Source organism: Cyclopterus lumpus, chromosome 6 (genome assembly GCF_009769545.1).
Source record: "Cyclopterus lumpus isolate fCycLum1 chromosome 6, fCycLum1.pri, whole genome shotgun sequence".
Classification (NCBI taxonomy): Eukaryota; Metazoa; Chordata; class Actinopteri; order Perciformes; family Cyclopteridae; genus Cyclopterus; species Cyclopterus lumpus.
In genome coordinates this window covers 14,026,266-14,170,444 of record NC_046971.1, presented here as the reverse complement: position 1 = coordinate 14,170,444, position 144,179 = coordinate 14,026,266, and the positions used below count along the sequence as shown (strand labels likewise).

At 41.1% G+C, this 144,179-nt stretch overlaps 6 protein-coding genes across 16 annotated transcripts; 4 read left to right on the top strand and 2 right to left on the bottom strand.

Annotated features, from left to right (window-relative positions):
- The first annotated feature begins 50,997 nt into the window (after positions 1-50,997).
- Positions 50,998-54,903, top strand: LOC117732832 (receptor-interacting serine/threonine-protein kinase 3-like). 5 transcript variants are annotated; one of them, XM_034536029.1, is made up of 12 exons: positions 50,998-51,139; positions 51,402-51,559; positions 51,681-51,996; positions 52,090-52,238; positions 52,332-52,381; positions 52,613-52,768; positions 52,897-52,979; positions 53,113-53,176; positions 53,278-53,345; positions 53,777-53,816; positions 53,976-54,218; positions 54,306-54,903. In XM_034536029.1, exons 2-12 carry the CDS (start codon positions 51,405-51,407, stop codon positions 54,311-54,313), a joined length of 1,332 nt encoding a protein of 443 aa, XP_034391920.1. In that variant the 5' UTR covers positions 50,998-51,139; positions 51,402-51,404; the 3' UTR covers positions 54,314-54,903. The 5 variants fall into 5 exon arrangements, with proteins under 5 accessions (XP_034391920.1, XP_034391919.1, XP_034391917.1 ...); XM_034536028.1 differs by having other exon boundaries at positions 51,399-51,559; XM_034536026.1 differs by having other exon boundaries at positions 51,380-51,559.
- Positions 54,904-56,327: 1,424 nt separating this feature from the next.
- On the top strand, positions 56,328-63,347 carry impdh1a (IMP (inosine 5'-monophosphate) dehydrogenase 1a). Of its 2 annotated transcripts, none has more exons than XM_034534948.1 (15): positions 56,328-56,606; positions 57,138-57,236; positions 57,799-57,847; positions 58,524-58,625; positions 58,822-58,896; positions 59,030-59,236; positions 59,358-59,445; positions 59,564-59,763; positions 60,033-60,123; positions 60,249-60,344; positions 60,433-60,576; positions 60,825-60,966; positions 61,070-61,213; positions 61,317-61,400; positions 61,849-63,347. In XM_034534948.1, exons 1-15 carry the CDS (start codon positions 56,371-56,373, stop codon positions 61,868-61,870), a joined length of 1,779 nt encoding a protein of 592 aa, XP_034390839.1. In that variant the 5' UTR covers positions 56,328-56,370; the 3' UTR covers positions 61,871-63,347. The 2 variants fall into 2 exon arrangements, with proteins under 2 accessions (XP_034390839.1, XP_034390840.1); XM_034534949.1 differs by lacking the exon at positions 56,328-56,606 and adding an exon at positions 56,994-57,047.
- A 1,259-nt stretch (positions 63,348-64,606) lies between these two features.
- On the bottom strand, positions 64,607-68,946 carry LOC117732633 (proline-rich transmembrane protein 4). The gene is made up of 2 exons (XM_034535686.1): positions 68,148-68,946; positions 64,607-66,681 (listed from the first exon to the last, which is right to left on the bottom strand). Exons 1-2 carry the CDS (start codon positions 68,944-68,946, stop codon positions 64,607-64,609), a joined length of 2,874 nt encoding a protein of 957 aa, XP_034391577.1.
- Positions 68,947-73,601: 4,655 nt separating this feature from the next.
- On the top strand, positions 73,602-79,158 carry si:dkey-5i3.5 (uncharacterized protein LOC565091 homolog). 6 transcript variants are annotated; one of them, XM_034535688.1, is made up of 5 exons: positions 73,602-73,921; positions 74,297-74,382; positions 76,273-76,537; positions 77,303-77,549; positions 77,649-79,158. In XM_034535688.1, exons 3-5 carry the CDS (start codon positions 76,298-76,300, stop codon positions 78,008-78,010), a joined length of 849 nt encoding a protein of 282 aa, XP_034391579.1. In that variant the 5' UTR covers positions 73,602-73,921; positions 74,297-74,382; positions 76,273-76,297; the 3' UTR covers positions 78,011-79,158. The 6 variants fall into 6 exon arrangements, with proteins under 6 accessions (XP_034391579.1, XP_034391580.1, XP_034391582.1 ...); XM_034535689.1 differs by having other exon boundaries at positions 74,297-74,386; XM_034535691.1 differs by having other exon boundaries at positions 74,276-74,382.
- Positions 79,159-81,122: 1,964 nt separating this feature from the next.
- rbm28 (RNA binding motif protein 28) lies at positions 81,123-88,028 on the top strand. The gene is made up of 20 exons (XM_034535564.1): positions 81,123-81,798; positions 81,980-82,126; positions 82,209-82,396; positions 82,536-82,611; positions 82,716-82,808; positions 82,936-83,007; positions 83,132-83,231; positions 83,330-83,571; positions 83,665-83,731; positions 83,885-83,994; positions 84,086-84,159; positions 84,261-84,396; positions 84,700-84,764; positions 84,906-85,064; positions 85,312-85,461; positions 85,627-85,701; positions 85,797-85,920; positions 86,181-86,319; positions 86,535-86,649; positions 87,611-88,028. The coding sequence occupies exons 1-20, from the start codon at positions 81,681-81,683 to the stop codon at positions 87,746-87,748; spliced, it is 2,388 nt and encodes a 795-aa protein (XP_034391455.1). The 5' UTR covers positions 81,123-81,680; the 3' UTR covers positions 87,749-88,028.
- A 398-nt stretch (positions 88,029-88,426) lies between these two features.
- On the bottom strand, positions 88,427-89,602 carry LOC117732552 (leptin-like). Its single transcript, XM_034535565.1, has 2 exons — positions 89,305-89,602; positions 88,427-89,211 (listed from the first exon to the last, which is right to left on the bottom strand). Exons 1-2 carry the CDS (start codon positions 89,452-89,454, stop codon positions 88,876-88,878), a joined length of 486 nt encoding a protein of 161 aa, XP_034391456.1. The 5' UTR covers positions 89,455-89,602; the 3' UTR covers positions 88,427-88,875.
- Between the last annotated feature and the right edge of the window lie 54,577 nt (positions 89,603-144,179).

The following is a 144,179-nucleotide window of genomic DNA, read 5'->3' as shown; positions in this document are numbered from 1 at the left end:
CACACACACACACATGTTCAGCCCCTACAGGGGATCACGTGGGGAACCTCAAAAGGAATATGGGATGTTTTGCCATCTGGTCGGGAGATTATCTTTGAATCCCTACATCCAGCTTTCTCTGCCTGCACTGTCTGGACAAGGGCACAAGAGGGGAACACACACACATGTACACGTCCTTGCAGTCAAGCACACATGATGCTCATGCATGCAAATATTGATCATCCTATCACTTGGTGCATCATCTGAAAGTACAGAAGTGTGGAAATTGGCCTGATTCTTTCCCCCCCTCAGAGCTGAGGCAGTCGAAGCTCCATCAAAGATCTTTTATCATGAAGGCTGCAGCAACGGATCTGCTTCCACCACGGTGGTCTTTACATGTCCATTAAATCTATTGGACTCATGAGTTACAGCTGCACCAAGTGACTTACTGTCATATTCTCATCATCACTCACCGCTGAGCTCTGTTTGCCTCTACACATCAATACTGGACCGTCAGCTGATCAACTTAAGTGTATCAACACACATATGCACACATACACACACACACACACACACACACACACACACACATGTACAGTAGGTTAATGCATTTACAGTTAACATCCTGCATGGGCTAGCTAGCTATATTAAGCCAACAGCGCTGTATTATAACCAGTGTGATCTAGATGTGTTATCACAGTTATGAGGTGATTTGATGCTGGACAATCAGATTAAAGCCACCTGTCAAAATGAGCAACCAAATAAGCCTTTTCCATCCCCTATATCATTTCTTTAAGTTAGGACCCCCGACGGCTTTTGTGACATGATACTGTATAAGTCACACTGTACACACACACATACACACACACACACACACACACACACACACACACACACATATTGTGCTAAAGCCGCACAACAAGCATACAGGGGGAAATCATCTGCAGTGGTAATCCCCAGAAAGCATTATTTATTCAATGCCCTGGCACACATCAGTGAGTGAGTGACTGTGGCCTACATGAGAAATATCAAAGGGCTATTTATAAACATAGTTTGCAGACATCCAGGTCTTGAAGATGACATACTGGAGGAATTGAAAAGGGAACCAAAAACCACCAATCATTTCTGTTTGCACTGTTCCTGTTACTCTGTGTGATGTGTGCATTTGATGTTAATTCAGATCGCAATGACAGACATTAACAGCTACTCCTGATTCAGGAGACAAAACATTGTTGCTTTAATAGGGAGGGCGTGTGACACCTTGACAGGGAGATGACAATACATTCTCTTAATAGAACAGTTTAAGTATGGTTTGTGTTTGTGTGTTCTCCTCCACCGCTCTCGTTTTTCTTTCCTTAAATTCCCCTTCTTCAAATCCGGTGAGGTAATAAGCCCTTATCTTGACAGGAGGAAAGGAACCCAAAAAAAAGACAACACTATTCTTGATGCTTCAGGCTAGATGCACAATGACCCATTTAAGTCAACAAGCACGCAAAAATAAAGGCAAATGGGATTTGAAATACGAAACTGCATACAAAATATGCCACAAAAAATACAAAACTGTGGCAAAAAGCTAGGACATTCTTACATGCTCCACTGTGCTGGATCCGATCACACCAGCTGTCCTCTAAATTAACTAACGGCTAATAATACATTTCCAATAAATCTGCATTTAAAAACAGTGAGAGACAAAGAAAAGAAAGAGGGAAGATCACCTGGTTGTGAGAAATGCTAATGAGGGAGGTGCAAACAAAGTGCATGGACTGTCTGGGTTTCATTCCCACTGTGTGTTTGTGTATGTCTGCTACATCTTTGTTCCTAGTTGTAATAACGAGAAGTGATGGTTCTCAGTTGTAGACTCCTGGCATTGTTACGCATTAATTTACCCTGATAACCCAGCCAGTCTCTGCCCACGGCGGTCTGACTCATCCCTATGGTCCTGCTCCTCACTGTGTGTGTGTCTGTCTGTGTGTGTGTGTGTGTGTGTGTGTGGGTGTGTGTGTGGGTGGGTGTGTTTATAGAAATGCCCTCTGGCTGGATTCTCTTCCCATCGCAGGCAGTGAGGGAGGGGGTTGAATGTTTATCTTCCAAGACTCCACAAATTACAAAAGGGTTGAGTTACAGCACCATTGCACAAAAAACACGGATAAACGGTTATGTAGCTAAACAATACCACCCTCATAGAGTAATTTAATTCATTTCTCACTGTGTGCTTCTGCCTGTGCTTCTATGTGTATGCCAGTGTTGTCTTTCTCTATCTCATGACAGGGAAATGAGCAGAAAGCGAGGTCTCCCACCCTTAATCAGGCCAGAACCAATCATAATGACTTCTCCACAGGGGAGCATCCACTTCAATTATCATCCCCTCAGCAGTGTCTGTGGAAGAAGGCCTGGGAAACACGCATGCTCAGAGAGGTAACAGAGCGGCTGAGAGAATTTTTTTTTTTTTTGGCGGAATACCGGGACACGTTGTCCTGGACAAACAGCACATCTGCTCAACCCACTGTGACTGTGTGTGTGTGTGTGTGCGTGTGTGTGTGCGTGCGTGCACGTACTGCATATCTGCTTGTGTGTCTTTCAATACAATTACAATTTCAGCCAGTGGCACCAAAGGAATGTAGACAGACTGAAATAACAAGTCCATGGTCAAATGTACTTTGTTTATAACCTTGACAAGGTGCAAACATATTGCCTTGGGAAAAGTAACGACGTCTTTGTCTGGGTGCAGTCCTTATCCACACTCGCACACTGCCATTATACAGTCATTCATGCCTAAATAGAATTAGAATACATCATTCCAATGGGCCAATCAGTAGTCTATTATGAGGGCAGCCGCAGAACAGAATGGGCCACTGGATGTGCAATTTGCCCCAGTGAATAGCATACAAGGCTTCTGAATTATTCACCCAAGTCTACTGGAAAGCCTCTGCAGCTGGTCAGAATCTGGATCATGCATGGCATATAAATTGAATGCTGAATCATAATAGTTGATTAGTTTATGGATGTTCACAGTAAGGATCAAGTTCATAATTCTTTTCCCTCTTTTTATTTGGGGTATTCTGCAGCCAGAATGAACCGACGAGGCATGGAAATGAGACACATATGATTGCTAAATCTAACTATTTTATTTTAATTGCAATCACCCTACTAACACGTAGCCATGTGTAGCTAAACCCTGTTAAAACATATTCTTCAGTGCCATTTTCTTTAATGACAATGAACATGAGCACTGCAGTTTATTTTTAGTCGATACCACAAACATTGTCCTGCCGCTGTACATACACAGTAGCACAGCACGTGTGTATTGATCTGTGACTGGAACTAGTCCCAAATAAAGTCACTATCCACTCCTGATTAAGAAATATTTGTTAACAAGCACAGTACCGAGGTGTTTTAGAAAATAATCAGTTGAAACATTTTGTGACCTGTTTTCAAAGATTTGAGTCTTAAGTATGAATGAAAGTGGTCGAACCCTAAGAGTACTTGACACTGTGACTCCAGCCTCATACCGATCAATACCAATGTCAGATTAATGTAGAAGGGGTAACAACTGATTGTTGTAGAGAGAGGCAGAGCAAGAGAGAGACATATGTGGAAGGGGAGAGGGGAGAGAGAGAGAGAGAGAGAGAGAGAGAGACAGGGGCAGAGGGAGAGACAGAGAGAGAGAGAGAGAGAGAGAGACATAGCTAGAGAGAGGGATGGAGATAGAAAGCTGAGGTCAGTGTGCAATAACTGAACAATTTTGTCACTGGGCAGAGGACACACCCATTGCATAACAGAATGGTCACACACAATACACCCAGTCAATAGCCTCTATATGAAACAACCTATCTTCAGTAGCTCAAAGGAGAAGAGTACACTGGAGAATAGGTTATGCACATGCACATAGAAACATAGCATACAATATCATGACACAATTCTCATTGTGGACAGTGCAGGCTCTTGGTATCAGTACGTCACAGTGTTTGTGCTCTCGACAGACTGAATGCTCTCACAGACCACGGGACCTTTGTGGCAAACCAGCTCTCCCACAGACATGGACTAGTGTTTTATGGCTGATGGAAAGAAGAGAAACAATCCCATGCAGCTGGGATCTTCGTCTGTCAGAGGAGGAGAGGGGGATGGAGGAGTATACCAGGGATCTAGGAGGAAGAAGAGTTTGTTTCTGGCTGCAGGCCTTCATCATAGAAGGGATGAGGATGTTGGGGGAGAGGACAGGGGGGAGGAGGCGTTTGTGGGGTGCATGAGGCGGAGATTCAATTAGACTACACAGGGATCGAATGCATTTTTAATCACGCTGCTTCACTGCCTGACGTGACTGTCAGCCTTTGTGCGAGACAGTGAGGCAGCCTCTCTCTTTCTCTCTCTCTCTCTCTCTCTCACACAGCTCACACAGCTCAGCGGACCAGCAACACAATACACAACAGCTTTGGCACAAGCTGATTCTACGCCACAAATTAACATTTTGCAGCAGCCAGAACAAAATTCAATCGCCGCATACAGATAATGACACTATTTCATTCAAGTCAAAGGTTCTTGTCACTGTGTATGTGGCAATGATACTATGTCCGTTGCTTTGTGAAATGTAATGGAAATCAAGCTACACAGATGATTGTTATTCTTCCTTTTGGGGAGGTCTGCTTTTTTCAAATGTCCTTGCCAGTGACAGTGACAGCCAAATGACAGTGCACTGTTTCTTGAAATCATGAGCTGATTTTAACAGCAGTGATAGATTCTCTCACTATATTTCTGAATTCTAAGCTGGTAGGCTTGACTTTGTAACCATGTCGTGTGCATTCATGCTTTAAATCTTTGACTCCAGCTTCCTGCGAGCAATCAAGGCAACAAAATAGTGATCTCCTTTTTTTGTAGTAAAAGATGTTGGAGAGGAAGTTTGTTGCCTCTGATCCTCTCGGCTTTCCTGAATCATGTATATGCGCTGCCGTGGTAATGAAAATAGCTGTGCCCTCAGCGGCTGCTTCAAGCCTATGAGCATCCTACTGAGGTCCTTCTCTACTGGAGGATGGAGAAGCACTGTCATTATTCTAATGACCCTTAATATTAACGACCCCTGTAACAACCCCTGTCTCTGCTCACTGCTGGGTTGATTCACACATACAGAAATGTTCCGCCTTTCCACAGAAGGTCAATATATAGAGTATATTACCCTGTTTTGGAAAACTGACTGCATGTTTTCAGTCATATAAGATGCCTGATCCATGACACATGTCTGCTGCTGGTGAACTTTCCCATAAAAGTATTTAACTCACCCAGCCTTCATCTGATGGTTCGTTGCAATAGGCCTCTTCCTAGCTTATGTCTCCATGTCACGTGTTGTGTGTGTGTGTATGTGCATTTGGCTTTGCGTGTGCATATGGCATACGCACGCTCAGTAAGCAAGCAGCCTGGAAAGAGTGCAGGCGATTTGAATATTTCTCATTTAAGTATGCAAAGTGGCCAGATAAACCTCTGTTTTCTAGCCTCTTCCAGCAATTAGAGAAATAAATAAATACATAAATAAGCAGTCTAATTAGGATGCTGAGAGGGAAATGTTGAGGAAGGAAGCATTTTCCTGACTCCTGTTTTTCCACATGACTTGCATGCATTTATAATCCAAATCCTGTTCTGCCCATAAGCACTAATCTTTATTGCTCCAGTCATACATCATCTATTGGATATATGAAATATCCCAAATAGGTTGATGAATTCAGGAAGCATATATCCACACGTCATTGACATCGACACCCTGCGGCAGGGGAGAGAGTGCTGATAGAGTTCATTGGAAGCACAGTATAGATCAGGAAAGGACAGATTACTGTTTCCTCCAACAGATGCCATGCCTGTAAACAATGTTAAAGGGAAACAGCAGCTTAACGACCAAACTCATTACAGCAGCCTGCAGATCAAAGCAACCAGGGATTCTGGAATAGTTGTTCACTCCCACAGCCCAAATGCTTTGTAAAAAAACAACTGAGTAATCTACTTCTAACCAAGCGTCACGGGCAATAGAAACCTGTCAATCACATCCATCAGACGTTCTCATTCCTCTTTCATCCCTTTATTTCCTCATTCTCACTTCCTCCACTTGAGAGATTGTATTTCTTCCTAATCAAAATATTTATGGATACAACATGCAGATAAATATGAAGGCTGCAGACCACAGAAAGCTTAAGCCAAGTACCTAGATGTAATACTTTCGAGTTGATTGGATGAAAGCTCCTCACATGCTGAGTTAACATTCTCAAAGTCTTAACTCAGTGGGCTAGCCCAGTGTCGAGTCATGTATTGGCCATGCAGTCGTTATATTCCTGGTCAGTCAGTTATTTTACTAAATCTCCCTGCGCAGAGTTTAACATTTAATCAGCACACTTTTTATGCCAATTAATGAGAGAGCATCTGGAAAAGAGATGTAAACATATGTCGGCCTCTCAAACTGCAATGATGCACCAGAGATGTCTCCAATATGAAACATAGAGAGAATAGAGAAGAATGGTGACGAAAGACGAGAACAAATATATTCAGTTAAATACACTTTATGACGGATAAAACAACTACTGTTATTGAGATTAGTTCAACAAAAGAAAAGTGGAAAAAGAAAACTTACAAAGACATCCATAAGCATGTGCTCCAGGGTCTCCTCTAAGTCCTCGAGTCGTGCTCCCAGAGTCATCCTTCAGCCGATCCCCAAAAAACACCACCCAAAATAATATTTCAACAAAATGAAGATGCTCACACTCTGGCTGCACAGCCTGTTCTCTTTCTCTCTGTTATGTGTAATCATGGGATACTGACAGATGACTTCAATGAGATAATTATGCCATGCCAGTCATGTGACATCCCAATTTTCCAAATGATCATGCAACGACAGCTTCTAACAGTCCAGCCTAATTTGTCCACATTCTTCTCTCATTCCCTGGCCAAGACAGCTTCCTAAACGACCTGTTGTAGCCCAAATCTGATAAACAAGCAGAACTATCTCCACCAGGCTTGGCTCCTAAAACTGTCTAGATTCTCGTTAGTGCTCCAAATGTGCATTGAGGATGTGTGACAGACTAGAGCCTTGTAGTTCCCTCTGTTCAGATCTCAGTTATGATCCACGAGTGAGATAAAGACTGTGTTGCAGAGGGAGGGCAGAGGGTGGGTCTCACTGTCTTCGGGTGCACAGAGGAGGAGGAAGAGGAAGCTGAAGCTAATGGTCAAAGAAGCGACTAAGTGATGAAGTCATACATCTGTTCCATTTAAAAAAAAAAAAATCTTTCTGTTTCACATTCTCTAAGTTGTTTGACCAGGACATCTCTTCCCTCTTTTTTCCACTTTTTTTTTTTCTCTCTCTCTCTCTCTCTCTCTCTCTCTCTCCCTGTTTCCCTCTGTGCCCTTTCAGGTCTCTGTCCACAGTGGACGTCTTTGTGTGGAGGGAGGGCCTGGGGTGGCTGATGCCCAATTCTGGGTGCTCTTGGCTGAGGTCATCTTCTCTCACACTGGGCCTCTCATCAATGGGTCTTTGTAGGGTCTTCATTAAGCACTGGCCCTGGATGCTGAGGCTCCAATAGACACACAAGACGAAAACAACAGCGATATGGCCTGGATCTATGACTGGAAGCTTATGTAACAGTGACAGGGAGGGGTGGGTGGTGGTTGCAGAGGACAGGACATGTGGGGTAGAGGGCTGATTGGGAAGGAGAGGGGTGGGAGGGGAGATAGAAGGGTGCACAGCAGAGGGGCAATGATTCACTGAGGGAGGGAAAAAAGGGAAGCAGGGGGGACGAAGGCTGTTAGTGGGACTCTCCATGGAGAGGGGTTGTTTTTGTTTTCAGAGGAATGTACCCTCCATTCTCTTTGTGTTAACCAGAAAGGAAGAAACACAAGGAGTAAGGGGAAAAGTGAGTTTAGCTGGGCTGTACCAACAGACAAGATATGACTGAAGACAATAACAAGCTGTAAGGAGGAGGCAAACTACATTTACATGCACCAAAGATCCCAAGTTACTGGGGGAAATCAGGTTACTGCAGGAAACCAGACCATGCAACTGGTTGAGGATCAGATTTCTACTGAATTAGTGATATAAAACTCTTTTTGCCAGAGCTTTGTGACAGTCTAGAGAAAGGAAAGGACTGTGATGGCCACACCTTTCTGTCCAGTTCCAACTCCTTCACTCCTTTGATTCCATGCCTCACAATAAACCCATGTCCACCTGCTACTTCTCTCTTCATCTCTCTCTCTCTCAGCCCCACTGCATCTCAGACACATTCCTCGCAATCTTATCTCTCCCTCCTGTCCCACTCCTGCCCTTTTCCTAAACCGGACAGTGCCAATGACCTTTGCCCTCTCTAACGTCTCTTGGGTGTGAGGTCGGCTGGATCAGCCACTCATCAGTCCTCACATCAAGTCTGTGGTCAGGAGCACTGGGATGTGACCGAGTCTATTGCACAGCCGTGATTCTGTGCACACGCACGCACGCACACACACACACACACACACACACACACACACACACACACACACACACACACACACACACACACACGCGCACACACACACACACACACACACACACACACACACATATGCACACATTCACCATAACACAGATCGCTGGGTGTTAAAGATCCATCAGTCCTTTGTTGCCCTCAGGAGGCCTCCCTGTTCTCCAGAAGTCGTTCCTAATGCTGCCTGCTGTGAATATGTAACACCCCACCATTAATAACTCAGAAATATCCCTCTAATTCTCATCTGCATGCCGCTCATGCATTATAAATACCCTCCAGCATGGTGAAGATGGACAGTATATTGCCACTAAGACTGTAGAGCAGGTGGCACAAGGAGTCTGAATGCAGTGAAGAGTGTCGAGAGCGGCAGGTAGCCTATCCAGATCAGCACTTGTCATTAGTGAGGAGCTTAGCCCCCAGCAGAGAGGCGACACGGGACAGCGTGTCCCAGTGTGACTCCCTGGCACACATCGGGTTAAAACCCAGATTTCTGTGTTGAATCCAGTGAAGGTGGTGGAATGAATCGTTGAATCGGTGCAATGTTTACAACAGTCATCATCACAGAGAGAGCTGAATATCACCTCACCTCTTTATCATAATGCGCAGGAGCAAATAACACATTGTGTTCCAACACACACATGCAAGGAACCTTCACATGTGCTTACAAACGCACAAACACATTACTGTGTGATTTACACAAAAGAGGCACAAGCTACTGTGTCTGTGTAGATTTATCTGGATACAAAGGGGGAATTTACAAGAATCATGAACATTATCAGATATTTATAGATCCATTTAAAAGCATAATGAAATGGCAACGCATTCAACGATACACACTATTAACCACTACACAAAATCACTTTTTACACTACCATAAGATGAATCGCGCTGATGCAGTTTAAGTCTGAGGACTTTTTCCATCCGTCTTCACCAGCAGTTTCCTCGTGGAAGTTGACTATCCTAGTAATCCAGTGAGCAGCAAGAACCCCCGAGTGGTGGCTACAGCAGCATCTCAGACTGTGCATCACAAAACTGGCCTTAACGAGCCTCTCTGATTCTGATTGATCGTAAAAACTCAGAGAACAGTCTTGGTCTTTATTCCTTATTTAGAGCGAGAGTGCAGAGTGTGTGTGTCTGAGTGTGGCTTATTGGTTGTGATGGCCACCTGGCCTGGAAAATAGGGATATGTGCTAATCAAACTCCGGGCAATCTTCCAAGTGGTTTGAGGTTTGCGCACACACACTCACACACACACACTCAAAAATAGTATCTATTCCAGACATGTTGATAAAGCCTCTTAAGCACCTGTTTGCAGCTAATTGTCTAAATGGCTTACTGCAAGTCTTATACACTGCACAAGTAGGTGTTAAAGTCAACAGAGAATGCAACACGTCACCTCACATTACCTTAAATGGTTTTATTGACTACATGTATGTCAAACTGTGAGTTAATTATCCTTCTGTTGATCTTTTTCTATGCCTAGCACTCTTATTAGTATCAAAATATCTTTATTTAATGTAGGTCTGTTTGTGTATCTCAGTATTTTTTGTCTTTTGGTCTCCATTCGTGCCTTTTTTCGTCTTGAATGACGATGAACAGCTACTGCAATGAAAGGGATTCTGCTTAGTCATTCTCTGCTGCACAGTTAGTAATCTGAATGTTGCTGTCAGTCTGCTTTCCTATTACATTGAATGGCTCTCTATTTGTGCATCTCTCATGGTGCAGGTGTGTGGTGTGTGTGTGTGTGTGTGTGTGTGCGTGTGTGTGTGTGCGTGTGAGAATAGAAGTGTGTGTTGGTGATTTCTAGAAAGGCCTGTGAGGGGAGAGGCAGGTGCTCTGTCTCCTATCTTTTGTCATTCTTGTCGCAGTGAAAGTCACCTTGGATTTGAGTCAGAATTATTCGTACTCAGACTAACCAGAGTACGCGTTCTTTGAAATATCTGAGTATATAAATTAATAGAATATCTGTTACAAAGGGGGATCAAAAGGCGTTCATAAAACAAACAGACACACCTTCCACCTTTTCAGACTTGGTCTCAGCCTTTGCATCTGTCCTTCTTGAACCTACAAGCCGCTCACCACAGAGTGAGTGTGTGTCTGAGAGGCACTGAGCAGACAGAATGCGACAGAAGCATATTTTAGAGACTGGTTGTATGAGTCACGCTCCTGCATTTTCTGCCCCAGTAAACTTAGCCCACTTTACCTAGTGCCGAGGAGGCTTTCCAGTCTATGCCATGCACAGAATTAGACAGAGATAGACGCGCGCGTGCCCACCAGCACCGCTAAGTGGCTATGAAAACATTGTTTCCCTGACACTGATTTAACAATTAACCCTTCAGTAAGCATCCATGCCCGTCTGCCAGCAAGTCTCCACAACTTTTATGAATTACTCTAGCATGCAAACAGCACACTCACATCAATTTAGGAGCAAGACATGCACGTGAGTCCCCTTCCCCAAAGTCCACACACGATTAGGATTCTGATTTGTAGCAGCGTGAGTGTTAAATGTTTGATGATATGGCTACATATTTAATCTTTACAGGCCAGATCATGAGGGAAAATAGGTTATACATGATCATACTCCCGAGGGAGAATACTGGGATACTGGGAAAAAGGAGGAAACATGGGTAAACACCATTTGTATATGTGTAAGTGTGTGTGCTTTTGTAATGTGGACAGATACTTTGTGATGGATCCTTGTCCTTTATGTTGATGAACTATAGAATGGTTGTTAGGGGTGCATCAACAACAACAATTATATGTCCTATGAAAATTAGGATTATTTTCCATAATCAATTAATCAGTTAATTATGTTTCCAATTAATAATTTAGGATATAAAATCACTTGCACACTGATCAAGGTGACGCCATTAAATTGCTTGTTTATTATCCGTTTATTGACAATCCAAAACTCAGATATCAATTTACACTTCAGGATTACAATGAAATAAAACTTCATAAAACTTCAAACATTTCGTCACTGAGCCTAACTACTGAAAACCCATAAACTAATGTTTTAAAGTTTCCCTGCACTCCTCACACTCTAGCCAAATATTTTTTCATTTCTCAGACTTTTGTTTAAGACTCATTTGTCTACACGCAGGATGCAGCTGTGCTTATAACCCTCGTAAACCTCTCAGCCCCTCGTAACCATACAACTCTCCTTCTTTATGGACAATGCATGATTATGATCAGGAATGCAAACCACGAACTAACAAAGCATGCACACAAACAAATGCAATGTTCAAAGGGGATGCACCTGTCCACACCGTTTTACACACAGACACACGCACACACACACACACACACACACACACACACACACACACACACACACACACACACACCATGCGCACACAGCCGCACACACACACACACACACACACACACACGCACACACACACACATACACACACTTATACATGCATTTCCTTGTTCTTCTAATGAGCCAACGTGAACTACTCATTCTATAAACACACATGCATGGCTTCTCCCAGGAGTGCAGTAACACAAGCCAGACTGCACCAGTTCCACCTCCTGCTGCAGGCATGAGACTAAGCTGCTTGTTACTGTACAGATGGGCCCCACACCTCTGACAGGTGCACCGCTGCCACACAAACCAATGCCGAACGTTGGTCAAATGGCTCAGACAGATAGTCATTGTTAACGAGCAGACGAGGAGGAGGAGGAGGAGAGCCCTCGGGGTTCAGGGAGACAGGCGTAATTTGAGGAGATCATCTCCACCTTCCGGAGTCACTCCAGGTCATCCCTCTCATCCTTGTGATGGTAAAATGTACAACCACAGCAGTTCAGTTTGTATCCGTATGGCTTTGCAGCGATTGGTTTAAGGTATTGAGGGTCAGCTAGTACTCTGCATGTTTTATGGGGCACACATTTGGTGCTAATATCTAAAATGGATCAAACAAAAAACCAGAGAGAGAGTGGGCTAACAGAGGGGTGGTGGGGGGTGGGTTGACTCCCTGGGGCTCACTGGAGACCCCTGCTAGACAGACCAGTCACCTCCCACCCCTTTCTTGCCTTTGTCCTTGCTACACCTTCACAGCAGTCAGAAAAAGAGATGTGCTGTGACAGGCTGGCTGATCAGTCCCAGATTTCTCTCTCAGCCAAGGTCCTGTCCCTTGGTATTTACGACTTATTTACATTCACCTTGCGTCATCGCCATGGGAACAGAGAAGCACCTGAAGCTACGAAAGAGAAAGGAGGCAGGACAGAGCTGAATATTGGGCACATGACACATTAAGAACTGGAGGAAGAGAGGGAGGATTTATTGGGGTGAATCCTATGTAATAGCCCCTCCAGTAGACAGCAGGGGTAGTGGGACGGACACTCAGTCACTGACAAAACTCATTATTAAGTGCAGCCTTTAACATATGTTTGCCTCCTTCAATCTCTTTGTCTCTCGCTGTCCTCCCCTTACTCCTTCGTGTCATTTTCTCTCTCTTGATTTCACTTGCATACCCTGCTCTTTGTCTTTTACCCGCTCATTGTCCACCTCTTTGACAGCAGGAGGAGCAGGATGAGGTCATTAATTATACACATAACCATTCCCTGGTCACCTCACACACACACACACACACACACACACACACACACACACACACACACACACACACACACACACACACACACACACACACACTCCTTCTTCCCCACCTGGTTCCCTCTACGAGCCCTCGTGTCTCTGAGAAAGCTGTGATGACGGATGAGAGGAACTGTGGAGTTGTCCAATGGAGCTCTGTGTTTACTGGGCCAAACGGCGAGCTCACACACACACAGCAGCAGAGCAGCAGACCACTGCTCATTAGAGCTGAAGATCCCTGCTTATTGGCTGCATACATCAGACAGGACAAGGCGAGGAGGAGGCCAGTTGCCTCTGACAGCCACAAATCTAAAGCAATGTCAGGAGTGTTTCTTCACCAGTGCTGACCTTCTCAATACCCACTTACTGCTGTGGAGAGATTCTTCTCGCCTACACTTTACTGAAGGAGCTGCAGGAAGAAGTACGGAAACCACTTCAAACTTAGGGCCAAGAGGGCCTGCTCTTCTTCAGTGAATGCAACTCAACTGGACTTGCAAGTCATTCTTATGATTTCGGGAAGCCTTGAGCTAGGCAAGGGGAATCCCATCACACAGCGCACTCTGGTGGTCAGAGTATGACATGCCGTACACTGGTGAGACGCTCTGAGAATCAGAATCAGAATCAGAATCAGCTTTATTAGAGGTGGATCAAATAACTGAAACAGCACATGACAAGGGTTTTAGAGGAATTAAAACATATCTCTAAGACTTCAAAAAGGCCAAGGCTTCAAGGGAAGCCAAATGAAACCTGGGTTTATGTGCAGTATAATACAGTAACTGTCTTGTAAAAAAGCAAAATAGGACAATTACAATACCATTACACTGATAAACAGGAACAGTGGATCCAAGCTCACATAGAGACACGACAGGATAGTGCAACACACTGGTTACCACAGAACTGGATCTGTGCCCATGGGAAATGTTCAGATTTACAAAGGTGTTTTTCTGAAATACTATTATTATTATGAAACTGCTCATATTCAATATTCAAAATAATAATTATCCAACATCAAATTACGCCCACTTCAGGACTGGCAGGTCTGCATTCCATGATGTATTGAATAAAAGGGACTGGCCTCCACTGTATCATATTATGCAGGATTAATGTGCACTTCCTTACTTTTATTAAAGCCATGCACAAGTGTTGACATGCAACTTACAATATGTCCTGATTGTGGGGAAAGTAATTTGTGTCTAATGTTTAAAAAGGTTGTATATGTGAGAGCTGTTCAGCATGAATGAAGATTTATGCAATGCATGTAAGAAATTTACTGCATTGCTGCACGGTGGTGTAGTGGCTAGCACTGTCGCCTCACAGCAAGAGGGCCGCGGGTTCGATTCCCGGTCGGAGCGGTCCTTCTGTGTGGAGTTTGCATGTTCTCCCCGTGGCAGCGTGGGTTCTCTCCGGGCTCTCCGGCTTCCTCCCACAGTCCAAAGACATGCTGCAGGTTAATTGATCTCTAAATTGCCCATAGGTGTGAATGTGAGAGTGAATGGTTGTATGTCCCTACATGTGCCCTCGATGGACTGGCGGCCTGTCCAGGGTGTCCCCTGCCTTCGCCCTATGTCAGCTGGGATAGGCTCCAGCGCCCCGCGACCCTAATGAGGATAAGCGGTATTGAAAATGGATGGATGGATGGATGTAAGAAATTTGGATCACCAAATGCAATTGTTGGAGCTTCTTTTGGTGAGGGCTTTACATATTTGTTAAATGTTCATATTTGCAACTCCAACAAACCAAAGCAAGGGGTGAAGGATCCAATTCTTTCTGGATCCAGTCCCCAAGTGAAAAGAGACACCCACATTGACTATCTGTGTCTCATACACATGCATTTTTAAAGTTAGGTATGTCAGACAACTTGCAAAAGTGAAGGTACAAACAGAGTACACACAAAACAACAACAGCTGTTGCCGAAAACCAGACACATCCACATACAAACACCTCTAGACATGTATTAATGGCCTTATCTGAAATGGCAGATGCTCACATCTGTTCAGAATCAAACAAACACATGTACATGCACACACACCAACACACACAGGGGTGAGTTATAAATCTGACACACGTCACACTTAATTGTTCTAACAAGCAGTAATGAAAGCATGAAGGGTCAGCGAGACACTTAGGATGATGTAAGTATTCCTTGGAGGATGGATGCGCATCAATCTGGCAACCTTGATTTCATATTTGGGTTTAATTCTGCGTAATGGCAGCTGTCTACCCTTGGGAAAGGGGAGGTAATAGGATACCTGGCAACCGCAGCTGAGTGTTTTAAATTTTTAAAAAAAATCTGATAGGAAGGGCCCAATAAAACGCACAGTACTATACAGCAGTGGTTCTCAAATGGGGGTACGTGAAGGTTAATGTGAGATTTAAAATGAGCATAAAAAATCCTTTGAAAATAGTTATTTCATAAATATTCAATAAAATATAAGGGTAGGTCAATACACTGTATTTTATATATTCTATAATAAATCAAACACTGATGGCAGTGCACTGTGTATTAGATTTTAAACTAATCTAACCTAATCTAATCCCAATCTAATCCTAACCTAAACTAAAATATATGTTTTTATATTTGGGTTGAGTCCACCGGATTCATCCCTGGCTGACACGTGGAGAACATGTAAACTCCAAACCAGAGTCCCGCAGAATCAGCGTGCAGCAGTCGAGAGAGGGGTAGACGGCCCAGACGCTGCTGTCCTGGCGAATTTGAGCACGGACGTCAAGCAGCCGCGTCAATATGTGGGTGGGAACCAGAGAAGCTGGTGGCGCCTGGTGCCTCTTACGCACCTGTCCAACTAGACTGGTGAAAGTCACTTCTAGAGACTCTGATATCTGACATCCGTTATGTCATTGTGATGTCACAGGATGAACTGATCAAGAATTTTAAAAAATCAAATGACTGTTACTATGGAAACGGTGACATCATCTGTGAAGTGTGGGAGCTACAATTAAAATCTGAACCAGTTAATTAGTGGTGTAATGCAGTGGTTCTCAAATGGGCGTATGTGTACCACTGGGGGTACGTGAAGACACTCCAGTGGGTAAGTGAGATTTAAAATATATATATATAAAATTAGCATTGTTCTTTAAATTCTTTAAAAATAGTTATTTAATAAAGATTACAAAAATATATAAGTGTAAGTTCATGAACTGAAATGTATATAGTCTATATTAAATCAGACACTGATGGCACAGCGCTGTGTATTACATTTATTTTTCAACCACAAATGCTTTGTGCTGACTAGGGGTTACTTGGCCCCCACAGGGGGTACATCACTGAAGCCAGATGGGATTGGTAAACTGCTACTTTGGTGACATGGACTACTGCTTCTGAAAATCAAAAACGGCTCGAAGGAATTACCTCACTCCTCCATGTTCAATCATTCTGGCACCTTCAACCATCACAGTCTCTCATTCTATCACTGACCTATCCATCCAATCATCCCGCCATCAGCTCTGAAGATGCTAGCCCCAGCCTTGCTGCTGGGAGGATGACATGTCTACATCAATAAGGCTGTCTGATGGGTCCATATGTATGAAGCTGTGCATGTAGATGTTATGGAAAATGCAAATTGACCAGTGTGCATGCATGTGTTTGAGGGTATGCACTGTTAGTGTGTGCATCTACATGCATGCACAGGGTAAAGTGTTCAATGTCTTTGTCTCCTTGAGCAGCTGTGTAGGTAAATCATGAATCATGCATTAGCGCGCTAGAGCATAAAGAGTGCAAATGTAAATTTTGTTCATGCTGTGTGCACTTTAAACTGAAATTACTCAAATATGAAAAAAATGCTTTGTCTTGTGCTGTCCTCTAGAACTGAACAAATATTCAACAAGAACAAAGCCTAAATATTCATTTTTAATGGCCACTGAAAGAGAACCTTTTTGAAAGGAAAAACAGCAGCATTTGTATTTTTTTCTTTCTTTCATGTTCGTTCTTCTTTTGTCCCTCTGCACTGCAGATTGTGTTGCTAATAACTCCCTGTGTTTGGCCTGGGGAGGCTTAGGACCTCCAAAACACAACAATCTGCCACTTAGGAGCTTCTCCGGGAGGCAGTAACACATGGAGGTCCATGTGGTCACATCTAAAAGTGTGCCCCTGCCAACCAGTGGTGGTTATCAGTGCAGTTACAAAGACGTGATCCTTTGTGGCTTCCTATCTGCTACTTTGCCAATTAAGCTCAAAGGGCCACTCGCCAGAAACACAGCAGCCAGAGTTTGAACCTGAGTCCCTGCGGTGATGGGGGAGTGATTTTTCCTCTACACTACTTGGCGCTTCCAGCTGCATTTGTATTTGTAATAGAGCCATATTCCTCAATGCATGTGAATAGGTCAGAGCTGGCCCACTGCAGTTGCTATTAGAGAGAACATCTGTGTATTACATGTTGAGTTGTTTTATGGCGTGGTCTTTCTGGTGTACTTCAGAAATTAGGTCCCTCAATACATGCGGTTCTTTTGCCTCCATCCTCTCTTTCCTCTCTCCCCTCAGGTCAGTGTCGACACCACTCCAGTCAGCCAATCATATGTTAGTGACTGCTGCCAGCTTCCTCTCTGCTCATGTAAAGAGGTCATAGTTCAGAGCCCAGGGGAGGATGTATAGAGATGGAGGTGGCGTGGCTTGAAAGAAGGAAGAAATGGGCTAGAAATGGAGGGTCTCTGGTGGGTTTGAGGGGACAATGGCACAATAAAGAGTGGAGGAAATGCCTAAGTGCGTGTGTCTGGAGGAGTTAACAGATTAATAGGGTGAGGGTAAGAAAGAAAGTCCTATATCCTGTGTGAGTGTATGCACGTGTATTTGTGTATTCCTAAAAGTGTCTGTGCAATGTAGATCTACTGATAGGGTGATGTATGTACCTATACCTTTTCAATGCAGGGTCACCTTTTGTTGCAGGGGTGACTCTACCAATCCGCTGCTCATTCATCAAAGGTGTCTGTGTGTGTCTGTGTGTGTGTGTGTGTGTGTGTGTGTGTGTGTGTGTGTATGTGTTTGTGTGTGCACGCTTGTGATTACATTCCAATATAGGAAAGTGTAATTGCCATTCTGATTCTGCAAAGGCTAAAAGCAGTACAGGGAAAGCTGTCTCTTGGGACTATCCATTCTATGCAATTACACAGATAGAGTCAATATACATAGTAGGACTGCTGGAAGCTCTTTAATCTAAAGTGCACTGACACACAAACACAAGTGCATTTAATTGAAGCGTGGTGTTACAGTAAATTTCTCATTACGATACTTCTGTGTCTTGCTGTGTCTTCTAACTATATTTGTGGACACTTGACTCCTTTTCCCTCCCATCTTTCAATTGCCTTCCTTGGAAATCATTTAAAAAAATGCCTGTAGACTGATAGCAGCCAATGAAGTGGAAAATCTGCACCCTGTGTTTCCATGGCAACACCTAACATTAAGTGCATCACTGGTTTGCTTCTCTGGTTGCTCAATTGCGCTCTGATTGATCTCATCGTGCGGGCCTCCTCAAGGGGACAAGAGTACATTTGACATGCTTGACACAGCAGGGCAGGCTCACGAGCACACACACGCACACACACACACACACACATATACACACACACACACACACACACACAGACATGATCAGAAATGGCGTATGGCCGACATGCAGTGCCACATCTTCAAATGGGGAAAGAGAGAAGAAGCTTCAAACAGGGAACTAACTGTATAAGGATCTCTCTCACTACATGGCATAGTGGCATCCCGCTGATCAGTTCTGCTTCTCTTTATCTGCCTCCTTGTGTGTCATGAATGCATAGATTTATGTATTTTATATAATATCAGCTTTATACTATTGTAGTCGCGTAGTCACGAGAGACCAGGCACATTAAAAAAAGTTATTGCAAATTCGCCTCTTTCAATTATCAAAACCAACAATGAATAGATCCCTATTATAGATTGAGTAAAACAGTATGTTTTCTTTCAGAATGGGATGAGTGGGTTACATTTATTTTAAATTTAAATTAAATCATAGTTCATAGTGACGTCTCTAACAGACTATCATGACAGTGCACTTGGAAGGCAAATGACAGCTGGCAGATGTACGTGTATCTGTGTGTGTGTCTCTGTGTGTATTTGTGTGAATGTGTCTCTGTGTGTGTGTGTATGTGTGTGCGCGCGTGTGTGTGTGTGTTTTGTTTGCATGCGTCTCAAGCGGTTCCAGGCACCTCCCCCTTTGCTGCTTACTTTGGCCTTCAATTGCTGCCAGCCAACCTGCTGTGTATTAAATGTGTGTGTTGTGTGTGTGTGGGTGGGTGTGTGAGTGAGTGTATGAGTGGGTAGCCAAAGGCACCCCCACCATAGGCTGCAAATCCAAACCCCCTCAGGTCTGCATTTCTCTCCTAATTATTTTCATACAAGCAGCGAGGTGGCTTCATGTGGGTCTGGTCAAGTCCCTTTTGGCTGCTTCATCTTCTCCTCCGTGCCACCCCGACCTTAACCATTCTGAAAGAAGAATGCCTGCTAATGAACCCGGTGGATGGAAGGATGGAGGAGGAAAGGAAAAGAAAGGGGCATGGGGGGGGACGGACAATAGTTATTGTGTTTGCAGTGGTTGTGCATGTGATGGCAGCGGAACAGAAGAGGGGAAGGTGAGGAAGTATAAGATGTGTGTGTGTGTGTGTGGGGTGGAGGGGGGGGGGGGGGGGGGGGGGGGGGGGGGGGGGGGGGGGGGGGGGGGGGGGGGGGGGGGGGGGGGGGGGGGGGGGGGGGGGGGTGGGGGGGGGTGGGGTGGGGGGGGGGGGGTGGGGGGGGGCGGGGGGGGTGGATATTGGCTTAGTGGAATAAATAATATATTGTGTGGGTGAGTGTGCATGTATGTCCAAGCCTTGAGCCATTTCTGTAATGGCCCCATATTGTCATGGGCAGCGGGACACACACACACACCACACACACACACACACACACACATACACACCACATACACACACATGTTCACACACGACCTGAAGATGGAAGAGGCCTAGATACGAGAGAGGCAATGACACGTGAGGCCGAAAAAGAGAAGCGAGCTAGCAGATGAAGGTAGGAGTGAGAGAGTGATAGAGTTAACGAGGGAGGAACAGTCTTTCTGATTAGACTGATAGAGCATTGACGGGGTTAATCTCTCGATAACTACTCTTTATTGATTCACTAACACAGTGAGTTGACTGGAGAGCTGACACAAACACACACACACACACACACACACACACACACACGCACACACACACACACACGCACACACACACACACACACATTTTGGAGAAGATGTGACACCAAGACATGTTCTCCAGAGGAAGATTTCTATGAAGCTCGAGCTCCTTGTTCTACTGACCTATATGCATATATTACATACAACTAGGAATACCAACTGGGAACTTGATCTTTCACTTTCACAGTGACGGGCCTTTATGAAGACAAAGAGTGTGTCTTTGTGTTCATAAAGGCCTATCTGAATGTGTACTTTCTTGGCAACTTCTTTCAGATTCCCTCAGGATTACTTTACTCACTACATTCTGCATCCCTGTGCGTCGCGTTGACCTGCTTTTCCGCTGTATGTAGACACACAGCTCACTGATGCTTATTTTGTTTCATTTGTCTGCTTCACTGTCTATTATTGTCATCCTAAATAAAGAAACAGAGAGCAAGGAAAAAAGGCAGAAAACATGCTGGAGTGAGGTTTGCGATCGGGAGCTCAGAGGAGATATGAATACAACTCTTCTAATATCCAATATAGCCGAACCAGCCATCTCAGCACAGTTTTCCCATTTTAGTGAGCTGGAGATTAGGAGTAGTGCAGCTTTTACAGGCTATTTCTATTCCCTAGCTGTTATCTTGGGGTTGAGGTCACCTTTTGTGTATCCCTGAAGCAAGAGCTAAAGCTAGACTGACAAGAAGAAATTGATTCCTTTTCATCTTTTTTGTCATTTGGCGTGAAAAATACTGCATACGTTTTTGGTTTCTTGTGAGAGAAAATTCCCAATCATAAACGCTTTGAATTTGGGTTGTGCCACCACTTTTGTATTAAGGCAGAGGAAAAACTTATTTTTCGTCCCATTTCCTACAGATGCTCCACTGCCACTGAGAAGCACCCTGACATTGCTACGCTGCTACTTTAGTAGCTACGCTTGCTACTTTACCAAATCACATCACTGATTTCACTAGACTTCTCCTTTTGTCTCTGCGGTTGAGAAAAGCCACAATAAATTGAGATTATGTAGTGTGAACTTTGAGAGCCTCCTGCACTGGCTCATTATGCTGTGATTCATTCACATGAATACACTGAACTGACTTTGATGCCAAAACTGAGATACACAGATCGACTGTGAGGCATGTGAAGCTCAATGTGGCTGATGAAGATAAATTATAAAAAGTCATTTAGTCATTGGAAGTGATTCCCACAGCAAATCATGCCAGGGTGGCAGACAGCACAGATATAGCAGGCTTGATTCCACGCCATAACTTTGAAGCCAAGTCTAGCTTCAAACAGCCCGCTAACCCTCCTCTTTGGATTAGATCATGGGCCGATCTGCAAATACCAATTACTGAGCTTGGGTTAACTGCCAAAGACACGGCAAGGGGCCGACACACAGACAGACAGGTGGGCAGACAAAAAGGATGGAGAAGCGAGAAAGAGACGGACTGGCTTCAATGTAAAAGGGAGTGCGTGGCTCATCCTGCACAAGGGAAAAGAAAAGGAGTCGGCCAACGCTGCAATGGAATGAAGAGAAGAAACAGGATGAGTTGTAAAGGTGAGCTAGGAGAGGTGAACAGACGGGTGTTCTTGTGTGTGACAACACCATTAGGCAATCCCAGTGGCAACCCTTTCAGCACCCTCACATCTCCTTGTGTTGGAGTCACTATTGAGCTAATCCTATATGCCAGAATATTATCAAACTGACTATCAACATATAGGCACATTTTCACATCTATAGTTGGTGGAGGATGCTTTAAGGATTCATTTGGGGTTGTGTGGGTCTGTACCAGTGGTGATAACATAAGGAGGGGGAAGGGAGGGTGGACTGTATATGAGAGAGGTTGTTAAATCACCTCTGTCCTCTTGGGGAGGAGCAGGCTGAAGGGGGAGAAGGCATTAGAAGTGGAGACTCATTCTATAATAGAAAATAATTATTTTAGAGTGCAAAGCTGATTCAAATTGGGGCTTTATTTCAGAATGAATTCAATGTTAGAGTATGGTCTGGATACAGTTGTAATTGTAAGAACCAGTAACAAATTCACTCTCTTCTTCCAAAAATGCAATCATACCTCTATAAATATTAATAACATTATTACAGCTTTAATATTGCAGCGCTTTGTCCAGCCAAGTCTCCCTCTCTCACACATTACACACACTAACTCTCACTATGATATATCTTGAAAAATAAAACCCCAGACAGAACGAACAGGGTTTCATCTTAAATCTCAACTGGGAGACCGACAACTCTTCGGGTCCATTACTGTCCACACAACTGGGCTGGATGTCACATGCAGGCACATGGATACAGACAAATCACCCAGTGTGCTCTGACGGTAACACAGGCACACACACACAATTTTCCTATTTCATTAGCCTTTTTTTGTATGGCACAGACACAGACATGCACTGTCAGATAGATGCTTTGAGCACAATGAGACACAAACCTAAAAGGTCCCATGTTAGACAGAGACTTGAATATCCAACATACACAAAAGCTCATGTATAACAAGAACAATAGTGAATTGCCACTTTCAGATATTCACCCAATTCACTGCACAAACTGAACCCAGTTCCTCCCTTGCACATCTTTCTCCTCTCCTTCCTGCTCTATCCTAAATCAAAAGGAGGACAGTAGTTTGTACTGAAGGGAGATAGGCACCACTCACTGAAACACTAAGTCATTCTTTCAATGCAACCCCTTGTTAATCTGTGCACAGACAGACACACCCACACCCACACTCTCACCCCCCCCCCCAACACCACACACACACACACACACACACACACACACGCACACACGCACGCACGTGGACACACACATTTTGCATCCGAACTAAAATCTTATTTCAGTTTTCTGCAATGCTTAAATATGTGTATCTGAGATCTCCTCTGTCTCCCAATCTCCCAGCATTCTGCCTATCGCCCCTAGCAACGTCGGTAGCTCGGAAACTTCTCAGCTTGATGTTGAGCATCACCACGGCGACAGCAGCACGGACTGATTCATTGCAGCAGCCCAGTAGCTTGTAGGGAAGGCTTATCTCCCTATATGCCATTCCTATGATTGATTCCTGTTGAGGAAACTGTAGTTGGGATGCTCTGCAATCCCCATGGTAACCTACCCGTGTCCTCAATTGGAGACAGCAGTCCCTCCATGGCTGATTCGGTGGTTCCGGTGGGCTTGGGTCCCCTCAGCTATGTCAGTGTATTATCCCAGTCCGCAAATAGATCCTGTTAGAAACGCTGTCTCATCCTCAGAGTGAAACATCTCCTCTACAGAGCGGCTCCCTACCCACCCAGAGAGCCCAGTGCACTGACACACACACAGAGAGAGGCCTGTGTGTGTGTCACGGACAGACACACACCATACAGTGAGGAGCAGGAGGAGAGATGGCCGCGCCAAGTCCTGGTGCGTCTCCTCCTTCTGCCGACCTGTCAGTTGGTGTCTGATCTTCTCCTATGTAGCTGTGCGATTTGAATCTGCAATGTCCATGGAAGGTCTCGCTCTCTCCTTGGCTTCTTGTTACTTCCCCCCTCCCTCGCTCTCTCCCTCTCTCGCTTTCTGCTTGTGCCCTTCTCTCACTGCCTCCAGCTACATTTGTTCCCTTCAATGTAGCAAATGATTGCAGGTCTTTTTTTTCACGGTACAGCTCTCCTGTTAGTGCTCTCTCTCCTCTCTCTCTCCTCTCCCTCTCCTCTCTCTCCGTGTGTCCCTTCTCTCCTCAGCTACCCGTAATGCTTCTTTTTCTGTCCTCCTGATCACCAACAGCTCCTTGTGCCCGCCCAATCCCCAAGCCGAAGGGGGGGGGGGGGGTCAAACAAAACGTACATGTTTAGAGTGCGTGTACATGTGTGTGTTTGCGTAAAAGACACAGAGAAAGATACCCGAAAGAGACAGAGAGAAAGAGAAGAGAGGGCGCTCTCTAGGCCACTATTGTCCAGAGGGACAATAGTGGCTCTTAATCGCCTAGCAACCTGATCACTCTCTATTCTCTTAATAGACAAGGCATGAGTCACCCTCTCAAACACACAGATGCCCTTAAACACACACTCTCACGCACACGTCCCTCCTTATCACACTTCCACGGCTGCAGATGCACCACAACCTATACTCATAACATGTAACAAGTCTTCTGGCGTAATGTGTTTTTGGTTCGATGCCACGTTCTTCGTGTTCACGGAAGGTCTCCAGCTTGTTGCATGTCATGTAATGGAGCTGCCATGAGAGACAAACTGCAGAATGAAGGGTAATGGCTAAGTGTATCTTTGTATGCGCATGTGTTATGTAAAGTGTGAGTTAATGTTTCTCCTTTTATATGGACGACAACACGGGCAAATCATCCCCTATACTCTGAGCTGCATCTTGCCGTTGCCATAGCAACAATATATATCAGGGTAGGAGCACGGAGAAGCAGTGAGACCATTAAAAAGTGAAATAAATAAATAAAATGGGTGCATTCCTGTGACTGTTGCCTTTCTCAATGGCAGCAGATGGATCTAACTAAAGACACCAGTGGTTCAGGTGACTGCAACCAGCCCAAGTGAAGGGCTTTCTCTGCCTCTCCCTTCCTTTCTCTTTCAATTAATTTTAGCCTGGCTTCTCTGTATTGACCCAGATAAGACAAAAAAAGCATTAAATTAACCAAATTAACCACAACGGACATTGACACTGAGGAATTAGTTGTTGTGCGTCGTATAACAAATCATATACATATAATATGTCATGTACTGCAGAACTTTACAAATGAAAAACTACTGACACTGTTGTTGTGATGACCTTCATATTTAAATTCACAAATGAACCAATTTACATTAATTCTTGGAAAATAATGAGTTTCTCCGTTCCGTAGGAAACATTAATGATGATGATGATGATTTGGTGTCAAAGTGTGTGTGTTACAACACATTTCAACCCCCACAGCCGGTAGTCTGCTGATTGATTGGCACTGACAACCTGAAAACGCATGGCGACTGTTACATCGTCACATGACCATTGCAGCGATGAAAAAGCAGATAGATTGGAACCTGCTGTCGCACAGCAGCATTGATTGCAGGCTGGCCTGGACGACACAGACATCTCCGCGTGGCCATGTGTGGATGAGATCAATAACATTCGACCTGCAGGTGGCACGGCAACTGTGGTCCTGTAGAACATAACGGTGTGTGTGCTAATGCAGCAAAGCTACTGTCATATTGATCGATGCTGATCCGACAGTCAGAGTGTCCTAAAATGATTTTGAAGCATGGGTACTTACTATTCTGATTTTAATTGAACTGCATTATCATAATCTATGAACAGCAAATCCTGTTTATGGACTGAAAAGGTGAAATGGGATGCAATATTCACAAACAGTGAGCTAATTAACATCTAATGAAAATGAACCCTCGTGCACAGTATTCACAGTCACGTATGTCGTTTATAAAGCATCTTTACACGGGAGATTTCCCATAGGAGAACATTCCTTGGTCCACTTCACATCAGACAATTTGTCACTTCACAAGGAACAATCGTCATCAGAGCATATGATTGTATCACAGCACATGCTCACATACACACACACACACACACACACACACACACACACACACACACACACACAAACACACACACACATCAAGGACACAAAGCAGACACAGATGAATAAACACACACTATATCAACTCCTAACCCTCTCCCATACAACTTATTGATGATGTAAAAATTGGATAAGTGCCGCAGAAAGTCTCTATAAGGAGGCAGTGGGAGGAGCTCAAATCTCATTATTCAGCTAACCTCTGACCTCAGAGAAGGGGTAGACTCAAGGTAGACTCCTAAATGTAGGCTTATAAATAAACCTTGAGAACCTTTAGCCCTCACAATTCCCAGAATGTCTCCTGCCAAACAATGCTTAATTTGGTTCTGTTCTCTATTTTTATTACAGTCTCTTTTTGTAATGTTGGCTAATATATTGTTGCTACTTTAATTCTCCATGTGTTAATGGGAAAGTAATGTTTTTAGGATCAAACTGTATTTTACCAGTGTAGAAATACAGTTTTTAGGATGACGCAACATTGAAATTGTGCTTTTTTTCCCCAACAGGCTGGATGAGCGTGTGTCTGTCGAGCCAAAGAGATACAGCCCCATATATCAACATCACACATTAGTGCTAACCTGTCAGCGAAGCCCACATGTCACACCACACACACACACACACACACACACACACACAACACACACACAAACACACACACACACACACACACACACACACACACCAAACATCATCCATGCTCCCAACCCTTCCCAGCCACTATTAAACCTGCACATAGCAATGTATAAAGGAGAGAATGGTGGATGGGATATAGGGGTGATAACTATTACAATTACAGGACAATACTGCACAGTGCAGTGCACACTGCAATATACTACACATTGCCCTTAAACCCATCTCCACCCGCTTCTGTCGCCCCATCCCCCATCTCCCATTCCCTCTCCTCATCCTCACTTCTGTCCCAGGTTGCCCCAGCTGGACCCCAAAATGAATCCTGGTGAGTTTTTCTATCACACACATGTGAACTGACACCTTGGTCAGAGTGAGTTTATTTATTGCTCCAATGCCTTGCGGTTCTAGTTCGCTTTTACCTTTTTGACCTCTATATTCTGCAGTATTAAATTCTTGCTACAATACTTTCAGATAAGTGCAACCCATTTGCATCATTATGTTACAGTTTAAACAATAGCCTTCTTTTTGTATCAGAAATATACGAGAGACACATCGCAGACAAATGCTGTGTAATTTCTCTTGCTGTTTGTGTTTCTACCAAAAGCTGCAATTACACTGCAAAAAGCAGACGTCCAATGAGCTGAGGTAATAAGCCGCTGCTAAACAGACTGCAACTTCAACAGGGAAACAAAGGAATTAATTGCAATGATTATCAATTAAACTACATCAAGGCAGGAAAACGAGCATTAGAGGTTCTTTTCTTTCTTCTTAGAGCCGCTTCCAACTCCAACGCTTCAACACAGTGTCTTTTATCTTTTAATATGTTGTCCCATCTGCCATTGTGGCCCTTCCAAATGCCCAGACACCATGTGTTTATTGATTTGTTAAAGTTTTGATATCTGGTATTAAATAGATATTTCAATAGTGGAATTTCATCGAGGGCTGTATCAAAACTTACCTGGTCCAGCGACCCAGGTGACCAAATTGAACAAAGGCAGGTTGGCAGCCCCGTGGCAGAGCAGGGTAGAGAGAAAGAGGCAGGTGGGGAGGAAGAAAAAGAAAAGAGAGAAGTCATATTCATCGTTATTCACTGCGTACCCAGGTGTCTGGCTGGGACAGAGGGACCCATAAGTCAATGTGCAACCCTGTCACAGCATTACAGCTAAATCAATGTCACCAGGAGAGAGAACTGCTGCTGTCTCTCAGACACGGCACTAGGACTTCTTTTCTACGGAGACCAATAGCATCGACCCAGGAGGGAGTTGGAGAAACAAGATGTTTACAATCACTGTCAATACTGTGGGGTGGTCTGATGGAAAACAAGATAGACTGGATCCCAACACGTTTGGGCAAAAAATAAATAATCAGTTGTCAACATCCATGTGTTATTGTCCTGGAATTGGAACATAATTTAATGTTTGTTTTGTTTTTCAATGCAACTTTCTTTTAGGCAGCATCAACAAAGTCTTCAACTGCCATCTTTAATTTTTAAGCATCCAAATTAAGTCACTCACAGAGGCAAAAAGAGCAATCTGCTAAATTGATATTGGCAGATCTATGTGGTATCTACGGGATAAAGTAGTAAGCCAAGAAGAGTGCTAATTGCCGTCTAAATCAATTAACCACATTATCATTCAATATTTAAAATCCTCCTTCCTGGTGGAGACTTGATGTAAGCTGCTGTACAGGGGTAATCCAGGAATTACGCCAGCAGTGATAGGCCGTGATATTTTAAAAAGCTCACATGTATATATACTGAATATCTGAAAACCTGAGAGAGGTTTTTATCTCCAGGAGCTTTCAACAAGATTTTAACGCAATTGGTTACTGCTGTTTGGTGTCACACTCATGGCCAAGGCTGAGATTTACTATGATATATTGGAGTGAGAAACTACTTTAGCCCATTTCCAGAGCCAAGGGCCCTGGCCATGTTTGAGAGAGCTGGTCTGATTGTTGCCAGAGGGATTTTGTCTGACATCCAATCTAGAGTTCATTAAACAGCAATCCCAGGAAACATGCTGCACATGCACATTGATACGCCCATAGACACAGACCCACACAGAAAACGTCCTCCACCAATATGCACATAGATATACATTTGCTATGTGTGGCCGCCCTCGTTGGCCTGCAGTGCTGGAGGTAGGTTAAGGGAGAGAGGGAAAGCCCCTCTTCTCTCACACCTCACCACAGCTCAGAGGGAGGAACATCTTATCTCACTACTGCAGAGAGACAGAGAATTAGAGGGAGAAAGATGGATGGTAGAGGGTAATGTGAGCAGGGTTTTGCAGGAGAAGGACATAAGGGATTGAGAGAGAGAGAGTGGGCAAGGAGAAAACAGTGACAGAGAAAGAGAGAGAGAGAGAGAGCGAAAGAGAGAGGGAGACAGAGAGAGAAAGAGAGAGAATAATTAATCAGTCTGATTTCCATAACTTCCATCTACCAAATAAGCAGTCTATGTGGTCCCACTGATTACAAATGTGTTGTTTTAAAAACATAATGATCCGACTGACTACGATCATATTCCTCCACAAGAACACATCTCATAGCAGCTCAGAATCTTCTATTCGATGTCACTCTTTTACCCTCCTCATATGGGTACATTGATGTATTTTTCCCATTTAGATGCACATTTGTGTACGAAAAGAATAGTGAATTGGTTATATTCATCACGAGCCACGGTATAAACATGCCCAATGCTATGAAGTCACTCCAGAATGGTCTCCTAGCAACTGTTGTCAGGGGCAACCAGCATTTTCTGCAGAGAGAGAAAGAGAGACACATAGAGAGTGACAGCGTGGTTGAGAGTTGACCGTGGCTAGATCACCGTTTGCTGTGTCTTCATGGCGTCTTTGCAACCCTGATTCAGATTCATCAGCTCCCATCATGCATCATTACTCATAGAATAGTTTGTACACACACCCTGGCTTTGCATGTTTAGCGTACTGATTTTGTTTCACAGGCACAGGCACCCACAGAAATCTGACCTATTTATATATTTGTGACACATGCTGTATACTCAGAACAAACCCAAAGCATAGCCAGACACTATTGTATGTACCGGTCCTGACATAACACCCAACCATGCACATTCACACACTGCCCTCTACCGCTGAACCTCCAACTAAACATGGAGGTATTTCCTCAATCCCAGAAAAATATGCCAAAGTATGAGACAAAGACATTAACCCTATATTACAAAGCAGGAAAAAACACACATTAGCATATTGGTTGCCAAAATGTGATTTTTGCTAAATCTCAGTCATGAATAATGTAAAAATGCATGAACCGAAAATGCAATAATAGATAACGGATAATGGAAATACTGAGTTCAATATGCTATCTGCATAATAATAAGGTCTGGATTCCCATTACTTACTGGAATATTAATACAGAAACACGTTTTATTTGTAACCTGCATCTCTATAATTGAATCCTTGTCCAAGAATCCGTAGCACTAACATGCATCGATTAACATGTCATTCAGATAATGTTTATTCTTCTTGGAGGGAAATTACTCCTCTGTTTCAGGATGGGACAAAGAAACTGACAAAATTCAAAGATAAAGTAAAAGGGTATTGATGGTGAATGGAACTGTCTTTCACTGATATTCAAACAGGAATATCTTCACGCCTGTTTATCAGAATAATAGTATTATTTGATTTACTGATCTGATTTACTCAAAATACTTAATCTAGTTTGAATATAGACACTAGATGTCTCACCACAAACATACCGTATATAGATCTTAATGATTCTACAGCAGAAACACAGAGACCTTCTATGTCTGCACCTAATACAAATCTTCTGCTCTTTTTAGCTTATGACTTTGGGTGACCATGTAGACACAACAGTGATGGGAAAAGCAGAAGGGTAAACTGCTCTCCTCTCTCATTCACTGCTGCTGAGATGCCCTTATGAGCAAGGAAAGTCCTGGTGGCTCAAGTTGGGCCTCTCAGAGAAGACTATGGCGCATTGGGCAGTTTCTCTCGGAAATGGTGACCTTAAAAAGCATTTCTGTTCAGTTCCTCATCTGCGAATAAAGGATAGTCTATAGAAAAGCAAAACAAGGCGAAGAAATGTTCTGATCGGTGCTTATGCTTAGATGAGATGTGGCTGTGAAGCAATACTTAGATGGGCTGCTGGCTGGTGTGTGTCTGCTGGGTAATATATTATGCATTACAGAGGGGATTACTGTGGCTAAGGTCATGTAATGCTGAAATCAGCAGCTCTGATATCTGTCATCAATCAGTCATAACACCAGCTTATCACCCTATTAGCAACACCTAGCTGCATTAACTGGGACACAAAGTAGACTTCATTTAATAGTAACATTTATAGAACTGCTTATATCCTGTTGTGTGTGTGTGGTGTGTGTGTGGTGTGTGGGGGGGGGGGGGGGGGGGGGGGGGGTAAATGTGAACGGGCTCATGGGGCGATGCCATTAACAGTAACCTGCCGAGGAGAAGCATTCACTGTTGACCTTCCTGCGTCCTGACCTGCTCATAGCTGCAGGGGTTTCATGTTTTAACTATGCAACTGCGCTCAGACCACCTGAAGAAATGCCACTCAAAGAACAAGACACAACACAATGACACACTTATACGCTGACTACACTTCCTGCAGCCTCCAGGCATGCACAATTCATTGAGCACTATTAAAAACACAAATAAGCACATTGTACTCTTTCTTTATGGAAAATAAAAGACTTACTTTTGATTTGATTTAAAGGTCTTTATCTCCCTCTTGAGGCAGAAAAGAGAAACTACACACTACAATAAACAGTCAACTGCATGTGTCCTGCTCTTTCATCATCTTCCTTCTGCCATTGCTCCACAGGGAATCATCTGTATATGTATATATATATATATATATATATATATATATATATATATATATATTGATCTTGTTTCTTTTTAGCTTGATGTATGCTGCATTTATTTCAACAGACTAGGGCCTTCTATAAAATGGTACTGTAAGTATTCCCATGTAAAACTAAATATTTGAGGCGGTGTACATTACAAGAGGGATTTAAATCAAATCCTTCACATTTGGGCCGGCTTGGTTGGTGCAAGCTTACATCAGAATCAGAATCAGAATGGTTTATTGTCAAGTACGTTGATGAGATGACTAAGATGACGGTGAGATGAGATGGAAGGTGATAACAATAAACAATGGACATACAATAATCAATATCAAAATCATTTTTTTTAAAAACAGTATGTTAAAATAAGTATGTATTATAAAATAAAAATGGCAAGTGTATCTTAATAAAGAAAAGATGAACAAGTTGGGGTGCACCATCATGGTCGTGGAATATCCTCTGCTGATCCTTATTGGTGATGGAGCGGATATTCGGCTCTGATTTGATGTGCTGGGTTATGGTGGAGCCCAGGAAGCGGAAGGACTCCACAATGTTGACGAGGGAGTCACAGAGGGTGATGCGTGGGGCTGCATTCTTCCCTAAATCCAGAACCATCTCTTCTGTCTTCAGAGCGTTAAGCTCCAAATTGTTTTGTCTGCACCAGGTCACCAGATGGTCATTCTCACACCTGTAACCCCACCAGAGATGAGTCCAATGAGGGTGGTGTCATCGGTAAACTTCAGGAGCTTGACGGACTGGTGACAGGAGGTGAAGCTGTTGGTGTACAGGGAGAAGAGCAGAGGGGAAAGAACGCAGCATTGGGGGGATTCGGTACTCATGGTCTGAGAGGCTGAGACATGTTTTCCAGCTTTGCATGCTGCATCCTGTCAGACAGGAAGTCTGTGATCCACTTGCAGCTGGAGTTGGGTACGTGCAGATGGGAGAGCTTGTCCTGCAGCAGAGATGGGATGATGGTGTTAAAGGCAGAGCTGAAGTCTACAAACAGGATCCTGGCGTTCCTGATGAGTGCAGATGCTGGAGGATGAAATGAAAGGCCATGTTGACTGCGTCGTCTACAGACCTGTTTGCACTGTAGGCGATCGGCAGGGGGTCCAAGATTGGGTCGGCGAGGGTTTTGAGGTGGGACAGGACGAGGCGCTCAAAGGACTTCATAAGCACAAAGGCCTTGGTGACGGGCCTGTAGTCATCAAGTCCTGTGATCCTGTTTTATGAGGGATGGGGAAGATGGTGGAGGCCTTGAAGCAGGCTGGTACGTGGCATGTCTCCAGGGAGTGGTTGAAGATGTCTGTGAACACCGGAGACAGCTGGTCAGCACAGTACTTCAGGGTGGAGGGGAAGACAGAGTCCGGGCCGGCTGCTTTGTGGGGGTTCTGACTTTTAAACTGTCTGTTGACGTCTCTCTCCAGAATAGAGAGAGTCATCATTGTGGTCAGGGTTGATGGGGGGGGGGAGCTGGTGGTCTCAAGCTGTTGGATGGGGTCATTGGGGGATGAGGTCAGGACTGTCCCATTGCAGGTGGTTGGGTAGGTGTTTAACATATAAGCTACCATCATGTTTAGTTTTACAGGAAGTAATTATGATTGGATTTAGGAATACAAAATATTTTATTTCTTTGTAAAAAATTGAAATTAGCAATTAGAGACTAAGCTAATCCTGATGAACATTAGAACCCTGGCTCTACCGAGTATCATGAGAAAGGGTGGGGAAGGGATTTTTAAAAAGCCATTCTCTATATTTCTAGGTTTTATGTTTTATGCTCTGTGTTTCTTGAGGGTTTCTTGGGTCATATTAACTTCCCTGGCAGTCTATCCTGTGTGTGCTGCTAACAAGACAGCTCTTCATAATGATGACAAGGACCTGTTCTCTGTTAACAGACTCCATATGGAAGACAATCAGTCCCACTGGGACCTGTGTCAAGTAGAGTGTAAAACGTCAGAAGCGTGCACACTGCAGTGCACACACAACATTATACCCAGCCATACACACATGCATGTACATTTATAGTGGAAGCAATACAAGGGAGAGAAAGTGAACTTGGAAGCAAAGAGATTGGTCTTTCTACTCAGACATCTGCTCAGTCCCAGAGACAGATGGTGAGCCAATCAGACCGCCTGGTGCCACTGCAACTCCCCGCCTCCCATGCCACCCTGCCACCCCTCCCCTAAACCTGCATCCTGGCACACATGACAGGTGGCACCTTGCAAATGTGATACCGCCATTGCCCTGGAAAATAACTGATGTATTCATTACATTAAAAACAAGCATGCAGCAGATCAGCAGAAAACCAAAAATGTGAATCCAACTCTTTTCCACTAATTACATTTACAATAATGTTGTTCACAGCCACATATCAAAGGCAAGAGATGAGATCCACAACCAGACACAAAAAAGCTGTAGACAAAGATTAACTGACCTGTCAGCTTATAAATGCAGTGCACCTAAACCATACCCTTGCCTCAGATTCGGCTATGATCGATTAAACTGGAATACACTGAGCTTATTTTGTGTTTTAATGCTGCAACACCAAGCAGAAAACCCTCATTTATCATGTATCTACCCTGGAAGGTTTATTTACTTGATCTTAAAAAGGGACAGCCGTCAGACAAATGGACTTTTGCCGTGGGCAATATCCTGCCAGCCAATTGAAATATGATAGAAATCTCCGAGAGTCAGTGCATGAAGCTCATCTAAACATTTCTGTCTGTTTGTTCTGGGAGCATAGATTGACTGCACCATATGGTAGGTCATGTGTGAGTGTACGTGTGTGTGAATGCAGAAACGTGTGTGGGCGTGAAGGAAAAAAAAGATGCGTCTCTTTCTCGTGCTGCTGTTCAATCAATGAAATGGCCAGTATAGTACAGTGAATGCAATTACACATCTCAGCCCACGTTTATGCACAAACCCATAGACCGCATCCACCCAAGATTTACATAATTAGCGAGCCTTGTTTCATCTGAGCCATTTCATCTCACCCTGCAGAGGTACCCAGAACAGAGATGGAGAGCCCTAATAAACATCAGGATGAAGCCAGAGAGACTAGCAGACTTTGATGAGCATCTGCCAGTGTGCACATGCTGGCTGGGTCACGTCCTGCTCGTTAATGGCTGTTTCATTAACCCTTTCCTCTCACTACCTACACAAGATAAGGCCAGTTGATAACCTGGCTCACAGCCGATCAGCCATTAGATGCACAAGGAACGCCGTCACACTCTACTGAGAGCCTGCCACATACATTAACATGCATGAAGGGATGCACTGCGCACACACACACACACACACACACTGCAAACACTTCACATATTCACACCTGAGACTTTCCCCTAACTACACACACACAGAAACCCACAAATGACCACAGCTGAGCGAGCAGATACTCTGGTGAAGTCAATTAGAATTGAGGGGCCTTCACCTCTGCAGCTCATCAATAGTCCTTAAACAGGCTGCAGTGTAAACAGCTCAGAAGATTTAATGGTATGCTGTAGGCTCTCTCACACACACACTCACACACACTCACACATGCACACACCAATCCTTATACATTTATGCATGTGGTGAGAGGTGAGAACCGCTTCTCTCGTTTCTCATTTACATGTTTTCTCCCTCTCTCACTCTGAAAAAAGGGAAATTCTTCACAACTTGGCAAAGCTCAACAAAAAAATATATAATGTTTAACATGCAATGAACAAATCGTACCACATAAAAGCAGAATTTCTTCATAATACCCCTTTGATCTTAAACAGGCTAATCAATACTGTGATCATGGACAACTTTCAAAGATGACAAATGAGATTTAAAGCTCCAATCAATATCAAACCTGAGCTGTGACCACGACTTTGTGGACTCAGCAAATGGATTTATATTCAACCTTGATGCAACTAATTATGAAATAAAACATACACCTGCAGGATTCAAAGTCTTTATGCCAACATTAAATTAAATGACTTTATATAATGCAGGTGTTAGTCATCCATAAACTCACAAAGCATGATCACGATCTCAGCAGCACTATGAAGCTCTTTTTGCCTCTTTTTTTTACCTCTTTATCTTAGAATAAAGGTCTGCACAGTTAGATATGGTTCAGTGTCTATTCTCTTATCAATCCAGTTTCCAGCCGGAGCAGGCAGCGGTTGTTGACAAACAAGCTAATATAAATCCACCATACTGTATGTTAGCAGTCCAAAAGGAAATTAAATACCGATCAAACTGATGTCTGCTATTTGATCTGCTCTCTTTGGCGTTGTACTGCAGCCTCATTCTTTGACTTTACTACAGCTCCAGATGCTGAAATCCGAGCTTTGATAAAAGGGTTAAACTGGACGAGCTCTTCAGTGGGAAGAGGAATGCGGCATTGAGTGGTGCCTTTTGTCTCAGTCATGTTTCTGATTATCATCTTTTGAACTCGCAAACACTTAAAACACTATCAAGTCAACACTTCTAGGTCACACTGAATAGTGTGGTGTTTCATAAACTATATTGTCTGCATATTCTTATGATCAGATTATAATCTGCATATAAACCATAACAACAAAAACGGATATGAGACATTGTTAGTGGGATAACGTATTTAATTCAGCATGTTTGAAACTGAACAATAAGACCATTTTGTCTCTTTGGTTTCACTTTTATATTCCTTGCTTCATTTTTTATTCCAACCTTGTTAATAAAGTAATACTTGTAACCGGGTTGTTCATGTCGCCTGCATGACACAACACTGTAAGAACACACGGACCAAGTATCCAAGATGCACTTTTTTTTGTCGTCTGTCTCCTGAACATTGTACACCGCAGTCGCATTCTCTAAACACGCGGGTGTCTTTTCCTAACTCCTCATGAATTCTCCTTTGCATCTTTCCTTGACCCTGTGAAGTTTTCCACAGAGGTCAAGGAAAAGTGGTTAGGAATAGAAGTTAGGGGGTAATTGTTTTGACTATCTGACCGCAACCCGTGTTTTAGAGGGATGCTGAAGCGAATTATCGCCATTGAGTGAACAGTGAAAATTGTACGAGAGCAATAATGTTCACAACTTAGTGGCTGACGACCAGTTATCCTATGGTTTGGACTTTTGTGATCTACAAGAGGTAAATACGAGTTGTTTATTGTTTTCTGTACTGTGACTAAATGTTATAGTGTAAAACAATGTTGTGTTGATTAGCAACACGTGTGCTGCTGTTTCTTCTGCACCATCACCCAGCTTTTCCTCACCTCAACCTCTGAATATTCCTTGGATTCGTACTAACAGAACTTGCGCGTGCCTTTTTGTTTTTAGGCCTCTACGCTCCCAAGCCACGACTCAGGCTTGCAACAGGAGTGTTGTGTGAGACTGTGGGTTCACTGTATATTGATGTTCACATGTTAAAGATGCTATTTATTAAATTATTTATTATATTAGAGTCTAAGTAGAGGTAACCAATGAAAATCTGCCCATAGCATCAAAGGCCCTTTGCATGTAAATGACACTCATACACAATGCAATTAGCAAAACATCAACAGAAACATCATATAGATTAATTTGTTCTAAAGAGGTGGAGCATTTTCGAGTATAGAGCCATACAAACTTTAAATCTAGGTAGTTGCAGTTCCTTATATCCTGATCTTTGCTATTTCACATGTATGAAATATTTCATAACGTATACAATGTTTCCTTCCGTCTAATTATTTTTATCGGCCTATAACACATGTTTGCTTGAATTGCTGTGTAGAATTGAAATGATCTTCACACAACAAACTTGATTTGTAGTGTAGGCGTCGCCCCTCTGAAAACACAACACCCTATTAATATTCATATTGTTCACACTTAACACAAACAGCCACGCCTATTAAATAACACTGTTAATTTCATAGTCTTAAAAGAAACAACAGATTGAAGACGAGCATGATGAGGTTTGTTTGCGTTGTAAAGTAAAGGTGTCTCTTTCCCCCTGCAGCAACTACAGAGCTTTAGTTAGCTGACATCAGCAGAACCAGCTCCTTGCATCACTCAAGCATGACTGTTCTGCAGTCTGACTGCAGCTTTAGGAAAATGATTAACTGGACAATTATTCTTTTTTAAATTTATTATAGAGAAACTAGCACTGTACAAATAAGCAAAAAGGTTTGTGGAGAGAAAGAAAAAGCACAAGACGTTCCTGTAGTGGTACAAAAATATAGTGAGAAAAAACAATGAAATGCCATCTGTGCCTGTGTTTCTGATTCATAGCCTACTAATCCCCCATAAGAGGTAGGAATATATGAAGAGTGTGTACACTGATTCAGCAGGAGCACTTCGAGAATAGGTCACGTTCTGTTCTGGCAGGTGTGTGTTGTGTGCGTGAATTTAAAAGTGACACTTTGACTCATTGCATTTGATTGTGTGACTAAAAGATTATGAGATGGAAATCACTGGATGCGCTGGTCGAATCACATCCACCAAAAGTACCAAAGACTTGTTTCCACAGTTACATACGGACATGCATACTTGCAACAACAGTTTATCTGCTTCTCCTCCTCTGCCATTGTTACAGGGCAGTAATCAATTCTCTCAGTATGATGTCATTCTGCTAACCCTCCCCCATGCTGTTCAACCTCTTCCATGTGTATGCTGCATGGCGGCTCCATCGTAGTGTGCATCAGATCAGGAATAGAAACTACGACGATAATCTTAATTGGGAATAATATCCAAACACTAATAATAACTTGTGTTTCATTGTGTCAAGTTTTTTTTAGGGATAAGCACTCATTTTGACTCAAGCTAATGTACATTGCAATTAGGTCACATGTATACACACAAACAGTCAGTGCATCACGTCATAAGCCGTGATTTGATTACCGCTGAATGAATCATCTGGCTTGATCACACTGAGTCATCTGGCCTCCATCCTGTGTGACAGGATAATTGAATGAGGGATAGTAATGAAGAGCCATGGAAGCCAACATGAAGAGCAGCATACGGTCTTTGTTTTTGGGTTGCCTCTCTTTCTGAGTGGTTCTGAGAGCTGGATGCTTGCCCAACTATAAATAACACCTCCATTATACGGTTATCCACATGACTTCACAACTGGCAAAGTTGTAGCCCCACACATGCGATAATAATTGCCTTGGCAGGTGTTGTCATCGACCACAGCAGTGCACGCTTCCTGCAGGAAACAGACAGAAGAGCTCCAACATGGACACTGCTGCATCCCTCACTCTATGCAGAGCAGAACCCTAAAGCAATATGAAGATAATCCACTTAGCTTCTGTGTGTGTCAAGATACCAAGTTGCCCTGCTTTCGCTCAGCAGCATTCACTCGGGCCCAGTGTAACGGATAGCGAAATGCATATGGTTCATCTTCATCTGCATATCGAAAAAGACATTCTGACAGAACAAGCAATCCGCAAAAATAAAACAAGACGAGCCAGAGCAGAACATTGAGATAAACTGTGTTCCCATTTCTTTCCGTCTCTAATTATGATTCCATGTGACACTTTATCAGCATGTGTTCAATTTAAGATAAACCCTGGATTAGCTGCATCAAAAAACTAAACCCACTGAAGCCTGAGAGATGTTGTTGGATTTAGTCTGTAATCATTGCTGTTATTTACCCCGTATGCTCATCAAAAGGTGCAGGTTTAAAGCACTTCTAAAGCTTCTTTATCAAAAACCCAGATTGCAGTCGACTTTGTTGGCATTTCATGTTGTGCATCAGGGCACCCCCACAGGGCATATCCATGTTGGAGATAGCTGCTCTTCTCTGAGCCCTAAAGAGCGTAGCTAATCGTCTCAGTGCTCAGCTGCTCCAGTTCTGATTTTAAAGTCGAAAATAAATCCTACAATCAAGAGCACACACATTAGTTTGATCCCTAACAGGAAATAATTGTATGTAACTTCACAAGTCAAGAATAACAACAACACTAAGAGCTACGGAATAAAGATCTTGGCAGTAAAGCTATAACACGACCCATTGGGGTCAAATGATACCATCTAGTTTGTGATCTGTTCTCAATATCAAATGACATAATGTCTCTGTGTGTCTTAGCCAGAGACAGACTTGGTATTGATCCCTTTATCCTTTCGCTAAAACAGAAACCCATCACGGCAGACAGATGGAGACAGAAATGAAATATATATAAAACATGTCCATATCTAATTAATATGTGATGGTTAAAGTGCATTTAAAAAAATGACTATAATTCCCCCAAGACTCATTCATACGTTTCTCCTCCCATAGTATTTTATTGATCCAACCCATTAATGGAAATACTTGGATACTAGCAGTAATTCTTGGTCCAGTCTGTAACAGACATCAGGCCATTGGGTTTTATAGCTGAGCTAGAGTAAGTCTGGGCCAATCACATTAGTTTCAGACCAATAAAGCCCAGAGGAGAACTAAAGCACAATTTACTGCCCTTATTTTATTTGTATGAGCCATAACGGATTCATGGCAGAAAACAAGAAAACATCATTTGGCTTGTTTGTGGTAACTGAATGAGTTCACTTCTGGACAAATCCAGCTTGAGCTTGGTGAGTGAGCCTATCTATGAACATAATTTGTTTGAATGTTTTATGTGGGTGATGTGGGTTAGTTGTGCTGTCTGTGCGAATTACGCTTATGAATGTAGTTTCTGTAATTACTGCAGGAGATATTCACTGATTTACCTGAGATATTAATACAGAGGCAGTAAGCAATGTTATTCACACACTCTCTCTCTCACACACACACACACACACACACACACTGAATAAACTCCCATTGATAATTAAGAACTTGTCAGTGTGAATACAAATGCCATGGATTTGGGGGAAAAATCCCTCTGAGCTGTGAAATTAGTTCTCCAATGTCAAACTTTTTCAGCCCGTATTTATAGGACAATTTGACACAGGCCAGACTTAAGTCATGTTATTTCTTAGCTTTTGGGAGCTCAACAGCCATTGATAAATATCTGCCAAAGAAGACGCCAAAAGAGCCAGTGAAGTCCATATTGATACGTTTCTGGTGAGAAAGCTGGAGACGTGTGGCGATAATCAGAAATGGAGAAAGCGACGGTGGAAAGTTATGACAGTAAGCCAGTTTTCCTGTGCGAGCTGGGTTGACAAGGCCTGTCAGCTATGACAGTAAGAGGACTTGTAAGGGAATGCCCTCGATGCTCATGTTGTAAAATAGAGTCAAGGGACACCAACTGTCTGCCAGCAGATTAAGCCATTTTTGTCTCCACGCCATACAAGGTAAAAAATAAACAACCTTAAGGACAATTCTAATATTGAGGGGGCAATTGTAAATGTGATAATGTGTGTTGTAGTGTGCCACTTTCTGTGGAGAAAAAAAAACCACTTTCACTTTCTACTCCTTTTATTACTCGCTCATTCTCTTTTTATTCCCACCCACATCACTCACATTTCCTTTTTCTCCATCCTTCCGCTGCCCTGTCTATCATCTCATGCACTCTGCTCTTTACTGATGCCTCTACCTCGAGTGGGGTGCATGGCCTATCGCCATAGTAACAGACAGCCATGACAGGTGGAGATAGCAGGTAGTGCGGCGATGCATGACTCCCCCTGGGACTGCAGAATGCCAACACTATAGAATGAGAATGAGCAGAACAAGATCTCTTACACAAAGTCACCCTGCATACTGAGTGTACTTTCAATTCATTAAAGCTTATCATCAGAGGGGTCCGTGCCTTATCTGTATTCTACACGTGCATCAAAGCCACACTGCCATTGTCTCACTGTGTGGCCAGACATGAGGCAGAGAGGAGAGCTATGGATTTATGCATGATGTGTGTTTCTATTTCATCGCTCTCTATGGCTCGATCTGAACCTGGCCAAGCCAAGCCAAGCCAATCTGTTTCATGTCAGCGAGGGACTGGATTCTGCACTAACAAGATCCTTCAAATCCTCTGCAGTCTTCTCGATAGTGTGTGTTCGAATAGATTCAGTCTTGGAGATGGGAAATGATCGCAAGCTAATGTCACACACACTCTCACACCCCTGCAGCAACTTATTTACATGCACTTCACGCACATGCCATTTTCACACCCATATAAAAAGTCACATTTCATTTAAGGACATCTGTCCCAGACACAGACACCATGTTCAGCACCACATCCCCAATGCCTGCAGTGGTCTTCGAGGGATTTCTCCCACACTTCCCCACTGCATTAGTTGAACACGTGGTGGAGTTGGACAAAAGCTAGAGTTCTCTGAGTTGGATGCAAAAGACAGCAGTTTCTTTAATACGTAAACCGGCTTCAGAGCCTCACTAGGATGTTATCGGAGGATGTGGGGCTAGATGGTAGTAAAAGGGCAGGAGCAAACAATCAATATAATTTTCAATGATATGACAGCTCACCTGCGTGAGTGGCTGCATGATTATTTGCAATGAGGAGAGAGTGATGAGAGAACAGCAGAGAAAGAAAGAAACAAAGACAGACATTACTATACCCCTCCGAGACTCACCATGAGCAAACACACGGCTGATTCCGGCTTGAGTTGGACAGCCATGATGGGATCCTCCTATGGATTCTTGTGAAAAGAGAATGCCAGAGGGACTCTCTTTCTTATCCTCTTCCTCGTTCCTCTTATTCTGAGGAGTCTTCACGCAGGAAGCAAGCTCACCTCTGTCCAGATGAAGTCGGTTGAATGGTCCTCCGACTCTCTGTCCTTAACCAGTCAGTGCTGCAGACAGCCTCTGGTCTCTAATTGTAATGCCACAGTCCCTGGAGAGCCTGTGACTCCCCAGTCTATCTGCTACTCTTCAGACTGAGCATAAAGCAATCCTTCTTCCAGTTCTTTGATCTGAGAGCAGTGCAGACCCCCCCAGCCCTCTACACTCCTCCTTTCACTTTTAAAACACTCCCCACAGACCCCACACCCACCTCCCCCAAACCCCTCTGACTCGGGCGCCTCTTGCTAAATGCTCCCCTCCCTCTGTTGCTGCCTTCTGCCTCCCTTGCAGTCAACTCTCTTCACAACACAAAGCACATCCAGGCGTGCACGTGGGTTTTCGGTCTCTTCTTTCTCCTGAGGCTGTCCTGTCGCTGCTCCACAGGATGTAACCTGCATCAGTGATGCTCTCCAGTCTAAATCACTTCTCCACTGTGGTGGGAAAGACACACGCTCAGCTCTCCACTATCCAGCACAGAGAGAACCCCTGTAGGCTGATCCTCTGCCTCATGTATCAGACAGTTTCTGAAGGGCAGAGGAGGAGGTAAAGAAGCAGCCAGGAGGAGAGAGATGGAGTGGAGAGAGGTCCCCACTGGGCTGAGCGTAAATGAGGGGGGGTGGAGAAGAGGGAGGGGAAAGAGCTATGGAAATACAGAGAGCGAGAGCGGACCGCGCCTATCGATACCAGACTAAACAGCAAGGCAGCATGGGATGTGAGTAATATGCTTCCGCTCACTTAATGAACAGAGTGTGCACGTGTGTTTGTGCGCATATGATTTAGATTCATGGTAGCTGTCATGTTCACAGACACCTGGGCTCCAGACTGTGATTTTTTTTTTACAGCGATGTTTGGCATAAATAATTTACACTGAAAACATACACAGCGTGGCTTATTTTGTCTTGTGTGTGCAAGAGCACACAAGACAGAGATAAGTAATGAGAGAGAGCGCAAAGGTAGGCAATCATGTAAAAATACAAATAGTGAAGGTTTTAGCTGGAAATAAAGCTCACTGCTCAGATTAAAATAGTGTGAACATATAATTATCTTTATTGTGACATGTATTGACATGTTTTATTGGTTTGTCAACAGCTGGGTACATAGTCCCAGCATTATGTTCAAATAAAGCATTTTACCAATCAAATAACATTTTTAATAGTTGATCACATAATACCTTTTATTATTATTTCTTCTCAAAATAACCTGCAGTAGTAAATTGTAAGAATGTACGTGTGTGTGTGTTATCCTCCTCCTTGTTTGTGTGTTATCTTTTTTTTTTTACCCTCAAGATCTTTGAAGGGCTGTCATTTGTTCATTAATATAACTGATGCAGTGTCAGTCTCAGCAAAGCTTGCTTGCTGAAAATCACACCAAAAGAATCGAGATTGACAGACTTGCAACATATGCAAAGATTCTTACCACAGCTCCACCCCAGTCAGACAGCACAACACGGCATGACTGTGTGCCTTTCATAACTTCCTCTCACAGTGCATGCTCGCTACCACTCGTGGTTCCTAGGAAGTCAAAAGATGTGTCACAGCATTTGTATAGACGCTGTAAAAATAGAGGGAAAAAAGAAAAAGGAACAATAATCCAGTTTGTATTTCATTTTTAAAAAATCACTCTAATGATGACATGTGTAATGCTGATGTGTGACTACATCTATTTAAATACATAATGTTCTCTAATCACAACAGGAAATCATACATTCAACAAATGCTTGAGCTTTCCATCGTAGCCTACACTGTAAAAAAAGTCTGTATATTTTACAATGAAAAACCGTTAAATCCCAACAGTAATAGACCGTTAATTCAAAAAAGGTAATATTCCGTATCTACCACATTGAAACACCGTAAATATATATATCAGCCCAAACCGTAATGTAAGCAAGTATTTCTTGTAAAAAAAAATTTTTTTTACTGTTAATTGTACTAAACAGTGCACTAATAACGGAAATACACCGTAATATGAACAACAATCAATACCGTAATTTTTACATTCTTGTCTTGTTTTAAATACATTCTGTCACTGTTAAATGTGCGGACTGCTGTCCTGACAACTGAATTATAACGTATTATGAATATAACAGCCAGCCCTGTAATTTTCACATTTATTATTTGTAAAAAATACAGTTTGTCACTGTTAAATGTACTAACGATTGACTTATTACAGTAATATACCGTAATATATAACAGCCAACACCGTAATTTTTACAAATTCTGTTTGTAAAAAATACATTTTGTCACTGTTAAATGTACGATTCACTGGGCTCATAACGTAAATATACTGGAAGATAAATTTCACTGGGCTCATAACGTAAATATACTGGAAGATAAATTTAAAAGCCAACACTGTAATTTTCGCATTCATTATTTGTAAAAAATACAGTTTGTCACTGTTAAATGTACTAACGATTGACTTATTACAGTAATATACCGTAATATATAACAGCCAACACCGTAATTTTTACAAATTCTGTTTGTAAAAAATACATTTTGTCACTGTTAAATGTACGATTCACTGGGCTCATAACGTAAATATACTGGAAGATAAATTTCACTGGGCTCATAACGTAAATATACTGGAAGATAAATTTAAAAGCCAACACTGTAATTTTCGCATTCATTATTTGTAAAAAATACAGTTTGTCACTGTTAAATGTACTAACGATTGACTTATTACAGTAATATACCGTAATATATAACAGCCAACACCGTAATTTTTACAAATTCTGTTTGTAAAAAATACATTTTGTCACTGTTAAATGTACGATTCACTGGGCTCATAACGTAAATATACTGGAAGATAAATTTAAAAGCCAACACTGTAATTTTCGCATTCATTATTTGTAAAAAATACAGTTTGTCACTGTTAAATGTACTAACAATTGGACTTATTACAGTAATACACCGTAATATATATAACAGCCAACACCGTAATTTTTACAAATTATATTTGTAAAACATACATTTTGTCACTGTTAAATGTACGATTCACTGGGCTCATAACGTAAATATACTGGAAGATAAATTTAAAAGCCAACATTGTAATTTTCGCATTAATTATTTGTAAAAAATACAGTTTGTCACTGTTAAATGTACTAACAATTGGACTTATTACAGTATACACCGTAATATATATAACAGCCAACACCGTAATTTTTACAAATTATATTTGTAAAACATACATTTTGTCACTGTTAAATGTACGATTCACTGGGCTCATAACATAAATATACTGGAAGATAAATTTAAAAGCCAACATTGTAATTTTCGCATTCATTATTTGTAAAAAATACAGTTTGTCACTGTTAAATGTACTAACAATTGGACTTATTACAGTATACACCGTAATATATATAACAGCCAACACCGTAATTTTTACAAATTATATTTGTAAAACATACATTTTGTCACTGTTAAATGTATGATTCACTGGGCTCATAACGTAAGTATACTGGAAGATAAATTTAAAAGCCAATACTGTAATTTTCGCATTCATTATTTGTAAAAAATACAGTTTGTCACTGTTAAATGTACTAACGATTGGACTTATTACAGTAATATACCGTAATATATATAACAGCCAACACCGTAATTTTTACAAATTCTGTTTGTAAAAAATACATTTTGTCACTGTCAAATGTACGATTCACTGGGCTCATAACGTAAATATACTGGAAGATAAATTTAAAAGCCAACATTGTAATTTTCGCATTCATTATTTGTAAAAAATACAGTTTGTCACTGTTAAATGTACTAACAATTGGACTTATTACAGTATACACCGTAATATATATAACAGCCAACACCGTAATTTTTACAAATTATATTTGTAAAACATACATTTTGTCACTGTTAAATGTACGATTCACTGGGCTCATAACGTAAATATACTGGAAGATAAATTTAAAAGCCAACATTGTAATTTTCGCATTCATTATTTGTAAAAAATACAGTTTGTCACTGTTAAATGTACTAACAATTGGACTTATTACAGTATACACCGTAATATATATAACAGCCAACACCGTAATTTTTACAAATTATATTTGTAAAACATACATTTTGTCACTGTTAAATGTATGATTCACTGGGCTCATAACGTAAGTATACTGGAAGATAAATTTAAAAGCCAATACTGTAATTTTCGCATTCATTATTTGTAAAAAATACAGTTTGTCACTGTTAAATGTACTAACGATTGGACTTATTACAGTAATATACCGTAATATATATAACAGCCAACACCGTAATTTTTACAAATTCTGTTTGTAAAAAATACATTTTGTCACTGTCAAATGTACGATTCACTGGGCTCATGATGTAAATATACTGGGAGATTTAAAACACTGTAATTTTTGCATTTATTCTTTGTAAAAAAAAAATGTTGTCACTGTTTCAACACAAACACAAACACAAATGTAACCAACAAACAATACAAAACAATAAATTATAGTTGCAAACTCTTATTCTCATTCGAAGCAGTGGAGGTAATCGTGCATATGATGGGTGCCCCGTACATAAGTTCTCCTTGTTTTGCATATACACATGACATGTACAGTTTCACCGTTTAAGATTCGTTCAAACCACACTTTCTCTTGATTTGACCGACATACAGAGAAAGACAGTGAGAGAGACAGACAGACAGACTCACAGACAAACAGACAGGCAGAGACAGACAGAGAGACAAGCTCAAACGAGCACTACATGTTTTGAATCACCTACAGTCAAATTCACAAGACACCCTCCATTTTAAAGGCCTCCAAAGCCAAGAGCTGAACCCAGAAAAGAGTCCTGAGGAAAGTACCGGCAATTGTAACGGGGAACGTGAGGCCTTTGGCGAATAAGACCAACGAACTCGGCGCACTGTAAAGTCTGAGGGGCTTCCGTACGTGTAGCCTCATGCGTTACGCGGACTTTCCGGATCACAGTGCGTCGATGCCCGGCTTCAGGCCTGTTCGGGCGGACAGAGACGCTATACAGAGCGGTAAGAGGAGAGGTGGCGGGATTGCAGTGTATGTGAACAAGAGGTGGTGCAATTCCGACCATGTGTGTGTGTGTGAAGGAGCCCCAACATTGAACTGTTAGCCGTGGGGATGCGTCTGTGTTATTTGCCTAGCGAGTTCACGTCCGCCATTATTGTCGCTGTTTAAGTGCCACCATCAACCTCTACAACCTGAGCCTGAGACAGGAGGAAGTCCCAGTGCTGTGGAAGACATCGTGCCGGGTCCCTGTTCCAAAGAAGTCAACTGCATATTTTACATTTTTGATAGACTATACTATCGACTGGCATTTTTATGAAAATACATTTTGTACATTTGTTATTTTATTGTTAGAACCACTTTGTAACATTGTAAGTGATATTTAAAGTTATATTATTGTTGTTACTGTTAATCTTCTCTATTTTGTCTTTTTTCTGGCTGAGAGAATCATGTCAGCCCACAGTGGACAACCGATTGACTTGTGAATCTTCAAGCAGTAATGATGACAACACCTGCCTTAAGTTCCAGTTTCCTGAACATCGTGCCATGTCTGCTTGAGATTCTGTCCCACCTGTCTTCAGTCTGGACCCAATGACTCAGACAACAGTCTTGTCAAGGCTAAATTTAGGTAAGCGGTGGTATAGTTCAGTGTAGCAAATGATGGGTGCAAGCACAACTCAAACTTCACTCAATGGATCATCCTCGGGTCCATGGCCCGAGCCAACTGCTCATGCAAACATAGAAGATAGAAGGTTTGAACTGATATCCCCCTTAAATTTCGTTCCACGTATAGCAGTAACATTTAATTAATTCTAGGGCATATCCTCGTGTATCTTTCCCAAAATCCATCTTTTACATTACATGTCATTTAGCTGACGCTTTTATCCAAAGCGACTTACAATAAGTGCATTAAACCATGAGTCCAAACTCAGAACAACAAGAATCAAGCAAGTACAATTTCTTCAATAAAGTTAAACTACAAAGTGCTATCAGTAAGAGACATTTAAGTGCTACTACGGCGCTACCTTCCCTATTCAAGGTATAGTATAGGAAAAGACTCCCCCACACACGACCTGACTTAACTTCAACAACTCAGTGCTGGCTCCGACTCTGACTGCCAGGAACCTCGGTGTGACACTCGACAGTCAACTCTCTCTGACTGCCAACATTACCGCAACAACACGCTCCTGTAGGTACATGCTGTACAACATCAGGAGAATACGACCCCTTCTCACTCAGAAGGCGGCACAGGTTCTGGTCCAGGCTCTGGTCATTTCAAGGCTAGACTATTGCAACTCCCTCCTGGCAGGTCTACCTGCTAATGACATTCGACCTCTACAGCTCATCCAGAATGCAGCTGCTCGACTGGTCTTTAACCTCCCGAAATTTACCCACACTACTCCGCGACCTTCACTGGTTACCGGTGGCCGCCCGCATCCGCTTCAAAACATTGGTACTTGCGTACCGTGCTGTGAACAGAACGGGTCCGGTCTACATCCAGGACATGGTCAAACCGTACACCCCAGCTCGTTCACTTCACTCGGCTTCTGCCAATCGGCTTGTAGCTCCTTCAATTCGAGCTAAACACTCAACAAAATCACGACTATACCTTGAATAGGGAAGGTAGAGCCGTAGTAGCACTCTAGTAGCACTTAAATGTCCCTTACCGATAGCACTTTGTAGTTTGGCACTTTAGTAGCACTTAAATGGCACTTACGGATAGTACTCTGTAGTTTGATGTTATTGAAGAAATTGTACTTGCTTGATTCTTGTTGTTCTGAGTTTGGACTCATGGTTTAATGTACTTATTGTAAGTCGCTTTGGATAAAAGCGTCAGCTAAATGACATGTAATGTAATGTAGTCGAAAAATATGTGTTTTTTTAGTTTGCGACGGAAGATGTAGAGACTTTCTGCTGTCCTGATGTCAATGGGGAGCTCGTTCCACCAATGAGGAGCCAGCACAGCAAACAGTCGTGACTTCGTAGAGTGTTTAGCTCGAAGTGAAGGAGCTACAAGCCGATTGGCAGAAGCCGAGCCAAGTGAACGAGGTGGGGTGTGAGGTTAGACCATGTCCTGGATGTAGACCGGACCTGATCTGTTCGCAGCACGGTACGCAAGTACCAATGTTTTGAAGTGGATGCGGGCGGCCACCGGTAACCAGTGAAGGTCGCGGAGTAGTGTGGGTAAATTTCGGGAGGTTGAAGACCAGTCGAGCAGCTGCATTCTGGATGAGCTGTAGAGGTCGAATGGCATTAGCAGGTAGACCTGAAGGAGGAGTTACAGTAGTCTAGCCGTGAGATGACCAGAGCCTGGACCAGAACCTGTGCCGCCTTCTGAGTGAGAAGAGGTCGTATTCTCCTGATGTTGTACAGCATGTACCTACAGGAGCGTAGGTTTGCAACTGTGTCTTTGCACACAGGTGTTCCGTACTATTAATTTAATGGTAAATGAAGGAGGGCATTGTTTGCCATCGGACTGGGTCTCCTCATTAACAAAAATCAAACTGAATGGCGGAGGCAGATATATTAGCTATTATACACTGAGTATTTCAGTTATTCAAATCCACAACAGGATACATACTACTGTAATCTACATTGAACACATTTTGATAATGCTGTTATGCTAAAATGTGTCCTTATTTAACATTCAACCTGACTTATTCATTTTGAATAACTATAAAGGTGACTTTATCATTGGAGCTCAGTTTAACACCAGAAGGCAGTGAATGTTCATCTGTTTAGGCATAATGCTCAAGCACTGCATCAATCTAACTTTGCCTTTGCTTCGTTTTTTGGCTGCAGTGAGGATGACCTGATGGTCCACATACGAGTCTTCAAGCAGAACTTCCTGAACTTTCTGTCCGTGTGAGACTACCATGTTGGGTGCCCTCTTCAGTCAAGTCTGGACTCAGCGACTCATTGCTCTTGATGAACTTAGGGCAAGTGGCTAATCTTTTCATGTTTATTCATGGATTATCCTTCATGTCCACATGCTGTTTCTTCAAGATCTCCACAATGCTTTGTGAGTATACAGTACATGTTATTGGATCAGTTCAACCTGTTTTTTTCACAGAGAATGTTAGTTTCTTAAGGTTTATCAACGATAAACTTCATGTAATAAAATACCGTAACTCATACAGTTGTACTGTGTTTATCTCTGAGTCTGTAATTGGGTTTACAGTAGAATGCTGTTTTTACTAAACATATCGTAATGTATTTTATGGTGTCACTTTATTTTTTACGGTAAAGTACTGGCAACTCAGCTGCCGGTAATTCACCGTTAACTTTTCAATAAAGTACCATAATATATTATACAGTTATACTGTATTTTTCACTGACAAATACTTTAATTAGGTTTATGGTAGAACTGCTGTTTTTACAAAAACATACCGTAATGTGTTATACGTGTCACTTTATTTTTAACGGTAAAGTACTGGCAACTCAGCTGCCGGTAATTCACCGTTAACTTTTTAATAAAATACCGTAATATATTATACAGTTATACAGTATTTTTCACTGACAAATACTTTAATTAGGTTTACGGTAGAACTGCTGTTTTTACAAAAACATACCGTAATGTATTATACGTGTCACTTTATTTTTTACGGTAAAGTACTGGCAACTCAGCTGCCGGTAATTCACCGTTAACTTTTTAATAAAGTACCGTAATATATTATACAGTTATACCGTATTTTTCACTGACAAATACTTTAATTAGGTTTACGGTAGAACTGCTGTTTTTACAAAAACATACCGTAATGTATTATACGTGTCACTTTATTTTTTACGGTAAAGTACTGGCAACTCAGCTGCCGGTAATTCACCGTTAACTTTTCAATAAAGTACCGTAATATATTATACAGTTATACCGTATTTTTCACTGACAAATACTTTAATTAAGTTTACGGTAGAACTGCTGTTTTTACAAAAACACCGTAATGTATTATACGTGTCACTTTATTTTTTACGGTAAAGTACTGGCAACTCAGCTGCCGGTATTTTACCGTATATTTGACAGTTTTTTTTTTTACAGTGTACATCATTTTCAGTTTAAACTCCTCCCCTCAAGTTCAGCATCAGGCTGCAGAGAGGGCGCAGAAAGCGAACCTCTTCATGTTTCCCACAGCCATCACTGAGGAACGAGAGCAGAATATTCTCTTGGATCTTCATGTGGAGAAAAGTTGAGGAGCACCGTGGTGAGTAGAAGCCAGCTTTTGGACAAAGTATCCAGAACAAACAAGGGACATGTTAGTGGAACCTGTTTGTACGTGTCTTTACAAGCAAAAGCTGCCGTTGCTCTCATGTCCGTGTTTAAAAGCGACGGCACTGTAATTACAACACAAACAAACATCTAAGCAGTCATTGAACCACTTCATTTATATTTAGCAAGATCTCTATACTTATTTCCATATGTTGTAATAGATGTGGGGTTGTAGTTGTTCTACCTGAATCCAGCAGGAGATGGAGCTGTTGATCCACAAGACTGAGCCAGTTGTTAACGAAAGCTTGGAGAAATGGGAGTCAGTCGGCCATGGGGGCTTCGGTCATGTCTACAAGGCCAGGCACAAGGACTGGGGCGTTGACGTGGCCATTAAGATACTCCGTGATGGTGTTTGGTAAATGGAAATATCTGCAATGTTTCTGTAACTTAAACTTTTAAACGATATATGCACGTGTCAAAATAGTAGTTCAAGGCACTCTTTTGCTTTCTCTCTACTCCTTTCGGCCTCATTGCAGCCACTTCATGCCACTGTGTGACGAGGCTAATCGTATGCATCAGGCTTCCTGTGAGTTTGTGCTGAGACTTCATGGAATCTATCAGGGATGTCCGCCTGGAGGGACATCCACACAACAGGGGTTAGTGATGGAGTTCATGGAAACAGGATCTGTTGAGTCCCTGCAGAAGGACCTCTCTGGCCCTCCACTGTGGCCCCTGGTCTGCCGCTTGGCCCATCAAGTGGCTGTCGGCATGAACTTCCTCCATTCACGGAAACTTATGCACCACGACCTAAAGCCAAGTAATGTACTGCTGAATGTCGATCTTAACGCCAAGGTAGAGTGCCTTCGACCTCAACTCTTAAGTTTAAGTCAACTGTGAGGCTGATTTAATCGTTTATTTGATATTATGTGTCCCTTCTTTCTGCAGCTAGCAGACTTTGGTCTGTCCAGAGTTTCCACCAGTGCTTTGAACAGCAACAGAGAAATAATGAGGGGGATCGAAGGTTCATACAAGTACATGCCTCCTGAGGCTTTTGAAGTATCATATGAACCTGTCCGTTCTTTTGACGTATACAGGTGAGACATAACATTAACAAATAATTCTACTCAGTATGGGAAAAATCTTAACAGCATTAACATGTTACTGAAATTCTCTTCATCTCTATTCAGCTATGGTATCCTGCTTTGGTCCATTATCACTGGTAAAGAGCCATATCCAAGTAGGTATAATCTGTTTTATTGTCCCATCATTTTCCACCCCATTGTTTTTCTTTTGTTGACATTTAGGATTCCAATCTTTTATGCAATGAAATCCCATCCTACCAACACATGTATCATCTTTTCCCTCACAACATAACTCAGCCCTTTATACACCGTATATGTCCAGTTTACACAATATGTTATGCGTGTAAGTTAGCATGCATGTCTTCCTTGTATCACATGCACTGTAGGCGCTGCATTTGCTCTTGTGGAACTGAAGATCCCTGTTGGGGACAGACCTAAGTGTGAGAAAATTGACCAGATGAGAGAAGAAGGGTTGAAAGAACTGGTTGACCTCATGAAGAAGTGCTGGGATGGCAGTCCCTCAGAGAGGCCCACCTTCAAAAGTACATGTTCATCATTATCACAATTTTATAACATTTTCTAGTCTGAACAATATGCTTAAATCCAATTAGCCTTTTGTCGACTAGCTTGACAGATCCATATTTAAAATTAAACTTTTCTTCTGTTTCAGATTGCCTTGCAGTCACTGAGAATGTGTTCTCAAAGAACAAGGAGGGAATTCATGATGCGGTCGGTCATGTGTTGACAACACTGGTACAACTAATCAGTATAATTTCAGGATTTTAAATATAGTGCAGATTAATCCTAATTTATAATGCAGAGTAACACTTCTGGCTGGTCTATCGATTTCTTTAATGCATCATATTTTCTCCCTGTTTTCCTTCAGAAGTCACCAACCAAATGTCAATCAAACACAACGTTGGCTCTCAATGTTCCTCTTCAGCCACCAGGTAGATTTGTCAATACTGTTTGTGAGTCAAGGGGAGTTTTAATATAATAAATGATCTCTAACTTTCCTGAATGAACCCCGATATATTCTTCTCTTTTTCAGAACAGTCAGAGTCAATTGCTACTGTGGACAATGTCATATTAACAAAAACTGAACGGTCTCCAATACAGGTATGCTAAATGCCTTTTGACCATTACCTCACAGGAAGTTAAAAACAAACCCATGAGTAACTAATAAGTAACTTTATTTAACCAGGTAGTCTTGAGAAGAGAGAACAAAAACATTTAGCCAAAGACAAACCTAAAATACAATCAACAGACGAGAGAACAGGAATATTGTTTTGTGTTAACAATATTTATCATTAATTTAAATAAATATTATTTTGATGCAAATGGACTGTGGTTTATTATCTTAGATAGATAGATACTTTATTCATCCCCAGGGGGAAATGTGTTATCATACTATACCACACGTCATTTACTCATAAAGAAACAAACAAAAACAAACCCGCTGTTTTGGATTTGGATTCTGAAACTAGCGTGTGATACATTAAAATAGATTTCACAATATAGACAGAGAGCTTCTTTTTTTTTGCCAACAGGATTCTGTCAGAATTTCTACTACAAGTACTACAGACAAAGGTGAGTATTGTTGTTACTGTATTGATATTGCCTGTGTGTAAATAAAGATCTAAAATTAGCATGATATTGACATGTATCATTTCAATCACATGGCGCCTCATTAATGATTGAATTGTGCGTTTCATGTGCATGCTTTCCTTCTTTTGTATTTTAAAACAGCAACGTTTGTTGATGACAACAGGGCAAAGTTGATTCAAAACGTGACCGAGGTCATGGCAATAACAGACCATCTCGGAGACTTGGTTCACAGGGAAACCTACTCATTGATTCTTGGGAAAGCAACTAGCCAGGAAAAAATGAGAGTGCTTTATCAAAGGGCATTACGTTCAGGAGGAGAAGAGGTCAAAGCAGCCTTCTACGACGCCCTCAAATATCACCAGCCCAAACTAGTGGAGAGGCTCGGTAGGATTTCCTTCTGCTAAAATGACCAAACATGGGAGTTATGACATTTTAATAAAACATTGACATTTTTTTTTACCTTTCCCTCAGGTGGCTAATTCTAAAGAAACGGTTCCCTTGCTGCAGATGTCAAAGATTTGCCTTTCCTCTCCTCCTAGACTTCCATATTTTGTGAAAAATCGATATTTGATTGATTTTCATAAATACAATGTGTTGAGATTGTTTCTATACTTGTTATACATCAAGTCATAGATGAATTATGGTGCTAGTTTAGTGCCTTATTGAAAGTTCATATCAAAGATAATAGGAGCAAGGACGACCAACAGAGGCAAGAGTTTAGCAGATCAGCCTTCTCTATTAGATAAAAATACTTTTGGAGCTCAGTACCAAGTTATATAAGAGTGCTGCAGCTTTACTGATTGGAAATCACGGCTAAAAGCAACCCGTCAGGAATAAACGCAAACACTTGATGTCACTTAATGTTGCCAAATCTTGTTGTATATGAACTATCTTGTAATTGTCTTTTTTTATACAGTGTTAATCTTCTTTCCTGCCCAAAGTCTACAGTTGTTAATTAGCTTATAGCGAACTCTGGCACAGCTAAGAAGCTGTACACTGTCCGAGTCAAATAAACAAATAAATACACGTTTCTTTTTTTTTTAATAAACCTATTTTTTCACAAATTTCACCTACTCTTTTTCTTTTTGTTCAGAAAGTAGCATGGTGTTTTGTGAAGCGGATGTAGCTTAATTTTCAGCAACCAGTGGGTGGGAGGGAGGGAGGGAGGGAGAGAATAAGAGAGAGAGAGAGAAAGAGACTGGATAAGAGGCTTTTCTGGTTCAATCCCTCAGTAACTGTCACAAGCAGTCAGTCAGTCACCTGCAGATGATGGTGTCGAGGGCCCAGGGAACAAAGTGGCTCTCCTGTCTCAGTTTAATCCAAAGGTTTGTTGTTCACGACACTCACATTGAATACTGGACCAAACAATGAACTGAAAAAGACAGTTTAGAATTGTGGAAATACATTCTGACTGCTGTTACAAATCAATCAAACCAACAGTATTCTCCAAAGCCACTCTTAATTATTTCCGTCTGAAGGATCAATTCCAACATGTTCTGCTTTTCTTTATGCACACAGACACTTTTATATGTCTCGTTTCTGTCTGTCTTTGTCAAATGAGCAACGCTGGCAGCGTAAGAGCATTCTGGGATTTGACCTTTGTCTCATTCACAGTTCTGTCTCCTTGAGCTTTGCGGGAAAAAAAGACAGGAAAAAACCCTCACACCTCTACACTCTGGTAATCCTCAGAGGGGAAAGTGTGTTCGAGTGTTATCCTTCTCTCCCTCAGCCCTACTGCCTCACTCCACCCTACACGCCCATCTCACCCCACCCCGTTGTACTAATGCTCCCAATCCTCTTTGTGGGAGAGTGACGTCTGCTACTGTCAGAAGCAGAGTTAAGCTCAGCAGGCACTGGGAGACGGAGTGGAGAGAAGCTCCGCAGATAACCAAGCAGCACTACATTAGAGAAAGACCTGACTCCTCTCCAGTGGCTTCTCATGCCTCCAGCTGGGGGTTGTTATGGATTTCTAAATTTCGTGTGCCAATATAGTCAACTTCATCAACAGGTTAGCTAAAACCTCTGCGTGAGGGCCTAACTGGCCTCAAACTCCAGGGACGAGAGCTGGCAAACTGGAATACAAACTCTTCTCAAGGCAAACAACACCGTCTTAAATTATTTTTGTTGCTGCTGCAGTTTTCAGATTTTACACCTTTGTAAATTGTAAAATTTGTGAAATCTTGTAATACCGGCTGTTTTGGTGAAACTGCTGCACTGGCCACAAAACAGATGGCAAGACAGCTTCCTCCAATGTCAGGTGTGTCTGAAAGGTGTTTGTGTGTGGACATGTACTCAAAGCATTGGGTGTTTATTAGGGCTTACACCTGAACAGCAATTTGAGTGCGTTGCTGTGTGAGGGAGCTGCCGGGACAGTTGTTTATTGTATAAGAGTGTGACTTTGTCTGCGTGTATGAAACAAGTCAGAGTTGCTTGAAGAGTGTGTGTGTGTGTGTGTGTGTGTGTGTGTGTGTGTGTGTGTGTGTGTTAGTGAAGTAGTGGGGCCTTGTGGAGGGTCGTAGCCCTGGATTTCTTAGAGATGGAGGGTCATGGTTATGACCGGTTTGGAGATGGGGAGAGGGACACTTACCAAATCGACTACCGGAGGATTGTAGGGGACATGGAACCGGCACGGCCACGCATCCCGAACAGAGATGGGGAACAAACTCAAGCCTACGGGTCCTTTGCCCACCCGACGCCACATGGACATGGGCATGAGACTGCAGCCCAGCGATACAGTGCGACACGTATCCAAGCTGGATATGAACCAGAGAGGTCAGTCTCTACTCTTGCTCAGTCCATCACTGCACTGCAAGGTCATGTCCGTCTCTGATGTGCAGAAGTGATCGCGTGAAGCTTTATAACTTGAGACGTTTGTACTTTGTAGCAGAGTGCTAGTGCAGAGCTTTTACAGGTCTGATTATCAGCTAACTGCAGCCAACCCAATCCTCTTACCCACTTCACTGCCGTCACAGGTGTGTTGAAAGTTTTTACAAAGACAAGAACGGATTGCTTTTGTTAGCATTTCGTGTCTCCACTCCAACATGTGTAATAGGATGGAGCTACAGCACGTGCGTAAGAAACAGATGTCAAAACACCCTGAATGTCTTGCACAATGGATGAACACATCCAGACTAAAAAAACACGCATTCTTTTTGTGACATTAGATCTACGCACATTCATTATATGATGCTGTGATGTACATGAAAGAAATAGGTGTCAATTCATTGTCGCATCTTTACACACCCTCCAAATATTCAGACCTGGTACTTAATATTTTCAGTCACGTGCATTTTTCTATTTTAGCATGGCAGACTACTTGATCAGTGGAGGAACAGGTTATGTTCCTGAAGATGGATTAACAGCACAACAACTCTTTTCTATTGGCGATGGACTTACATACAAGTAAGAGATATGCTTTTACAAAACACAAAAACTACAGACATAGATTTACTGGCTCATTTTATGGTATGACACACTAAACACATATAGGAACACACGTTAGAGTTATGCAATGTCTTCCATTACATGTTTAGTCATATCAGTGATGACACATCTGCTCTGGTTTTATATGAAGGATTATAATGAGTAATACTACTTTCAAGGATGACTTTGAGAGGGGTCACAGACATTAAAAGCAGTGAGTGTGTGTGCATGTATCAGTGTGTTAATGGGTGTTGGTGTAGTTTCCTTAATGGAGGCTATATGCAGAGTTTATCATAGTGCAGAGGATAAATGCAATGGGCTGAAAGGCTGACAGATTATGTCTGCTCACTGTCAGCTAAGTTTAAAACAAACTGCTGCTTTGCAGGAATATAATTTGCGCTGTACAGTTCACATACACAACTAAAGCTTCATAATCCTTGTTTATGGTGATTGTTAGGAGTAATATTGATTATTCATAAAGACATCTCTCCCAGTTCCTAAGCGAGATGTTCACATGTGCCTGTTGTGTCTCCCTCCTCAGTGACTTCTTGATCCTCCCTGGTTTCATAGATTTTACTTCTGATGAGGTGGTACGTATCATTACTGTTATGCAAATAACAAGCCACAAACTAGATTTTTTTTGTAATTCTTTGGACAAACATAAACAATTATGTTTGTCTTTTTTTCATGTTAACTCTGGTATGTCATTCCTTTGGGACACAAACATGTTCTTGACCTTGACCTCAATAAAACAAATGTTTACTGATATTTAATATTCCTGACAATATTTCACATGAACAGACACGTTTTGCTGTAACTCTTTTAATTCAATCCTAACTCTTTATTATGCTCCATTGAGCACATGGTTGTTTGTTTGGCCTGCTTTGTTTTCGTCTTTGCAAGCTCTGCTGGGACATTAAATTAATTTCATGCCTGGGTCACATGGGTTATTGCTGGATAGCAGGTGTTCAAAACAGACACACACTTGCGTCATCTAACACTCAGCAGGTGAATTCAACAAGTCAACCTCTAATCTGTCTAAACTGGTTTATAGGTTCATTCGATGCAAAATAAAAACCAGCTTTAACATTTGGTTAACAAATGTGTTGCAGCTGCAACACTGTGGGGACGTTGTTTGTCGAAAATCATGTCATCAGGCCATAGCAAACATTTGAGATTCTATTTTAGATTTACTTTGTTCTCAATGTTTATGTGTTTTAAGATTATAACATTATTTCTGTTTCCAAATGCACGTCATTCTTTTAGGATCTAACCTCTGCATTGACGAGGAAGATAACCCTGAAGACACCTCTTATTTCATCTCCCATGGATACAGTCACAGAGTCATCGATGGCCATCGCCATGGCAGTGAGTACTAGCACTGCAGCACTTTACACATACACACATACATACACACACACACACACACACACACACACACACACACACACACACACACACACACACACACACATCAAGACAGATTGCTCACCAAGTGCACGAGAACATGTTGGGTTTTATTTCATCAATTCATTCTTTCATGTCTCTGATTGGCTGCTTTCAGTTGATGGGTGGGATTGGAATAATTCATCATAACTGTACTGCTGAGTTCCAGGCCAACGAGGTGCGCAAAGTCAAGGTAAGGTGGACTAAGTCGACACACATATGGACTTACAGTTGAAAGAGAAAGTCATCTGTGACACAATAAGATGAAAACAATATACACTGAATGGACTCTAATCATTCAACACTTGTATTTTTGTTCTTGCCAGAAATTTGAGCAGGGCTTTATTACAGATCCGGTGGTGATGAGTCCCCGACACACAGTGGGGGACGTGTTTGAGGCCAAGACACGCCATGGCTTCTCTGGGATCCCTGTAACAGAGACCGGCAAGATGGGCAGCAAGCTGGTCGGCATTGTCACCTCCAGAGACATAGACTTTCTGTCTGAGAAGGACCATGACAAACCCCTGGAGGAGGTGGCTGTATAGCTTATGTGTTTATGTGTGCATGTGTGCGAGAACATGATATATGCATCAATCCTATGATATCAATGAAATGGGTGGTATATTAGTATACATGCACTTTGTTTTGATTCAGGCAATGACAAAAAGAGAAGATTTAGTTGTCGCGCCCGCTGGAGTCACACTCAAAGAGGCTAATGATATACTGCAACGTGGCAAAAAAGGTACATCTGTGAAGTAGGTCACGCTACAGTAGAGCATAAGTAACCAGCACTTAGACTCAGATACACACTTGGGCTTTTCTCTTTATCTGTTACTCATTTTACTCTCTGACTCTTCTAGGAAAGTTACCCATAGTAAATGACAGCGATGAGCTGGTTGCCATCATTGCGAGGACTGACTTGAAGAAGAACAGAGATTATCCTCTGGCTTCCAAGGACTCCCGCAAACAGCTGCTGTGTGGAGCTGCAATCGGTACAAGGGAGGACGACAAGTACAGACTAGACCTGCTCATGCAGGCTGGGGTGGATGTGGTCGTCCTGGTAGGTTTTGACAGGGGTCTGACTAAGCTTTTGGTTCGTTTGTGATTTGATTCTGATGGCATAACACATACCAGTCAGAAAGGTTATCAGCCTGTTGATACATATGGGAGGAATGTAGTAGCGTTGGGGTTTCTTGATGACTTTCTTAAACGTGAAGTGCTCAAATTTACGTATATATATATATACACATATATTTATATTTTATTTTTATTTGTATTAGAGATACAGTAGGTGCTTCATCTCTCATTGAAACTGTTTCATTTTAACAGGATTCCTCCCAAGGAAACTCAGTGTATCAAATCAATATGATAAACTACATCAAACAGAAATATCCTGAACTACAGGTAGTTGGAGGAAATGGTAAGCTCGCCTCTTGTTTTGCTGCATTTGTGCTGTGGAAACACCCTATAATCTTTTATTTGTATAACCTTTTATACCACTGTCTCCCACACTGAGCTCTTATCTGTTTGTATGTCCCCCTCTAGTGGTGACAGCTGCTCAGGCCAAAAACCTCATAGATGCTGGTGTGGATGCACTGAGGGTGGGCATGGGGTGTGGCTCTATCTGTATCACCCAGGAAGGTATGTGGAAAAGCACAGTACCGTAAACAACAGCTGGTTTAGTAAAATAAACACTTGTGATACGCAATATTCTGCTCTCGTTCCTCAGTGATGGCATGTGGACGGCCCCAAGGTACATCGGTGTACAAGGTTGCAGAGTATGCCCGACGTTTTGGAGTACCAGTCATTGCTGATGGAGGCATTCAGACTGTTGGTCATGTGGTGAAGGCTCTGGCCCTGGGAGCATCAACAGGTAGATACATGTTTACTTCTGTGTACTACTGTTTCCTCAAGTTCTACATTGTTATGAATTATGTTTGGATCATTCAGTGGACATTTGATGTAATAATTATTATATATCTTATATTGATACATTAGAGCAGATCTCAGAATGTCTGAAGGTGCTGTCAGCAATATAGTCTTTTTGTCCTTGCCTGTTAATCCTCAGCAATATGCATATCCGAAACCTATATTTTTGTCCTCTCATATTTCTGCCCTCAGTGATGATGGGGTCGTTGCTCGCGGCAACCACTGAAGCTCCAGGAGAATATTTCTTTTCAGATGGTGTCCGTCTGAAAAAATACAGAGGAATGGGCTCCTTGGATGCCATGGAGAAAAATAACAGTCAGAAACGCTACTTCAGGTGAGGGAGTGAGGTTACAAAGGTCCTTAGAAACATTTATAGTCGCAATGACACCTTTATCTCTTTATCTCTCACTCTGTGTGAATTGTGTTTGTGTCTCCAGTGAGGGAGACAAGCTGAAGGTGGCTCAAGGTGTCTCAGGATCAGTGCAAGATAAAGGCTCCATTCACAAGTTTGCTCCCTACCTCATTGCTGGTATCCAACATGGCTGTCAGGACATAGGAGCCAAGAGTTTATCCATTTTACGGTCAGTGGGAAATGGTGTGTGTTTGTGTGCGTGCAGGTGCCCAAGTGTGTAAGTGTGTCATGTGTTAGGGCCTTTTGATATGAGCTGTGTGGTTTTGCACCAGGTCGATGATGTACTCTGGAGAGCTGAAGTTTGAGAAGAGAACCATGTCTGCTCAGATGGAGGGAGGAGTCCACGGCCTCCACTCGTAAGTCTGACCTCTGACCCCTGATCCCTGGTTTCTGACATTGTCCCTTCCTCTGCAACCCCTTCTTTACTCTCTTTGTCTTTTTTCTATATTCCCTTTTCTACTGTTTAAATCTTTATTTTAAATAAATATGATTTACTTCATGACACTAAAGGTTCTAATGATGTGTGTCGGCTTCACTTATATTCAGCAATGTTCCTCAGAAACCTTTTAAATGGAATTTATCTGTGCTTAGCAGCCTCAAAATGTGTCTTCTCTCTTCCTCTTTTCTTACCCATGCTGTCACATTAGATATTCTTTTGTGCCATGTAAGTACATCCACGTGGTTATCACGCCTCCATCTTTTTCTTTCATTTATTCATCTCCATCCAATATTGCTTTTATAGCAGGGAACTGTTATGTCAACAAAGGAGACGCTTATCCTCTTCTTTTTCTGTTTCATGCTTAGTTACGAGAAACGACTTTACTGACTCTGGAGGAAGAGGAATCACTCGAACAGGACCAAATGTCCCATCCCCAGCGGCTATGAGCAGATGCACCGGGCGCATGTGATCAAACTACATACAGAAATCTGTTGTTTTACTGTACAACCTACACACTCTAAAACCTGAGACTGCTTTTTTGTGTTCTCTCCTTTGTTTCTTGTCTCTCTCATCTCTGACCCCATCAAAGATGAACAAAACAACACCTCAATTTAAAGTTCAAACTTTACGTGCCCTTTATCTGTCTTTCTTCCACTGTGGCTAAGGTGCACTGGAGGTAACGTAATTATCTGATCCCTTTCAACAAGCCAACGGATGTTACTTTAGGATAAGCTCATCATTGCTGATCTAACGGGAGGCCCATCTCCTGGTTGGCCTCTGAATTACACCCTGATACAGGCGAGTAGGCAATACAACAAAGATTGCCATCATTTTTGTGTAGTGCAACATGCATTGACTTTTGGAGGACATCAAACAGTTAGATACTTTATTTGCAGAATAAAAATGTTTCCCATTTTTTTTCAGAATAGGAGTAAAGTAACAGATAAATTAAACAACCTCATTACAGCTCTGTGCTGATAACTTGTGTGTAAAGCGTACTTAACCAGGAGGAAACATCTACATATAGTTCAATTGTGTTCTCGTTATCTTCTTACAACACCTGCTAGTTTTTGTTTAAGCAAACTATGTAATTTCTCTGACAGACAAATATTTTATTTTTACATAATGGATTCTCTGATCACCTTGAATGTAGTAATCTTACCTCCAGATTGTTGCAGAAGGGACCAAAGCTTAGCATCAGCTTAACTCAACTATTTAGTAGTTTTAAATCTCACTCTGAATTTTCCTCTACTCCCCTTATTTGATACAGAAGAAACTTGATAACAAATTGTTTGCGTAACAAGACAGAAGACTACACACATTACATTTCTGATTATCTGATTATAATTCCATACAATATTCTCATTTTACAAATAAGTCTGAGTAACTTTGGCTTGACATGTTGTAATCTTCTAGAATTTAATTAAAAAAAACAGTATTAATTAGATGGCTATTGACTGTACATAATACATAATAAAGGTAGTTATTGTATTTTTTTAGGTTCATGATAAAAAAAAAGTATTGTGAGTCAATGAAATAGAGCAATAAAGTCAGTGCAGAAGGTTTGGAACAAAACAATTGCTTAGGATAGATTTATATCTTTATGTAGTCAAAACATTATTTAAAGTTGATGTATCAGTTTTAAATGTGATTTCTTATTTTTCTGGATGTTACTCAACATCTTTGGTATAACATAAGTTGTTCTATGATAAACAGTGTACTGGTGAACTGGTTGATCAAGTTTCTAAATAGTTTCTTATTTAAAGGTTACAGAAAATGTATTAATATATTTTCTTCTATCACCCACTGGTTTTAAAATTATGTCTATGTTAATAGTGTTGGATGAATAAAGATAACTTTGAAATGGACGTTTTTATTTCTGTCATGTCAGAAAGTGTTGTTTTTCTTATCTCTACTAACGCTATTTAGCATTAGTTAAGTATGAGTAAACACTTAATTAATCATTTATACAGCATTGTTCCAACATTAACACTCATTAGTATGCAATTCATAAACACAGTTATACATATTTTATTCTTGATTAATAAGCTTGCATATAATATTCATGCTTATTAATCAATGTGTAATGTGTTTCATGATTGGGTTTTCATACTTTATAAATGATGTATTCTGCATTTGTAAATTAAGTAAAATATATTACAAACCAATTATTAAGGACTTATAGATGATTAATGAGATAATTTATAAAGTGTTAGTTAATTATAAAAAAAAACGATTTATATGTCAATTATTTATGATTTATTTATACCTATAATGATTTAGATATGCACTGATGGTTAGGGAATATGTGTGCTTTATAAACGTGTTTTAATACGGCAATTCATGATTAATTCAGGTAGTTACTGGTCGTAAGTTAAGTATTGTGTGTGACCTCATCTTAAGTGAAGACGGCCATATTAAAGATACCACTTAAATGGTTGACAAAAGAGACCGTACAATAAAGGATTGATAAACTCATCCTGTGTATGCATGAGTTGTCCTTGAATTTCCAAGTTTATTACACCACACTGAAATACTTTATGATAATCCAGTGAGAAAAGCATTACATGCCAAAAGGTTTGCCAACATTGTACACAACGTAAAGGCCAGCAAAAGCTCCCTTCAGTGAATTACATTTTGATTTGTATTGTTATTGTTTAACACTGTAGATGAAACGGTGTCCATACAATCAAACGGAGAAGAGGTCATGGTGACTTATTTTCTGAGCACGTCAAACTCTTTCCACTAATAAAAACCCGACAGTGTAGAGTTAAACTTTGTTTGTCCACTCATATTAAATAAGGCCCTCTATTAGCTGAAAATCCTCTCTGTAGCTTCAAATATCACAAAGCTCAACATGTCAGTTGTACAAATGTTAAAGCTGAGTGAACTGTGATGAAGACAGCCATTACAATCAAGTTTTCAACATATATAATATTAACAGTACAGTATTTATAGAAAATAAATTAGGCCTAAATATTGTTTCAATAATGTTAATTCCCTTTATTAGTTCAGGTAATTATGTTCATGTGTATAACTTTTATGAGGCATCTAACCTGATCTGAGTGCTACTTCTGTACAATGTCGTGAGCATTTCAATCATAACTGAACATTTACAACTTTCTATAATTCAATGGTGTCACTGCAAACACTGAGAGTGTCAATTTGTCGGCACACATTGACAAACTCCGCCTGCACAGCCAGATCCCATTCCAGCTGTTTGCTCTCACTCAGGTGTCTAGTAGCTGCCAGCCGGCCAGATCCACGACTGTCCCGGGAGGCTAAGCTCAGGGTTCTGTAGCGCCGATGGTAAGACAGGTGGGGGATTGCTCTAGGGAGGCTGCTCTGAGCAAAGTGTTGACCTCTGTTGGCCCAGGAATGTGAGCGCAGCTTTCCTGTCTCCTTGGGATTGCTGCACAGGCCTTGTGTTGAACCAGAGACGCTCTCTTTCCAATCCCATTGCTCTGTTGACTCCGGTGACTTGCTGTGAGATGTCAAAGAGCTCTGTGGCTGGGAAGGTCTTGAACTGGAGAGGACGTTGTCTTGCTCCATGTCACCACAAGAAGAGGTTCGGTATAGGGCATCTTCTATAGAGCTAGGCCCTTGCTCTAATGCACCCTGGCTAGGAGAGCCCAAAGAGAGGCTGGAAGAAGCATGGAAGAGTCTTGGCCAACCAAAGATACTGTGAGAGAATAGGGATTCACTGAACAGAGCCTGGTCAATGCTGCGGGACAGGTCTATGGGAGATGGGGGCCGCAGATCCACAGTTGAGTCATTCTCCATTCCTCGGCTACCCAGTGACCAAAGCTGAGACTCAACTGCATTATTTGGCTTGTGCGGTGGGCTTGGAGGTGTAGGGAGAGGTAGTACAGTGTTCTGGGATTGGCTGGACTTGGGAATGAGCCCATTCCCAGGAGGATCCACCATTGAGAAAAGAGGAAGATCCTCTGACTGTCCCTTCGTTATGACATCACAGACCACCAACTTTTCCTGCTTACCCTGGGACCAAGAATTGTGAGAGGAGAGGACAACAGAATCTGCACCTCCCTGAGAGGGTAGGGTGAGCCCTCGTGAAGGGGAGCTAAAGGAGAGGCGGGACCAAGATCCTGGCCGGGGATTAGTTATGGTCTTAATGGAGGAATTGTTTTTACAGAATAGAGGGTGTGAACCAATGAGAGACAAACCTAGACACACTCCAATCTCACAGAGCCTACTGCCTACCTGGTAGCCCCACCATGGCCAGGGCTGGAACCCATTGCCATCAACTCCACCCAAACCAAGGGCATGCAGGATCCCATAAAACTGGAGGCCTCCACACCCTAACAAACACAACGAAGCCCCTACTCCAGCTCCTGCTGCCCTTCCCCAGTCCTCCGCATTGGCAAAGGGGCAACGTGCAGGTGGCATCACTGCAGGAGGTCCTCCATTCTCTCCATTGTCATTCAGTCGGTAGATGTGTTTAGTGTTGAATTGCATCAAGCAGTAGAAGATGAGGTAGGAGCATGATAGAAAGATGGTGAGACATACAAACACACCCTGAGGGAATAGCAGGATCACTGAGGGGAGGTTGGGGAAGAGCTGAAGCATGCCAACACACCCCAGAGAGACCCCAGAATACAGCATGGACATACACAGTAACAGGCAAGGTCTGGGCAAGGCTGAGAACGAGGTGGAATTAGCAAGTGGGAATGAAAGATCCACTCGTAAACGTAAGGAAAGAAGATTGAAGGCAAGGGAGAAGGCTGAAATCAGGCAGGGAAAGGGCAGCTCAGAGAGCAGCAGAGAGCCCAGAGGGGGAAGCCGGTCTTGTTGATTGTAAGCATCATAGAGCAAACAGAAAGCTTGGATCCCTGCAAACGCTAGAAGGAACAAGTGCAGCAGGGTGAAGTAGGGGCTTCCCGGGGGACATCGCAGGGGCAGGCCTAACAGGCACACCACAGAGATTAGGCCAAATACAGTAAAGACAGACCCTAGGCCATAGACGTGTGCTTCCCATGCAAATCCCCATGTGGCGAGGGCAGAGTTCCAGTCCGAATACAGAGGGACGAAAAGGACAGATCTGAGAGTCAGATCGGGGCGCAGGGACTCGTTGGGGGTAAAGTCATCTGGGTAGGTGGGAGTCCAGGACTGGTTGGATTTTTTGCAGGGTGTGGCAGACGTGACACTGGTCTTTGGTCTTTCATCATCCTTGGAGTCATCTGAAAAAGCAAGTACGATAAATTGAAACATTACCAACAAACTAATTTTGTTGTGTCATATATATATACACACACACTGTATTTGTGTCAAAAAAAAGAGCGGGGGACTATCTACCATGTGTGGAGTTAATCCATAATAAAACAGAGCCGGCTTGCAACTGGGAATCTTTAACTGGGTCACAGAGAGAGAGAGAGAGAATGAGGAAGTAGTGTCGAGAGAAAATGTGTTTTGATTAGCCAGTATTGACCTCATTGATGCTCTCATTCTGTGTGGCTATTATTAAGCACAGCCAAAATGTGTTGGACTGTCATTAATGTTGCATTCTTTCAACAAGAACATGCAGAGCTATTCAAATGTCACATCTAATTATATGATTGTGTGACCAATACATATTGTAAGCATCTCATTCTCTTGGTGAAATGACATTCAGAGTAACCGGTATTCCACCAGATACTGGGAACCTACTAGTTATAACTGGGATTTGTCCGTTTCTGGTCCTCCTTTTGCAGTGGAGGGATTGTGTCAATGCAGAAGCAGCAAACCGTAGTATTTGATACATTTACTTTCCAAACTCGCAGTAAGGTTGTGCCTATTACAGTTATTGTGTCTCATACTGTTAGAAGTATCAGTATTGAGAAAAAACAATCATTTTTGTTTCCCCATTGCATTTTTTACAGCATGCTACAAATGAACATGCCCAAAACTAAAGTGTGCAGTTGGCATGAGGGAAGAGCTATTGATTTGATTTATGTGCAAAATTGTGATGCAAAAATATATTTTTTAGAAGTGCCTAAAATGAAGTGTTTGCTTTTGCAAGAGTGGTGAGATATTTTTTATTATATATGTTTATGGGTTTTATTTCCGAAATTGTCTTTTAGCAATTGCAAAACTGCAAATGCTTCGGCAACTTGAGGAAGGGTAAGTTCTCACAGAGTTATGTCAAAGCCCTCCTCCCTTTATGCTAGTGGACATAACACATCATTTACTTTGACAAGTGAATGCCATCATGTGTGTGTGTGTGTGTGTGTACAGTAAATACTGCATGTGCAGGTGTGCACCACATTATCCAGAGACCTTTGGGTGTGGGTAATGGACACTGACTGAATTACATGTTTTGACATCAACAAGAGAGAGAGAATCAAATGTTTGAGAGAAAAGGAGAGAGTAGAGAAAGTTGAGGAAGAGTTAAGGAGATATTTTTGAGGTCCTTGAAAGCTTGGGGGAGTGTAGGGATGCAAACCCTTTTGTGAGTGTAATGTGTCTGCCTGCAGATTACCGATCAGAAACACTGCAGTCACACATAGACGTGGAGTCTTGTAGATTTTATTTTAGGTATTTAAAGAGGGTAACACTATCAAGCCTACTATTCAGTATTGGCCATAAGTGACAAGTGGTTACTGGGATTGGTGTGAGGTTTAGTTCATGATAGATGCTCCAAATATATTTTATTTCATTCATGGCTTACCTTTATCTGCCTCCATGGATACAAATCCTCTGTGTAAAATATCACCCATAATATCAATCAATCCCACTCCGGTCTCTTTCACTGGGACTGTGCCCTCCTGTGTCTCTTTTTGCGTGGCAACATAAGGGCTTGTGGTCCATCCCCAAGCAGCTACTGGTGGAGTGGGGCGCTCAGGGCTGGGCTCAGGTCTAGCAGACATTGAAGTGAAGTCCGGAACTGATGAGCCGGACAGAAGAGAAGGTAACTGTCCATCTGTTGTCTCATTCTGAGAGGCTGAGAAAGTTGGCAGATTCTCTCCCGTCTGTGTAGAATGCAATATGGATTGAGTATTTGTGTCAGCTGGCTGGTACTTCACTGTTTGTTCCTGGGTGGGTCGAGGTAGTGCTCCTCCTGATGAAGACCTTGTTGGTTGTGTGCTCTCCTTGGAGGTTTCATCTTCTGTATCGGAAGGTCTGGATATGACAAGACCCTTCTCATTAGGATACAAGCGAGATGTCTCTGTGCTTTCCTGCAAATCAATGTATTCACCGATCACACCTATATCGGATTCCTCAGATGACAATTGGGGCCAACTCTCAGGCAAACCCGGGAAGTCAACATTCTCAGTCCCAAAAATGGGATTCCCCGGTGCTAAACCAGATGCCCGTGGTCTCTGTGAAGGCTGTGTGAGACGCCGTACTGCTGTGTCGGTGTCTGGCTGTTGTGCATCCATGACATTTTCTCCAGTGAAGGCTATGACATGAAGTGAGAGAGGTAAGGAGAGGAGGAGAAGAAGATAAAGATTCCACAGAGAGTGCATGGCGAGGGTCTACAAATTCCACCATAAAGTCACATGCTGAAGGCTTTGAGGGGTATTGTCCTGTCACAAGCTTGACCGATCTTTAACCTCACATCTCTGACGGATGTCATGGTTAACACACCTGGGGGGATGGAGAAAGGTAAATCACATTCAAGACACAATCTCTGCAACCATTCATCAAACATTGTGCATTTCTAGGATATTTGCAATAAATAATTTGTATCTCTGCATATAGGGCAAGTACTAAAATGCAAATATGAAAGGGATCAAAACCTCATACACCCATAAAGTCCCATAACATACACACAGTACACATGTCAGAGTGCAAATGGTCATTTATTCTAACGACACACATTAATGGATATTAAGTACACAACTGCTTTCTTACCTCATCATTAGCCCACTCTGCTGCAGCCTCTTTAAACATGTATGCTCCTTCGTGTTGCTGCATGCCTGCAGTCTCTCGCTGCGTAGCACTCTATGTCCTTTCATACTCACTGTGCTGTGCCCCTCTACTCTGTCGACACATGGGACAGACCCCACCTCCTCGAGACAACCCCCGCTGTCCCACTCTCTGCTTCTGCACTGATCTGACAGTCAGATTGACTGTTTACACAATGCCGTTCTCCTAAATGTGAGGCATCATCCACAACACACTCAGTATCATCGCCTACTGCTGTTTCTGTTAATCACATCAGTGTGTGTCCCGAACAGTAGTTAAATGACGCAGGGAATTATCTTTGAATGGCAGACGTGCATATTGCACGATTACTTGTGTGCATATGCACTCTACATACAGTACCTCCGAACCAAGAGGATGCCATTTTTGACAGAGAATATCTAACCTGAATTCTGTAATTACCACTCGTGACCTTGTTGCCATGCCATTATTGTGGGAAGAGCCTTTGATTCGAATGATCTCTCCCATGCTCACTTTATTGTCTTGCTCATGCATGTAGTTTTAACCCAGTGGGGGAAATCCAGTAGCCTCGTGGCCTAATTCTATTCCCAAGGTTGATTCTAAAATAGACACTGATCCACATACCTTTGGATGCATTTTAAAGTCAGAGTTTAAAGCATAGTCACACATCTGTGCCGTCTCTTTGAGGCTGAGGTAGGGAACTGAAAAGTCCTCCACTGACCATTGCTGAACTAGCAGGACACATGATTTGTTTTAAGCCAGAATTATTGATGTTTGGACATTCTGCCAAAAACACATTGATTCTACTGCCATCCAAAAATATTTGATAAATACAGATCTGCCAAACATATATTTAGAACAAAACACCAACAGTTAAAGACTGATTCTTCATGCCAAGAATTAATTGGCTGTGAATACCACAGCCAATAACAAAGAGAGCAGTTTACCAACTGTCTCTAAAGTTTAGACAGTCAGGCAGTGATGAAGACAGGAACTTCCCAAGGGGTGTGATCAACCCGCTGTCTGATGAGGACACAGGAAAGCACCAACCCAGCCGTAACTAAAGGGACTGGAAAGGAACAATGACAGGCCAAACATATGAGCTCAGTGAGGGACATGGCCAAATTATTGCCGCCTCACACTTGCTATCCTAATTCATTGGGCGGGTTTCTGTTTAGACACACTGTAAAAAAAAAAGTGTAAAATATACGGTGAAATACCGGCAGCTGTGGTTGCCAGAGCTTTTCCGTAAAACATAAAGTGACAATGTATAATACATTACGGTATGCTTTGTAAAAACAGCAGTTCTACTGTAAACCTAATTAAAGTATTTGTTAGTGAAAAACACAGTATAACTGTATAATATATTAAGGTACTTTATTGAAAAGTTAACGGTGAATTACCGGCAGCTGTGGTTGCCAGACCTTTACCGTATAAAATAAAGTGACACCGTATAATACATTACGATAGTTTTTTGCAACCGTAAAATTCACATTTGAGAACTGTTTTTGTTTATGGTAAATTACGATAAAAAAAACGGATATATCATAAACCTGTTTACAGTTATTTGCTTTAGAAATAACAGCTGTTATAAACGGTACATTCCTTTTAAAAACAGCATTCTACTGTAAACCCAATTACAGTCTTTTTCAGTGAAAAACACAGTACAACTGTATAATATGTTACGGTACTTTATTGAAAAGTTCCACTGTCGCTGTGGTTGCCAGAAATTCACCGTAAAAAATAAAGTGACAACATACAAGACATGACAGTATGTTTTGTAAAAACAGCAGTTATACTGTAAACCTAATTACAGTCTTTCTTAGAGATAAACACAGTTCATCTGTATGAGTTACGGTATTTTATTACAAAGTTCAAAGGAAGTTGCCGGCAACTGTGGTTACCGGAATTCCTTTGCAAAAAACATGGTACAACGTATAACAATTGGTTGGCATAGATTTTAGTCAACATTCGCTTATTGTAAATTACAAAGGAAATATCAAATAACACTTTTTGTGAATCAAGATACAAACCATCGTTGATAAACCTTAAGAAACTAACATTCTCTGTGAAAAACAGGTTGAACTGATCCAATAACATGTGCAGGTCATCCTCCAACAAGACAAAGTCAGCAGGGATTGGGGTCCAGCTGGGAATGTGGACAGTCAGGACGAGACACAGGACGAGACACAGAAACAAAGCTGCACGAGCAAAGGGGAAGAGGGTAAAAACAAGGCATGGCACTGCTGGAATGAAGGGTGATAAGTGTTGTGTATCATTCCTACTTATCATGGCCATGTGAGCAGATAAAGCCCCCTAGTTGATTTGACTTTTAAGCTTGATCACATGTCTCCACTGTTGGACCTAAAACACAGGTCCAACAGTGTCACACTTCCTCTTCAACATTTGTAATCTTTATGCATTTGTAAATGCTATTCCAAATGTACCGATTGTATTTACGAGTGTATTCCTTTTAAGGGTTAAAAGGGTAAACCCACAGACAAAATCACAACCAGTCACAAATACACATAGAGGATTTTGGATATCATTTGGAGGAAGGAAGCTCATATGAATATTAGGGAAATAAAGCAAATGTCACGCTGAAGGAAAGGAATCAAACATGTCCTTTTCGCCTCAGTGCTACCTGTCACGATCTTAGTTAAGTTTTTTTCGTGTTTTATTTTGAAATTCCTTTGCTTTTGTTGAATCTTCCTGTGTTTACCCTGTTCCTCTATCTCTGTTTAGGTATACAATAGTCCTGTTTTATCGCGTGTGCGCGTGGGCGTTTTACCTGGTTATATTGAGTTCTGGTTTGACTTTTGGACTTTCGGTGTCCTATTTTTCTGTCCTAACTGCTGTGTAAGTTTTGTTTTGGCCAATACAATCTCCGTCTATCATCCTACTGCTCCACGTTTCCGTCTTTTCACGGGGGTCCTTCCCCGTCGGTGAGACGAGAACTTTTATTGATGGATAAGTGAGCCTAAAAACTAAAATGTGCTTTATAAACGCGATAATCTCATCCATACGCGCCAAAAAAACTCCCCATGGAAAAAGTGGGCTGGTCTTGAGCCTGAAATTCCCAGGCTGAAAAGTGGCCCTGGGTCTCATGGCATGTTGTTAAGAATGACCATTTTCTCATGCATTACCTCATGTCAGCATTTTTGGATTGTGAATTATGTGATGTTGAATAAAAAAACAAGGCTGTTCCATAAAACCTGAACCTATTACCTAAATTGCTTTCAAAATAAATACATGTACTAGTCATATAAGGTCTTCATTTATTCATTAAGGCATTATTTTGAAATGCATTACAGCAACTGGACCATCAGGGCTCCAGGTGAGGTCTTACATTGGTTCTGTGTTGAGGTGTATTATCATGGCTGACAGTGTAAACATTGTCTACCCATTTTAAGTGAATTATTATTATGTTAAAACATGAATGTGCAAACTAGGCTACGTTCTCTTTGCTCTTTAGGGAACAGTTAGTTGGAGTGACCGTCATGAAGTGAGTGCAGAGTCCTGGACATGAGGAGTGAACCATACCAGCCTGACCTTAAACTCATCAGAGTACAGCAACTTCAGCACAAGAGGTTACGATTTCAGGCAAAGTGGTACAGTCAGTATCTGTTGCTGCATTATAGCCCTACCTTGAAAAAGGTACTTTGTTTTGAGTGTGTCAAAGCATTATCATCAAAAAAAGACTACTTTGGGAAAAAAGAATGACCCAGCCTTCTGCCTAAATGGTTTTAGTAATTGAAAAAATCGAGGGCAAGTATATATATATAGGCATTTTAGCAGAACTTTTCTTATTATTTATTTGGTGCAGAATACTGTTTTGTATTTAAACTAAGGTTTTATTACTGTAATTATGTTTAAATCAGTCCCAAGTTACACAAATGTTAAACATCATCGTTAATGCACGCAGCTCACCATAGCGAGTGTTGCCTGTGCAATCACGTATTTGATTTCGGTAGATGAAGAATAAAAGGCAGTCGGTCTTAGAATATATTGTAAACATATTACTTTATTGCAAGGTTACTTACTATATTACATATAGTCTGGTCTATAACAGCTCGCTAAAGATAACTTAGTCACTGGCGTCAATGTTGTTTGCTGCCAATCCCGTGCATCTGGCGTATAGAAAGTATTCAGTCATAATCCTCGCGATACCTACGCTTCCTGAAGGCAACGCAGCCTTCTCTGTCACTCATGATACCACGCCCCTGTACTTGATACCACGCATGTTGGCTGCATAATGTTGCCCATGGTGAAAATTAAGTTGACGCCCCTGATACTGGTTAGACTGGGTGGTCTTCTGAGTGGTGTTGGTTTGCAGAGCACTATTTATGTCCGTAGGAAGGCAGCAATCGTCCCAGGCTTCGACTCTCAGACATCTGAAGGCAACACGCATCCGAGGAAGAAGGAAGGGAAGGGGAAACAACGACTTTGTAGCCTCGCTGACCTTAACATGTGGTCAATCATGTGCGTTGAAAAGCGCCCTGGCGGCCATTAATTAGTTAACATTAGAGCATCACTGGAAACAAATGAACTCAGGTTAGTAGCTAGCTCAGCCAGAAGAAAGGATACAATTACAGCCCGATGGGACGACATTTCATTAGTCGCTAATTAACTTGGCGAAGGCGTTTTTTGTTATCATACATTTGAATGTTATGTTCGTACGCTATGGAGCCACATCCAGGCCAATAGTTTTGTTCATTTGAAAAAAGTTTTGGTCTTGAACATTAAACAATTCAACAATGTATTCGAAATAAAAATAAGTTTATGAAAAGTTGTATTGGTTTAAATATAATTTAGATTCAGTTGTGTGTTTTTTTTCCAATAAAATATTTGTTTTCATTTTTCAGTAGCATATTTTATATTTTCAACTTTCAATCTTTTTTCTTACAGTTTCGAATCTTATTGTTTCAGACAGGCGGTGATCTGGTGTGGTTTCAAGCGAGTGAGCTAACGGAGAAGGCTGAGGACCTGCCTCAACTACGTTGCCTTCAGGAAGCGTAGGTACCGCGACAATGATGGTTCAATACTTTATATACGACTGATTCACGGGATTGGCAGTAAACTAAATTGACGCCAGTGACTAAGTTATGTTTAGCGAGCTGTTTCAGACCAGACTTTGCATGACTCGCAGTAAAAGAGCAATCAATTCCAGGTTGTGACGGTCACAAATAACACTGTAATATCCGACGTTTCCCACACCACTGTGAACATAGCGTACTGTTGTCGGATGTGTGAGATGAACTGGTCCTGAATGATCTGGTTTATTATGTTTGCGTGAGGAAGATGTGCCGCTGAGCCTCTCTTTCATATTATGTTTAAAGACTATAAACAGATCAGTTGGTTGTAAACTTCACTACCAGACCGTGATGCTGTGGTGGAGACGCAGAGGACACGTAGTGAGGACACTTAGCGAGGACACTTAGCCAGAGTGAACGACAAAGTTGGTGGTAGGTGCCGATGTCTATTAAAAACACTCGCGTCAATAACTCCTTTACAACACGCTTTTATCCGTCATATATTTGAATTATCTTTATTAATCTGATGTCAAGTTGACGCCTGTCTATGCATTCATACAAATATATCAAACACGTAGAGATGACGGTCAGCTGTGGGAGCTGTGATCCGCACATATTAACGTGTGATACACTGCTGTTTCACAATGTAATGTTTTATATTAAAGACTATAGACTTTCATCTCTATCATCATAACCATGTGTGCAGCACACATTCATCCAGATTAAACATGGCTGTCATGTGACGATAAGGACCTTCAGTGAATCATTACATCGTTTTGAAACATTGTGGTGCAGCGGCTTGCTGGAGCATTCATTTAGGATTTCGACAGCATTATCAAGAAAAGTTATCCATCTGACTGGCGACCAAAATCAGTGGACACACGGTTCCCATTAAGGTTCGCCTGCACTACTGCTGAGTTTAGAAGAAACTAAAGGATTCACACAGTACTATTAATGTTACCCTCACATTAGTAAATATTAATGTTATTGCGCGTAGCTCACTATAGCGAGTGACCTCAGCAATAACATGTTTAATTTCGGTAGATGATGCAAGAATAAAAGGTCAATTTTGTTTACTGCCAATCCCGTGAATCTGGCGTATATAAAGTATTGAGTGATAATTTCAAGACAACGTAGTTGAAGCAAGTCCTCAGCCTTCTCTGTTATGCTGTTACTCATGATATCAACGTCCCTGTAGTTGAAACCACGCCAGATCCCGGCCAAAAGTCTGGGCCTGAAAAAATAAGGTTGAACATATAAAATAAATTTTATTCGAAGAAAAAAAACATAACTGAATCTAAATTATATTTAAACCAACAAAACATTTCATACACTTATTTTTATTTCGAATACATTGTTGAATTGTTCAACGTTCAAGAGCAAAACTTGAATTTTCAGGTTCAAATCTTTTTTTCAAACTAACATAACTATTGGATTTGGCTCCATATTCGCGTTAACTATTTGTCCTCGATTTTATAAGACAACTTGAATTTGAGAAGACACAACTTAAGTAATGTTTAAATAATGTTGAAAAGCTGCCGTTAATCGGTTCTTTGCTGCAACTATAACGGTAGTTAACAATGTTAGAGCTGTAGTTTGGTTTATCCAGTAACGGAAATGTCTGACTTTAAGCCATTATGTTTATCCATTATGTTACATCGTTGTATTTTTATTTTTTTATTTACACAACTTGATTTTTTTCTCGAGTTGTATGATCAGCGACTGTGAAAAAAAAAAACTATATCACAGCCTTATACAAAGTTTCACTACACATTTTGGTTTACCGTGGGACAATTCCATTCCCTGGTTGATGAGGTGAGTAGCTTTCTCATTGTAATTCACTTGTTTTAATTCTTGTCCTTTTATTTGTAGACCTGCATCAAGCCTGAAAGCAGTCATGTTGGGCAGGGCTGTCATGATGAGCAAAGGCGTCACTGCCCATCGCCTCAGTAAGAATGTAACTTTCTACATGAATGAATTGGCTCCTCCAGTCTCACAATATCAGACCAAAGTCTCCAAGGACCATAAACCCCTCATGCTCATGCTGCCCTGGTTGGGTTCACGTCCTCAAGCTCTGGGCAAATACTGTGAGATCTACTTCCGCACCGGCTATGACGTGCTTGTAGTAGAGAGTGAGGTAAGGACAACGCATACTGTAAATGCATGCAGACAGATTCAGAAAAAATATGCAATAATGCTGATACTATACATAGTCAGAGCTTTGTATCACAACCAGAAATAAATGCTAGTTTTAGCTCACATTAAGCCAACTTCATGAAGATTGACTCAATTGTATTATGATGATTCATCTTGAAATGTTAACAGCATTGCTGTTTGGCTTGTTTACACACCAATAGCCTAGGTTGGCTATTGGTGTGTAAACAAGCCAAACAGCCAGTATTTAACCTCAGACCTATGAGTTATGCAGGACCAGGATATGCTAAATACGATACCTGTTAAACTTGAAAGGCCCCATTACATCTTCTGCTCACTTGCAAGTTTTATTACTTTGTCTCCTGCCGAGCCGGAAGGAGCTGTCAGACACACCATTTTAGTTGCGCATTCATCTAGTCTACTAACGATATCAAAAGTGCATATGTGAGCTTGTTGATTTGCAACGGTTTATGTATGATAAGAGTGTCACAATCCTGGTTGGCTATCAGGTTGTTGACCAGGCAGGAACTATCTTTTACATTGCTGCTTTTATGATTGATTTTTCATCAATGTAAGGACAGAGACAGGACATGACAGGATAGGATAGGATAGGATATTACTTTATTCATCCCCAGGGGGAAATTAAGTGACAAGGATATCTGTAACCTGTGTGATTGCTGACTGTTAAAGTCTATAAAAGGATGCGCCCTGCACTCTGAGTGCCTAAAGCTGATTATGTTTACTCAAGGTGCAAGAGTTCCTGTGGCCTCGCTGGGGTCTCGAGCATGGAAAGAGGTTGCTGGAGTTGCTCCAGAGTGAACCCTTTGTGTCTCGCCCACTTATTGTCCATGCCTTCTCTATCGGTGGCTACACATTTGCTCAGCTGCTGGTACATGTGTCCCAGGACACAAATAAATATCAGGCGCTCATGCAGAGGATCAAAGGCCAAATCTATGATAGCCTTGTGGTGGGTTCAGTGGAGACAATGGCCACAGGTCAGTTCAGCATTGACATTATTAAGACGTTACATTTAATTTAATTTATACATTCATGAGGAGCGCAAATAATGTGTGTTGTTTCTCCTCTCTGCCCAGGTTTAGCTAAGACTGTATTTCCACGTGCGGAGACTCTGGTAAAACAAATAAGCCTGTTATACTTTAACATGTTCAGACGCCAGACGGTGGACTACTTTAACACAAGCATTAATGCTTTTTGGGACTCTCCCATCACTGCTCCTGCGCTGTTCTTCTTTTGCGAGAACGACACATTGAGCGACCCACGAGCCATAGAGGAGCTGATTGATCACTGGCGGAAGCGTGGGATAGACCTCACAGCAAAGAACTGGGAGGACTCGACCCATGCAGGTCACCTAAAGAGGCACCAAGAAGAGTATCTGACCACCCTCGAAATGTTCCTCCACTCACTCCACTTCTCGCCCCTGAAGGCCAAGATGTAAGATGATTTCATTACAACACTAACCATATTCGCGTGACTTGTTTTGTTAGGTCTAAATGTATGTATTAGCATACACTGTGTTGCGATTATCAGAATGGTTACCGATTTAAATTCTTGGCTCACAAATCCTTACAGGCTAACTCATCAGAATGTATTGCAACTAACGACTGAGCCGAACACATCTGTTTAAAAATATTAATATATTAAGTGAAAATGTTCTACGGGTGATGATGTGTGTGTGTGTGTGTGTGTGGGGGGGATTTCCACAACAAATAAAGCAGAAATAGTGGTTATTTCTTCCATGGTGGATGGCAGACATTATAACTGTTTCTATGGAGATAAGCCACGCCCCCCTCTCCTCCTACTGATGGATTGTGCTCTAATGTCATAAAGTAAACATACTAAATTGCTGCTCTGAGGACGTTGCACATTCAAAGTGTGCAGTTTTGCATCGTGACAGTGATCACAGGGAAATGTTGTTTGAGAAACCTGTTGAAACCATAATGGCGGAAACAAAGCTAGGTCGAATTTAAGTTACTTGAATTAAAATGAGGCGCAAGCAAAGTGGTGTGGAGAGACATCCGTCTGAGAAAATGAAGGAGGTGGAGGAAGGGCATTGTGTAGGGAGACCTGAGGGATTTATTGGTTGACTGGGAGCTTCATGAAGCAAAGAATGAAACCGAACCCTACACGGGGTCATTACACGAGTAAGTAAAGGGATGTATGCTACCTTCTCTCCAATACTCGTGAAATATGTTGCACATTGTTTCCAGAAGCCTCTTTCTCTAAGCCAAAACATAATTTGGTCACTGCACAGCCTTATATTTACACAAACGACTGGGGACTGATGGTCTACCACTGCATAGAAGAATGTCTTTTTCCACAGCAAATAACACGTTGACGGTGCTGAACAAAACATAGTCTTGAGACAAAGACAGCCTAGTAGGCGTGTCAGTGGTAAACTTGTATGAATGGCAGTGCTTTTACAAACTATCAAAGTAGTAAGTGACCGGTTAGAATTGTTCTAACCTTTTACAAATTAAGGAGATGTCTGTTATTGAACATGTGCCTATGCTATTGTAAGAATTTGTATCTCATAACTTGAACATTTTTACATTGCTTATTTGTGCAATAAAATTGTTAACAATTCCATGTCAACGTTTTCTATTTTCCATTTCATTTTAGTTTATGTAAGTGATTAGTCATTTTACTTTGTACTTGGTTGTCACATACCTCATTTGTTGGTATTTGTGTAGAACATGTTGTATTTCATGCAATTTAACCTTTACCCTTTGGTATTAAAGTACTATACAATCTATGTACATACGCTCATGAATAAATGAGTAATTAACTGGGAGCAAAAACTTATAAACAAAACGGATCAGGGATGTTCAAAAGGGAAAGAGTAAATAATACTCAAAAGAGCTACCAACTTTTCAAAAAACCTTGGAGTGAGATTTTGTCGGGGGTAACCAAAATGTTGCCGCGCACGCAGCCACACACGTTGGTGGCTCAAATATCAGGAAATTGGAATTAATTTGGCGTTGTGCCCATGTTGTGCGCTGCATCCTGGTGGTTTGTGGGGCCCATAGTCGTTGATAGGGGCGGCCTACTGGAGATGGACGACATTGGTTACATTCTGTGAAGCAAAGACATGGTGGTCCGTCTCCAGGACATGTTGGTTTAAGTAGATGTTATTTCATGCATTCTAGTGGATCTTTGGGTGGTATGCTAAAGATGTGCAATACCTGAACTTATTCCGATTCATGTCCATCTGCTCATGACTTGCAGGGCCTTCTAGACTTGAGCTGAACATTCAACCAGAAAACTATTGTTGGGCCTCAATGACTGTCTATGTACCACAATATAGCCTAATTAATAGACCAGTGTTTAAAATTTGACCAAGGTAGGTTGATTGACATTTTGATTACAATGGTATTCAACTAATTCTTAACTGAAACCTAACCTATATTGTTAATAATTGTATTCTTAAGAGCAAAAAATGACACAAGATTAGTTAGGGAGAAATATTTTTCATTATGAAACAAAAAAGTGCAACAAATAAAGTGCAGTAGCCTTTTTAACCAAAACAATGGTTCAACACATAAATAAATTAACAACAAATTAGGTATCAGAGATCCGAATTTTTTACGATTTGTGGGCAAGGTTGTACTAGCCTGTGGCCTTCTTGGAGGCCTTCATGACCGCTGAGGGGGGCTCCCATCTGAAGCAAGGCTCCAGGTCGGCCATCTTTATGGCCATGATGGAGGACAGGGTGCCATCCAATGCCAGGCTATTTCTGGTCTTTGTTTTATTTAGTCCCACAACTGAAAACACCCTCTCAGCATCCGCATTTGAATGGGGCAACACCAGGACCAGCTTGGCGACGGCAGCAAGCCTCTGAAATTCTTTGGCTCCTGTCACCTATTGAAAATTAACCAAGAACAAAATGGAAAAACATACCATATTTTGTTTTCATTAATACTGTAAGTATACTGTAACAAACTTCAGATACAACATGCATAGTTTGCATCATGTATGACACAATATATGTATGCATCAATAAAAGCAACAGATGTAGTCAAGCCACACCTGCCAAAAAAAATGTATACCTTATGTTTCCTTGTTGCCATTCCAGCCCAGAAGGTGTCCATATCTGTCCATATCGCTCTCTGTCCTGTGTGTTGCTCCTCTGTCTGTTGCCCTGTTGTTTCTATAAATTGTTCTGGCTGTTCTGACAGTGGCTGGTTCTTTAAATAATATAATAAATTAAAGATTTAAAGTTTAAGAGAGTTAACATACCTTAGTCTCTAAGTTTAAGAGAGTTAACATACTCCTCCAGAGTGTCTCTTTGAAAATCTTCTTCTGTTGCTAACTTCGGGACTCTTTGGGATAAATAGGATATATATGCAGCGAATAGGGTTACAGATGCGCTCCTTAGCGCCACCTATCGTCGGGGAGTTTGAAAAGGAACGAAAGCGTCTCGGGGACAGACCTCCCACTCTGCCCAAAATCAGAATTGTTTTTTGCCGTGAGAAATTGGTTGTGTGGCGTGAGTGCGTGTGAAAACATGCAAATGCGTGTGTCACACGGCGAAACCGTTAGTTGGCAGCTCTGTACTCAGGTTGAGAATTAGACACAGCAAACTTTACATCACGCTTTTATCATAGAAACATATCAAACAGGTCTTAGTGGTTTATGTCATGAGCCTCATACAGTTAAACATCTTTATAGCATGCAGGAAATGAACAGGAAACACACGACATGGTGACACAACTGATGGAAATATGGTGGGCGGATGGAGGACAACGTTAAAAAAAGGAGGAAGTGGATATTTTTTAAAGAGAATGGAAACGTCACGTCATGGACGTGTAAATCTCCGGGCCGCTAGGCGGCGTAAGATGCGAGAAGTGTAGGCTAGAGACTATTTCCGTTGAGTTTCCAAGATGGCTGCCCTCATATGTAAACATGCGACCTGATCTGCTCGCTGTTGGTGTTCAAGTTTAGCGCTTCTGTAGCATGTATTCATCGAGCGTGATACCCAGTGTTTAGATATTAACATCCAGTGCGGGATTGTTAACATACAGACGTAAATTTGTGAGTCATAACCGAGCCGGAAAAGGCGACCATTAGCGAGCTAACGGGTAACGTTAGCCGGGCCGCGTAGAGCCATGCCTGCACGGACCTTGTACGTTAGCCCCCTGCCAGCTGCAGCTTCAAATGAACGACTTGAGGAAATATTCTCGGAAATTGGTCCGGTAAAGCAATGCTTCGTGGTCACCGAGAAAGGTAATGTTGTCTCCGTCAGTCATTCCGAAATAATTTAACGAGAACATTTACTCTCACTCGAGGTACGTTATCGTCACTGCTCGACGTTTGGGCCTGTGTCGAAGACACGTTACCAAATAGTTGTAGTACAACGAAAACAGCAATGTAAACAATAACGACCTCCTTTTTATTTATAAACCAGGCTCGGACAAATGTCGGGGGTTTGGCTATGTCACATATTCCATGGAGGAAGACTCACAGCGAGCTTTGAAAGAAGTAAAGCTCTACGACGGACAAAGGCTTTCTGTTACAGTGGCGAAGAGGAAAATTAAGGACAAAAAAAAAACAGGTATGTGTAAAGACATGTCCAACAACTTTGAGAGCTCCCTCGCCATGTCTACTTGATAACCTTGTTCATGTCTTCCATTAAGCGCCTGAAGAGCCCGCTGCAGCACCAAAAGAAAAAGATGCAGCACCAAAAGAAAAAGATGCAGCACCAAAAAAAAAAGATTCTGCACCAAAAAAAAAAGATGCTGCACCAAAAGAAAACGAGCAGAACAAAAGCGTCAAGAAAATCAATCTGAAACCCAGACTCATCATCAGGAATCTGAGTTTTAAGGTACAATATGCTAAATGGTTGTGACGTGCTTCCACTGACGAGCACACTTTGATTCAGTATCTGAATTTCTGTTACATATCTGCTGTTAATCTGGTACACTCCGTGCTTGACCTATAACATATGACGTTGTGTCACACAGTGCTCAGAAGATGACCTGAAACAAATTTTATCCAAGTTTGGAACCGTTCTTGAGGCCAAAATTCCCCTCATGCCAGGTAAAAGTGTTTTTAATTCCTACTGGATGCACAAATATGCCAAATAACATGTTGAATAAGTAGGTTGACTGGTTATTTTCTTGTGTTTTATTTCCTTTCTGTAGATGGAAAGATGCGCGGATTTGCGTTTGTTCTTTTTCAAAATGTCTTGGAGGCAGGGAACGCGCTTCATGCTATGAACCTGAAGGAGATAAAAGGTTAGTGAGTGAGTCACTCACTTTGTTGTGTGAGGAAACACTGTTAATTGTTGACATCTAAATTTGAAAAATTAACTTTTATTTAGGTTGGAACATGATATTTTAAACGTTATTGTTTCCCTCACAGGTCGGCAGGTAGCAATTGACTGGGCTGTGCCTAAGGACAAATTTATCGCCACACAGCCGCCATCAAGTGCAGGTAATATTTAAACTTTTTCATATTTTAATATCCACTACACATTAACAGTGACAAAGCATAGTGTGTCTTAGTAGAAATTAGATTTAATATAGTAATGATTAACACTGTTTTGTTTACATAATAGGAAATAAAATTATAGAAGCAAATACAAAAAAGTCAGGTGCAAAGATTGACACTGAAGACAAGGAAGAAGAAAAGCCACATGCAGCACCTGAAAAGAAAAGGTATGAACCTCAAATATGTACACCTGTAGTAGTGTGCCACCAGGTGTTGAAAACAGGTTTAATTTACCGCTTTATTTTGTTTGGACATTTTTCCACAGAGTCCCTTCCAAACCATCTGTAAAGCAGGTGGAAGAATCCCAATCTGATGATGATGATGATGCTAGCGAGGACCAAGACAGTGAGGAGGAAGAGGAGGATGAAGAAGATGAAGATTCAGACATGGGGGAGGATGAGGATGATATGTCTCAGGAAGAAGAGGACGGCAGTGACGACGATAAGAGTAGCTTTGATTCAAACGATGATGAAGAGGAAGACGAGGACACCGAAGCAGATAAATCGGGTAACAATTCCCTGCTTATGTTTTTCACGTTTTGTATAAATAAAAATCTCTAATGTTGCTTTGACACTGCTCGTCTGCTACTTTTATCTTTAGCTAAAAAGAAAACCTCAAAGAAACTTCTCCCTTCAGATGTGAAGGAGGGCAGAACAATTTTCATCAGGTTTACATTTATTTTCACTACTTACTCTTAAACCTGCTTTTGTTTATTGTACTCTCTTTTGCTCTATTTTTTTAATTCTCAAGTTATCCACCCGTTTGTACTAACTTATTGTGTTATCACCTTCTTTGTTCATCTTTCTCCTGGCTGATGTAGGAACCTTTCCTTTGATACCGAAGAAGACGGTCTTGAGGAAGTTCTGTTAAAATACGGAGAGCTTAACTACATTAAGATTGTTATCCACACAGAAACAGGACATTCAAAAGGTCAGCCATCTGTCCTTGAACGACCAGTCTTCTCTTTTGTTGTTTGAGAACACAGGTCGATTAACGTATCTTGGGTTTGTTGTTTTATCAGGTTGTGCATTTGCTCAGTTCAAGACTAAAGAGGCTGCAGATAAATGCATGGCAGCAGCAGAGGATGAGGCACAGGTAATACATTCTGAATAATTAACGAGATATTCCCTAAATCTGCCTTTTTTTGCAATGAGTTATAATGCTGCTTTGTTGTCACATTGGATTATTTGATGCAGAACGGTGGCATCCGTGTCGATGGCAGAAAGCTGTTCGTTGTGGCCGCAGTGACCAGAGATGACGCTTCCAAGCTGAAAGTGGACAAAGTGAAAGTGGAAACGGGCACCAGGAATATATATTTGGCCAGAGAGGGATGTGAGTAAACCCCTTTCATTCTCTTCTTCTTTGCCATTTGTCAGCTCTGTCATCAGCTCTGCGAGTGACCCTTTCAGCTGACACGGTTACTTGATTTACTGTCAGTATTAAAGGTATCACTTCATGCATATTTGATTGAACATTCATAACATTACATATGAAAACTCTACACCAAGATTAACATTGACTTCGGAAAGCGATGTCTGTCTTGTGTTTTGTAATAGGTTTACTTGTTGCATTTCTTTGCTGAATTGCTCATAAATCAGTTTTTATAATGTGTGATATTCTGACCTCCACACCCAGTGATCCGGGCTGGAACCAAAGCTGCAGAGAGTGTTCCTGAAGCAGAAATGGCGAAAAGAACCAGAGTGAGTTCATTTTTCATTTAGCATTCAAGACTATTCTTACTTGCAGAGTAAATTTAATACACAATTTTTTATCTCACACGCATTAACTTTCTAATTACTTGTATGTTGATGCATATATTTGGTGTTGTCTATTTCCATTAGTTTGAAGAAATAAAGAGGACCAAGCTTCGGGCCTTAAATGTGTTTGTGTCAAAGACTCGTCTGTGTGTCCATAACCTGCCTAAGTCAGTGGACGATAAAAAACTCAGAGCACTCTGCCTCCCAGCAGTACAAGGAGGCACGGGAGTCCGCATCACAGAGGTGAGAACCGATACGGCATTCTGCTCGACCTTTCATGACATATATCAGTGTTATTATAGCCAATACCATTCATTTGCATCTTTGTCAAACCATTCCTGGAAATAGTTTTGTGTAAATAGTAATTATGAATGTGGGCTATCATAAAACACTCTGTGTCCGGTAGGGGGTGTTGTTGTCATTCTTATTCACACTGTGTGTGTGTGTGTGTGTGTGTGTGTATACACAAACCTTCTGTTTCTCCTTTTAGTGCCGAGTGATGTATGACAAGAAGCCAGAGAAGGGTCAGGCGATGGGACAATCATTAGGTTATGGATTTGTCCAGTTCCAGGTCCATGAACATGCTCTCAGCACACTTCGTTACCTTAACAACAACCCTGACATCTTTGGCTCACACAAGGTACATTTCTGCAACAGAGTACTTGAATACAGAGTACACTAAGGGCTGAAAACCTTATCGCCATGTTTTGTCTTTTTTGCCACGGTATTATTTACCTTTTAGACTTCACACTGTATTCATTATTTTGTTGGTCTCACTGGGTTGTATTCTGATTTCATCCTGCAGAGACCTATTGTTGAGTTCTCCCTGGAGGATTCTAGGAAACTCCAAATGAAAGAAATGCGCCAACAAAAAAACAAGGTGCGTTTGTATCCCTTTGTGAGAGTTACACCGAGTTCAAATTGACAGATTTATTTTTCAAAATGTAAAGTAAACCTCTGTGGATATCTTTGCAGGAACAAAGTCTGTCTTTTAAAAGAGCAGCAAAACCTCAGCCCCAGACAGTCGGAGAAGGAAAAGGTCCCAGCAAAGGTGGAAATAAAGCCCAGTCCTCATCAGAGCAGACAATAAACGAGAGCGGTATGAAAATGTTACTTCAGTTTTTACATTATTTTTGCTTTTTTCCAGTAAGAAGTTGGGCATGAGGGTTTAATGCAGATGAGATGGTTTGCTGTTCTCCTGTCACAGCACAGATGCAGTACAGCACACTCGTGCTGTGGAGAAACCATATTACATTTGACACGCTCCATTAAACTCAACTATGGCCTTTTTATTTTTACATCTTTTTACTTCTTTACATTATTTGATTTTCTCTCTGTCCAATTTTCTGTGTTTATCAGCTCCTGTTCAAACCCAGGAGCAACGCAACCGCTATTTTGGCTTCCAGACCAAACCCGAGTTCGAACACGTGAATTTGGAAAACGGAAAGAAACGAAGAAAGATTCTAAACTTTCCATCCCATCGCGGGCCTAAGATCAGGTACAACTTTTTTATTAAACTTTTATTAGTCTTCAGCTGACTATGCACTGTGTCTTAAATTAAGACAGCAAAACAAGTACAGTTTAAAAAAAATTTATTGCTGATGTTAGATCAATCAGAAAATGGTCTTGAACAGTCATGTAAAAGATTGGGTAAACGGACTGTGTGTTAACAATGAGCTGCAGTCACACATTATGAATTGTTGCCCTTAACAGAATGCGTGACAAGGGAAAGCAGCAGGCGCCGCCACCCAAGAAAGCAAAGCCTGGATCCAACAGGAAAGACCGTCAAAGACAACAGATGGAAAAGCCCACACAGCGCAACAACCAGGTTCATAAATATTTAGTTGTATATGCTTATTTGAGGTCTTCACTCATATTCACATAACCTCTTACAGTGAACAATAGCTTTGTCAGATCTCATGTTCTAACTCATTGGCATGGACATTTGGTCAACCTCAAGATACATTTCAGCACGAAGAAAAAAGCTCAGCAATCTCTCATTCCTACTCTAATTAAACTTGCCAAAACCAAATCAAAACAATATAATAAAGACATAACCATGTTAAGATTTAAAAACATGCATCACTTTATCTCAAAGATAGACTGGATTTAAAAACAACTGTTGCACCCAATTTGTGTTTTCCAATAGTTTAGTCTTTATAATTGCAGTAATATCAATTTAGAACAACTTGTTTTTCCTCCTATTTATTTAATATTTATCTATACACTGCTGTACACCGTTGAGCCACATGAGAGAGTCTGCATGTTTGTATTGTTCTGATAAATGTAACTTAAAACATTCAATCTAATATAAAAAGGTGCGCATACTTTCTGTTAGCTATACTGATGAGAGGAATAAAACGAGAACCTATACATTGTGCTTAAATGCATTTATTTGGTCATTTTAACGTGTATGTTTTCAAAAACGCATGCATACAACCAAGTTGTGATTTATCAAACCTATATATCTTTTTGAAATGTCTTTTTTACCTGTTTATGGTAATAGAAGGTGAATATAATGGTCACCAAATGTGCCCGTCTCAGGATTTATAGATAATACCATGGTGACCCATGGTTTGACAATAAGTAAAATAAGTGCTTTACAGGTCTTGTTTTTACTTATTAAAGGTACTCTTTTTGTAATTTGCGCTCACACACACCTTCCTTTGGACCCCATCTCTGCCAGCAGTGTTTATTTCAAGTTTTGAAGCAATAGGTGTTTGGTGACACTTTATCACAGTTGTTCTGTTAACGCCTCTTTTATGTTGTTTGTTTGTTTGTTCCTGAAGGTCAAAACCCCAAAGAAGCATTTCAAGAGAGGGGGTGGGGACCGTTTTGACAGCCTGGTGGAGCAGTACAAGAAGAAACTGATGGGTAACAGTGACAACAGCACCAATGTCAAAAGAAACAAGTGGTTTGATAGTTAGTTTATGTGTGAGAGAAACAATGTGTTAGGATCTTAAGTATTTAAGGCTACTACAACAATCAACATTCTTAAAAACAAGTATAGTGGTTCTCATAAAGTTGTTTTGTGGCTCATTGTACAGTATGTGACGCTTTATGCGTGGAACTGTTCTGTGCCCTAACTTCCTTCATGCTCATCTTGCATTTCTGTAATCCATGTTTTTTACTACTAAAACAAACAGAATAATTATTGTACTTGGCTTTTTATGAAAATATATACAGTAAAAAAAACATGATTTGGTATTTTATTGTCTATACTTAATGTAATGTGATCCATATTTATTGGACTCAGATGTGACGATTCATTATGATGGTTTCAATTGCATACACTGTGTTAAGTTTTAAAAAGGAGTTAATCATAAACCGATAGTTCTGAATAAACACGTTCCGCTCATGAACCTTGAATACAAGTGAAGCAAGAGATGAACACCCACATATGACATGTAACCTGGTCTACGTGCCGTTTCACTTCATTCTGATCTCTTGTCTTTCACTTATTAAACAACACTGACAAACTTACAACAATATATATGTTTGTTAAAAATGTACTCAGTTTTATTCCAATAGAAAAAAGCATCCACAGATATAAATAACCATTTTTGGAAGAGCAGATTATATATTCCACTGAAATGAAAGCTGCTCGTTTCCTCTCCTGTCCTCGTCGTTCTAGTACAAACACCTGTTGATATTCTTGGCAAGTTTCAACATTGTTTTCAGGGTTTTCCAGAAACTGAGGTTTCCTCTGGCTGCAGCCGGCCAGGTGGTTTAGCATCCTGACCATGTTTATCACTGAGAGCGCTTTGTTGATATAAAAGTCGTGTCAAAATACAAACGCATGATTTATCTTTAGATCAGTTTGCATAGAAAACAATCCCGCAGAAACTAAACCTGCAAACATCCCGATAAGAAGACAATGTTACAAAATATATATTTTCTGATTAAACTATATAAATAAAACTATATAAATAAATGTGTATAAATAAGTGCATGTTCAAGAATAGATTTCCTTCAAAAATACATTGCAAAAGTTCAGCCGTGCCATGTGGGAAGTCAGACATCACGGATGCAGCCCGGTCCTCATGTCTGTCTTTCAGCAAATCTCAAGATGATCCAGATTGTTTAGTAGCAGACTGAGGATCTCCTTCACTCTCATGAGCGCCTCAATGGTCACTGTGTGTATGAACTCCTTTCGGCGCAGGAGCTCTTGCATCGGCCCCGGCACGGAGGGCTTTGGCCACTGCTCACTGCAGTGGCCCTGCCTCCACTGATCGAGGTAACCTGTCAGCGAAGAGATGTCAAACTTGACCTGAGCGACCCCGCTAAAGGTGTCAGAGATCAGGCTGTTATAGCCCTCCAAGACCACCACAATGGAGGAAGGTCCATCCAAATCATCAGCAGGTGTGCCGAGAGTCAGACCAGCCGGGACCTGCAGCACGAGAGAGATCACAATTCAGTAAAGAAATACACCAACCTTTGGAAACAGATTTGCGGTCCCCACAAACGGAACCATAAATATTACCTGGAAGTCTTTGTTCAGCCTCACCACCAGCTGTTCGGCCATCCATTTCACTTTGGATTTCATCTTCACTACTTCCATTGGCAGAGGAGCAGCTGAGCACACACTTAAAATGTGCATCAGAGAAAACAGGAGAGCCAAAGTGGAGTCCATATTATTTTTTTTGGATGTACCAAATTCAGAATAGCACTGGTATTCCTAGAAGAAAAAAGATTATGCATATTATTATTCTTTTTAATGTATATTTATCTCTCACTTGTTTCAACATTGCTCAGAGTGTAGGCATATCTGCCTGTCATCATATTATACATATACAAATACTTCCTTCCAATAATTACTCAATATGTTTGTGGCAGCAAATATTTGTGATACCTGTGAATTCATGTCTGTATAACAAGTACAAAGATCAGTGCTTTTGGCTATAACTATTATTGCCAACCCCGTTTTCTAAACCTCTGCCACATGGTTTGAGAAGAGTTGACATGGGTATGAGCTCATAAAAACCTCAGCTATGAGACACACAATCTATAACAAAAGATTCTCTAAAAACAACTAAACGGTCACACTAATAGAAATATGCATCTTTTACAAATAAATACAACATTCTGTGTATTCTGTGTACAGCTTTTTTCAGTAATGAAACAAACAGATATCCTGGTAAAGAATGGAGGACCAAATGTGACTGAGCACAGACGGTGAAACGAAGATGGCCGAGTTGAAGCCTGAGTCAAGGAGATGGAGAGGAGAGTTGACCTTACCTTGGCTGGACGTCTGTGCACTGCCACTGTTGGGCTCCATCAAGACATCTTATAGTGGATGGCTGTTGACTCATCTCTTACTCACTCTCCGAGCCTTCGTCCCCCTGTTCCCCCCCCCCCCCCCCCCCCAATCATCCACCCCCTCACTTTTACCTCTCCCTGTCCCATACCCTCCTGTCCTGGGGGTACTGCAGGAGAGCAGTTTGAATATGGAAGTACATTTTGGCATGTTTGAGTCACTGGGCAAAATTATTGAAACAATTCATCGAAATTCTGAATAGCGATACCTCAAAGTTTACTGATAGAAATTAGAAACAATGTTTCTCACGCTGTGATGTCAGCTTGTCATGCCATATATGTTATATCCTGTACTCACTTATCTTCACTGCTCTCTCTAAACATTGCCTAATGCGCCAGTTACTCACTGTTTATTTAGGATGTTCCAACACAGTGTGTTTAAGCACCTGCATGGGCAGCATACAGAAGCAGAAAGGGCCGAACCAAAAGCAGTGATATGAAATAGAATAACACAACTCTTCTCCTGAGTAATCTCCTGTTACCTTTTGAATATCTTAATGAACTGCATCTCATAAATGGAGATTGCCGTCCCGATGAGGTTTGTGTTCTTATATCTTTGTTTTTGTCAGTGAATCTAAAAATATACCCATTTCTTTCATGTCTTCATAATGTTATCATTGTTAATTAGTTTAATTAATTAATAATTTGGTACCATTATTATTACGTTTCATTTGAGTTTGTTCAATCCATTTTCTTGTGTTCCCAGATTTGAATGTGATCGTATCACTGCATATGTAATATCAGATAAAGAAATCATTGCAAATTGAAATAATCAATACATTTTTTACACCAATGTATTGTGGTGTAGCTCAGCAACACCACAAGAAAGAAAGTATTTTGGACATTTTGAAAAAAGTTCATACTGTTACAGACATTAAAGTAAGTTGATGTTGGTCTGAGCATTTGCATATTGCCAAAGTCAATCATCATGCATGATCTTTTCCAGTTCAGTGTTCGGTACTGAACGTCGTCCAGACAGCAGTTACACGTTCTCCAAACGACTTGAGCAAAGAAAAATAGTGTGAACATGTAATTGTACAGTTTTTTTGTAGGTGACACATTTCCGTTTTTTATTTAACACTTATTAGCATAACCTAATGTGGGTGGCAGTACACTCCTAATGATCAGTTTTTCCTTTTCACACACACGTAGCACAAAAACACCCATTTAACATCAGTTTTCATTTACAAAGAATTCACCATCACACATAAAAATGTTGTTCATACTGAATGTATTTCAGATGGATTAATCCAGGAATTCCAATAAACAACAATAGTATTGTTATGTCATATCAAGTAGATGCCAGGTGTTTGTTGGCCTCCTGTCTTTATGTTTCTGCCAAATTTCAAGCACACCTTTCTTGACCAGTTGATTAATTTCTGCAATTATGTGGTGTGTGTGGATATTCTTTGGAAGCAGATGCTTGTTGTTACTTCATGCAGAAGGAGGGAAGTGACTGAGCAACTTCTCAGAAGTAAAAAGTGTCCAGAGAAGCCAATAATTAGTGTTAGGGGAACAACAATTTCATGGTCATTTAAGTTTCTCAAGGTAACTTACAGTAAGTTAGTGTGGGGCACACGCACATACTCGCTCCCACACACAGAGGTCTCATAACACTCAACACATGGTCATCGTTTTTGAGCAGAATAAACAACTGCGATATGATGTGAACGTTGTAAGGGGGGAAAAAACACACTAAATTCTGGGAAGGAAAGTAAATGGTTGACAATATCCCAGTTGTACTTTCAACAGGAATAGTGTGCTGTATTATTCATAAAGAAAAACACGAGGGAATGAAGTATAAGGATAACTAGCTTAAAAATATAGTTTAAAGTTTCTACAGAGCTTTCCCCTGAGGGATTAAGGAGCGCTCTTGCCAGTAACAGCAGATATCATCGAAGGGAAACGTCATGACATCTGTAAAGAATAAAAGCTGCGTGTCGCTAAAACTATTTTTAAACCAGGATTTAGTCTGCCGATATGTGACGTATCACTCAACAGGAAATGTTTTAGCATAATGTAGATGGCCAGTCTTGACTCAGTTATGACAGAATTTATTAATTCCACTTCTCAGTGAAATATACATTCATTATATCTTAAATGCTTATCTGTGAACAAACAGGGCCATCGTATCTGTGGCATCTGTGGTGGTACCGATTTGACCTGAAAGGTTAATCAAAATATGTATGCCTCTTTTAATCAGTTGATCCAGAAGAACACGCCTCATTAAAGAGGCGAGTCAAAGGCATTTCCTCGTTGCCAGACAGATTGTTACTTTATGATTCTGCTCATTTAGCCTACGCTTCTCCTCTAATTAGTTCCAAACACATTTGTGGTTAGTTGAAAAACCACAACTGCAGCAAACAGCGTTGTGGGCTCAGAGTGTTGTGTTTGGATGTCCCTTGTCCCGGGGAACATGGAGGATCAATCAGACAAGAAGTCACCTCCAGGAGTATGACAGAAGGATGCTGCAAGGCTTCATTGAAAATGCATGGGGACTTTGTGTCACATGACTTACGGGAGCATATGAGTCACATCCCCAGAAGAAGTGTGTGCCCCTCTTTTATCAAGCTGTACACACTTGCACACACACACACACACACACACACACACACACACACACACACACACACACACGCACACACACACACACACACACACACACACACACACACACACACTAATACTGCATGCACAGTATCCATCCACCCTATAGGGTCATCAGAATATATGTAATTACCTTACCAGTAAATGACTTGGCATAACATAAGACCAACATGTTAAAGTGTTGCTGCCCCATACGTAGCTCTAGCTGTGCCATATGGAAATGTGTTGTGCACGGTGTCAGATTACTTTTACAGACGCAGGATGGAAACCAGGAATTCCACTCAGCAGTATCTGCCTGGATGAGTCAAATGAATGACGGGAATTGCGTTTCATTGATTGTGCACGTGCTGCCGTTAAGAACGATTTGTTGTTTTTTTACCACCGACACTTGAGTGACGTTAACACCATAAAACTGCTCTGAAAAAAGTTGAAATAGCGTTTTATTGCCTTAGAAAGAGTCATGACACTGTGAAGTTCAAGTCACAGCCAGCAATATCTTTAACAGAATAACATGTGAAGCAACATTGGCCCGTTTTATGTTCTAAATGCAAAAGAATTAAACAAAAGCAACCTATCAACAAAGAGTGAGTGAAAGTGTTAACCAAGCGCCTGAAAAGAGACTCACTGGAAATAAGTCCTTGCTTTCTTTGAATTTTAATGTATTTATCATTCCACAATGTCAGGCAAAGAGACCGTAACTCTCTAAGATAATTTAAGTTCATGCAAATCTATTTTAAAGGAATGCGAAACATGTTACATGGTATTTTGTAGACCATGTTGTGTGATGGGATACTGTGCACCTAATGTTACTATTTTTAAATGTTCAAATATCCACTGCAGAGAGAATGCAGAGTATGTTGATATATGATATGAGAACATTGTTGTTCTGTAAGTTCTGCAATCCTACACGTGGAAGCACGCTCATATAAAAACATACAATCACTAAGACCGTGGCCGGCCGAGGCCAACGAGCTGATTAAAAAGGAAAGTAAAGATCTGACTTCAAAACCATCACACGTTTGCATATTCACTTGCACAAAATGTCTACAACTGAACCTTTTGCATGACAGATTGCATAAATGCAGAAAGCTAAACGTGTTTCTAGATGAGCATTCAACAACACACTTCACAAAACACCAATAACCTTGGTGGCTTTAGCTCTTTCTTTCAGAATACATTCAAACACACTTTTTGGAGATGTCTTATGTTGAAGTTTTTATGTTTTTATTCCATTTGATGTCTGAAATCCCTGTACTGTGCAATACAAAAGATAACACACAAGAAAGTACTGGAGAGGGAATACTTCCATCCATCAATCCATCTGTCTAGCCGGCTTTTTCTTGCGTCCCTCTTGTAAGAAAATATTACCAGTCCCTTAGTTTTAAATATGTTATCTATTATTTGTACATGTTGTAGTGAGGTAACTGAAAGAATTCCCACAAAACGTTTAATAAAATAGACGGCATCAAACAGTATGTGATTGATATTGACTCTTCTATATGTAAGTGTCAAAAAAAAAAAGCGTGTTTGCTCTCAAACCTGAATGTGAGTGATGTAATGGTGCTTTGGCCTCAGAGGACGATCAGGAAATACAAGCAGACCATTACCTTAACATAGGCAATCTATCCAGAAGTAAAGGCAGGTGCACGAATTAGCTCCACCATCTGTCGATGCTGTGAGACAAGTTGCCACACATCGTTATCTGCTGGGTTCCTAATCTTGTTTCCAATTAAACTGGCAGCAATCTCCGTCAGGACATAGTTCTGCATAAGTCATATGGCTCATCATAGGCATGACTGCCAAGGTACTTCCATCATCATCCTTCCATGACATCATATGTGGATTGGTTCTCAACTGGGACCAGTTAATGTTTGATGGATAAAGCCAAATCATAGGACGCAATACTTTAAAAGAGTTTTTTTTTCTCGATTCCACAGAATCTGTAAAAGAAAATACTGTAGCTGAAATTTCCCAAACCCCCAATGGCATTGATGCCTTCTGCAGTATCACACACAATCTCTGCATATCCATGTGAAGCATTTATCACCAGAGCACCTCTCCACTCCACAGTCTCATGAGAGCTACATGAAACTGCCATTTTAATGGTCACAGCACAACAGAGAGACTAATTTTATCTCAAATTTACAAAAAAAAAGGTTTCTGAGCTTCAACTGAAAAGGGGAAAAAACACTGTGTGAAAATCATGATTCAAACAACCCCAAAACACATTTTCACTGATTGCAGATCCAAACAATTTAAATGAATTGACCATTTCTGATTTTGTTATTTGATTATTGCTCTTCTAATAGTTAGTAGAGCAATAAGTTATAGTCCTCTAGACTAGACCTCTGTTAAAAACGTCTAAATCTCTGAATATGGAAATATTTCAGATGTTTAACTGCTGGACACAATTCACCTTCTACTTCCATTCTCACTTCACTTCAAGTTTCAACATCACAATTGTTTAAGTTGCACCATGATTGGCTCCAACGACGTTGTGATGTCACAAGGCATGCACAGTACATGCCGTAAACTGATTTTTAAGGTGAGCATAGAAACTTTTCCCCCTTCAGCAGATGAATAAACATATTTTAGTGTGCTGCACATGCATCCTTCTGCACAGTGAGGATCAAACATCCAAGTGAGGTAAACAATAAGCAACAGCAGAAGTAGCAATGCATTTTGGACTTTAAGAATTTCACATTAGCTCAGAAAGAAAAATCGGACTGACTGCACTGACGAAAGTAGGTTGAAAAAACAAACATCCGCCATCATCATTGGGATATAAAAAACAGATGTTTTCTCAAAATCAGGACATTAAAGAGTAATTGGTTTTCTTTTGTTGTTTGAGACAGAAACAAGAATTAAGAACAAGAGTTCAAAGTTAAAACCAAGTTATTTCACACTAGAAGACCAAAAGCTTTCTTTCTTAAAGCATCGCCTGACAGTTCTGGAGTCTATGGTTGAAGAATGTTTTAATAAGGTGATTACGTGAGTTTAACTGGAAGTAAAATCGCATCACTGCTCTGCAGAAATGATGAATCAATCGGCCTGCACTTTATTGTGTTTTTATCCGTTCTTACGAAAGCACTTCTAGCCCTGGGAAATGTTGTTGCAGAAATGAGTAATAAATAGGAAATAACAAATTTGTGCAGAAATGATTTATTGAGTCGACACAGGTTCACAGGAGCTCAGAATCCACTTCCTTCGCCAATGCAATGCTGTGTGAGCTGCTAAAGAAGTAGCAGAGCTTCTCATTCACTTTATGGACACACTTATGTTTCATTTATTTATGTACCCTGTATCTACTAAACAAATATCACAACTGGGTTACATGTAATCAGTGTAATCATGATCAAATACAATTAATTTCAAATGTATGGCATTATATATTCAACACACAAAGACACCATCATCAATATCAAGGTTATCATCTTAACTGCTCATGAGTCCATGCATTTGTTGTGTGTGTGGCTGTAAGTCAGATTTCCTGTCAGAAAACAGAGCCACACTGCCACCTTGTGGAGGAAGTATGTGTTGCTTCAGAAGCATTTAGAATTGGAGTAATGGGTCTCAATTCTTATCCAGAGGAACAGAAATCTGCTGGTTTGAAGTGAAATCACCTAAATTAGGGGATGATTTACATCTCTTCAAACCTGTTGATAACAGGTATGATTATTTGAATTTTGACAGCTTTAACCACAAACAGACTTTTTTTGCCTTGAATGGAAAAGACAAACACTATTTTACAATTGTATATACTCACACTTAACTGATTTAAAATTGATAAATTAGGACTTCACAATATATAAATTGAGCGTTGGTTGTCAAGAGGGAATTATATGCAAATCGTCCTTGATGTTAGTGCCCCTTGCAGATGCTTTTTGGGGTAAGGGCTTCCTGGATAGTCGTGTGACAGCAAGCCCAGACCGCAAAAAGACCTGAAAAGAACAAGACTTCTCAGCTGATATCATGGCCGACGATCATACACAGTTTGTCCAGCATCTGAAACACACAGTTACAGATCTATGAGACTGAACATTATTAGGCATCAAAGGAGTCATGTATATATCAATTCCCTTTTGGATTTCACATTGTTTTCTATGCCTCCTGTTGGAGTAAAACCCACTCGGATAGAGTGAACATTTTATTCAAATGTCAAGTTTTGAAGAAGAATAGCGATGATGTCCAACACTGGATTTTTACTATCCACTACCGTGGCCAGTTTAGTGTGTTTGGGTGAACATTCACGAAAACAAAAACTGTAAAAACATTCCACTAAAGCTGGACAAAGTGGCATTAATATACAAGTGATAAGACAATCAAAATATTCAATGTGCCCTATTCCAGTAGCCTTCAATCCCATAATCATCTGTATTAGCTGAAACGTCGGACGACAAGATATATATATATATATATATATATATATATATATATATAAAGTTACTGTTTGTTGTGCTGCCTCTTCCTTTTTAAGTCAAAATTGCTTTTGCTAAAAAATTGTTGTTAATATATTAAAACTGATGGATGAGACAGACTATAAAATTCCACATTGAAATAAATAATGACTTATAATACAGTATGTTACATTGATCATGTCTGGTCATAGTCTAACATTAATAAAATCAGTCACTGATCATTGTAGGACCACTATCAGTTTTGATGATCACAGATTGACCAAAAATACAACAAACTCTGAATGGGAGAAGTGAATCAATATATTGTATGAGCTGCTGTACACCCAACGCAATACACATGCATGTATCATCACCGACCATATCAATCAAACAAACCTAAAACTCCTTTAACATGAACATAAATGCAAGTAATTATAGTTGAGAAATATTGGTTTCAGCTTCCTAAATTCCACTTTGTGATCTACTTTCCTTACATCTTACACACCAGACACCCCACAGGGGTGCAATGTCAATTGGCACAATATAAACTAACAAAGAATTTGAGATTTACATATTTTGCTTTTTTATGAACAAATGGAATTCAGTGAAACTGGATCATCTGGGAAAAACACTGAAATGTCCAAAAGCATGCTGGAGGACTTTGTGACTTAAGAGAGAAAAATAGAACGATGTACTGTTTGTGAATTAGAAAAGGGAGAAAAAAAAGTCAAAATGTTGAGAGTATGAAATTTGATGTGAAATGCTGTGTCCAATTATGATTCGGAACAAAGCCAGAGAGGCAAAAATGTGGGTTTCAGGTTTTTTACGATATTAAGGATCCAAAAGGTTGTGTAAGGTGAGATGGTGTATGAACACAAATCCTCAGCGATTATTTAACCAACTGAATATTATACAAATGCATGGTTTTCAATAGACCAATTACCTAAATAGTGCAGCTATTTCACAAAAGTGCCTAATTGTAAAACTGAGATGAGTGCAAGGTAAAACATGTCATGACTGGGGCCTATCATTGATCACAAGGTGACATATCTTGATTAGTGTTCTAGTAAAAACGACGGCCTGTTTAATGAAGAGTGCCAAACGAAGATGCTGCTGCCAGTGCAGACAAAAGAGAGGAGACCACACTGGATGAGCTTCATGTGAGCTGTCCATGGTTCTGAAAGACTCACACCAGCCTTGCCGGTAAACGCCCTAACCCCCAACACACACACACACACACACACACACACACACACACACACACACACACACACACACACACACACACACACACACACACACACACACACACACACACACTTCTCTTCTCACGACATGGTGCAAGTGTGTATGTCTGTTTGTGCGTATGTCTGAACGTGTCCGACAACGCGTGTATACGTGTGTGTTTAAGCAGGATCTTCTTGCTGCATGCAACATGCATCCCTCTTGGGTTTTTTCTTGTAGCAAGGGGTTGAACTGTCATTTCATCCTGCCTTTAGTCACCTGGCCGGCAGCCGTTACTACTCACTGAAAAATAGCCCTCATCTAATAATGTGTGTGATCGTAATCAGTAGAAAATGAACACGCATATATGACAGCAAGAACACTTGACAAACACTCTGAACTTTGACTGTGGGGAGATTATCCACAGGCGAATTCAAAGTTTTGGAAAAGACGAAATCTCCACGCATCACCGACGTTTGTCTGTGCGCGTCGGCAGGTCGCCGAGCTGCGAGCAACCATTACGCGCACAATCTTGAGCTACACTAACTGATATCCCCCTTACTACAATACCAATTCTACAAAAGACAAAGGCTGGCACACGAACAACATCATGTAAAATCCAAGACAAGAATAACCGGTGAACAGCTGTATTAATTCATGAGATGAGGGAGACGGTGCTCGTTACCTCAGTGCGTATAGATGCGAGCGCTTGGAATAGGTCGGGATTGTGTAAAGCCCTTGGGAGAAAGAAAAAATCAGAAAATGGAAATAAAACACAGTGTAATCACATGTAGGTAATGGCAGAGAGGTAAACAGCACACGGCGTAACGCAGGGAAAACCTCACAATACGTACACACAAAGATCATACGAAGAACAAACAGCCGAGCTGTACTACATCAAATAAAATCAACACGACATAAATGTTCTCGAAAATGTTATTCCACATGTTATTCCACAATGATACACTGGTATCATCGCACAGATGCGCTGTGGATGAGAAGGAGAAAAAAAAGCAATCTTATATACACACCTCCCTTACTATCGCTGATGCTCGAAGGGTTGGGGCGACGTGATGCCACTGTGATCATTTTCACTTCTGCATTTTGATTCACCTCTATTTTCGATGCATTTTGGAGGAAATACACTCCCATTTTGTACTCGTTTCCATCCTTTCTGTAGGAAATACTGCAAAAGCCCCAAATGGAAGCCACTCAATTCCTCCAGTCTGCGATTGACCCGCATTGACGTCATTGCGTCATTAGGTCTCCCCTGGAAACACGGGGCTCCCAAAAATAGCAACACATTAATTCAGCCTTCGCTGGGGTTGGCTTGGCTGGGGTGACTATTTGTATCAATCCATAACCCCTCCTCTGATTCTAAGCAATAACACAGTTATCTCTCTCTCTCTCTCTCTGTCTCTCTCTCAAGGACGAGCTGATCACGACTCACGGCTATTTTTGGAAAGAGAGAGAGCGCGCGCGAGAGAGAGAGAGAGAGAGAGAGAGAGAGAGAGGTGTGATGAGAGACGCCCGCACCTCTGCTCTCCTCTGCTGGCTGGCTGAGAAACAGGAACAGCACCACGGGAATAAAAATAGCAAATAAGCGACCAGCCCATGCAGGCAACAGCGGGGAGTGGGAGGAGAGACAGGACCCTAAAACTAGTTAATGGCCATCGGTCACAGTGGACCGGCCTGTCACACACGGAGATGGCCTCCATAGCCATTCATTCATTTTACAAAAACACTGTAATTCATTCATTGTATTTAGCTTCAGCTCCGCTGCCACAAGGACAGATACAGGAGAACATTCCTGCCAACTGATATAAGACATATAATAAATCACATCTGGCCAGATCCTCCTCATATTGAATCAACATCAATAACCCTCTCACCGCTTTCACCATATATACTTTATACTCACTTATATACACTGTATATACTTTGCTTTTTTAAATGTTCTTTATTATTTAATTATTTAATTTTCTTAAATTTAAAATGCCATATCTATCTATCTATCTATCTATCTATCTATCTATCTATCTATCTATCTATCTATCTATCTATCTATCTATCTATCTATCTATCTATCTATCTATCTACCTAGCCCAATACAAAAACAAAGTGATATATCATCAGAGAAACTGATTTCACTGCAAAGCCACTTTTTACACATACAAACCATTCCTTTACAATCACAATCATAAAACAATATAAATAATAATAATATCACATTTTCTCTTTGCCAGTGATGTTCAAATGGCAACCCATGTGCATGTCATTATTTTAGTCTTAATGTATTTACAATGGCCATGTCTAATCTAACAGCTATTCATATACTCTATGGTGATAGTGAGTTTCGTTGCCACAAGTGTTAATCTTAAACTACTAATGCCATCTACTGGTTATTTAAGAGACCTGCATATCATAGAAACTCTTGCATCATTGGTCACAGGTGGATGCCTCTCTCACTCAGAAATTGTGTAGTTTGGTATTACACATATTTTGGTAGAGCATTTGGAAATGGTGGGGCTGGAGACATGGTCTCCTTTCTTTCTCTCTCTTGTCCCACTGAACATTGGACATGTATTAATGGACAGCCTGGCCCCTTTTTGTTCATCATTTACATCTATTATCCTCTGCTGTAGACGGATGCATGTTGGATTTCTCCTGACAAGCAACGATCTGAACTCAATGAGAGCAGAGAAGAGCTGAAACGGTCTGAAGATGAGTGACATTTAAGAAGCTGCAATGGGCTCCATAAACAGCAGGTGGCAGGAGGGAACACTATCTGGAGGCAAACCTGTTGCACATCCATAAAGTATAGTGCAGCTTATGTAAGCCTCTTTTTCTGATGACTTGCCAAAGCACTAGCCTCTGCAAGTTGTACATAACTCTGTTCCTGAATATGCATGCTCACAGTGGAACTGATACCAGAGGACGTATAAAGATGTTTGATTGTGTGTGAATGATAGAGATAGTCCCTTACTCCCTTACTTTGCACATCTGTATATTTAAGAGCTGCATCCTTTAGACAACTTTCTAATTACAACTTTCTGCAGTATTATCTGTCTATGGCATCATTATTTGGGTGCAGGTCGCTGCATGCTCAAGTACCTCTCAGTCGCTGCTCTGCATCTCACTTGAATTGTTTTAGACGTGTTTGGCTAACCGCTAACGGCTAACAGCTAACAGCTAAAAGCTAACATAACTACCATTGCACACACTGTTGTACCTGTCACAACTCAGTCCCTACTAAGTTCATTTTATTTTGTTGCATGATGAGTTTGCTTGTTTTTGAGTTTGAATGAAGAGTGTTTTATATGGAGCCAAATCCAGGCCAATAGTTGTGCTTGTTTAAAACATTAACACACTCAATAGAACAACATATTGTAACATATGGGGTCAGATCAGTCTCAATAATTGCAAATGCACACAGAGATTTACAATTCGCCCTGGATTTTCTACAACACGTGGTGTTTGCTGTCAGATCTAAGAGCCAATCAGCTCTCTGATGTGGCGACAGCCAGGCGTTTCCCATCATGCACTGGGCCACGCAGTCGATGGAGAGCTCCTGCGGCGCCTTGCTCTAAAATCGACGGACGCCTCGCTCTCGTGAGTATCGTTGTGCATGACGTCAGAGCAAGTCGTGAGCAAATCTAACCCGTATGCATATGGAGCTAATTAATGCCAATAGTTTTGTTCATTTGAAAAAAAGATTTGAACCTGAAAATTCATGTTTTGGTCTTGAACATTGAAAAATTCAACAATATATTCTAAATAAAAATAAGTGTATGAAAAGTTTTGTTGGTTTAAATATAATTTAGATTCAGTTATGTTTTTTTTTTCGAATAAAATATATTTTTTTGATTTTTCAGTAGGATATTTTATATTTTCAACTTTCAATCTTTTTTTTTTCCAGGTTCAGACTTTTGGCCAGGATGTGGCGTGGTTTCAACTACAGGGGCGTGGTATCATGAGTGACATCTTAACAAAGAAGGCTGACGACCTTGCCTTCAAGAAACGTGGGTACTGCGAAAATGATGACTCACTCCTTTATATACAGCATATTCAAGTGATTGGCAGTAGACACAATTGACGCCAGTGACACAGTTATGTTTAGCAAGCTGTTCTAGACCACACTTGGCTTTAATCGCAGTCAGGGTTTCAAAATTCCGGGAATATTCAAAGTTGGAAACTTTCCACGTGAATTAACAGGAATAAACTGAAAATGTTGGGGGAATTTAACTGTATTTACCTTGTCATAAGCAGACATGCATACATTTATAATACAACTTTTAAAAATGACATTTTTGTCTTTTTTGACATTTTGTGAGTAGAACTTTATTCTTTCATGAACAACAAAAACATGAACGTTGAATAAAAAAGGTGTATTCCCTATGATCACCACCCCCCAACCCACTTTTTTTTTTTAGTGTTTTTCCCTGAATCCTTTCAGGTCTAAATGCTTTCTTCCTGGACCTCATCATTGTCCTCCTCACTGCTGTAAAAAGTTAGTCTACTGTATACAAATAAACTTGGTATTAAAATGAACATGGCTTCAGTTTACCAAGTAATCAATATGCTAGGTAATGACAAACAGTGTTGGGAAAGTTCACTTTCTACATGAACTTGTTCAGTTCATAGTTCACACATTTTCAAATGAACTAGTTCAGTTCATAGTTCATAATTCAAAATGTTGAACTAAGTTCACATCTCCAAAAAATGAACTAGTTCAGTTATTTTTTTCAATATGTTACAAGCTATAATTGAAATCTCAATCTGTCTGCAATACCGCTCTTGGCCTCTACACAACTCGGCGCTGTCACACTTGCCAGGCAAAGGGCTGAAACGTTCGGACGCAACACTGATGACAAAGACGTTCAAAAACAACAGAACGTTTTATGTTTACGTTTATGTTTCTGGCAGACAATGTTCCCAACCAGCTGCATTCAGGGTCCAGCTGAGCTAGGCGTGCATAGTCTTGTTCTCAACTACATTTAAGTTCCCTGTTATATGCTCTTGCAAAAAAACCACAAACTGCAAGTAGTCCACATCTAGGGGCAGTCTTTGCGTGACCTGGGACACTTTAGTCAGTAGTCTCTGAAGAAAGTCCCTTTTCAGTTGCTCCTAGAATAAACAAACACACATTATTTTACTGGCTTAATTAAATGTTTTAAGTTAGGGCGTGGTTTCAACTACAGGGGCGTGGTATCATGAGTGACAGCTTAACAAAGAAGGCTGACGACCTTGCCCTCAAGAATCCAGGCCAATAGTTTTGCTCATTTGAAAAAAAGATTTGAACCTGAAAATTCAAGTTTTGGTCTTGAACATTGAAAAATTCAACAATGTATTCGAAATAAAAATAACTGTATGAAAATTGTTGTTGGTTTAAATATAATTTAGATTCAGTTATGTTTTATTTCTTTGAATAAAATATATTTTTTCATTTTTCATTAGCAGATTTTATATTTTCAACTTTCAATCTTTTATTTACAGTTTCGAATCTTATTTTTTCGGGTTCAAATCTTTTTTTCACTTACATATCGCTTTTTTTTAGCTTTCAGACTTTTGGCAGGGATCTGGCGTGGGGGGCGTGGTTTCAACTACAGGGGTGTGGTATCATGAAAGACAGCTTAACAAAAAAGGCGGAGGGCCTGCCTCAACTATGTTGCCTTGAAATTATAGGCTTGGTCGAGATGAGCCAGTTCTGCGCCGGCGATCGGCGCGCAATGCATGTATGGAGCTAAATCCATGCCAATAGTTTGTTCGTTCGTTTGAAAAAAAAGATTTGATTAATATCGTCAGTTAATGCAAGTCTCTGGCTAATTGAAAATGAACTAGTCTATGTCTCCCTGCAGTGCCTTTATGTAGTTGTTAAAGAGACACACACACCTTTCGATGCAGGACAAACCTCCTACTTTAGGCAAAGAATAGCTTGCTCTGGTGAATAAATCAATATATTCTTTAGTGCACAGGCGCTATATACCAGGTGAAGCTGTGATACTTTCATTCCTTGCCAAAAAGGAATGGCTGATAAATCAGGAATATGTGGAGATAAAACCACTATCTAAAACAGCTTGCTAAACATAACTGTGTCACTGGCGTCAATTGTGTCTACTGCCAATCACTTGAATATGCTGTATATAAAGGAGTGAGTCATCATTCTCGCAATACCCACGTTTCTTGAGGGCAAGGTCGTCAGCCTTCTTTGTTAAGATGTCACTCATGATACCACGCCCCTGTAGTTGAAACCACGCCTCCCACGCCACATCCCGGCCAAAAGTCTGAACCTGAAAAAAAACGATCTGAAAGTGAAAAAAAGATCTGAACCTGAAAAAAAGATTTGAACCCGAAAATTAAATTAAACTAAATTAATAAGTTTTGTTGGTTTAAATTATATTTAAACCAACAAAACTTTTCATACACTTATTTTTATTTCAAATACATTGCTGAGTTTTTCAATGTTCAAGACCAAAACATGAATTTTCAGGTTCAAATCTTTTTTTTCAAACGAACGAACAAACTATTGGCATGGATTTAGCTCCATACATGCATTGCGCGCCGATCGCCGGCGCAGAACTGGCTCATCTCGACCAAGCCTATAATTTCAAGGCAACATAGTTGAGGCAGGCCCTCCGCCTTTTTTGTTAAGCTGTCTTTCATGATACCACACCCCTGTAGTTGAAACCACGCCCCCCACGCCAGATCCCTGCCAAAAGTCTGAAAGCTAAAAAAAAGCGATATGTAAGTGAAAAAAAGATTTGAACCCAAAAAAATAAGATTCGAAACTGTAAATAAAAGATTGAAAGTTGAAAATATAAAATCTGCTAATGAAAAATGAAAAAATATATTTTATTCAAAGAAATAAAACATAACTGAATCTAAATTATATTTAAACCAACAACAATTTTCATACAGTTATTTTTATTTCGAATACATTGTTGAATTTTTCAATGTTCAAGACCAAAACTTGAATTTTCAGGTTCAAATCTTTTTTTCAAACGAGCAAAACTATTGGCCTGGATTTGACTCCATAGTTTTACTACCTCTTACAATTGTGAGTTGTATTCATTTCATCACATAATATAGCAGTGGTGGTTGCAAACACACTTGGCAGGCACCGTTGTAGTTCGGATCCATTTTTTTCTTTTCTAAATTTACCAGTTCATCATGTACTGATGTTTTTTTTTAATCTTCTTATCTCAATACATGGGACTCATCCACAGTAGGAGAAACAGTAGACATATTGTATATTACACTGCTTATTGAAACCAAAATTGCCCGTCTTAGTGATCAATTTCCGAGGCTTTCAGTGTGTTTTTAATTGCACGATTTTGTACCCATATGGTTCAAATATAACACAGTAGGGTACTTTGGGAGACATCAGTGAAATTGCCTTGGGAGAAAATAACAGCAGCAATATCTATCCCCAGCCACAGAAATTAAAAGCAGACGCTGGCATCCATTACAGCTCCTGACGGTAAGCAGTTTAGCTCAGCCTGCTGTAAATCATTGCCACTGGAGACGTGTGCTCTGCACTGGCTTTATGTGTGGTTTTATCTCCACATATTCCTGATTTATCAGCCATTCCTTTTTGGCAAGGAATGAAAGTATCACAGCTTCACCTGGTATATAGCGCCTGTGCACTAAAGAATATATTGATTTATTCACCAGAGCAAGCTATTCTTTGCCTAAAGTAGGAGGTTTGTCCTGCATCGAAAGGTGTGTGTGTCTCTTTAACAACTACATAAAGGCACTGCAGGGAGACATAGACTAGTTCATTTTCAATTAGCCAGAGACTTGCATTAACTGACGATATTAAAGAGGAGAGTAATGCTGTTGTACAAGCCAATAGTCTGTGAAGGCCGGAAACAGCTGAGCCTGCATTGTGTACACATGATACACAGCTGCAAACACACACCAACCCACAAACACACTTGCCTCGTTTGAGGCTCAAAAAAGCATTCCCCACTGTACATTCAGTTAGGGACAATCTTGTAATGCAGTCAGAGCTATTTATGAGGGAAATGGCTTTACAGTTGCATTTGGTGATATATGTTTTGCTCACTTGGTTTCTCCCTGCAAATTTTCCATGCTGCATTCTGCATATTCCTTGGGGAGCTCCATCAAACCCCCACAGCATTCATACAGTAGAAGAGCACCCAGCAGATTCAAATGCATGATCCTGAAAACATAAATTCAACTGACAACCCTACATGTTGATTAACGAGAAGGACATTGTGATGGTGGACGGAGAACGGCAGCAGTAGAAGCTGCAGGGAACAGTGAAGAAATGGCAGTTTAAATGAGCAACCTTGTTGCAATGTCACAAAGTGGTGCTCATTTGGTCAGAGATCAACTTGTAAGATGAACATAAGTCGTGTCCAGCCTGAGCTTCACTCAGTGTATTAAAACATTTTGAGTCTGCACGTGCCCCACATGCATTGTATATAATTCATACATCTTTAATGCGTAATTCATGCATTTTAAATGATTTATACCATTCTAAGTAATCCCTGGTAGTATCTTGTTTCATGTGTCATACTTGTGCATGTGTAACTACTGTAGTTCAGCCATCCAGATGGGAATGCCCCTGAACCTTATAAAGAATTGAAAGTCCCTGTGCGTCAAGTCAAGCCCACTGAGACGTTGATGTTATTTTTATTCCTTGTTCTTCATTGCTAACCCCATAAACAACGGATGATCATCTGGAGCACTCAAAAGTAGCGGCCCCTGAATGTCAAGACAAAGATTGGATTAACATGTGCATGTGCGTGTTTTTAGCCATGCTAACAACATGACTCTATGGAAGGCAATGGCAGGTCATCTTTAGTCCACACTGAAATATCTCTACTATTTGATAGATTTTCATGACATTTTGGTCCAAATATCCATGACCCCCATGAATCCTAATCCCTTTGGTAATATCCAGATATTTCCTGTAACGCCACCGATAGGTCAAAGTTATAACTCATGTTAGTGAAATATCTGAACATCTACTCGATGGATTGGCACCAAAGTTGGTACAGACACTCATTGTTCCCAGAGGGTGAAGCCTAGTGACTCTGGTGACCTTCTGACTTTAAAAAGTATAACATTAACGTCCATGACAAGATTAATTATAATTACTTTGGTTTTCATCTAGCGCCATGATCAGGTCAACATTTTAATGTGTTCACTACTTTGCTTAATAACGTAGCTGTACTATGTGCTTGAGGTAATTAGTAAATGCGAGCAGACAATATTAGCATTGTCATTGTGAGACTGTTGATGTCAGCATTTAGATCAAACCACCACTGTGCATTTTAAATTCTCACATTTCACAATTTGACAATTCTGGTGAATTGCCATCTTCAGAGTTATGTGTGACACACCATTGTTTTTTATTTTGATCGCACATCTATGAATCAGCTATGAGCGGATCAACACAGGATAATCTATATTGGCTCAGAGTTCCATTAATTACATTGAGAGAGGAGTCTAAATGAGTTGATTGTTTGGGGAGTGAATTAGCAGAGAAGCTATTGACTGGTGCAGAATGTGGAGATCTAACAGCATCACTCCAGTAATTACTAGACACAAGCTACAGGATGCTAAAACTGAGAGAAAGCAACAGTCAGGGTTTGTCTTCTGAGTACCTGAATTATTTGCAATGCTTACCTGCTGAGTAGGACGAACAAAACAGCAATATTAAAATAATATAATTCATCATCGCTTTTATAAGCATTTGGTGTCCCACTGTTTGGCAAATATTGATCAATTTGCATCATTCAAAGGAAAACGAATGACGCTCTTTGTCAAGCAGCGAACGCAATGATTTCATAATTGCAGTGTGATGGATGATGAAATGCTGCCCTAAAAAAACAAAAGTGAACAAACAAAACAGCAAACTCTGCTGAAATACCCAAAGGGCAGTGAATTGAGAAGGAAAAAAGAGATTGATATTCTATCAACATAGTTTGTTTGTTTTTCTGTGAATCTATTGAGAATATGCCCACATATATTATTAGAGGGAAAACTCTATATGAGCTGTGTGTTTTCTTGAAGACATCAGTCTGCAGTATTGCTCCTGAGAAACCATTCCTATGACTTTGTTTATGTGAAGATCAAATATTTGTACGCATTTGTCCTTGCTTTGGTATACGTAACATTACCATTAATACGTTAGAGTGAGCACATCATATAAACCACTCAAATTTGAGAGGAATATGTCCCATATCGAGTTGCAAAGTTGGCAGTATTTTTCCCAACTGTAAATTAAGTCAATAAGAATCTATTCAATTCAACAAGTTATGAAAATTGGTTTAAAACAAAGTCAATACAATTGTTTTAGTTCTGTAGTCTGCAATACTTTTTAGAAGAAACCGTTTGAGTGCAGACTTATGTGAAAAGTTTGCCCTATAGTTAATGACTGTTATGTCACTATTGACAAACAAATTAATGCAGACTTGAATATTAGTGTGAGGGATTACACAAGTGATAACTTCTCAGGCTGAGAACTGGGGAATTGTGGCCAGGTGTTGCTATGAGAAGTCAACATGTCTGCTGTGAAAAAAGGCCTATTGGCTAGAAATATTTCAACTTAATCACTGAAAAATAATGTTTTTCCATCAGTTTATCACTTTGAATGGGTCTGAACATTACTGTCCATGAGTCTTAGCAGTTGCTGCAATGGAGTAGAGACCAGCTGGAAGCCCTTGACTCCTTCATCATTGCAATAGGGAGCAAAATAAAGCACCATATGCTGAATTGATCCAAAATTGATTCAGAATCCCAATTGATTCAAGCTGCTGAATGTAATTATTAAAGCCCACTAAGATCAACCTCTACTGCCAGCTAACCACTAGCCGCATAGGCAACATCATTTTAAGCTTGAGGATTAGATGTTTCTTACCGCAGCCCTGTCTTCTCTCCTTGAGATTTTTTGTACAGGGTTTTGTACCTTTGACGATTCATCAACAAAACCCACCAAAAAACACAGTTGTTCATGATGTGGACTGATGATTCAAGTGAGTTTCATGTCTATCATAGAGGCTAAAATGCACTAGCACCTTATATGAGCGTCACACACACACACACACACACACACACACATACACACACACACACACACACACACACACACACACACACACACACACACACACACACGCACACAAAACAATACAGTCACCTGGCTGGGACGGCCTGGGGAGAAAATGTCAGTGTGATCCACTCATTCTCCACCTTCTCAGCAGGGAGTCTGTGTGTGTGTGTGTGTGTGTGTGTGTGTGTGTGTGTGTGTGTGTGTGTGTGTGTGTGTGTGTGCACGGATGGGTGCGTCTCTGAGTGTTCATGCATGGCGCGTAAGTGAAGAAGCAGCTGGAGTCCTACCACTGTTATCAGCCATCCTGAGGGACGGAGGAAGGACACTGGATAACTGCTTGTGTAAGATTCATTCTACATGTGTTGCTTGAGGACACAAATCTGCCTGCAGTTGCAACCGTTGTCCTGTGTGAGGCAGCAGAGATACAGCCCTCTGTTACTCTACGATAGCACAGTGATGACTGGCACTGCCGCAGCATTGCCACACATAATAAAAACATGCGCACACACATATGTGCACACACTGAGACACTCACTGGGGCCAACATGCCGGACACAGATTTAGACTGGACACAGTACATCACTGGCTAGTCAAGTCTCTTCATTCCAAACTGACACAGATGGCGATGGTGTATAAAGTATGTGGACAGAGAGGAGGAGTAGGTGGTGACGGACTGGGAATTGTTATAAATCTTTGTCTTGTATGGAACAAAGAGAATTCATCACACACCAACAGATGAAGGCTGTTTGTGACACCTTTGTAAGACAGCGGGAATGGATGTGTGTGCGGTTGATTGATGGTAATATTTAACTTGAAGAATTGGAACCAGGGCTATGAGTGCACTGAGGAAATACAGAGTGGGCATGGAATACTCTCCTTCCTCCAACTCAGCTTAAAGGATACAATTCTGTCCTTGAGGAGGAAAGGGAAAGAGCTGCTGAATATGATAGTGTCCTCATGTAATATAGGGAGAATGGAAGCCATTCTGTGAAATCAGTCATACACTGAGCAATTCTTCAAGCACTTATCATAAAATGATTGACTGTCGAGACATTTTCACTTCATTTTGTTGCCATTCTCTTCAGCCCGTGTGGTGAGTGACAGGCAACACATTACTATCTCATGCCCCAACAGGTGGTGCATAATGATGTGGTCACACACACGCACACATCCACACCAACTGAAGGCATGTAATCAATAACACCTGCAGCCCTGACAGTTGACACTAAAATTATAAATATTAAATGGTAATTTGGATGTGCTAAATATGCAGCATGCTAATGAACTAGAACGCAAGTGGCAAATGTTTTAACAGTGAAACTCATTGGGTTGCTGGCTTAGTATTCTCATAAATAGATTCACGAGTGGTCTACTCAAGGTCCGCTGAAAAAACACTCAACGGCCAAGGTGGTGTGTTAAAAAATACTGAGATTTGCTTTTTAGTGATCATAAAAGGGTACACTGCATCTGCTATTTATTTTATTTATTTACCTGCCCTCTGCGTCCCTCTCCCCCACTGTCCCAGATGCTGACTAATGCTTTATATGTTAGTGGAGGGGCTTGGGGAGGTGAGAGGTTCATGACATAGAACTGAACCATGTGGTGTGTGTTTGCACATACGTGTGTGTGTCTAAATCTCACAGGGCAGCTCAATAATGAGTGGCTGATTAATGACCACAGTGCTCAGAGGGCATCTTGCTGTGGCTTACCTCAAGGGCTCGACCCAGCCAGCACACTACTTAGACACACCTATGCTCACACATTCTCACCATGCTTTCTTCTCACTACATGTTTCATCACTTGTATTAAACCTCACTGGTTTAACTTACAACCTACAGGTCTTTTTTTTCAACGCTGACGTTTTGACTTGTCAAAGTAGGAAAAGCTTGGGTGGGACTATTAACATTCCCTTCTCAATGTCACAGAAGGTCAGTGAGCAAGCATGCACAATATCAGGACCCTGAAACTGAAGCAGCTAAATGGCATTCAAGCATTGTACATTTTACTATATACACCTGTGCTCCTACTATAAATATCTTCAGTGAAAATGTCCTATTGTCTGAGAGAACGCTAGTCACAGACTATTAGAGTTTGTGTATATGGAGCTGCTTTTCTTTTGTTCTGTGTCCTTCAAATGAAGCAACCTACTGCAATACTCTCAAGATTATTGAAGTAAACATAAACAGGATTGCATTGGGTTTCACTAGGCTGCTCCATCACTACACATATACTCCCAGAGTAACCTTTGCTAACCACCGTGACAGCCAGAAAACACAAAAAGGAGAAACATCCAGTTGGTTTGTGTGATGGAAAAGTCACATAATCGTGCAATTACATTGGGAAAGGGAAAGTTTGCCAGATGGTTTGTATTTGTTTGTCCGTGTGAGTATGTTTGTCAAACGTGTGTGTTTAGCACTTTGAAACTGCAATGTGTGACACCTCCCAGCTCAGAAATCACCTCTTGGAAATCTAAATGGTGAGCCACTGGCAGCCTGCCGCATGTTCTGACTTGTGGGATGCTAAGTGGCTTACCAGCTTCTCCTTAAAATCCCATGAAAGCCCAGTCCCTGTCATCAGCAGTCTAACTTATGCTTCGAGCCTTGGGATTCAAAATGGTAACCCACTATTGTCGAAAGCAAGAGACGGATTACCAAGGAGAACACTATAATCAACATGATTCCTACTTTTGCCAAGAAGGAGATAAGGGCTGTGATTAAAGAAAGCTGTGTCAAATATGCAATGGATGCTTTAACACAGAATAATTCGCCATATCATTTTAATTTCCACAGCTCCAATCCCCATTTGCAAACACATGTGAATTGACATTCAGTGTCATAATTCACGTATGAAGAATTAGCCTCTCACTTAGGAAAATGTGCACTTCCCAGCAGAAAATCTGTGTTATTTTCTCTCAAAAGAGATCTCTAATGAAATGGCTGCAGTCAGTGTACCTTTACAAAACCACAGATCTCTTTACTTTGAATGGTGAATATAATAAAAAATGGAACAGCACACATTTTCTTCACGTAAGGACAGACATCATCTTTCAAGTTTAATTGCAGAATGTAATTTGACAAAACATCCACTAGACTATTGAGCCCAGCAGCTGGAAACCAGAACAATTAGTAAACTACAGTGAGCCTGATTGTGCAACTCTATGGCCTAAAAGTATTCTAAAACTAATTCAGTGGAGATGAAACACACCCGCCAACATGTTGGAATATACCAAGAAGAGAAATCATGACAAATTAAGGAAGAAATTGACGTCTGGTCAAATGGCTGCTATGTTTTTAATGCGACTGTTTCCTTTGTTAAAACCAAAAGAAAGAAAGATTTGATGTAAGAGTGAAGGAGTGAAGATGTGGTCATCTAATATGCATTACCACACTTAAATTAATAAAACCAAATTTGTTCTTCTCTAACATTTAACTCATGAATTTAAACTGCAGTCAAATATAATATTTCTAGGGTTGATAGATAGATAGATAGATAGATAGATAGATAGATAGATAGATAGATAGATAGATAGATACTTTATCCATCTCCAGGGGGAAATTTGTTTGAAGCAGCAGCAAACAAGGTTACAATATATACAATATAATGAAATAGCAGGGCAGGACATATGACATTTAAGAATTTAAATAATAAGGAAATGAAAATGAAAAAATAAAAATAGAAATGAAAGTGTATACAGTGTATCTAAGTGTATCTAGTGTATATAAAGTGAAAGCGGTGCTATCGCTCTAACTGTATATGTAACTGAGCGTCTCCATCATCCGCTACTGCGGTAAAAACATTTCTGACTCTTTTTTTTAAAGTCTGTCCAGAGGAAATTCCTGTTGAGTGTTGCCAGGACACAATGATTGAAGCAAGTGGTGTGGCTTTGTGAGGCCAATAAAATGTCTCTCAAAAGTATTGCTAAGGATGACTCCTTTATAGATAAAGGTACAAAAAATAATAATATACATACTATCTGCCTCAGCCCTTGCTTCATTTAAACTGTTACTGTTCAATATTAAGATTTTTATTTTGCAGGCCGGTCCCAAAAGGAAAAAAAAGTCAGATTTTACAAGAACAGTCTGGCAAGATGTTATGTTAGCATCTTGGGGAGAAAGGTGATTGGATAAAGTTATTTACAGATTGACTCAAAAACTATAATTCAAGGATATGTCAGTGACATATTTATGTTTACATTAAAATTAAATGTCTCTTGAGTAATGAATCCGTCTGCTTGTAGTTACTGTTGACAGATGCAAAATTAGATTTTCTGCGTGGCAGGCTGAGCCAAGTGGCGCTTGTGCTTGTACAACAAGAGGTAGGGGAGGTTGAAGAGAACAGGCTTTATGTTCACTTTACGCTTTAAACATGGGTGTCCTTCAATACCTCATGCACAGATGAAGCAATGTGAATTGTGTATGATGTGCCTTTCTTTTTATAGGATAATGATAGACTAGAGGAGGATGTCAGAACTGGTCTCTGAGAATGAAGTCTGTGCACCATGACGACACACACACACAAACACACACGCACACACACACACACACACACACACACACACACACACACACACACACACACACTCACACACACTCACACACTCACACATACACACCTGCGCTGATCTGCAGTGTCACATGCAAGTGAACAAAAGAAAATTGCAGTGTGCTTTTGGAACCCTGATGGGAAGGGGAGGAAATTAAAGAAGGTGCTTCATTCAATGCGACACATCCAGTTACACAACATAAATGCCCTATGCATGTGTACATAGACTTTAAAAACAACCACAGGACATATGAGGAACTTGGTGGGTTCGAGATAGAACATGTGGCATGTAGTCCCGGTTACAGTCTATTCAATCCTAGTGTTATCGAGCAGACATTGTTGTTAAAGCAGCCATTTGAGGTCTGATTTATAGCTATATATTTACATATCTATGTATATATCTATATATACATATGTATCCATCTCTCTCTCTCTCTCTCTCTCTATCTCTATATACTATATATATATATCAATATATTGAAATGCTACGTTTCCTTTACGACACGCAGACAGGGTGTTGTCCTTGAAGGAACACTTTATTGTTAGCAGTTACTAACCCACTGACGAGGCACACATATGCTACCAGCACAGACAGTTTCATCAACACGGTACCCGTCTAACACACTTAACTCCCTCCTGTCCCATGGACAGGTCAAACCCGCCTCCCCCCTGCTCCACCAATCACAGGCACGCACCTCGACCAGAATGCTTGCGATTGCTATAGAAGGGGTTGTTGTCCGACCCCTCCAAATACAAAGCCCCCTTTACAGGGTCGCTACAATATATATATATCAGTCTATTGATGGCATGTGTCTTTCAACCCTAGTAGCATAGTTGTAATCAAATTAGATTAGAATAGATTAGATATTACTTTATTCATCCCCAGGGGGAAATTTCTTGAAGCAGCACCAAAGATGTTTACAAATATACAATACAATAAAATAAAATAGCAGGGCATATTACATTTAAGAATTTAAATAATAAAGGAAATGAAAATGTAAAAATAAAATAAGTGTATTGAGTGTATCAAAGTATAAAGTGAAAGCAGTGCAAGGTTTATTGATGTTCAATTTGAGGAGGATCTGGCCAAAGGTGATTTATAGTACAGTCTTATTGCAGTTGGCATGTTCTCCCGTATCTGTCCTTGTGACAGCGCAGCTGAGGCAGTCTGTTGGCGAACGTGCTCCGCTGTCCCTGCAGTAGGTGGTGGAGAGGGTGGTCCAGGTTCTCCATTATGGACAATCATTTCTTTAGAGTCCTCCTCTCCACCACCTGTTCTGGATAGTCCTGGAACCTATTTCTCGTACCTGGCTAACGTGGTTAGCGGGATAATTGTCCGGATGTGATTACAAAAGTCAGGGTTTTCAGTTCCTCAAAGCAAGTTTGGCAAAATCACTATAGCAACACATAAAAAAATTTGAACCTGCTGCAGTGCAAGCTCACTCAGTCTAGCTGGATAATCTGGCCACTCCCCCTGAAGAAAGTGGCAGCTCACTTCCTCAGAGATGAATGAGCGATATTAGTTAGATTAACGTTTTATAGGGAGAGAGTTCTTATCAAGTCCTGATGACTTCCTATACAAGCAATATCGATTCTTCCCACAAGGAATCCTTTATTAAAGACCTTCTGGAGCCGTACATTGAACACCACACACCGCAGCATTGACTGTCTCACAGACTGTTTGCAGAACCTTGTATGCCGTGATTTTAGTGGAACTCATGGATGTGTTCATTACGTTCTCTGGTCATGTCCGTGTAAATGCAATAAAAGTTATATATGGTCATCTCCACATACATGAATATACACATCTATATTATCTACTTGTTCTGAAAGAGTTGAGATAGTTATTTTAGATCTCATTGGATGATGAATGCCATTAAGCTGACTGCCAGCAGGCACATTTAAAGAATGAGGCACTAAAAATGAGATTTTCCCAACACTGATGCTGCCTTCACGCCAAAAGCTTTGCGAGTAGATTCCATGAAAGTCGATGCACAGACGAATGGCGAATAAAGAGGATTTTCATCCACTTATCTAGACGTAGTCGGTGAAAGTCACCGAGCTGTGTGAGTCTACAGGTGATGTTATGTATATATATATATATATATATATATATATATATATATATATATATAATATTAATGTTATGAACCCAAACACGAGGGTATTAGATGTTCCAACGTTTGTGGGATTTCCACAACAAGTATAAAGCAGAAATAGTGGTTATTTCTTCCATTGTGGCTGGCGATAATGAAGATAAGCCACGCCCCCCTCTCCAGCACGAGTGAAGTGAATGAATTGATTAGATTTTGCTATAATTATGGTCTGGAATTCCTTATATACTGTATGTTCATGATCATCTTGTCAAGACTCAGCCAGCCGGACTCCCTCCTCAGCCCGTCCACACAGTGACACCCGGTACCTCAGAGCGCGCTGCCAGGGAGCTACGGGCTTGGAGGCGGGGACAAGCCAGGTGAGCTCCAACTCACACCTGAAGCCACTCAGCTCGTCCCACGGCTGCAGCTCGTCAGCTCGTTGTCTACGGGGAATAAAGATCAGGACTGTCTGTGCTGACGTTGCGAGTTCGTGCCATAATGTCTGTGGACTTTCCCCTCCTCGGGTCTTTGCTGTTTTCCTTCGTGGTTTCTGTGATCGATGCTTCCCCCTTTGGAAGTCGGACAGGCACGCGCAACTATCCTGTGAACTGACGTCTGGTTCAAATTAACGAGATGGTTTGACCGCGGATCAGCCTTTGAGAAACCGGGATAGCCTGATGTCAATCATCTTGTTAATTTAAGCTGGCGAATAGGACGTTTGATTGACTTAGTGGAGAATAGGGCCCTGTTTGCAGCCAATGATGGAGCTGGCCTTCCTCACCAGTTTAGTGAGTCTGTTGGTGTCTCTGGCTCCAATGCTGCTCCTCTAGCAGACTACAGAGAAGTACAAAACACTGGCCACAACAAACTGGTGGAACATCTCCAACATCTTGCTGCACACACCGAAGGATCCGTTTCCTCAAGAAAGAGTTGACTCATCCCCTTCTTGTACACAGCATTGATGTTGGCCTTCCAGTTCAGTCTGTTGTCGATGGAGACACCCAGGAACCTGTACTTATCCACATCCTCTCCCAGAACTCTCAGCGTTTGTGGAGCCGTCGTCTTCCTCCTGAAGTCCACCACCATCTCTGTGGTCTTGGCCATGTTCAGAAGCAGGTGATTTTTACCAGCCCACTCCACAAAGTCATCCACTACTGCCTGTACTCCACTTCCCGTCCATCCTTAATACACCCGACCACTGCAGAGTCATCAGAGAACTTCTGCAAATGGCATGACCCCGAGTTGTACTGGAAGTCACTGATGTACAGGGTAACAGGAAGGGAGACAGAACAGGTCCCTGTGAGGCTCCAACATCACTGACCACGGTCCCAGACGGCACACGGTCCAGTCGGACATACTGTGGTCTATCTGTGAGGTGGTCAGTGATCCAGGAGGCGGTGGACGCGTTGACCCCCACCACCCATAGCTTCTCAATCAGCAGCAATGGTTGTATGGTGGTGAATGCACTGGAGAAGTCAAAGAAAGTGATTCTCACCGAGCCACTGGTTCCATCCAGGTGAGACTGAGCTTGTTGCAGCAGGTAGATGATGGCGTCGTCCACTCCCACACAAGGCTGGTAAGCTAATTGCAGGGTCTGCCTCTGCCTCGATGCAGTTGATATTTTAACCCAGGGTTCGTGGGGTAAAAAGTACAATATTTTGTTCCAGAATAGAAGTTCCAAGTAGCATTATAAGGAGAATACCTCAAAAGTAGTTACTTTAGTTACTTTCTACCACAGTCTGAAAGACTTCAGAGTGTACAGAGAGAAGAAAGAGAGAGACAAAGAGAATGCTGTAACTCGGATTCAAGTGATTTCTGCCTACACTGGGTTTCCTATCGGTGAAGGCCACACCAATCATAACACAATGGATGGGCTTCCAGGAATGATCACCAATATCCATGCAATTATATGACACTGTAAAAGACAGTGATGCTGTTATTGGTAAGTTTATTATTTTACATTAAGAGACAGAGGACATCTGCAGAGGCTCCCGGGGCACCGTTGAATTTTTTCAAAGTACTTTTGTGTTCCCTTGCAACAACTATTGAGTTACCACACACTATTTTTTGCCTTCCCCCTGATAGGAATAGTTGGTGTGTTGGTCCGGTCCTTGAGAGGTGTGATACACCGCCAGGTTAGGATTATGCAGTGCTGTTACTAAAGAAAGGAGAAATGATCTGACACCATTATACACTATGCATTAATTGCTCATTACTCTTTTCTAAAGGCTTAGCGCTGACAGTATCCACTGGGTCAGTGAACACAGTTGAAGCTGGTCTTCCATCGTTGTGGCTTGAGCTATGGTCAAAGCTACGGCTGTGGATGTGTTTATTGTTAGGACTACGGCTGCTGTTGTCATTGTCATATGGTGTTTATGGCTACGCTGTGGCTTCTCCTCACTGTTCCTATTGACATTAGCAGAGAAAGAGTTGTTGCGCTTGCATGTAGTTACGCGTTAGGTTAGTTAGGTTATCTCAAGATCTTTCCCCTGTGGACAGGAGTCCATGTGACCAGGCGACACCATACCTACTTGGATTGTAAGCTTAGACTTCAAAGTTTCCCATTAGGGTGAACATGTTTCAGAACAGCTGTTGCTCATCCTTTAAATGTTTTCATGTAGCGCATAAAAGGTCAGAGTAATCATCGTTTTATTCCCACTCAATTAAAATTGTAATTATTTTCCAAAGGCTTGAAGGGAATAATAGAAAAGAAAAAATGCACACATATACAGAGACTCATCATCTCTCCCATGCTGTCTTTCTAACTCTCTATTTTTCTGCCCTAATCCCCTCCTGTTCATGGTGAGGTGTTTTATTCTGTGCCTGTCAGCAGTTTGAAGAGGCAGGCTCATATCCATTCATGGTATTGTGTTGTACAATTACACTGACAAATGCTTGAGTGATTTTCTTGGCTGTGTTTCATTTTAAAAAAGGAAAACAAAATCTAAAGTACAAGGGAGGAAAAGAAATAGCTGGAGAATAAAACAGTGTTTTTCCACTAGAGGGTCCCTATATAATATTGTAATTGTCCAGTGATAAAAAGAGAAAAGGCAGCCAGAGATATTTTCAGTTTGCTAGTTAGCACATGACTCCTTAACTCTGCAAGCTGAGCCTGGAAGATAATATGAGAATATCTAAACAGTATCTTCATCATTATGCCATCCCATAAGGAGATGACAGCGCAGTGTAAAACATGCAGATTTAGCAAACAGAGCTCCATAAGGAGAATAATAATGTTGTGGTGGCTTGTGCCATATTTAATCAGAAAACCTTCTGTGACAAACAAAGAACATACTACAGTCAAAGATGTCTATGGATATGTGTTCTGCTAAGTCTCAGTTGGATACATGGTTTGAATTAGACATACACACACACACAGTGACGGGGGACAGGTTGTCTAAAAGGATTCAAATTAATAGTGTTCATTATTTGGTTCCACTGTCGTAGCATTCAGCAATGGTTTCTGTCATTATTCCACTTACTGTAAGGTAAGTGTGTGTGTGTGTGCTTGCCTCAATGTGTGAGTGTCCGTACTAGCAGCAAATGTTATCTCTAAAATAAATGAAATGGTGAAGTGAGTTGCGAGGCAATCCTAAAGATACCACAGAGTGACAGCCAGCAGAGAAGTGCTAGGCTTCTCATCACCTTTAAATCATTTGTTATGGTCTTGTTACCCAGGCTGCAGGTGAACACAAGTGCAGAATCTATATCAACACACACAGACTCAGGCTCACACTGGCAAGAGAGCAACAAATAACACGACAATGGGTAGAGGCAATTATGATTATCTCAACATGTTATTGCAGTGCTGAACATTGAGATGCAAGGCTACATCCCAACACCATAACATGATTCATTAAGATGCCAGTTGGAGGGTTATTGTGGGCTGAGCTGATTAGCAAGGTCAAAGGCTTCAGGCACCCTGCTCGACTGAACTAGACACTGTTGGCGAAGCAACAGACCAGCAATACACAAAGTTCAGCAAACACACACACACACACATACAAAAACACAAAAACACACATATGGTTATGAACAGATAGAGACACTAACACAGACCGACAGGTGTGTGGACAACCAGGATGACAGACAAAGACATATACTCTGAGGGAATGGCACAGACATTACTTTTCATGCAAATTAGCTGATCAAGTGGCAGAGACAAATATAGGCGGCAGGCCACTGGTGGCTCTTTCTTGGTGAATCACAATATGCAGTGCTCTCTCATACTACTTTAAACAACTAATGATGTTTTAACAATATCTTTCAACAACAAAGTCAAGGTCAATAATCTTTTCTATTCTTCTTTTTACCTTTTTACTTGAGTTTGATGGCACATTATCTCTTTGTTCTTCAATTACTGTTCAAGTTTGGAAAAGTTTGTGCTCAGCTAAACTAACCATGTCTTATATACCGGACATATATGAGAGAAATATCAATCTTTTTACCAAATTGTTGAACTATTACAAACAAATGATAGCAGTCAGGTAGGAGCTTATTGTTTCTGTGTGAAATTGATGAAGAAAAAACATTCAGTGTTTAAACTTGACAGTAAAGAGTTGCTCCCACAACACAAGGCCTTAATGTTAACTGCAAACATCACAGTAAAAACTCCCTTTATCGTCTCCATCACCACGCAGGGTGTGAGTTTCAGCTCAGTGCTTAGTGGCATATATGTTCCCGTAGGTGTTACAAAACAAATGACCTGGTGTAGTATTAGTTTCATCCTCTGAGGGGACACCAACTGTGTGCTCGTGTTCCCATTTTTTAAATCACTCACTCTTTCTTTCTTTCTTTCTTTCTTTCTTTCCCTCCCTCCCTCCCCTTCATCTATCTCTCTGTCCCATGGATCCTCAGTCATTTTTTGGTCCTGGAGGGAAAGTGGTGGGGGAGGAGGGGAAATCTAGGACACATGAAATATTAAAATCCTTCTTGGGAAGTCCTCCTCGTCAGCATATGTTGCTCTCATCTCTGGTTCACTCTCTTTTTCTACTTCAGTTGCATCCTTTGTTACTATTCCTCCCACTTGTGGTGTCAAAGTTCTTTCCATACTCATTCAAACTTCTCTCAGTCATTCACTCATTCATTCCAAACCTGAAAATAGGTCTCACGTTACAATTACTCCATGTCTTTGAAAGTGTTTTGTTTGCTGGAGTGACCTGTTTTTCACTTGAGATCTATTTGGCACCATTAAGCCTTGGCCAGCAATACCACCCCCTCTTAAACGTGCCTTCATGTATTTTATTATGTGTTACTAATTACTTTGTATTCCTGCAGAAGGGATTTTTTAATGTGATGTTCTTGATAGTTTAAAATATTAAAAACCCAAAAGCCGATATAATAATTAGGGTCTCTAATTACTACAAGCTGAAACAAACAGGCTTTAGACTTTTTAGATCTCTCATCATTGTTTCCTCTACGTGTCTACTTCTGTCCTCACATCTTCTTCTTCTTCTTATTAGGTCCTGATCCATGCTGACTTGGTTTTTTTCAGGTGGTTCCAATAGTGAAACATGTATGCTGCTTCGGGCTACTGAATCACCCACTTGGGAAATGAAAAAAAAGATGAGAGAGAGAAAGAGAGATGAGAACAAGAGATGGCCCATAAAGGTAAACTGGGCTCACGGCCAGATAGTTAAAGTCTTCCTTTTCAGGGAAATAGCTTCATCAGATAAACAGGTGTGATGATGTAGAATGCCAACAAGCAACAATTTGACCTGAGGGATTTATAGACAGAAGCCATTCACTCCAAGTGTTGTTTGACCTTCAGGAGCAATCTGCCACTCTGTTAAGCCTGCCCCACTTAGATTCATTTGAATGTAATTGGCTTAATGGCTAGTAGACATGACCGAGTGGAAAAGTTTCCTCCTAAAACTGACTTGTTCATGCTGGGCATGCTGCTCTACAAAAAAGGAATCTTCACTTGGTGGAAGGGGGATGGAAAATGTGTAACTGCTTGTTTGATTGGGACCAAGAGGGAAAAAAAGTGATTTTTCCCTCCCGGGGCAGAGCAGTTTTCTAAACACATTTGGAGTGTTTCTCTCAAGTGGATCAGCAGCAGTGTGTGTGTGTGTGTGTGTGCCACAGCTACATTTTGTTGATGATGCAGTCACTGTTGTTGGCATCTTGGATGCGTCCCAGAGTCTCTCCAGGCAAAAAAGGGGACAATATATCTCTTCTTGCATCACACACACACACACACACACACACACACACACACACACACACACACACACACACACACACACACACACCCTCCTCTCTTCTCCCATGTGTGGCCTTGGTGGGTTGTCTGCGCTCTAGTAGAAACAGAGAGTGTGTAACTAAGCACATCCTGTCAGACAGTCATGCTCTTTTCCCCTGGTCCAGACCTCGCCTTCCCTTCATGCTCCGTTTGCCTGTTATTCTCAGGAGGCGGCTGCTCTGAATAAGAGGCCCTGTAGTACGGATGGACGCTGTATTACATTACAGTTACACACATCAGCTCATCCCGGTCCGGTCTCAAGGTGAATGATGTTAATAAGGAGATGATTTGTTTTTATATAATGTAGGATATAAAAAGAAGCTGTCAATTTATACAATGATCGAGCAGACTTTTAAAAAGGTGTTTGAGCACCATAGGGCCACACAGTTACTGGACTTTGAAAGCAAGTTACTAATATGGTTTTGGGCTTCAATGACCAATTTAATTATTATGTATTAATTATATGTATTTGTTACCAAATGATGCCGGAGCACATTTTAACATTAGAGCACACCAGGTTTATTCATTCATGACCAAAATGTTGCCTAAGAGGATGATGGGCATTAGACATGAGACTAGTGACGTCATATTGTACATTTGCACGCCACAGCCTTTCAAATAGTTATAATAGGGTAAACTTACAGTATGCAATGTCCGGCACAAGACCATTAATTAGCTCATAACAATTACAAGCATTGATGGGAATTGGTTGAATGATGAAACTGATTTCTCTTTGCTCAATTATTTTGAGGAGTACAGAAGTGAAAGACTTTTTTTCAGATAAAACAGTGGACATGTTACAATGTTGTCGTCCTTTACGTACTCCTAGTGACAAGTTTCTCTTTTGACTCAGCCTTCCCCTGAGAGGGCTTTCACATGGATCAGTCCTTACAGTTACAGTCTGCTTTGCTTCTGCAGGAACTCTACAACAGCGTCCTTAAAGCTGGTGGGGAGTCATTTTCTTTCTCAAGAGCATGACCCAAATTTCAAAAGCCACTGGAGTCTAAAGAAATGTTTGAATGAGATCATATGAATCAAGAAAATTAACCTGCCATATATGAGAATAGGCTCTAATCCTTTGCATTTCTCTCTTTGTTATGTGCTCCAGAACAGTGTCAGTGTTAATATGGTCATAAAATGATTTTAAATCACATACATTCCCATCATATTTCCATGTCAATGCTTTAAATTAGTTGTTATAAAAGTACCAACACATTAGATCCTGAGAAAGTAGCCAAGATAAGCAGAGAGAAAATACACCCTTTGAGTAAATCAAGATAAGTTACAAATGCTAAGGAGCAATTTCCTCTTTCTAATGAGTTTTCATTGATATTTCCTTTCATCGTATGTTCTATAACAATGTGGGAAATAAGCTAAAAAGATGTCTTCAAATCCCATTAATTAAAGTAATTAGGTGCAATTAGCCAGGGAGACACTATTTGGGTTGTAATCTTCCAGTTCCTGGTGCTTTGATTCTGATTCAAGAGTAGCTTTATGTTGAGCTCCTTCAAATTAGGAAACGCTGCAGTATTTGGGACAAATATTTACTGGCCATCTTACAAGGAAGGTGTTCTGTGTCCGACCAACTGAGAGGTGCCCATGGGCCTGACCCAGGTGAATGGTGGGAAGTCAGTCAGGTGGCCTGAGAGCTCACACGGATCATTCTGTCATCCCTCAGATCTGGATAACCAGCTAGATAATGATTACCACATATCACAAGTTTATGTGCAGGTGTGTGGGAACACTACTAAACAACAAAGTGGGAGTCTCCATGCAGTCTCCTGTATGACTCTTCTCCATTACTGTCTTAGTCTAGACAGCTGACCCTAAACAGGATGAGCGGTTCGGAATGGACGTCACGGTGACATTCGTAGACACAAACGTCAGATGAGGACGAGTTCAAGACGAGTTCAAGGTCACAGACTTCATGTGAATTACTCTGAAGACTCCTGTGTGTGGGTTATCTATAGGTATATAAGCCAGTGCTCATAGATTCACAGTTCTTTGAGCAGACTTGGACTGTGACTCAGTGAGGGTTCAACCCCGCTCCTTCTTGCAAGAATAAATTATGATTTTTATACCCGGTGTTGAGTAACAATTTTTCTTACAACAACAAATGCGTTGTGTTTCTATATCCTTCAATAGAAAAGGCATGGTCTCCATAACATACGTGAGACCTTGTTCCTACATAATTGAATGTATACATTTATTCGACCGATATCTAACAACAGCAGAGCTTCCTCTCCCTCTCAGCTGCTTAGTTTGCATTCAAGGTGTCATTTACAGACACATTAACTTAACTGTGTCTGTGTCTTTCGCTTATTAGCAGAAGTACCCATTACCCAAGGGTATAAGGGCCGCGGTAGCTGATGTAACAGGTTTTGGTGTCATATTGAATAAATGTGACTAGATTAGTGTCACAGTGCACAGGCAGATACACATTTGTGTTTGGCTCCCCATAAGGAAATAAGTGTCCAGGGACAGTTCACTCAACATCAGGGGTGGCATGCTTGTTAGCATCCACATAAGAGCATGCATATTAAAGAATAACAGACCTCACCGGGTAAACAAACATACGCAAAAAACATGTTGTGTGGGCATGTAAACACAAAATGGCCTACTTGGGGTCCGTTGATTGGGTTGTACTGGTTAGAGGGCTCCAACTGGGAGCCCCATGTGAGGAGGCTGTTGCTGTGTCTGAGAATGATGGTGGAAGCTAAAGAAGCAGAGGTTGGTTACAAGGTAGGTGTGACCAAAAGCATAATATTAACGATTCAAGCAGCTGAAATAAGCTTTCCATGCAGTGTGTCTCGCCTTTATGACAAGGAGGTGGATGTTAAATGCTGCTGAATACAGAGGAGGTAGCTCATGCATCTGATTAGGATGCTTCCCATACACCTTTGTATGGAGGTATTCTGGGCACGTACTACTGGGAGGAAACCTTAGGCAGACCTAGAACATGCTGGTGGGATTACATATCCCATCTGGCATGTACCTTGGGATTCCCCAGGAGGAGCTTGAAGCCGTGGCGCGGCAGGAGGATTCTCTCCTTAGCTTGCTGTCACTGCAACCAGGACACAGATAACCAGCAACATGTGGAACAATGCTATACTGTATGTGTGTGAATTGTTTCTTTCTCTCTATTTATTTTGTTTGGTAGGGGATCAACACAAAGTACAAGCTAAGTGATAGTTTAGGCTACTCTTCCTCCTGCCTTCCTCCTGCAGGTGACAAAAGCTAGAGGAGTAAAAATAATTAATATTTCTTGACAATTGGGTATGCAGGTCAATTACCATTGGTCCCACAGTCAGTATTACAGATATAATTATGTGAAAGCAAGCATCATGGATCATTTGACCTTTTACTGAAACCATGAACTAAAATAAATTCACCTCAACTCTTTCTACTCTTTCTGGTACTTCTCTGTTTATATAGAGAGGAGAGCCAGACAATGTTTCCAAACGGGAAAATGTTTTTCCCCATTGCAATCTAATCATATGTGGAGCATCAGTCTCTTCCATTTCCTTACAAAGAGCGCGAGGGAGAGAGTGTCTGCAGGGGACTGAGATAATCACAGCCGTTTTAACAGCATCACTAGTGCAACTGCACAGCTCGGAAAATGTGTTTGTATGTGCTGGAGTTTTTCCTTTACTCATCCTTTACAGTCTGGTTGTCTGAGCCATCTACTGCCAGCATGGCAAACAAGCCTCAATCATGCAGCAAAGTGAAAGTCAATACATTCATGAATGGATTTGAGTAAGATGCCTAAGGCCTATAAAAATAATGGAGTGTGTAACATTATTCCCGGCACCCCAAATGGAAACAGCCTTAAGGGGGAAATATCTCGATTAAGACAGCTCCACTAATCCATGCACAGCAGGGAGCACAGGGGAAAGAGGGTGCCATGTGAACACTTACCTGCGTCAGGAGACCTGCAGCTAAGTATAGAATATTACAAAGCTATAACTCATTACTATTCTCTTCTCTACCAATACGCCTCCCTTTTGCAGTATGGGTGTGAGTGCATCTTTGTGCATGTGTGTGTGGTAAAATATAGTTTTCTTCTCCCCCGATAAACCCATGCTCACACAGCGCTCTTATTTGCATGCATTAGGATCTTCTGTGCACCAACAAACACTTTGTTGGTGCACAGAAGGCTTCAGTGCTTATCTCCTAATATAGAACAAAGGGAACAGTACAGTGTTAGGGAAATACCACTGTTCCATTTTCTTTTTATATGTCCATATATTTTAAATGTATGACTAGCTCATGGAAAACTTGTTTTTTTCCAGTGTGTTCAAGCTAAAATAGATTAATTGATGATTATAGAATTAAAAAAATACAAATAATATAGAAAATAAGGTCATGGGACATTTAGAGACCGGCCTGACTGCTTTGTGCATGCTATCAAACCAGTGTCAGGAAGGCCAAGAATGAGTCACAAAAAAAAAGTCAGTCACACTCTGTCACAAACACAAGGACACGTTCTGTCTTCATCCGTCTTGCTTTAACAGAAGTTTAGTTTCTTTTCATCCTCCCTCTTGTTGACATATGTGTTTCTCCTTCACTTTACTTGAACTTGTTGTTGAAGTCTAACTGGGAAGTGACAACTTGATTTATTCTTTTGGGCATCCATCAGCAAAACTGAGTAGCCACACTACTCGTGTACGCTACACCTTTTGTTGACTTAGTATAGTAGTATAGTAGAGTAGTATATTTCTGTTGTTGATACTGCACTAAATAGTATTGTGAAAGAATAAACTTATATTTGTGACAATAACAATATTGCAATGCGCCTCCTACTTTCTGCTTTGATCCACAGAAAAGAAAACACTAAAAACATACATTTCTTTTCAGACATATGCTCACTTCTGTGAAGCTCTTCAACAAGATTTCTTGTGGTGCGTCTCCTCTATAATTTAACTATTTCACCTTGCACTTCATGACAAAAACACATGTCCTATTAAAGCACTGCTCCTCCAAACAGGAACGGTATAAATAGCATTCTTCAATGGACCTGGAATATATCCAACAACTTATTTGGCATATGCACCATTGTGGCAACTTTAATTTGAAAGACCGGGTCTTGTTATCCAGCTCTCTTAATACATCCATGTAGAAACTTGCTAACTCAGCCCAATTATCATCAGCATTGTAGCATTTACCTCAAGGCAACACTGTGCCTACAGACTGGCAGAGCTGCAGTCCTATTATCACGTTGTTATCGAGGAATACACAAATAAACATTGCATTATACTTTGGAAAATATGTTGTAGGCCTTTTGACTTTGTTTCATGGATGTCTGATAACATGATGATGTCAAGCAACAACTCAACATACTATATGATATTGTTTCTCCAGCTTATATTCCTTCTGGTTTGCCTCTGTCCTGTGTTCTCCCTCACTCCGGTTTTATCTGTCCCTCTTTTCTAACTAGGTCAACCCATTTTCCCACCTCACTCCAAAACACTGTTGTATCGCCAGCTATCTCCATATTGCCATCTCTGCTCTGTTTCATTGGAAGAGCTGCTCCTTAGTATTTAGTGGTTCACACTCAAGGCTTGTACTTTGCAGCTTTGCCCTTTTCTCTCCCTTATCTGTGTTCATCATGGAGCACTTTTGTTCTTCCAAAGTCTCCTGTCATGTGTCAGATGACATTATAACACACTTCTAAGAAAAAGACATGGCATAGCATTGAGTGACAGAGAAAGAACAGGAGAAGAGAAGAAAGTGTACAAACCTCCCACAGGGCAGCAGTGAGCGATGGGCGCCCCCCCTCTGAGTGGGGTTCTGGGGTTGCCTGTCACTGCAACCTATCTGGTGCCAACACACTCTTTTGCACTCCATTAGCTGCAAAACTGTCTGTGCCTGGTGTGACATTCTTAGTGTCACTTGCAAAATCTTCTGCTGTTTGTCTTTCAGCCCCATCCTTTGATTCTGTAGCACTAAATGGGATAGCGGCACCTTATTTAATTTGGTGAAAATACATAATTTAGCACAATGTGTGTTTGCAGATTGATCTTAAACTGGCATATGCTGTGCTATTGTCAGGTATTTTGTTTGGACAATGCTATTCTTATTACCTCCTCCTTTTTTTTGGTTTTGCATTATGCATGGGGTAGTTCTTTTTATGGATTCAATTGTGTTTTTGTAATTGCTGTTACTTCAATCACCTGGCTGCTCTATTGTGCTAGCTGTTTTCCCACATTGTCTGTATGACCTGATTATTTATTGTGTTAAGTATAGTTTAATTAATTTGATTTGAAGAGAACAAGAGTATAGCCAAATGCTGCTTTCAAGTTATAATTTAGGAGTGTTTAGCAACCTCATACATAGCCCTTAGTGCTGGTGACAAGCATGAAGGGTTTCCTATCAATTCCTAAGAGGGACATCATTCCTTCCTCACTAATTTTGCCAGCTAAGCACTTCCCAAACAGTGTTGGTGTTACCACTCCAGAAACACAGTTCAGTTATTTGTTGTATTGCATTAGTCAGCTCATTGATGTCAATAGAGGAGGTTTAGTACAGTGATACTTTTTAATTAACATTGTTTACATTCATCTTGCATCCTCCTTGCATTGATCTTGCAAACAAGGCAGCTGCTTGCCAAGGAGAGTGGACAATTCCCTGTCCCCTGAAACTAAAAGCAACATATCGACCTTCACATTCCTTATCAGCATACTAACCCCAACCTCACACACACATGCACACACACACTCACCTACACGCACACGCACGCACACACACACACACACACACACACACACACACACACACACACCTCCCTCCTGACCCATCTAATCCTTAATTACCATGTCTAATTAGGCCCTGACAGCAGAGGTCAATCAACTAATTACAGAATCACAGGAGAGGGGAGACAGAACAGAGGACCAGTCAGTCAGAGACCTCACAGCCACAAATAAAACCTGAACATCACCATCATCTCTTTGAGCTCACATACTGTACACTGACCACCTCTCGACCTACACCTCAACTGAATAACAAAATACACATGCACTCGCTTACAGGCATGTGCACGCTCCAAGAGCCAAACTATTCCTTCACTTATTCATACACACTTGCAGGCTCTCATACAAATGATACAGTAAGTGCATGGACAGTAAAGACTTCGCGACAGGAGATTCCTCGATAATGTAGCTTGCCTTTGGGCTTCTCACTCACAACTGTCACTTCCAGCCTCGTCTCAAATCGATCTACAGCTGGAGACGTGCGCTGGGTAAAGCTCAGATCAATCTGGTTGTGAGTTTGTGTTTTAGCGGTTGGCCAGGTAATCTTGTGTATTCTTTTTTAGTTATTTGAGTGTATCTATTTATGTGTGTGTAAGCATCTGTGTATATTTATATATGTGTGTGTGTGTGTGCAAATATAGTATGCAAATGTACATATTATTGTGTGTGTGTGAGTGTCCTGTGTCAGGTTCAGGGCTGGATCAATATGTGTTGAAGTATCTCATATTTTATAGTCGCATCAATACTAGGATCAGTGTCTTAATCAGCAATGTGTATCTGGCCTGGAAACTGGTTTCCAGGGAAAGGCTCTCTGGAGCGCCATCACAGCTTTGACGTAGCAGCCCCACAATCCCACCACAAATTCAACGTGGAATTTTTGAACAGTGAAACAACTACAGGATGCAGACGCTTTATTATATGCTCCTTAGAAATGCTGTCTACAAGATATCACAGATATTGGATCTATTTATAATATAGTACTAATTTAATCTTCAGTGCAGTGTTTTGCTCCTACAGGAATTGTTGGCAGGCTTGTCAGTTAGTTAGCTCGTCAGAGTTTCATGAGCACAAAAAGGGTTGCCTTACATAAAGAAGATCAAAAGCTGGAAAAAAGGAGCAACATGAGGACTGTGGTTTTTTATAATCATAGGAATAAACTGTTGAGTTGTAATAGTTTTTATCTTTACTTGCACATGTATATAAAAAAGGTCTATGTTTAAATTAATTCATAAGAAAGATATGATAATTAATAAGGAATATTATGAAGAATGTATTAGGAAAACATAGAAGAAAGTCACTGTATGTTTATTGTAAATGTAAGATGATTGGATGATTGATTTAGGAGGGGCAGCTGGAGACAAGAGGAGACCCTGTTTGGCTCCAGAGACCATGTGGGAAGCACATGGGAAACAGATGTCACAGGAGAAGGAGAACGGAGTGATGACATCATGTGTTAAGAGGCGGGGACACGCCCACACCGCCAATGTATTTCCTGTAAAACTGAACCAATGAGAAATGAATATTGCCTTTGCGCGGGGCTTACAAAAAAAATTCATTTAGATTCAGGCCAGAGGCTTTTTTTTGGGAGTAACGGGACACTGCAGGATAGCTGCGTGGGCCGTAGATTAGGAACATTTAAAGCCTGCAGCTGAGGATTATTAGTGTGCATGGTTTACTGACAGTTTAACTGCTTGCAGTCTGTGGACCCTGTGACTCATGTTCCCTCAGCTGAGAGTTATACTCAGAACCGTTATTAATTATTGGTAATATTTTTGATTTTATTATAATTTTCCATCTCCGGTTATTTCTTCGAGTCCACCCAAATTTTTGAACATAACAAAACCCAGCATTTTCTTTTATTAATTTGTCCATCGAAATTAAAAGATAAGGCAGGCAATATTTCATGTTTTTTCACGTGCAGCAAGAATACCAAAATATTCTGCTTTCCAACGGATATGGTCTCTAACATGAGAGAAAGAATCTTGGACATCGTGGCTGGCCATCCTATCATCATCATGAAAAACATCATTGTGCATACGGGAAACTGTGATATTGTGAAACAACAGTTTGATGCTCTGAAGCGAGACTTTATTGACTTGTTAAACACAGTAAGCTCTGTCAATGCTGAGGTGTTTATCAGTCTTCCACCAGTCGGAGGATGAGATGAAAGGTTCAGCAGGCTGTTTGAACTGAACAGATGGCTGTCAACTCCATGTACTGACCATTCAGTTCATTTTATCAACAATGTGTACCTTTTTCTGGGAGCGCAGACATCTTTTTAAGGCAAATGGAGTTTGCCTGAAGAAGTCCGGGGTAAAAATGTTTAGCTCTAACCTATTCTTTACTTTGTGCGTGACCCGTCTGTTCCCCCTGCCTAAGGAGGGCCAGGAGGAGGACTCTCCAACATCATCATCAATGATCGATCCCCCCCCGCCCCCTCCGAGAGGAGAAGTTTTGACCTCTCTCACCAGCACCATCCAGGTGTTTTCCCACAAACCCTAAAACTTCAGTTATTAAACCACTCTTAAAAAGGGCTAGTTTAGACACCAAAATAATGAAAAATTATAGGCCAATATCAAACCTCCCATTTTTAAGTAAAATAATGGAATAAGTGTTTTTTCAACAGCTGAACAACTTCTTGGCCGAAAATAACTTTTGATGTCTTCCAGTCCGGCTTTCGTCAGCACCATAATCTGTTTAAGTGATATCCACTTAAACACAGACAGTGGCAGAACTTCAGTCTTAGTATTACTAAATCTCAATGCTGCATTCGACACGGTCAACCATCACATACTACTAGACAGAGTAAGAGTAGGACTCTCACTTAACTGGTTTAAATTTAACTTGAAGGACCGAAAATACTTTTTGTCTGTAGCTAATTACACATCAGAGCTGATTAGGATGATGATGTGGTGTTCCCCAAGGTTCAGTATTGGGGCCTCTTCTGTTCAACATCTACATGCTTCCACTGGCTCAGATTATGAAAAACAACAAAGTATCATAATTATGCAGACGACACACAAATCTACATAACTATATCACCGGGGGACTATAATCCCATACAAGGGCTGGCTAAATGCATTGAAGAAATCAACATCTGGATGTGCCAGAATTTTCTTCAATTAAATAAAGATAAAACATAAGTAATTGTTTAAAAACCACAAACTAAGCCAGAAATCTAGGTGTAGTTATGGATTCAGACCTTAACCTGAACAGCCATATCAAGACAATTACAAAATCAGCCTACTATCACCTGCAGAATATATCAAGGATTAGTGGATTTATGTCTCAACAGGATTTGGAGAAACTTGTCCATGCCATTATCTTCAGTAGACTTGACTACTGTAACGGTGTGTTCACAGGTTTCTGTAAAAGGTCAATCAGAAAGCTGGAGCTGTTTCAGAAGGCTGCAGCTCGAGTCCTCCCTAAGACCAGGAAAGTGGATCACATCACTCCAGTTTTGAGGTCTTTGCACTGGCTTCCTGTCCAACAAATAATTGACTTTAAAGTCCTGATGCTGGTTTATAAAGCATTGAATGGTTTAGGGCCTAAATACATTTGTGATCTGCTGCTACCCTATGAACCATCCCGACCCCTCAGGTCGTCTGGGACTGGTCTACTTTCTGTTCCAAGAGTCAGTACCGGTGGCGTCTGGTGGAATATATTTTTGGTAGGGCCATCCAATCAATGTCGGTGCTTGTTTTTGCGTTTGAGTAAAAACTGTTTTTACGCTTTACAGCACTGGTTGTATTCACCCAATCACATAATACGACAGTTGTGGTGTAGACACACCTGCCGGAGATCTGCACTTTACTGAATGAACCTTTCTAGTTTTAAATATTATTGTTGTATCTTTGTTTTGTGTTGTTGTAGTTTTTCAATTTAGTTTGTTCCCCCTTTTTCTAAAGTATTACAGTTGTTTGAGGTTCTTAGTCATGTTGGTGTTTCTAGTGTCCTTGTTCATTTGTCTTAGACTTCTTTTTGACCCTGTGGGTCAAATCTCATTTCTCCAAACACTTGCTGTGCCTCTGAGACTTCAATGATGATCACAGGCTGTATGTAAAAAGCACATTAAGAGCAGATTTAAGAAGTAATGTGCAGTACAATCTGCAATTTACCTTGATAAATATGTAACGTTGTAATCCAACACACATTAGAATGTACCTCCAAACACACTGTAATTGTATTTGTTAAGTAGGAAGCATTTTTTACATGCGTAAAGTCACTCGTCTGACAAGTCTCTACTTTTCTCCCCTTCTGTCATCTTTTCTCGCTGCTCTCTGCTCTTCCCTGCCTGCAGTGGAGAAGGGCATTAGGGGAGATTAATAGAAGGTACTCATGTTACAAATCATCCACTGTGCATTTTCCCATTCATCTTCTACCCCTCGCTTACTCTTCACCTCCCTACCCCTCTCAGCATCATCTCTCTCTCTCTCTTTCCATCTCTCTCTCTCATTTTCCTCCTCTCATAAACAGCAGCGTGGCCCGATTGCAGGCCGGCCTAAAAGAGCAGACCATTTATCTACCTCTGAATACTGGAAACCTGCCACAGGTGCAGTAGAACACAATAAGTCTTTCTCTTACCAATACGTGCACTTTCACTTGCTGTAGAGAGTGCTATCCATTGTGTGTGTGTGTGTGTGTGTGTGTGTGTGCCATCATTTGGATTCAGGTGAGATAAATAGTGATGCTGGGCAACCTTTAAAACTGGCTCCGTAGACAGTCCTAATCCAACATGGCCCTTTAGGTCCAGCCAAACTGTTTCTCTTATTATCCCCCTTTGTTTCTCTCTCTCTCTCACGTGCTTCCTCGCTCTCTCTCTCTGGCAAACACTTTCTCTCACTGTCTTCTCTTTGTGTACTTCTTCACCCTGTTCTTATGCCCGTCTTGATTTTTGTTTAACTCTCCTCGCACCCTTTATTCAAACCCCTTCCTGCCTCTTTCCTGTGCCAGCGTGCTGTTCATATTTGTTGTCTTAGCAGCCTCCTCGGCGGGGGTTTTGTATTGGCTGTAATACGTTGTATCTCTGCTCTGTGCCACCTGTGTCAGCTGGCACTCTTTGACTTCTGTTTCACGTCACACACTGAAGTCTTAATACATTTACATCCGGGCCGCTGGGAGACAAGTAGGTGTTTGTTGATGTGCTGCTTGCGCATGCATGAGCATTGCATCCCTACATTGTCATATTTATGACTGAGTCGGTCTTCATGAATTTCAATGTGATGTTATGGCAGCTGGTGACAGTTCTTGATACGACTCCAGTGCTCCCTAACCTCCCGACTCAGAATGACTTGCATATTTACCTGCTAATCCAGCTCCACGACTCCCTTCACTCTCTACTGGGACACAGACACACATCTTGTCTATTTGCCTATTCACTCTAAAGAGGCTTTATTTTCAGGCGTATCTGTGTCTCTGAAAGAAAGTTAAAATATCTGTTTTCGACACATTCATGTTCTCCATATCTTTTCTGACAGAAATAACACAGGCAGTAAGTCACAGAATTCTTTGCTGTTAAACTAATTCTCAATCTGGAGCGTGGTTTTGAACTTTGATCCACTTTGTGTTCAGCAGGTGGTCCTCTGTGTAAATGTGGTTTCTGGGGTGAAAATCCAGTCGGGGTATATCTGAAAGGCTGTTTGGCTGATGAAAGCATGTGATGAAATGATATGATATCTCTTCAGTTGATGAACTCACAGCTACATTATGACCTGATGCAACCAGTCTGCTCATAATTGGTTGAATGATTGACAGCCACTGCATGTCATCTCTTATCAATAGCAGGGGGGGACACTCAGAGACCATTTCACAGGGGGACATGTGTCAACAATTTTGTCTGGAAAATGGCAAACTGGATGTATTATCTTTTATCTTTACAGAATGTGAACATTTTTCACTTTCACTTGAGGAGCTGTATGAAAGGAAATAATTCATCTTTTTCCAGAAAGCATAAAGATTTATAATTTTTCCTTCATTATGTGCGGGCATCAAGAGCCTCAGTCATCAGGCGTAATGGTTAGAAAGGGAAATGGTATGCTGGTTTGTGCAAATGAATGTTGTTAGCTTCCTTCTGTCTGACTGGCGCTCTGAGCTCCCTGCTCACCTGCAGCAAAGGGTCTGCCAGAATGCCACGCTTCGCTTCTTCCGGCAGACTATCGCCGGCCTTTTGATCTGTCCGTTGGTAACACAGAAGGTAGTCGAATATGCTCATTTGCACATAGCACCAACATTGCAACGCAATGTAAAAAAAGACAGCAACAAATTGGCAACGTTTCCCTTTTAATAACTATCAAACTAACAAACAAAATAGCTAAATAACTCTGCAGTTGAACATAATTTATATATATGTTTTGTGTCAAATATCGAACTCGTCAGAAGAGTACATTCTCTAAGCGCCGTGATTGTCTGTAAAAGAATATCATGACAATCTGACCGAAGTGGTAGACCGACTGACTATATATAATATTTTGGTTATAGCTGTTTTAACGCTAGGGTAGGTTGTGTATTTCATACAGTTTTTGTTATATATCTTGAAATACTCTTTACTTACTGTCAGCAATCCCTTATTCAAATGCTCTGACAAAAAAAGGAAAAACTTTATCTGTACTTGCCTTTTTATCTGCCTACATGCTCGAGTGGACATTTCTCGATTCTAAGATGCATCGCAATGCGGATATGAACGACTCTGCATTGATGCAATGAGAGAACATAATCAGGAATGTGATTTAATTTCAGCTCAGTGCAAGTCTTTTTGTTTTTGCTGTAATTTACTGTCTGTCACACTTGTTTCTTTCCTCCTTTTCTCCTCTTCCATCAACTCAATTTGCTGTTAGGCGAGCGAGCATTCTGTGTTTGTGTTGACAAAGCAGCGGTGAAAGAGAGACTGCAGCACAGATTGAAAAAAGGTATTGCATTTGTTTACATGTTAGAGCTTGTTTACTTGCAAATCTTTAATTGCACTCGCAGTATTGAGCATAGTTGTGGCTAACTTGAGTAATCTTCATTTCACCTGGTTAACTTCAGTTTCTCCACTGTGGCCTCTCTGTTCACTGACTTGTGTGTTTGTGTATGTTTGTGTAGTTGTAGGAGCTCAGCCCCGACACAGAGAGCAGAGGAGATGCACACTGCAGCCTGATAATGAATTAGCCTCCACCAAAATGTTCTACTTTGACAGCTGTCGGTACTAACAATAGGCATGTTTGTTAACGTTCATTTTGATACTTTTACATTCATCGTGATTTGAGTAGCTTTGAAGGGAGACTTTGAAAATCTAGCTTACTGTGCTAGTTTGCTCAGTGTTGCTCAGACCCCAGCTTTGACAAGAAAGGTGTGTTAACTATTTTATAGTAACTAAAAGAGAATAGCAGCATATATTAGCAGCATTACTTTTTTTTAATATTGTCGGTTTTCAGATTATCTCATGTACAGCGGATGTTGCACACCTACGTATCTTAGCAACACAGGACTTCACAGCCTCTAAACCTGTTGGCAGTATGGAGGTGCATGGTTTACATACCTGTGTAGTGCAGCACTACGGTGCCTGTCTATTGAAGCCCACGGCGCACCACCAACCTCTTCACGTTTCTAACCGGTTTTCCCCACTCAGCGACACACCCGCTGAGAAACACACTCTAGTTATCGGCAGCTCCATAGTCAGGAACGTGAAGTTAGCAAAGCCAGGGACCACAGTTAAATGCATTCCGGGGCCCAGAGCGGGCAACATTAAATCTTGTTTAAAACTGCTGGCTAAAGATAAACGTAAATACAGTAAGATTGTAATACACGCCGGCGGTAATAACTCCCGGCTATGCTGGTCGGAGGTCACTAAAATTAATGTGGAATCGGTGTGTACATATACCAAGACAATGTCGGACTCCGGAATTTTCTCTGGCCCTCTCCCCAATTTGGTCAATGATGACATGTATAGCCGCATGTCGTCATTCAACCGCTGGTTGTCAAGGTGGTGCCCAGCAAACAATGTGGGCTACGTAGATAACTGGCAGACTTTCTGGGGAAAACCTGATCTGATGAGGAGAGATGCCATTCATCCCACCCACTTTGGATGGAGCGGGTCTCATTTCTGCAAATATGACCAGTTGATTAACGGTCTTAATCCATGATAACCCATAGTTCAGATCTGGAAGCAAAAGCATAGTTGTAGTCTTACACCCTTCTCTGCACTTCCATTCAAGCAGTTACCCACTCAGAACTCTATAGAGACTGTGTCTGTTCCAGGGCCACTTAAATTAATTAAATCAAAACTAACCAGAAGAGGAGTCATACAAAATAACCTCATAAAGGTTAACACCTTTATTTCAGCAGTGCAACAAAGCAGGTTAATTAAATGTGGACTCCTAAAAATTAGATCTCTGTCATCTAAAGCTGTATTAGTAAATGATTTAATATCAGACAATCACATTGATTTATTGTGTCTTACTGAAACCTGGCTGTCATGAAGAATATGTCAGCCTCAATGAATCAACTCCTCCAAGTCATATTAATACTCACATTCCTCAAGGCACCGGCCGAGGAGGTGGAGTAGCAGCCATCTTTGACTCAAGCCTATTAATAAATCCTAAACCTAAATTAAACTACAACTCATTTGAAACCCCATCCCGATGAGGCTGCTTAAAGACGTTTTGCCTTTAATTGGCACCTCTCTGTTGGATATTGTTAATGTGTCTTTGCTAATAGGCCATGTACCACATTCCTTCAAAGTAGCTGTAATTAAACCTCTCCTGAAGAAGCCCCCTCTTGATCCAGAGGCGTTGGCTAACTACAGACCAATCTCTAACTTTCTCTTCCTCTCTAAGATCCTTGAGAAAGTAGTCGCAAATCAGTTGTGTGACTTTCTACATCATAATAGTTTATTTGAGGAGTTTCAGTCAGGATTTAGAAAACACCACAGCACAGAGATAGCACTGGTGAAAATTACAAATGACCTCCTAATTGCGTTAGATAAAGGACTCATCTCCGTACTGGTATTATTAGACCTTAGTGCTGCGTTCAACACTATTGACCATGACATCCTATTACAGAGACTGGATCAGTCGGTATCGCACTAAGCTGGTTTAAATCCTATTTATCAGCTCGATCTCAATTTGTATTTGTAAACGATGAAGCCTCGATGACCACCAACGTTTATCACGGAGTTCCACAAGGTTCTGTGCTTGGACCAATTGTATTTACCTTATATATGCTTCCTTTGGGCAACATTATCAGGAAACACTCCATAAACTTTCATTGTTATGCAGATGATACTCAATTATATCTATCGATCAAACCAGAAGAGACCAACCAGCTCGCTAAACTTCAAGCATGTCTTGAAAACATAAAATCATGGATGACCTGCAACTTCCTGATGTTAAACTCAGACAAAACTGAAGTTATTTTACTCAACCCTGAACACCTGAGAAATCAATTATCTGGTGATGAGTTTTCTGTAGATGGCATTGCCCTGGCATCCAACACCACTGTAAAGAATCTCTAGTTATCTTTGACCGGGACTTGTCCTTTAACTCCCACGTGAAGCAAATCTCAAGAACTGCATTTTTTCATCTATGTAACATTTCAAAAATGTATATATCTTGTCTCAAAAAGATGCAGAAAAGCTGGTTCACGCGTTTGTTACTTCCAGACTAGATTACTGCAACTCCTTATTATCAGGCTGCTCTAATACATCTCTTAAGTCCCTACAGTTGATCCACAATGCTTCAGCTTGTGTACTCACAAAAACTAAGAAAAGAGATCACATTACTCCTGTATTAGCTGCTCTGCACTGACTCCCTGTAAAATCAAGAATCACATTTAAAATTCTTCTCCTCACCTACAAAGCCTTGATTGGTGATGCACCATCATATCTTAAGGAGGCTACTCGTGGTTCCTAGAGTCTTCAACATTAGGATGGGAGCCAGAGCCTTCAGTTATCAAGCTCCTCTTTTATGGAACCAGCTTCCACTTTCAGTCCGGGAGGCAGACACAGTCACCTCATTTAAGAGTAGACTAAAGACTTTCCTGTTTGATAGTGCTTATAGTTAGGGCTGAATCAGGTTTTCCCTGGTCCAGCCCTTAGATATGCTGCTATAGGCTTATAGACTGCTGGGGAATATTTTAGGATACACTGAGCACCTCTCTCCTCTGCTCTATCTACTTATGGATGAATTGACATCTCTCCATTGCACCTTACTAACTCTGCTTCCACCCCGGAGTCTTTGTGACTTCACGTCTCATAGGGTCCATTGGACCTGGCGGTGTCTGATGCCTGGTGAGCCGGCCTCCCGCGTTGGCCCTGCTGATCGCCCCTGCTGATCGCATCGCCCCCCCTCCTCTCTACCTCCTTCTGTTTCATGGATTGGAGTTCCATTCATACATTGTCATATTCATGTAATGTGTTTATGTAACTTTGTAACGCTGTTCATTCTGTACACATGACATCTATTGCATCGGTCCATCCGGGGAGAGGGATCCTCCTCTGTTGCTCTCCTGAAGGTTTCTTCCCTTTTTCCCCTGTGAAAGGTTATTTTTGGGGAATTTTTCCTGATCCGATGTGAGGTCCTGGGACAGGGATGTCGTATGTGTACAGATTGTAAAGCCCTCTGAGGCAAATTTGTGATTTTGGGCTATACAAAATAAACTGAATTGAATTGAATCAATTGTTTCACATAATAAACAGAGCAGCAGGAGGCATATTGGCTTGCTTTATACCAATAGCAGATGACACAATTAGATAGATTCAGCTAACATGAACAGGCAAGTTCAATGGAGTGATGCTTGTGTGTACTCTACTGTGTAATGTGAGGTCAGCATGAAGGAGATTTCCTCACAGTTGGTATGCATGCATACTGAGAAGATTTACTGCTCTTAAACTGGCTCAGAATTATGTCATAACACCATTATACAATTGTCACATAACTGAGGGTCACATTTGTGTGTGTGTGTGTGTGTGTGTGTTTGCTTTGGGGATGTGTGAAGATGCCATTTGTGTTATATCTCTCTTTGTTCAACCAAACAAATGATTGGTTTGAACAAATATACAAACAAATCAAGAGAAAGCAAGAAGGTTTACCAAAAACAATGTCAGGTTTAGTCTGTATATTCAGACTTTGTGGATAAATAGTGTTGTAATGGACAACTGTCTATCCGTGATCTGTACAAATACCCCTCCGATCTGTGATCCGATCCTTGACTCTGATCTGGGATAAGATCTAAACCGGGAGTTTTATGATCCGTTGCCTCACATTTAGTACTTGAGTACATGTACGTTACAATCCACCACTGCACACCAGAGCAGCTCTTGGTGGACATGGGCCTCGAGAGATGCCAGCATTGTGTTGGGGCATGACACTCGAAACAGGACAAATCTGGCAGAATAATGTTTTCAGAAGCAAAAGGCCCTGTGAGCACAGTTTCACACATCATTTTTTAATAAGTTTGAAAGATAAAGATGCATTATTTTTCCTTTGCAAAAGTGGCCTTTTATTAATTGAGTAGAGGCTTTTTTCCTCTCTATTGTGTATACAATTAATGTGTTTGTATTCATCACAATGTGGTTGGTACACCGGTGAGGTTTAAGCGAGTAGCTTTGCTCACATCTTTCTCAAGTTGTATTATGTGAAGACAAGTAGTCTGGGGCACAGGGGAGATGCAACATTCCTGCAGTACTGAACAGATGCTCAGAGGACAGGGATTTTTCATCCACCACCAGGCTAACAAGCTGCTGTGTATTAGCAGAGCAGAGCAGCAGATCTGTCGGGACAAGAAAATGCACAAAATTGGCCTCACTAATGATAGATGACTTGAGTAATTAAAACAATTAGCAAGCCATTATTTCAGTTCCTTCATATTACAGCTATATGTATTTCTTGATTACAAGCATACTATGCACAACTATGCACTACTAATATTATTTGTGCTCGTTAAATGTGGTATTTGGATTAGAGGAACATGCAATGTTTACAAGTGTGTGTCTATGTTGTATTTTTCTCTCACAACTGTGTTGTTTCGTTTTATTTATTTATGAGGAATGAAGCAAAAGCAGAGCACAGTTATACAAGTAAACAAAACAAAAGCATTTTTGGACTTGGGCATTAAAAATGCATGTGGGGCAATCATACATAATACACTGTATAGTGTGTGTTATACATGCAAGTATATCCTCAACTCAAAATGGTTTGGTTTTAGGTTGTTGTGTGAGTCTCCTGGTCACTGTAGGAAAATTCTTTTGGCTCCCTCAGTGCGCGTTGAGCCAAAGAACAATACCTGTGGAGCTGGTCGGCCAGATGTGAGGCCCAGCTGCCTAACGTCACTGTTTCTTCTAACAGGCATCCCTGCATTTGCATGTATGCCTGTTGGTTTTAGTCACAGTGCGTGGCGAGAGGTAAACAAAAAACTACTATTACAGAGTTCACTCACTCCAATATTCAATCTATCTATGCCATTTAAAGGCCAGCAGAAGGCAGACAAGCATCGCCATGGGCAACATGAGTACTGATTTGTTATTTAGATTGAGGTTTTAATCTGTTGTATGTTTTGTTCTTTGGATATTGGCAACGCTTTTTTCCAGTGTTGCTATTCTCCCATCAATGCTGTTGGTGTGTTTGCAATCACTTCTGAGTGATTACCCTGTAGAACAACATTACAGGCTCTCACAACAAATTAAGCTAGAGTACTAAGCCAACAGGGAGAACTCTTCAACAGAGGACCAAGGAAAAGATAAGAGTACTACAACTCAATCCCGATCTGGTCACTGAGTTTGACAGGAGACAAACTCAGTTTGACACATGCAATGCATCTAACTAGATAGACAACCGGAGCCAGGAAAGAAACACTGTTACGGTTTGTCTCTGACCCCAAGCGCACGACAACAGGAAGGTTCTAGTCTTAGCCGAACACACTGCGTAGTTTATTTGAGCAAAAAAGAAACACAAAAAAACTCCTCTTCTCCAGGGGAAGGGAAAAAAGCTAATCCACTTGATGGTCGAACAGAAAATAATCTATACAAAAAATCCAAGAAAATACTCAGCAAAGACACGAGGAAAACAGCAAAGACCCGAGGAGGGGAAGGCCCACAGACATCATGGCACGAACTCGCAACGTCAGCACAGACAGTCCTGATCTTTATTCCTCGGAGACAACGAGCTGCAGCTGTGGGACGAGCTGAGTGGCTTCAGGTGTGAGTTGGAGCTCACCTGGCTTGTCCCCGCCTCCAAGCCCGTAGCTCCCTGGCAGCGCGCTCTGAGGTACCGGGTGTCACTGTGTGAACGGGCTGAGGAGGGAGTCCGGCTGGCTGAGTCCTGACAAACACAGCACGGCTTGAGGCTAGACTCATAGAAAAAAGTAATAAGAAAGTGATATTCAGTGGTCAATCAGACAAAACAGTAAGCCAAACAAAAGATATAAAACACGGATTAGACTCCAGAACAGACAGTTGTCAGTACAAACAGACACACATACTTTTTATGACACACACAGTTTGATGCACATGCCACAAATCTTATCCACTGTTTTTTTCTTCTTGCTCGTACTCTTTATTTCTCCCAGACAGACATTCATGCATGTAAGCAGAGAAACACCATACTAACCTCATACTGTGAATACTACCTAGTCATAAGGTCATACTGGTAAACCAAATAGTCATCCATAGTTGATATCAGTCCCCCCTGAGACATGAAAGGCCTGGACAACCAGCACGCTGGCGAGCTCATAGCGCTCTCACAACCAGGACCTGTGCTTGCAATCACAGCAGGAGAAACTCCCCTTGAGCAAGAGCCCCTTTAAAGAGGTATGATCAGCAGCAGCAGCAGAGGATCAAAGCCTGGTGGAGAAAATGGATCTGATTAATAAAGCCAAGCTGTTTCTTCAGCTCTCAGACAAGTGTGGTGACCCGCATGGCTAAATCAGAACTCTCTACAGATGTTGTGATGTTACAGAGATTGTGTTTACTGTATGCTGTCCACAAAAAGTGTAATGGACAAAACTGAATCACGCTTTGAAACAGACGTTACGTAAAAATTCTAAAGAAATCTATTTTTACGCGTCATTTTTCTTTTACATTTTTAATGATAAGACAAAACAAGCCTATTTAAAGGTGGAGTCTGTCATTCTAATGCAATACTCTTTTTGACAAATTCAGCAAATATCTCCTCACAGCCTGCCATTCTGTATGTGTGCTGGAAATGATATCTGGTGTTTATACACAACCCTGGCTCTTTTAATTATAAACAACAAGTGGTTTGGACAGAGATACCAGGGCTGGACCACATTTCTTAACATTTTAATCTTTGAATCTCTGTAAATACAGGTGCCGGCCTCCCTTTGTGTGTGTGCTGCAAGTGGGAGAGCAAACACTTTTTGACTGCGTGGCAATGTTGTTTTTTTCAGGTTTAATGACAAAGAAAAAGCACAAAAAAAACATTTTGACAGACAATTTTGTGAAATAAGTACATGTTGTGAATTTTGGAAATTATTTAATCTACCTTTTTAACTAATTACCACTTTTGGACTTAAAACTGAGACAATTGAAGATATGACGACTGAGCACCACATGGTGGCGTTTTGTAATAATTAATATACAGAACATGTCTAGATATTCTGCATCTATAAGGACATGGAGAGAAAAGATGAACAGAGACTGATTGTGCAGTCATGTTTTTTTCTTCTGCAGTGACAGGGAAGGCTACTGAAAACACTGCGGCCATTGTCTCGAAACAGGAAAATAGGAATAATGCAATTTCACAAGATTTGACTATTACAATTGAAATATGAACAAACCATTTGTAGGAGTTGAACTCAATTGACCGGCTGTAGTCTAGCCTGAACTTAAACCTTCCTCCTGTTCTACATAGACTTAAACTGGGTTCTTGTGCGTAATCAACACATCAAGGGAGATTGCCATAGAGGCGATTGTCAATAGTTTTTTAACCTCAGACAGGCCATTTAAATGTTGTTGTGAAGGCTAAACATGTGCTCTGCACACCACTGGCACAAGTGCACCGCACTTCAAGGCCTCCACTCCATCAACATGATGCAAAGCGTACACATTTTTCTGTTACCGTTAAAAAATTGTCAATAATGGAAAATATTTGGGTATCGCAACTTC

Coding starts and splice junctions, on each gene's coding strand:
- LOC117732633 (XM_034535686.1), bottom strand. CDS start 68,946: ATGCACTCTCTGTGGAATCTTTATCTTCTTCTCCTCCTCTCCTTACCT. Junction 66,682..68,147: donor ATCCATGGAGGCAGATAAAG/GTAAGCCATGAA, acceptor TTGCTTTTTCAG/ATGACTCCAAGGATGATGAA.
- LOC117732832 (XM_034536029.1), top strand. CDS start 51,405: ATGGAGCTGTTGATCCACAAGACTGAGCCAGTTGTTAACGAAAGCTTG. Junction 53,346..53,776: donor CTGAACGGTCTCCAATACAG/GTATGCTAAATG, acceptor TTTTGCCAACAG/GATTCTGTCAGAATTTCTAC. Junction 53,817..53,975: donor TACAAGTACTACAGACAAAG/GTGAGTATTGTT, acceptor ATTTTAAAACAG/CAACGTTTGTTGATGACAAC.
- rbm28 (XM_034535564.1), top strand. CDS start 81,681: ATGCCTGCACGGACCTTGTACGTTAGCCCCCTGCCAGCTGCAGCTTCA. Junction 82,127..82,208: donor TAAGGACAAAAAAAAAACAG/GTATGTGTAAAG, acceptor TCTTCCATTAAG/CGCCTGAAGAGCCCGCTGCA. Junction 86,650..87,610: donor CCACACAGCGCAACAACCAG/GTTCATAAATAT, acceptor TTGTTCCTGAAG/GTCAAAACCCCAAAGAAGCA.
- impdh1a (XM_034534948.1), top strand. CDS start 56,371: ATGGAGGGTCATGGTTATGACCGGTTTGGAGATGGGGAGAGGGACACT. Junction 57,237..57,798: donor GGCGATGGACTTACATACAA/GTAAGAGATATG, acceptor CTCCCTCCTCAG/TGACTTCTTGATCCTCCCTG. Junction 61,214..61,316: donor AAGAGTTTATCCATTTTACG/GTCAGTGGGAAA, acceptor GTTTTGCACCAG/GTCGATGATGTACTCTGGAG.
- si:dkey-5i3.5 (XM_034535687.1), top strand. CDS start 73,623: ATGTTGCCCATGGTGAAAATTAAGTTGACGCCCCTGATACTGGTTAGA. Junction 73,850..76,272: donor CTTAACATGTGGTCAATCAT/GTGCGTTGAAAA, acceptor TTTTATTTGTAG/ACCTGCATCAAGCCTGAAAG. Junction 77,550..77,648: donor AGTGGAGACAATGGCCACAG/GTCAGTTCAGCA, acceptor CTCTCTGCCCAG/GTTTAGCTAAGACTGTATTT.
- LOC117732552 (XM_034535565.1), bottom strand. CDS start 89,454: ATGGACTCCACTTTGGCTCTCCTGTTTTCTCTGATGCACATTTTAAGT. Junction 89,212..89,304: donor GGCTGAACAAAGACTTCCAG/GTAATATTTATG, acceptor CTCGTGCTGCAG/GTCCCGGCTGGTCTGACTCT.